Raw genomic sequence first — 110,700 nt, 5'->3', positions numbered from 1 at the left:
TTTATTTACTTTCCGCAAAGTGCCTGTTTTTAAAGGTCATCCTTTTTTCTTGGAAAGCTTTTGGCAGTCCTGGGCAGAGACAGAAGCAAATGTACGCCGTGGAATAGAGGGATGCTTGTGTATAGATGTAAATTAGCGTGACCTGCACGTCGAAATGCACATCTGTTTAATACCTTGATTTCGTTCCAGCATATGTCCCTCAGCAGAAGCTGCCTAGAGAAATTCTCAGTTGTGTGGTATCCTGTGCAGATTTTCTTTTGGCGACAGTAGTAGCAGCATAAACATTTCCTACTTTGTCTTTCAGCCAAGGAGTAGGTTCAATCTGGAAAGGCAGAGATCAATTAGGAAAAATACGCAGCTGCTTTTCCTAGAATGAGCTGGGAATGGACAACTTTCAGTAATCTTATTAATTACTTAAATGTTGCTGCCAGTCATTGAGTACTGAAGTGTAGTCAAATTGAGCATGCATCTCCTAGAATCACGTACTGCTCTGAAGTTTTTCCAAAGCACCAGCTTCTCACTATAGAATGAGTTTAAAACCTCACTTGGAACGTGTCTTTGGTATAGAGGATCCTTCATAGATTATTTTATCAAGTTGGTAACTGAGCTTTGGCAGCAGTGTTTTAGAAAGCTGATTAACATAATGACTCTGTATAGGAAAAATGTTTTTTTCCAGCATCTTGGAAGAACAAAGGAAAAAAATCTGAAAAGACAAGTCTGGAGAGTAACATTTGTTTCCCAGCAGATAAGCTGCAGACCTTTGCAGAAAAGTCTTAGATTCTTTGATTGAGCAGCATGTCTGATGTGAGACTGAAACTGAAAGCTGGCTTCAGTTGCCTTGTCAACATCCCTAAATAGTATTTTTCCCCACAGCACAATACTTGGAGGAAAGCATATGTAATTAGGTATGTGTGTTCTTCTTGACATGGAGGGAGTGGGGGTGCAGCCATCTGAGCTGGAGACACAATTTAGCCAAATAACTATTTAGGCCAAATAACTATTGCTTGCTGGTTACTGGCCCTGCAAATGAAGCAGTATTAGCATGACTAGTTTGATTTCCCATCTCAAATCAGAAAATCCAGCTGGGCAGGTGTGCTCCAGATTTTTAATAAGCTGGACAAACTCTAATTTAGGACCAGGTTTCTACTTGTTTGCCTATGTAACTCACGCACCTGTGCAGCATCAATATATGGCACCCTATGTAATAAACTTTATTTAAATTTTCTTACAGAGCCAACCATGTGGCTTTGTCATACAATCAAATTTAAGCATGTGTTGCTCCCACAGGGGGTGAATCAGTGGCATCGTATTAGTAGTGGTTGTTAATATGCTGTGGAGATGCCCTGGCTTTGTGTGTGGTTCCTTAGCGTGTGGTTTGGAGTCTGGAGTGTTCAAGTCTCTAACAGAGCAGTTCACAGGACAGGCTATTAAATTTGCCTTCTTGCTCACTGATTACAGTCCATATCGGGCAAAAAAATGTTTCTGAACTGCAGGCAGCTCGGTGACCTGTGTGAAGTCAGGTGGCTGTGTCTGTCCCTGGAAACAGAGTGTATATCAGGTGGTAAAAGGGTCCGGAGGTGGCACAGCTCTCCAAGGGCAGGGCTGTGCACGCCAGGTTTCAGTCCCCACAGATGGAAACGGTACTGCCCTTGCCTTAGCCCTTGGTATCTGAATTTCAGCATTTAGATGTCTACTCAAAACTGGGGTAGCTACTGCCGTCATTTTGAATGTGCCTGGTTGGGTGGGAGTGGGCACCTGGAGGACCTGTGCAGGGGTTTCACTGTTAAATGAGCTGTTCTAGGGTGAGCAGAAGGGTTTAACCAAGTGGACAGTCCCCCGGTGACTTGCATAACCATGTTTTCCACAATCAGCTGTTCAACTGTACGGGTACACTCACCCCCCCAAGGAAGCAAGTGCAGTTAACAAAAGCAATTAATTCATCTATGCAAAGAACACAGGAACTGTGCATTATCATACTTAAGTTTGATTAACATCTAGCACAGTTTGGAGTGGGCTTTTGACTGCAGCTGGTGAGGGTCCCTTGAATTTATATTCAGATTACTTGGCAGGAGTTTTGCATGGTTCCTGTATGTTGCTTTTTCTTGTCTAGGCATTTTCATTTCTTGTTAGGGAAAGCAAGTGGCTTTTGAGGGAGGTAAAAACCAGCTTCTTTGTCCACTTGCCACAGTTTTAGTCTAACCAAAGATGTGTTGGTTTAAAAAACCCAAAGTTATGTAGATAGCACTGTAAAATGGATGTGATCCTATTTTTTATAAAAATTATTTTGATGGAGCACAGTGTAGATGAGTAGTGTTTCTTTAGGTACGGACAGGAATGGTGTAGTGAAATGACTAAGTTCTTACATCCTTACTCCTGTTAAGTGGTGTCTTCCTTGATGAATGATGCCAGTGGAATCAGATTTCAGTATGTAGTAGTTATGTTACTGACTCACTGCCAGGAATTTGATCCTGATTTTTAATACTAACAGATTAGTTTGTCAGTAATTAGTACTGACTTCATATGCTCCAGTCAGCATAGCATAAACGTATATATAAGTGCAGTATTTTTTTCATCTGTGAAAAAAATCTGTGTCTTGATATTCCAAATGTTGGGGTTTTTTGGTTTTGTTTTTTTTTTTTTTTTTTTTTTACTTGTGAAGAGAGTATGTATCATCTAAAGCCATCTGTCAGAAAACTAGGAGAAATATTCTGGGGTGGGATTTGCTTTACTGGAATAGCTTTATTGATTGTGTCAGCATTCATGTTAATTAACCCATTCAAACTGTCTAGTCTATAATTGATGTTTTGCCTGTGTAAGGATTTGTGGTTCATGCCTTTGGTTGTACACATTAAGCTTATATTAAAATGTGGACAGCCATCTCTTCCAGTTTCATCAGTGTTTTGTATCTGATTGTCAGAGAAATTAGCCTATAGTCAGCAGTGAGATACCAATTCTGAGCTCTTTTGATATGCAAGACAATGAAAACATACAACAGAAAACATAGTTTTAACTTTGACATTGACTTGCTGTGTGATCTCAGGAAAGAAATGTAATAAATTTTCTGTTGCTGTAAAAGAACACCCTTCCCAGCGTACCAGATAATTTTGGTTGAACATGCAGAGGTGCAAGTGTGCGCAAAATTATTTTTTCAAAGAAACGTAAAGACTTCAATTGGTGTGTCATTTTAGACTTAGGATCACTGGCACAAAGAGCTGCAGCTTGTATGGCTCTAGTGTCCACCACTGCAGCCACAGGAGATGTACAATAGCAAAAAATTGTCTTTCCTTTTATAATCTACACCCAAGACAAAAGGCAAGAGGAAGTAAGGAGAGACAACAAAATAATGAAGGCAGGTGTCAAGCTAAAGTTGTGTTATTTTTCATCAAAAGTCAACTGAAATTCATACAATTAAAGGAATTAATAATAGGTGTTTTTAGATGAGTCTTTAAATAGAAAAAAGTGAAGAACTATTTCTCTGTAATGCAAATATATTGCCAATGATGGCTAGAACTGAGGCTTCACCAAAACAAAGGGCCAACATCTTGTGAAGTACCAGGAATGCTGGGCATGGGTGGAGACCGTGAAAGGCAAGGGGCATCTCAGAGAAGCCATGACCTTAAGGATGATGCAGAGGGTGCATTTGTCAGGCTGGACAAGAGGGGACCAGCAGGGGTTTGTGGTCTGGGTAGAATTGTCCAGGAAAGAGCCAGGGTGGCCCTGACCCGTCGTGGTGTTGTCTCTGGGGCAGTGCTCATCTGGAAGGGTCTGCTCAAAGCGGCAGTGGAGGGTGTGGAGAAGGAAGAAGACTGGCTCAGGCTGCCTAATAAAGAAAAAACATCCAGAGGAGGGTAATATGTGTTTAGGGCCCGTTTATGAGCAGTACCAGGGTGGAATGCCACAGCGGGGCTCAGAAGTTGCGTTACTTTGATGGACTGCAAAGGAGAGAAGAATGAACCGGACAGGAGATGGTAGTTTGCTGTTCCGAGCACAACCCCATTTCTTTTGGGAAGAAGCCACTGCTTCCCAAAGTTTTCTGCACATCACAGGCGTTATGTCATGAATCCTTCCCACGCAGTGCCTGTTTCTTTGGGGGTAGGTCCTGTAAGTCCTCTTCAGAGTGAGTGGTGCTGTATTTCAAGAGCAGTACAAGACAAAAGTTTCCAGTACAAAATTATTCAAGGGACAGTATGGGCAGGAGGATGTTTTTCTTAATATGGTTTGGTCTCAGCCCCGTGAGACTACTTTTCATTAATGAAAACAGAGACATCCGTACAGGGTTTCAATGAGTTCAGCATGTTTAAAGCAACTTTAGAAGTTTCTACTATACAAAAGTCTTCCCTATCTATTTTTCAGAATATTTTCTTGGCAGGGGAAGGGTTGGGTGTTCTTGGTGAATTTAGAAGATTTACAGAGCAAGTAGTAAAATAACATTGTCACCTGGCAAGTTACTTGTCTTTGTCCTGTGGAAATGTTTTGATTTTATCTTGCAGACAAATATTCAAGGTGGAGATAACTTGGACTTGTGATTTTCTTTTTTCCCATCCCCCACTTTTATTTGGAGCACAATTCTCTGCTGTCAGAGGGCATAGGAAAAGTGATTTAAAGTGACGTAAATAAATGATGACTATGTTACATTACTTGCCCCGCTCTTCATGTGGCCTATAGAGAAGCTTCATAATCGTTTGATTTGGATGAGAGCTTTTGAATCCTGACTTTTAAAGTTTCAGCGTTGCCGGGCTGATGAACTAAAGAGCAGCACAAGAGTTTCGATCGCAGGGCTCTGCCAAAAGGAGCCCCCAAAGTGAGTGTTCTGTGTGAAAGCATGCCTTGCAGTTTGAGCCCAGAGTGACAATGATTGTAACACAATGCTGCTCATGTGACAGTGAGACAAAGAGGCCATTATGCACGGCTGACTGGCATCAGATCCTCCAAAAGCCAATAGTCAGACCAAGCTTGATCGCCCTGAGAATGTGAACACACTGGAAGCACTTGCATGTTAAAAAAAAAAAAAAAAAAAAGGAAAAAAAAGAGAAGGACATGTGTGTTTGTGTGTGTGCACGCCAAGGCCTGGTTGAGTTTTAAGTACAAAATTACATAATTGGTTTGTTTATGTTTATTTGGAAGCTGCTGTCAGGAATCAGCAAAAAACATGTAACATATATTTGAGAGCAGACATAGTGGGAATAAGATGGAGTAAGCCAACAGGCCAAGTGGATCTTCCACTTCCTTTGCTTCTTTGCTCCATTGCTTCCTTCTGCGTGCTATTGAGCATGTCTAGCTGAGTTTTTGTTTCCTCTGAAGTGTTTACAAAATTTTGGACCACACTGGTCTGTCAATACACACATCTCATGATCACTGGAACTTAAGCACAAATAATGACAATGTGTGTTTGTGGGAAGCATCTGTTTGGTGTCTTATAAACCCTCTTCAAAGGGTTCAAGAGCACTTGATACATGAAGAAATGACCCTGATGAGTTGTGAGCTGTGGCAGTCTTGGTCCCAAAGGCTGCAGGGCTGGAAATCTACTGAGTAAATAGGATACAGCCGCTGGAGTGGAGAGCTCTTCAATTAGAGAGGTATTTGTTTAAAAACCACTGGTTTGCCTTTGCAGTCTTGAGGGATGGATTGACTTCTGCAGCACATCCATCACATTGGAGGTGGGACCTGATGATGGCCAGAGTTACTGGTGATCACACCCTGCAAAGAGGTTTGGCCGTATTCCCTGACTACCGCTGTATGTCACTTTTCCTTTTTACTGTTTTCCTACCGTAAGAAAAATTTCACAATCTGCACAGGCTGCCTGAATCCATCACTCTGTCACCACCAAAAATCCGAGGCTGCCTCTTTCATATCCTCTTCTTGCCTGTGAAAACCCCACGTAACTCTTTGGCCCCCTTCGCTCCCAGCTTCCTCCTGCTCAGACAGTGAAAGTGTGACAGCAGACTGATGATTTGGGGCCCTTTTTTGCAGAGCTGTGTGTGGGCCCCTCCGGATCGGGGGAGCCCCCTCGGGAGGGAGCCTGGACAGGATATTCACCGGCAGCTCCCCCGTTCAGCTCGTGGCTCTGCCCGCCCTGTGGTGGAGCTTTCCTGCCTTTCTAATCCGCGCCACATGCGGCTGACCCGAGCAAACCCTGAGGGAAGACAGAAGCCCTGTTGTGTGTTCCTAGAGCAGTTGCTCGGAAGCTGATGTACAGCTGTGGCTGGGCTTGTTTGGAAGTCAAGAGTAACTTGATCTTTTAAAATGTGTATTTTAAATTGAGGGGTAGAGTTCATGAAGATTCTATCAGTCTGCAAAGAATGTAATTTCTGTTGGTTTTTTTTTTTTTTTTTAATAAATTAATTTTAGCTAGATTCATTTCTTTTAAAATAAAAGGTGTAACTGTAGAGAGGCTGAGAGTCCAGTTTTCTTACTTACATTGAGTAAACCAGGAGTGACTCAAGTGAGATCAGAGTAGCTGAGGTGAAGTTCATGATGCCAGACCCATTGTTTGTGCACTCTAGGATCTGTGAAGACATGCACATCTACTTGTTATCCAGGTATACCAAAGCTGCCTCTACCAAAGCCAGAACAACTGGCCTCTTTTAATAGATAATTAAATTAATAGATAATTAAATTTTCTTTTAGCAAAAAGCTGACCTGCCAGCACTGTGATGGACTCTGCTGAGAGTGCATAGGATGCTCTCTGTGCTTTGGGGTTGGTTTGGATTAAAGGCACTACATATGGCAGGTTCTTTAAAAGAGAAGATAGTCCTGAAGAAAAAAATCACTACTTCCAGGGAACTTGTTTACACTCTGAACCCACAAAAGACTGCATTTTTAATTATTGAGTAAGAAGATAGGGTGAGTAGTTGTTGAAAGAGTAAAACAAAAACACAGCAAGAGAAAAGCTTCCTTGTTTTAAGTATCCCCACTGCTTGTCAGTAGATTTTTCAATCTCCATAACCCATTTCAGGGAGCTGTGAGACTTAATCTCATCTCTGGAACAATATTGTTGTTCTGCAACTTTAATGCACTTTTTAAAAATGCTCCATTCTTTCTTGCTGAACACTAGTTCATGCCAATTTGCGTTATGTATGAATAATGACAGCCAGGATGTGCATTCATGGTAAGTGAACCTCAAAGGATGCAGTGGTTTGGGGTTCTGGTCTGCACCACTAATATGCAGGAGAAGGGGGTTATTTTTGTGCTTTTGCAGATTGCCAAACTTTCTGTGCGTATTTTGACAGTGTATCAACTTCAGAAAAGAGATTTTTGTTTGGCTTGTTTGCTGAAGTAGTGTGGGGATGCAGGGAGGAAATGCCCTCTCTCATCTAGCAATGAGACAAGTTGTGAAGAAACCCTGAGGTTGCTGCTGCTGCCTCTTGGTCTGCACAAGGGGGGTTTTTTTGGAATTAAGTAGAAATCCATTGCAGTCACTCCAAAAATGTCCAATGCCACTGAGTAATGTTTCTGGAGCCTGGCTTCTAGATACACTCTTTAAACTTTTATCTTCTCTTGTGGGAGTCTCTCCATAGACTTTTGAAAATTACCCTGCTTTGTGTTTCATGGTCTATCTTCAGGGAAATAGCAAAGCTTTAGTACGCTGATGTTTGTTTTCTCTTCATTGCTGTTTCCAACAAGAACACCAGTGGGAAAAACAAGCAAAAAACCAGACTGATGAGAGGGCATTATTGGCCTCTTCAGAGGTGACCCAAATCTGTAAAAAAAAAATTATCTCAGTCGTGACATTGGGTGTGGTGGCTCCTTTGTAAATGTTTAGGACCCAGAAGTGTGTATTTCATTATTTGCTATACCCAGTTAGTACCATAAGCACGATGCTCGTGTCATTGCCATCATGGCAGGATATCAAACTGTAGGCATGGGTCCTGGGCGTGGGCTGAAAATGGAGACTAAAAGATCTAAATTCTGTTTTCAGCCCTGCTGTGGACTTGTTTTGTGAAACAAGATTAAACACTTAGACAGACTGGAGCCGAATACTTTGCATGTACAGTGTGGTTAATAAGAGTAGCCTCAAGAATAAAATGCCTTGCAGTGTAAGAAGAAGAGTTGTAGATCTTATAGGGAAGTATGTCAATTAAAATACTGTATGTGAGATTATTACACAATGTGTATCTTAAATGAACGTGCTTAAGTGAGTGCTATTTTTTGCTGTATTCGCTAGGATGAGGGAAAACAGATATTTGCAAAAGAAAAGAGATCTCGGAGTAGAGTGCCATATGGAAACTTTCTGGACCCCTGTGTGGCACCGAGCAGCCTTGAACTGCTGAGAGCACAACAAAAACCTTCAAACAGTGACAAAGAGCATCTGCCCTGGCTTGTCTCACCCATTGGGGCAGACTCCTTCCGAAAAACAGTCACTTGCTGTCGCGGAGGGGGAGAATCAGTGTCGCAATCTGCCCTGCAGAGAGAAGACAGATATACACATGGGTTACTGCAGTGGGCAGCTGACAGGTTGGGTCAGGCTGAGTGCCCGTTGCTTGCCCAGCCCATGGAGGACAGCTTTGCTTCAGCTTCCAGCACAGAACCATCCTTCCACCTTTCAGAAGTGGGTATTGTTGTATTTTTTGTTGCTCTTCCACATATATTTTTACCTTTCTCTGCGCTCTCTGGAGCAGCAGAGAAAATTGGTAAGGAGGGTCAAATAATCCCTTGCTCCTTATTGGATGAAGTGGATGAAAAGTAGTTTTCAGCAATACTGCAGCTGGCCTGTCTGTCTTCATGCTCACAATAGCAACACACATTTCTGTGCTCTTGGTAGAAAGCCTGTGTGAAATTGGAAAAAAGAAGTTAGCTGAGGGAGAAAGTGTCATTTTGCTATGTCAGGACAGTAGATGCTAAGAGTTTGGGTTCTAGAGCCAAAAGAAAACCAGCTGGTCATAAAACCAGTTATTGGCAGCTCAAGGCAGGTGGGATTTTCACCAGGTGTCATGATCTATGGATTTCAGAGAAAGGCAGTTCCTGAGCTCAGCTTTCATCCCAAGTTTCCATGCAGATCAGAGGAGAGTGTCCATTCCATTTTTGCTCTTCCCTCACTGTGATTGTCCAGTCCCTTTGCAAATGCTGTGCTGTTTGTCACTGTCCCCTCAGCCCTTTGCTCATCTGCTGGCAAAGTGAGGCAGCAGATGCACCACTTAATGTGAAATTTCACGTGGTGCAATTTCCAAATTCTGGGTTGCTCTCAATCACTAATGAGAAATGACACATTCACACATTGAGGTAACCACTGCTCTTCCTTCTGAAAATAGGGACTGCTTTTAATTTATCTTTAAGAAAGGAGAAAAAAAAAAAAAAGAAAAAAGGAGGAACAATTTGCAATACTTACTTTAGTTTTTAATGAATGACTGAACCAAGGCCAATGTTCCTGTAGTTTTAACTGAGAGGCAGCAGAAGCTGTAACAGAGATGCTGCTAGTGCCAGTTGGGCTATAAGTTATAAGTCTACTTTACAAAGTTTGCCTGTTTTCTGGCACAGTCTCTGACACATACACTCCAGTCAATCAAAGTAAAGTGCCTAATAACAGATGTGGCAATTAAGCTGAAGAATTCTGTCTCTCTCGTTTAATTTTTATTACAGAGAATAACAGAGTACCTCATTAAACCCAGCATCATAGAGTTGGGCTTTTTTTTTTTTTTAATTTGGCATACAAATGTCTGCAAAAATTAGATCTCTGAATAGGGTGCCTTGTTACGAAAGGTGCTTTGTCTGACAATGATATGGACAGACCATTTTTGTATGACAAATATGTGCTTGTGCTGCTGCTGTCCTTTTGCACACTGCAGAGGTACAGGCTTAAAGAAGTCAACATGTGTCCTGAAGGATGGTATTTTTTGGGATTTAGGGCCTTGTGTTCAAGTTGATAAGAACATGTTCTTGATTTTTCTGGGTTCAAATTACACTGCCCTCAACTGAAATCAGCAGCAAGCATTTAAAAAGATTTCGGATAATCTGTAATGCAGGTAAATTAACATATTAAAGTAAGAGAAATTTTCTTGATGAACAGTATTAATTGCAACCTGAAACAGTTGTCTTCTGATTGTTGAAGCTTCTAAGGCATTTGCCATCATTAGCTTCTTCTACTGATGTATTGGGCACTCTTTTTAAAAAGGCCTCTGCTTCATCATTAGACAAAGTTAATTAAAGAATTTAATGATTTGAGGTGCTCTAAAATTTATGGTTAGAGAAGACTGATACTGATATAAATCAGAACAGGAAGCTTTGTTATGAAATTACTGTGTATGAAAGGCATAAAATTACAAAGTTTTTTACTTGGTCATTCTTAGAAAGAATCTGCTTTTTTACTGCCTGCCACAAGTGCTGGTAGCAGGTTTATTTCGTGGAGGTTTTATTTATCCACTGAAGCACAGCATCTTGTCCTACAGCTGCAACTGATACTATAGGAGTGTATTGAACCAGTTTGTGCCTGCGTACGTTCTTTGTCTTTTTTGCATTCTACATATAAAAAATGTTTATATATTTTTAGTGTGCAGAAAATTTGCAGACACCACTGGCACCTGGCAAAGTTGAATTTCTCCCCAGGAATTATTTTTTCTTCTGCTGGCACATAGGGAGTACTAGTATTAGGTACTAGAATTACACAACTGCAAACATGGTTTTAAATTTGTATTAATGTTTACAGAGGATGTAATGTGTTTAAGCCAGTTTACCATGAAAACCACATATTTTGCATGTTGCTCACTCACCTGTTTAGGCTGTGTTGTAATCCCTGCGAAAGTCCTTCAAGGCAGAAGTTCATCAAGACTTAAAGACAGGATTTATCCCTTTAACTGTGGGTTTGTTAAAAAACTAGGATTAACCAGTCACTTTCAGTTTTGAATTATGTTCTTCAATTTTCCCCTTTGAGTGCAGGAGTACTACATCCATTCCAACCTCTGCAAATCCCCAAAATAAAAGATGGAACTGAGTGAATGAACTGTCAAAGGAAATGCTTTTGCCTTCCCTATTCTTCTGCTAAAATGTTTTGAATTTCCTTTGTAGGGTGGTGGTTGTGGTGGCATGTGAGGCTTTGTGCAGTGAATCACAGATGCTTTGATTGCTGGAGGTGGAAAAACTGATCTGTAATGCACTGAAAAGTTTCAGAAGCTGTTAAGGGGAAATGGCGTCAAAATGAATTAATTTTGGGGTTTTTTTGAACAGATCATTTGAAACATGAAGTTTTTAAGCTGTGATAAAGATTTACAGAAGTGTAATGCTTGGTGTAAATCATGAAAACAGGAGCTAGCTGGAAAGACAACTTTATTTTCATCTGGCTGTTACATGCAAAGTGGCATTTTACTGGATGATTTACAAGGACAAAGGTTCTGAAGCAGAGTTGCCAGCAAATTTTTTTTCACAAACTCTAGCATTTTGTTAGCAGATAGAAGTTATAAACAAATGCAGGAGTGCATATGTCTGATTCTCATAGTGAGAGGGTCTGTCACAAGTGCAGGGAACTGCAGATTGAAGAATTTTGCCAGTGATAACAGAGGCTGTGTCTAGGAAAGGGTAGAATGTAATGTATGGTGAAAATGTGTGTGGAAAAATAGAAAGTGCATGTCATGGGGGAGGGAAGGCAATAGAGGCTGTCTTTGAAGAGGGCTGGAAAGCAGAAGGCTTTCAAAGGAAGGTGGGAACATTTGAAATTGATCCTAAATTGCATAGGAAGCTCAAGTAATTATCTGAGTCCTTTGACTGTGCTCTTTTATATCCTGGCAATAAACTGGAAGTGACACGGTGTCTGGGAGGCTGGTAATAGGAAAAGAGGGGTCACAGAAACTTTGTTCGAGAGAGGGTAAAACCATGAATGATAATTTCCACAGCAGTGGAACCAGGGCATTGGTGTATTTAGGCAACCACAGGATTGTCCCAGGCAACTTGTTAGCAACCACAAAGTTTTCACAGTTATATCCACGAGTGCAATGTCCTTTTTTATTATTTGCATCAGGGAAAAAAACCCATCAGAAATGTACATGCTATATGGCTGAGGGACTATGACAGAAATTTGATACAGATATCTTTGTTGGGTAACTCAGTAATAAAGCTTTCATGCATGGTAGTAATACCTTATTTCAGAAATAATTCTCATTTGAGACATGCATATAGCCATTTTTACTTAATTCTATAGTCTTCTAGCCCTGTACTATTAAAATTGACTTGGGGTTAAAATAAAAAGATGTTTCAGTTAGGAATACATATTTTGAAAAAACATTTTAAAATATATTAATTTAAAAAAAGAAGGAAGGGGAAGCAGAGGGGGATATGATTTTTGTCTCAAGCCTATAGACTCTATTAAATTACGTTATTTGCCTTTTCTGCTGAGAACTATTAACTCCCAGCATCCGCCCTGGGAAAGATGCCTGGGGCTGAGAGGTGCCATCTGTGTATGGACCTGACATACAGTTTTTCATGTTTCACCTGAAACGTCTTGTGTCAAACAGGCAAATCAGGATTTATGGTCAAGGTGCTGTTTCTTCTTCTCCAAGTGTGCTTTTCAGAAACTTTGGTTTGGATTCTACACAGTTTTAAGTGTCTTTATTTGGTAAATTTTCATCTGGGTGGGGAAAAAAAAAGCAGCATATTTAGTCAAAAGATTTTTGTTAACAGCTCATCCTGCTGTCTACCTGTGGAAATAATCTTTAAACATGCAATACCGTGGGCTGTAGGTAACCTTAATGGTTCAACACCTGTACTTATCTGCCTGAAAAAAAAGGAAATACTTTGAAGTGAAAGGGCCCTAATTTATCAGGCAATGACAGTGCAGTGGAGTGACCCCATGTTTGTGATGTTTGGCAGCCTTCCTCTGAGGAACAATAATGTGTCCATCTGCAAAGTATCTGGCATGCTGGCATTTTTCTTTACCGTGCCTCCTTGCCTTGTGCAGACTTGACTTGCACTGAACTGCCTTTCCTGCTCTTTTAATGCTAATTTGAGGGAGAAGAGGACTGATAAGTGGATATATATGGTCCCTGCCAGCTTAGCAGCTTCAGAAACTCACTGAATGGCAGCGAGTGAAGTCAGCAGGCCAAAGACAATCTTGCTTTTCAAGAGGACAATTCCTAGAGCAAACTCTCATGATCATTTGCAGAAAGAACAGGTCTTGTAAAAGATACTGCTGAGTGTTCTGCAGGGAAGGACAGGGTCCTTGAGGACCTTGTTGCAATATTCCTGTGTGTTTGAGTCTGTGCTGCAGCATGATCCATGCTATCCAGCCACCCATTGCATCTGGAACTGTGTGGCTTTACTAGTGCATATCCACATATTTTCTGGGTGGTAAAGTTTCCTGTTTCCTCCCATGTTTGCAGTTATCTTACTTCATTCTGTGCTTGTAATTACAACGCAAGAGGTTGGTTGATGCTTACAAAACAATGTGTGGTGTGGCAGCTCCCAACCTCTCCAGGTTTCCACCAGAAAATGTTTAAGGGAAAAAAAAAGTTTAACTCGAAAATTAACTCTAGTTTACATTTTTAATATAGTTTGAAGGCTGCTCTCTGTTATTTAAGATCAGGTCACATCTTGTTGCATTTATATTTAGTAGGAATGGTAGAGAGATTCATTCTGTGAAATTACAGCACTACCATGAAATAAAGGACTGTGATGCTGTTGCTTTCAAAACTGGTAATTCCATCACTTAGGGGCAAATAAAGCCTGGTCTCCTCCAGACTTGTGCATTATCACTGGATTCTCTAGAACTCCACAATTCAAGACTTCTTCCCCCCTCCTGCTTTGAGTGACTGATAAATTTACAGGTTATTGGGCACGAGGCCAGAACACACAGACAAACACTGTGATTACATAAACCTCATTTTCTTAGAAGCCTCTGATAATTAAAGAGAGACTGAAAAATAAAAATGACCTAATCTAATAACCAAAGAAAAATGGTCATTGATTACTGATTTATTTTTCTTTGCAGCGTAACTTGAAAAAAGTAGCAGCATATCTGTCTCCATCAAGGAGACTTGTTCCAGCTCACTCAGCCTTTGATTTGTTTATTCTTCAGACATCAGTCTAAATGAATTGGTTTTCCCTCACCCGTGCTTAGCCCATCTTCAGCACCTCTGCACTCTCCAGCTGTGTCAGTCTGCTTCACAGTGAGGTTTGAAAGCAGAGCAGCCCAGATGAAGAGGGTCAGGTCTGATTAGGCTGCATCAAGAAGGGCTCTTATCGTCTCTGACCGTGGAGGGTGTGAATGTTTAGAGCCCTTCAGTGTAGGGCACTATTGGGTTATCCTTTAACAAACTCTCATGCTGGCTGTGCAGATCCCATGCATTTTCTGTCAGCCCTGCCAGCTTGGCCTGTCCTGAGCTCCCCGTGACGGTGACAATCAATGCTGCCTTTGGAGTGATATGTTCTGAGGATTTGGGAAAAAAAGAACAATCAGCTTGCATTTGCTGTGACTGTACATCTTCAGCCAGCCTAGGGTCTATGTGATAATGCTCGTAAATGAGGTTATTTTGTATTTGCTTTATGAGTGAGATTTCATGTGACAAGGTGTCAAACTGATTTACTGATTTCCAAAGGGAAAACGCCTTCTGCTCTTCATCCATTAATTCCCTAACGTAATCGATAAAAGCAATCAGTTGTGGATTTATTTTTTTTCTAACGGAAGCTAACCCAGGATTAATCATCATTGACAAGATTAGGTCAGATTCAAATTTTGCTCTGCCTGACATCAGTTGTGAGAGAGATGTTTTTATTAGCAAATTGTGTCTCTGATAGAGGAGCTGAGCCTCCGGAGTGAAGAGTGTTAAGAAGAAGACTGTAGGAAGTGAAAGACCAAGCAATTCTTCACTCAGAAGTGCCTAGAAAAACTCTTTTATCTCATGCAAAGCTGTAATTTCCAGTTGCAGTCACCAAGTCTGTGTGGGGAGCTCTGGAGAGAGTGAGGGCACGGACACCTGCAAAGGCCTTTGCACAGATGACTGTGGGGTTCACAGTTCAGTCTGAAATTTGAAGAAATCTATGACGGACAGAGAGATGATTTTCTTTGAAGTAGCACTTGCTATACATGTAGGTTGATGCCATATCAGTGCAATTAAGAATAGGTTTGCAGCTCAGAAAACATTTTGATGCCCCTGTGCCCTACCACTGTGTGTAAAACCTTTGAGATGCTGCAACAGAGTACAGAAGGTTCTCACTGCTCTGGAGTTTGTCTTCTAACTGAATGGCCCATTCCTGCTGCATTTTTCATGTTTCAGTGGTAAAAATGCTTCTGCAACAGTAATGGGAAAGCTGCATCAGCATTTCCCTTGGTCTTGGGTCCATTATGTCATGTTAGCAACTGTGTCGTACTATTCTCTGTTGCTCATGCAGGTCTAATCCTAGTTAATTCTCTGGAAGCACTTGATTTTGCTGACAAAAAAATATTTGTTTGCAGCCTTGAGCAACCTTCGCTTCTTTTACAGTGTCCATCATATCTTCTCCTGCCCCCCTCAGTTCCACCTGTATTTATTTGCCTTTTATTACAAGAAATCTGAGGGAGAGCTGTGCACCCTCAGCTTTGCCTGTGGCTCTGCTCTGGGTGGGTGGAGAGATTAATTTGTAAGCATGTGGTAATTTTCACCTCATAAAGAAGAAGCATTTTTTTGCCTCTTTTTCTTCAGTTATCTGTTCTTTCTCTGGTTTTGATGCTGAACTCTCTATGGGGAAAAAAAACTCTCAAACCAAATAAAAACTGTCAAGACAGTTACTAGTGGCAGAGAAAGTGCCTAATAATCTCAGATATTGGGTATTAATGGTTAACTGTCTGTGTTTACACATACATAGTGCACATACTCATACGATTTTGCATCAGCTTACTAGTGAGAAAAATGTAATTTATGTAGTTGCTCAAGTTTAAATGTATTTTAGGGGAGTAATTTATAGGGGTATATTTTGTACTCTTTTTATACCATTTTAAAATGAGCTTGTTAGTAGTTATAATAAACCTTGGGGTGATCAGGTTTATTTTTTAAAATGACTGTTATTGATTATCTGGTTTTTTATAAAATAAATATAAAACTAGTTTAATTTCCTTAATTAGCTTACAGAGATTAAAAGAAGTACTCTACAGTTGTTTAATGCAGCTGCACTGCTTTCCTGCTAAAATTTTTACATCATGGGTATGGATTAAAGTTGACGGAAACAGGGAAGTCTGACCTGAACAGACACTGGCACTGCTTTAAAGTTCCTGCCTGAAATAGGAATAAAGATACAGCTTTGTCAACGAGAGGTTTTGCCTCAAGTGCTGCTGAAAAAACTAACAGGCAATAAAGCCTGTTTAGTGTTCTGTTGTGGAAGGAAGTCCTGGTGGTGAAACACCAAGGAATGTCTTAAATTTGTTGGGGTTTTATTCCTATCTCATGTATGTACTAATTTGCACAGGGAAGGCATTCCTCAAAATGAGCTTTTTCAGTACTTAAACTGCAGGTTCTGTGTACGTGTAGATAATTGAAATACTCTTGTGTTATTGGATGAGATAATTTGAGCAATATATGGTATGAAAAGTGAATCTCTGAACAGTTGTTCTTGGTGCAAACCGTAGGCAGCAAGAGTTAAATGAGTCATCTACATCTTTTATTGCTAATATCAACACTTCAGCAATGCTAATCAGCTGTACTGATTTTCTGTTTTGATTTTCCTTAATAATTAAGCAAAAGATCTGGAATGCAATCAAGTTTTACTCTAGGGGGTTCATGCAATTTTTTTTAAATTTTAAATTTTGTTAAATGTATCCTGGAAAAGGAAAGTTGCTGAAGTTGAGAATAAAAGAAAGAAAAAAAAGGGAAAATACCATTTACAGGGTGCTTAATCAGAGTGAATATTTTCAATGAAATCACAACTTCATTGCAATTATTAGGTGAAAATACAGCTGCCGTTGAAATAACTGCACGTTGACTGCTTTGCTGCATGCAGAGAAATAGTTACAGACCATGAAATACCTTTCAGCAGCCTGATTTTTCAAGAACAATTCAGCAAAATAGGATCATCTCTGTATCTTCAGATACCTTAAATATAATAGTTTCATGTTGTGAGCTTTTTTTCATGTTAAGTTCTGAAGTGAGAGTTAAGTAAAGTAAGACTACTTTGTCTCTTTTTTTTCCCATGGTCCCGTGGTCTTCTTTCTCATATAACAATGTGATTGATGTAACTTGCTTTATTCTGTTGCATAATATTTAAAGTAAAAAATTACTATTTCTGGATTAATTTACTATGTTAAAAATATTTTTATTAAACCAAATGTATTTATTAGAAATTATTTTCTAATTATTTTCATTTATGACATTGCATTCTTTCAGAATTATGTTCGAATTATTTTCATTTATTACATTGAATTATTTTCATTTACTACAGATCAGACTCAAGAATCTCATTTTTTTGTTACCTCTGTAACCACATAGTGTTAGAATCAGTGTGAAAGTGAGGAAATAAGGTCAAATGTTCACTGAAACAGAAATGTAGCTTAAGTCATTACAAACAAATTATGTGTTAATAACATTCATTCTGGCATTTGTGGATTAATGACCACTTGGATTAAGAGTGTTTCAGCATGCAAATTAAAATAATTTGCTTAGTAAAAGTGTTAAGATAATCTTTTCAGACCTTGATATTACTACAGCAGCTTTCTTTAATGAATGTTTATTCTGTTCGGAAGCTGTACAGCCGGCTGAGGTGGGGGAATTAAGTTTTGGGGCATTCAGGTTCGAAGAGCAGTGGCAGTGCAGGGTGCCATGTGAGGCTGTGCCGGCCATGGGGAGGAGGCACAAACCCTTCCTGTGAATGAGGGACATGCAGGGCTTGGGTGCTTTGTCCCAGCTGAGCCTCTCTGCTCCTGTGGTCCTGAGCAAGTGGCGGCCTTTACTGCAGGCCTCGGCTCTGGCTGTGGGAGTGGGCACAGCCTGGCTGAGCACTCCCGGCCTTTACTGCAGGCCTTGGCTCTGGCTTTGGGAGTGGGCACAGCATGGCTGAACACTTCTAGCCTTTACTGCAGGCCTCGGCTCCGGCTGTGGGAGTGGGCACTGCCTGGCTGAACACTCCCGGCCTTTACTGCAGAGCTTGGCTCTGGCTGTGGGAGTGGGCACTGCCTGGCTGAGCACTCCCGGCCTTTACTGCAGGCCTCAGCTCTGGCTCTGGGAGTGGGCACAGCATGGCTGAACACTTCCAGCCTTTACTGCAGGCCTCAGCTCTGGCTCTGGGAGCGGGCACAGCATGGCTGAACACTTCCAGCCTTTACTGCAGGCCTCGGCTCTGGCTTTGGGAGCGCTCCCAGCCTGGCTGAGCACTCCCAGCTTGGGTGTGGGGTGAGGGACATGCAGGGCTCTGGTGCTGTGTCACAGCTGAGCCTGTCTGCTCCTGTGGCCCTGAGCGAGTGGCAGCCTTTACTGCAGAGCTCGGCTCTGGCTCTGGGAGTGGGCACAGCGCTCCCAGCCTGGCTGAGCACTCCCGGCCTGGCTGAGTGCTCCCAGCATGGCTGAGCACTCCCAGCTTTTACTGCAGAGCTCGGCTCTGGCTCTGGGAGTGGGCACAGTGCTCCCAGCCTGGGTGTGGGACACTGGAGGGGACAGCAGGGCCCCTGAGGTGCCGTTTGCCACCAGCTCACCTCATGGGAAACGCCTCTGTTTGGGCTCTCCTTCCACAATGGGCATGGTGTTGCTGCTTCCTTGAAGTATCTATCCATTGCTTTACATTAATTATATGTGGGTCAACATTATTATCTTCTTTAAATTCTCTATGGTATTACTAATGTACTATTTCTTTTTCTCCTCACAGCCATCTCCTTGGAAAGATGGTTCTTCATTTCAACTCCCTTTTTGGCTTCCCTGTCATACTCCTGTACCACTGGATGGGTTCAGCTGTGTCTTTGAATCTGGAAGATCCCAATGTGTGTAGCCACTGGGAAAGGTAATGCTTTCCTTTTGGAAAAATAAGTGATGTAAATTCTGATATCATAATTTTGCTTTGCTTTGCTTGGCATGCTTCAAATTATTGAAGGCTTTTAGCTGTGTTTAGAAACAAGGGAAAAGAATTCATTTTACTGCATGGGCAGGTGAGTTCTTGGATAAGTAAAAGACTGTTTGGCAGTGGGCTAAATGCATCTTTGCGTTGGGGGTTAGGATGCAAAGTACAGTGGTACTAGCAATGTTACACAACCATCTGGGTACTAGAAGTGAGTAAAAATAGCTCTTTCCAATTTAGGTGAAAAGAAGTTTTACATATGCAAAATATAATTAACCATATTGGAATTTGGCCAAATTTGATTATGCTGATTCCTTCCTATTCAGCACTCACAGGATCTGAATTAAGATTTGTTGTTTAATTATTTTGATGAGGTTCAGAAATTTATAACATGCAAAATGAAATTCATCATCAATGTAGTTGGTCTGTTTGTTCATCCAATTTCATGTGAATTGCAAAAAGCCACAGTGAGTTGGGAGAGGTTGAGCCTCAAGCATCTGCTGAACTTCTTTCTTTGTGTGAAGGCTATGATAGTGAAAACAAGACTTCTGGTCTCATTATAACTGTTGTGCCTGTAATTGATCAGATGGTCCATGAGAAAGTCTTAATTTTCACCGTTCACTTGAGGACATCAGTATTTCCTGCACTTAATGTAAACTCTGTTTTGTGCTTAGTCATGGGGAGTGCTGCTGAGCCACTGTACATTCATTTTTGATTATTGTGGCTGAATCTTTACAAAGAAAATTGAAACTTGTATTTCCTTTTTTATAAAGTCTCTATATTAAAAGAAAAGAACAAACCCAACACGTAAGAACACTCTTTGGGAATTTACCTCAGATTCATGTAAAGGATTTGGTGCCTCTGCCTCAGCTGCTGTGTACAGTTCATGCAAGAATGTGTATATGAAGTAGTCACCATATTAAATACCTGTTTGTAGTAGTCAGGAATTTGTCTACAGTGTTACTATCCTGTGTAGTGTATGCTTTGTTTACAGTTTTTGTAGCTGCAAGTGGTTTTGGGGAAAGCTACAACATAGTGAAAACAAAATGGGAAAATCCCCGAATATAATTATTTACACTACATAATGTAATTTAAAACTAGCCAATCAAAGTCTGCAGAAGGAAAAATATACCCAAAAATGCATTTAGCAAGCATGCCCACTTTGTTGCATGAACTTTTTTTTCCTTCTTGTGCTATCTCACAATCAGGGCAGAGCTCCGAATAAACTCAGTGCAACATTCATGCTGCTGCCCAAAGCAGGTGACAAAAGGACAGAAGTATGAAAGGGCAAAGCCCCAGGCAGAAGCTCCTAACTGCCACTGTCACTGATGTGTGCTTTAAATAAAAAACAGACCTCAGTCAGTGGTAAAATGATCTTTACAAGTGGTGAGAAGGGGTAGAGAGGGCCCTGCTGCCTCAGGGTGAGAGCACAGAGCCTCAGGCAAGCGCCAGCATCCCGCTGGAATTTTGTTGGGCTGGGACAGCTGGGTGGATTAGGGCTGCTGATTCCTGCTTTGCCTTCTTGCAGGAAAACGGAGTAGGGTGTGTGCAGGTAGGGGTGAGCGGCTCTGGAGGTGCTCCCCCTTGGCATAGATGGTGACAGCAGGATGAGGAGACCTGGCTGTCACCCTGCACTGGGGGCTCAGGCTCAGAGAGGGGCTGAGTGGAGGAGAGGCAGAGCTGGGTGAGCTGTTCAGTGTTCTGGCTGCTCCTGGGAATCAGTCCTGCTGCAGGAGCTTGCCACGCATTCCTGAATTTTCAAGCTCCCTTGCGCAACCCAGGACTGGCTGCCAGCACAAACAGCTCTCAAAGAGTTTTCTAGGATGATTCAATATTTTCCCCCTTTGAGACAGGGTTCTGCTCCTCTTGTGTCCTACTGACAGCTTTGGAAGCTCTCAGCATGGATTTGTTTCTAGGACACTGTATAATTGTGTAATTTGGCAACAAATAATAGTAGGATTTTGTATAGTATTTCTGGGGGTGTGGTGTGGGTGGTTCTCTGTTAAAAATTATCCAGTAAGCAAAAGAAATTATGGTCTTCAGTATTCATTAATTTCTGATTGCTGAGTAGACTGACTGGTGGTGTGCCTGTAATGTAATTTTCCAGTAATTACTACTCAGGTGTATTTCTGTGTTAACATTCATTTAGTATTTAAGTGCACTGGATGTCTTCCTATAGGCCCAGCTTTTTTCTTGTAAAAACTTGATCCATATAGGGATCAAGTTTTTAAAAGAAATTTCTCAGAAAGTCCTTTTTTTTCTATTTTGAATGATAATAGAAGAAACCTCATTTTCTGTCTCTGTAACTAGTTGTTCAGTTATCTAGTTCATTAATAAAAGTTTCTACAGGAGAACACCTAAAATGCACTACTTCCATTTGCTGCCTGTTTGAGTTACAGCCATTCTGACTTTAAGAAAAGTCAGGCTGACATTACATTTCTTTAAATGTCGAGTAGTGGAATTTCATCAAATGTGTTACACAGTATAAACATGATGACTCTCTGCATGCTTATTTTTCTTTGCAAGCTTTCTGTGTCACTTTTTTAGGCATGAGTATTTTGTTATATTTTTTCCATTCTGTAACAGGATTCTGTAAAAGACCTAAGTAAATGAGACTGTACTAAAAGGACTTGCTTGATGATCTCCCTTTTTTCTCTCTGTCTCTTCCCTAGTTACTCAGTTACAGTGCAAGAGTCATATCCACATCCTTTTGATCAGATTTACTACACCAGTTGTACTGACATCCTAAACTGGTTCAAGTGCACACGACACAGGTGATGTATAAATCCTAATATTGTCAATTTGCTTATATTGTTAAAAATCTTGACTCAAAATCAAGCATCATATGTAGGATTTTTTAGCAGTACTGTCCACCCTGTCTAACTGCTGTGATTTGTGTCAGCTGGAAAATGCCTGTCCAAGCAATGTCACATAAATTTTAGTAGCAGGTTGGGGTGTACCATCCCATGGAGTGCCAACAGAAAGCAAACAGCTTGCGAAAAACTAAATTCTCCAGACCCTGCAAGGTGTATCTGTTCAGAAATATCACAGGGAACCCTTGTGTTCTGGGGGAAGTAAGTTTATGCTTCTTGAAAGAAAAGTGATTTGTTAAAGGAAACTTCCTGTGCAAGCAGAAAGCAAGCAAGGGTTGAGTGATTAAAAACTGGTGACATCTGTAAAGAGCATTTTCCTCAGAGGAATATGCCCATAAGTATGAACCATCACAAGTGAAAAATTCCCCATTCTTTTCCTGCTTTCTGACCACCCCTGAACCTAAGGCATGTCAGGAAACCCCTTGGACTCTTAAAATTAGCAACAGATAAATCAAGGCAACTTGGAGCACTTTATTTCTTTTCTTATGACACCTGAATGTTTTATAAGATGTGTAAGAGCACATCCTGTGGTGCTTCTGAGCCAAGGTATGTGACAAACACTCCTTCCTCTCTTTAGGATCAGTTACCGCACTGCCTACAGACATGGTGAGAAAACGATGTACAGGCGCAAATCCCAGTGCTGCCCTGGATTCTATGAGAGCAGGGAGATGTGTGTCCGTAAGTTCAGCTTCTTGTTACCATTGTTTTGGCTTTGAAACTGTGCTGACTGGTGTGACTCCCCTCCCACCTGATGGGTGGTCTGTGGAGGCTGGCTTGCAGGAGCTCAGTTACTCGCCGGCAATGTGTTTGCAGCTCTCGTTGGAGCCAGCTGAGGCTGAGCAGATGCAGGTGACAGGATGGTTGGATTTTAGGTGTCTGCATGGCCAGCCAGCTTTCATGTGGTTCTGGCTAATGACCGTGTGGAAAATGCGTTGTGCAAGCATCAGTGTTTTAAACACAAGGTTTAAAACCATGAGGGACGTGGAAGTCTTTTCTCCTTGGAGCAGACCCCAGCAGATCCTCATGCTGAGCCACTCTTGGGGGTACAGAGGTCTGTAACAAATCTTTAGAGGTCTCAGCACCTTTTTTGGGTGGCACATACCTCTGTCTAACCCAAAATCGAGAAAATTTGTGTCTGGGGAGTCTGGAGGCACCCTTGGCTCCGTTCTTTGTCTCTCTCGTTTGGCCTTGTGCGGACCTAGGGAGGTCTTAAAATGGTGTTTGATAAGAACGTGTTTTATGTCCTGGAATTTGAAAAGAAGAAGCTTTGATTCAAAACATTTTCTGCTTGTGCAAAAGCAAGGTCAAAATATTTTTTAGAAAACTAATATATCTGATAATAATAAACTAATATATCAGACTGGCAATGCTTTTAGCTTTTTTTTTGTAATATGTATATATTAGACTTACAAGAACCAATTTCGGACTACATTTGGTTATTATACAGCCTGTGTGAATAATGATATTTAATTTTTTTATGAGGTAGAATACTTTTTGAAGTGTGTTACAGTTTAATTCGTGATGTGATGACAGGTGTGATGGTGATTCTCTTATGTGACTGCAGCTTTTACACAGCTATAGCATATGTAGTAAATTCATTGTGTTAACACAATGACATTCAGAACCTGAAAAGTTCAAGTACCATTGGACATACTAATTTTTCCTGTTATTACATGAAAATATGCCTGATTATGGTACTCAGGACATACCTGCTCTGACTTCTGAAGTGATTGTGCAGTGCCTTAGACTTTAAATCATGTGAAAATACAGATCCTTCAGTGTAGCTGAGTTTGCAGTTATTTGACCTTGGAAGAAAGAGACCTTCAGTCTTTATCATCTCCAGCTGGAGCATTTTCATTACTGCAATTTTATTTCCATGCTGTGTAGATTATTTTCTTTACCTAGTGGAAGGATGTAAGGTGCCTCTAAAAGGCTAAAATTCTTGTGTTGCTGTTGACATTTTGTTGTTTGTTTGTTCCTTTATTTGACTTCTCAATTTAGAAAGGTAAATTAGAAAAGTCTACTGTTTAGATAGTTTTTGTATGACTCGACATTGCATTAATTGAAATTTCATTGCTGCTTCTCAAAAATAATAGGAATCTGTGTCATTTTGTCTTTAGGTGGGTTGACATGAAAGTGTATTTTAATTTTAATTCCAACATTATATGCAGTCAGTACTTGGACTGTTTATAAGAGTGTAGTTATCTTGTTAGTGAGTACTAATTCACTTTCACTAAAAAAATGTGCTTTGTGCTGTCCTCATGAAACTCCTGTTCACAGAGGGTATAAATAATGCACAAATTTCTCACCTCTGTCTCCACTACTGCCAGCAACTCTGTGGAGCAGTAGGTGAAGTGGACTTCAAGCTGTTATTTTAGTCTTAGGTTTAGACCTGACGCATTTTCTGAGATATCTAAATGCAGTTTATATGCGGATACAAAGGCAGAACAGTAATTCTGTGAAGTTGTGTTAAGGAGCTGAATCCTGGCAGAGTGGGTGACTGAATTTCTTAGTTACTCCAAAGAATTTCTTGCCACTTGTCTGCTACTATCTGTGGCAATCCCTAGGAGATTTGGCATATGAATACTAGGCTTAGCTACAGACTAGAAACTTTTTCAAAAAGTGCAATTTTTTTTTTTTTAGCGTGTTTCTGAAAAGGAAGATTTCAAAGGTTTTAAGACATTTTCTAGTGGCTTTCTTGAAGGTGGACACACAAGCAAAGGCTGATTGTTCCTGGCAGCTTGAACATTTGCCTCACTTAGTTTCTAACATCGTAGTACATTTCTAAGCATCTTAATGGAGAAGTTTTTATCAATCTTAATACTGAATTTCCTCAAAACATGAAATAGGAAATGCACCATCCATCTTAAGGTATAACTGGATATCATTCACTTCACTAGCAGTTAGCCATCAAGCACAGGAAACAAGGATCAAACAAGAACACTGTATGTTCTAGCATACAGTGTAAAAGTGAAGGATATATTTGAAAAAAACATGTTTATAGTGTTGTTTAATAGATAATTTATTTTTTCCCATGACAAATGCTTGTTTCAATTAATTTGGAGGAAGTTGGAGCTAAACCTTGCAGTCATTTAATTTATGTGCATAATTACATAGGAAGTGTTTCAATTTTATGTTAACTGATTTATGGCTGGCTTTTCAAAGTGAAAAAGAAACAGATCCTAAAATGCATGCATAAACTTACATCAAAGACAAAAATACATTTTTTCAAGTTTTCTTTTTAACATCGGATAATGAAGGCAAGAGTGTAGAAAAGATCTTGAAAGAACAATAAGGCACAAAAAAAGGGCAAATAAGATGTAAAAGCCAATGTGCAAGACTAAACCCAGATTGCTTTTCTTACAATAATTGAGGTTTTTCTTGCAAAAAAAGAAAACATGGCAATTGCTGCCAGGGAGTTTTTTCACACTCATCAGTAAAAAAAGAAGACCCTTCATGTTAAGTTTGTCACCTACACCTGCGTATAAGCATTTTTTTTAATACCATGCCAAACAATTCAATAGAAAACCAACAGAAAGTATTTCATCTGTTCCTGGTGTTATTCACATCTTTTCAGCTTCATCTAGGTCATTTTTCTGTTGTCCTCACCTCTTTGTAGCTCTGTGTAGTAAATTTGGACACGGTTCTCTCATCCCCATGTCCACTGCAATATTCTTTTTTAACATGTGCTGTCTCTTACAGATGTAGGATTCACTTGCCAAGAATCAGTTAGCCCAGAAGGTGTCTGGAGAATAATTTCTTTTGGTTAGGGAGTAGGTTTTTGTGTTTATCCAGAGTGTGGCTCCATGTTCTGAGCGCGGCATGAGGGGCAGTGCAAGGAGCTAGGTCTGGTTTCTTGCAACTTCTTTATTTTTCTGCTCTGCTCCAGCTGCCTCACAGAGGAGGTGGTGGAGCGTTGCCTCATTGTATGTGGGGCTCGGTGCTCAGAAATGCGGGCTGGGGATGTTTGCATTCCCTGGGTCGTTCCTACGAGTGCTCGCACTGCATGTTTACAGTGACCTGCTCCTGCCTCACGGCTTGCTGGCAAGGGTTTCACACATTTGGTTTGTGGAGAGCCTCAGGGCCCAAGGCAGCACTAACTAGGAAGCAATCTCCAAAGATGCAAGTGATTCACGTCAAGTTACAAGAGTAATGGAAAATTGTGATGTATTATTTAAACTCAGTCTTTCCGTAACGTAAATAGGCAACAGCGCTCTGTGTTGATGCCTTACTTCATCAAATGTTTAAAAATTATTATTGTCCCTGTTGATTTCTAATGAAGATCATTTTAATGCACATCTGAAAAGCAGCTTGTTAGAAATAGTTGAGAATTAAAACTGAAGGCTGTAAAAATAAGCAGTTAATGGCTGGGATCTCATATAATCAAAAATTTTTATTTTATTGATCTTTGTGTGGTTTTCCTTTTTCTTGGACACACTAAATGTAAAGATGACCAATGTGCTTCATCATCTTTTAATTGAGAAAAGCCCAGAAGTTGCAAGTGTTTTACCTAAATACCTAATTACTCTAGAATAGTTTCAGTCATTCAGAACCCCAGTGATTCATATGTAGCCCCATGAAACTCCTTTTTAACATCTGCTTTGTCTTTTTCCCTTTGACTTTATATTCATTTATATAGCAGTCAGATTTCCAGTTTCTCTGGAAATGTTGGTACAAAGAAAAATCTCATCCTGCACTCATTTTCTAAGTTTTATTGTTGTTTAAAGTGGAAGGAAATTATTACAGCACATGTATTTTGGAAAATTAGGGGTACTTTGTGATTAATATGATGGCAGCAAATTGTTGCTGGTCAGAGGTTTTTCCTCTTGGGTGTATTATGTTCTGGCATTGATAATGCTGGATATCAAAGTAATTTCAGTTTTTTCTTAGATGTTTCAATCAAAAGGTCTGTTTCAAAGAAGGACTTATCTTAGAAACGTGTTTGCAAATCATAAAAAAGAAAATAAATTTAAGTGCACCCTGTTTAGCGCTTAGAATAAAGGTTGCAGTGATTCATAAGTTTTATATGTCATGCTTTACTTCAATCGCTGTCACTGTTTGTTTTGTTCTTCAATTGAACTGTGCAATCATTTGGAAAAGTTGATACTAAAATGTCGGTATGTTGCAAATCTTACTTTATCCATGCTGTTGCAGAAGAGCATTTCTTTGGATGCCTGCTGAAGTTCCCCTCTTTTTTCTTGGCATGAGGGTCACAGGATGGCTGAGGTGGAAAGGGACCTGTGGAAGTCATCCCATCCAAGTTCAGGCAGGGCCAGCCAGAGCCTCTTGCCCAGGACCACAGTCAGATGGATTTCCAGCCCAGATCATACTTTGACTCTTTTTTCATTAAATTTGGACCATTTCCTCTGAACTATTTGCGTAATACTAACACATTTTTAGCTGGATTCTTCAAACTTAGGAGAAATGGAAGAGACTGAAGTGAAATATATTTTTAATAGATGCCACCAAATACACTGGTATTTATTTTGCTTTTAAGAGGTACTTGAGACACGAAAGAACTGGGTTAGGACTATTTTAGAGTATTTTAAAGAATATTTTTCCCAGTGGTAGGAGTTCTGTAATTGTTTTTTTTATTCCCTTCTCTGACAGCTCACTGTGCTGATAAATGTGTGCATGGCCGTTGCATTGCGCCCAACACCTGTCAGTGTGAGCCTGGCTGGGGAGGACCCAACTGCTCCAGTGGTGAGTTTTCACCTGCTTCTGCCTGTCTTGTACTCTTTCCGTGGCGTTGTCCTCTCTTTTGGGCAGATAATCATCAGTTCTGTTCTGGGCTTCTGCTCTCTGATCAGGGCTTTTTTCTGAGTTATCAGGTTACTCGGTGTAACCTGATTTTTCTTCATTTACTTGCAAACACTGTTCTCATGTAGCAGCACTAATGAGCTTTCTTTTTTTTTTTTTTTTATGTACTCGGAGACATGCAGATTGCACAGTATCTGGAGTAAAGACATAGTTTTATTTTACATGTAAGAAAATCTCACAGTTTTTACTTCACTAATGTGTGAAGTTTGATGGTGCCAAGTCACATTTAAAAGCTATGAGGAAAGCCTTCCTAGCAACTCTGTCCTCCTTTTTCACTCTGACACTGACTCAACCATTTTTCCCTTCTCTCTTCACTCCCTGAACACTCAATGTCTTTCCATTGTACTCTGGTCAAATTTCTCCCACTTCCTTCCTTCTCCTTTCCCTTTGCATGTGCAGGAGATGAGGAGAGTAGAATTGTGTGGAACACAAATCATTATCTTTTCTTCTGAAATACAGTTTCTCAGAGTAATTTTCCAATTCATTATACTTCTTTATTTATTCCAGCCTTGTGGCTATCTTTTTAAGATCTTTAAAAATGTATTTTTGAGGCTAACATAAAACCACATATTTTGATACAATCAGGTTCAAGGTGGGTCTCTGCTAGTGATTGTGCAGTTGAAAGAAATGTATTTTAGCCAACAATAAAAACAATTGTATTTACAAGTTAAAGTCCATAGACCTTGTAAATCTCTAACAAACAAATTGCAAAGATATTACACTTCTAATTTACTTAGTACATGATTCCTATAAAATTAATAACTCCCATTATCTTTCTTTTAAAAAAGGGGAAATGTTCTTCAGTTTTCAAACGTTGCTATCATAATTCATCTGGAACTGATCTGTTGCTCCAGCATCATATTTGTTGGCATGAGGAAGAATTTAACTCTTTTAAAATTAACTACATTTGTTATGTAGTTTTTTTGCACGCTTACATGGGATTCATGTATAGCTCCAAAGAAACACTCAAGTTTTGCATAAGGCATAAAACTGAAAGAGCCATTGTTTTTTCACAACGGAGTGTTGCTGTAAGACTGGTCTTAATCTAATGTACTGAATTGTCAAAATAAATTGTCAAAACATGCTATCTTTCTTTCTGAAAACCTTATGCATTAAGCTCTTCTGTAACTAATCAAACATGCAGAAGAAATGTGAATCATTAGACAGCACAGATTGCAAAATTACTGTTATTTACTGAGATTTTCAAGCCTGAAGGTGTGCTTTAGATGAGACAGGAACCTCTAAATCTGCCTTTGGAAGAAACCCTTCCTCTCGCAGGATTTCTGTCTGGTATGATTCACTCTAGGTACACCTCCAGCTCTTTTCCTCTGCTTTTTTCTCAGCTGGTTGCCTTTTGTGTACCTTTGAACAGTGATCTCTGGAGAGGCTGGTGATCCTCTAAAGGCTCCTGAGTGACATTAGGGCTCCCTGGAGCTGCCAGAATTCGTTTGGGATTACTGCTGTAGCCCTAGGAGAAGGGGTTAGGCTGGGGAAGGGGAAATTTCTGTGCATGTGCTACAGGAAGGAACATTTGTTCTGGGATTTATCCCCTTCTGCGTGCACAAACCTGAGGAAGTTGCTGATTTCCCCCGTTTGTCCTTCTGAGCTTGAGAGCTGACGTTTGCTGCTATCTGTCCATGATCTCCTTATCTGAAGAGCTACAGCACAGGTCAAACTGAATTGAGGAGTAGTGGATAGTGTTGGAAATAACAGAAAGTGAGAGGGGCTTGGCTTTCTGAGCTTTCTTATTGCTTGCCCTACACAGAAGATTTTGGCGCTCTGCCTTTAGTTGTATTTTCTGCATGATCCCCAACTTGGTTTTAGCTTTAGTCACAGAAAGGTGCAGTGATACAAAATAAAGATATGTGCTTTTTTTAAAATAATGGTTTTTTATATAGCAAGTTATTAATTCAGTAGGAATATGTGCATGTTGCCCTACTGTAATAATGTCCATCAAATAATCATTTTCATTACTTACCTGAACGGTGGAACCATTTTTGAAAGACAGGCCATTGTCTTTGCAAAGCAAAGGTTCAGGGATTTTATGGCTTGTGATGACCAGATAAAATGCCCTGTCTCAAAAAGAGATATTATCCTCACAGTGTGAGGTATTAGGCCAACTTCCAGATGCAGTCATCTGTTCATTTTCATGGATTCACACATACGGGAAGGAACTGTTCTACCTAGGGACCAAACATTTTATAAAACTGCAAAAAGAAACATTTTCTTCCAAATTGCTGTCCCATCTCTATTGGAATTGTTTATTCTCCTTACAAAGGAATTTTATCTGCAAGTATCTGAGAACAGATTTAGTCCTGTTACAGCATCTGCCAACCCCCAAACTGATTTTTATCTGTTGTTTCTCAGGAGGGAATAAATTTTTTGGGTGACTCCCATTTCCTTTTGTAGCAAATATTGCCTCCTTATTGCTGTGACTCCTTGCCAATTCCTGAATGGTTTAGGTTAGTGGCTGCTCTCAGTTTAGGGAGAGGAGGCCTAAGGTTTGACTGGAGTGCTGAGCCTGTCTTTTTTCAGTGCTCACTTCTAACCCAGACTATAACTCTGCTCCTCACCACATCCTCTGCCTTTCTGAAAAAAATTACATCCCAGCTGAGTGGGAAGCAGGATTGGATCTATTCTTCAGCAAGGAAAACCTGAGTTGTGGCTTAGCAGTTTTGTTAATTAAATAATGTTTCCTTGGGGAACATTTCTGCACAAGGTTTAATTTTTCTTCAGGTGTTTTCTTTTTATTTAAAGGAAATAGAGTGTATTAGACAGTGTTTGCTTGCAGTGAAAGTCAGTGTGGGGTCGGTCAAGAAAGTGATGATTATGTGGATATACCTGAGAGGAAACACCACTTGGATCAAGAGATCACTCCTTTGCAGAACATTGCATTCTGGTGGGAGAGATGACAGTCATGCAAAACAATTTATTCCAAGACAGATTTAGCGACTGAACACAATAGTCAGGATAAAGGAGTGGACAGAAGATGTGTTGAGTGAGAGGAGCAAGTGAATCAGCACAATCCATAAGTTTTCGGTTCCCCTTTGAAGAAATACTTGTGAATTCCAGGAATAGAAGTTGGTAATTTCTGGGCTAGGGACAAGTGCAGTATTAACAAAAGTGCATAGAGTGATAAATGTAGGTTAAACAGATAGATTTTATTGAAGAACAAACAAACTGACACAAACTTTTGCCTCCCAAACGAAACTGTTTTCTCCAATTTTTAACTGGCACGTGTGTGATTGGGTTGTTTTTAAGAATGCTTTTGAGTACAGGTTGAGAATAGAATAGTCTTCTGTAGAACTTGTGCTAATAGTTGAATTCTGTGCTAATGTCTGTGTAGATGTGGAGATGATCAAACCCTGTTGTTCATTTGTAATTTATGTTTTCTGCTCACACTCCTACAACACTACTTTATCTCTATTTATAAATGTTATTTATTTATATTATTTATAGATATGTGGTATTATTTATATTTATACTATTATCTATATTATAATGGATTATACATGAACCTGATTGTCAGTTTTGGGTGAGTGTGAAGTTCAGATTAATTTCCTTTACATCTATTTATATATGTTATTTATTTATATTATTTATAGATATGTGATATTATTTATATTTGTATTATTGTCTATATTATAATGGATAATACCTGACCTGATTGTCAGTTTTGAGTGGGTGTGCAGTTCAGTGGGTGTCCTGTCCACAACCAGGACACTCACTTTGTTTTTTTCTTCTCATGCCTAGCAGTCCGCAGATAATTCCTTCAAAATCAATAGGACACTTTCTGGATAAGCTGGAGCAGAGGCAGAAATCAATATTACACTGACTAGTCTGAAATGGTTATAGCCTTGTGATCCCCCCCAGCTGGCATGAGTGGTAAAGCAAAAAAGGGAAAGACATGTCCTTGATTTATGACCAAACAATGTTTGTGAATATGGGAGTGGGATTTTTCCATTTTTATTGTGCTGAAGTAATCTTGATACTTGTTTGAATCACTGGGTTCTAATTTGTAATTTGATTCTGTTGGTGATTAGCAGAGCTTTATTGGGACTATAGTCTGAAGTCATGGGAGTAGAAAAAGTGGCGTGAAGACATAATTTGTCTCCGGGGTTTTGTGAAGCATGAGAAGAAAATTGGATTTTTCCTTAATACATTAAGCTGCAGGTCTAAGGCTGGCACCTCAGAGAAACCTTTACCTTTAAATGGGCTTTATTAAGGTAACTTTTAAACCACAGCAGCTCTGCTACTATCAGATTTCCTTCACAGCCGTGGGTGTTTTGTAAAGTTTGCAAATTCCATGAAAATCTCGCTGTTTCCTCCATGGGCCTTGGCAGATGCAGGCCGTGGCAGAAACTGGATCCCTTGGCACTGCTGTGTGTGGGACACTCACGTGAGCCACGGCAGTGCCAGTTTCCCAGTGCAGCCCTGGATTTCCTTTAACCCTGCAGAGGTGCATGTATGAGTTTTCCAAGTGAGACAGCCTCCGTGGAGCCTGCCTGGAGCCACCTTGCACACTGATGGCACAGAGTCCTCCTAAACTGAGCTGCTTTTTCTGGGCCAGGGCATTGCTTTCCCTTTCCCTTTTTCTTTCTTTCTTTTTTTTTTGGACCAATGCAGCTTGCAAGATACACTAAGGGAGTTAGCTCATCCCTGAGTCTTCCAGGCCATCCAGCAGGCTGCAGAAATAAGTTCTGGTTTTAACCACATCCTTGCATTAGGAAGGCTTGGTTCCCAGAAGTGGGAGCTGGTAAACACACAGAGTGTCCTGGCAGACAGCTATTTTACTTTTATGGAAAATGTAGAGAAATGACTTGTTCGAGTAACGCAGAACTGCCCCCAGCCCAGCTCCCAAACAAAAGTGCCAGCAGGTCATAGACAATCTTAACCTTGACCTGTTCATATTTAATGTGTCTTCCCTGTGTTCACTGCCCATAATTCTTCTGTAATTATTGCTGCTGTAACTTCCCTGACTGACTTCTCCTCAGTTTTTCCAGCTGAACACTTCATTTTTCCCTTTAAGGAGGCTGAATATCTTTGAGTTGAGAAACTAACCCACCAGCAAGTCAGATGAGGTGCAAATAGGAAAAACAGAAAAACAGATATTAATGGAAGTTGCCATCACCTTCAATTTTAACAGTCACTGCAGTGTCACTGTGGTAGGTAGCATCAGAATTTCCAGGGCTACATAGCACGTCTGCTTGTTTGGAGGTTCAGTACAACTATGCATTTGAAATAATAATGTTCTTATGTTTAGCGTATCTTTGGTGCTGTGAACCATTTTGCTTTGGAAGTCCTAGGGAAATTAATAGATTTTATGGCCATGTGTTAGAATTTTGCTTAATTACAGTATCACTCTTTAAGCAAAAGTAGAAACAAAAAAAAAGCTTTCTACAACACAGAGTTACTAAATTTACTTATATTGAGATATACTTAAAGGAAGGCATTCCAGTAAATGGTGGTAGTTTTATTGCTTTGTAAATTTTTTCTGGACCAGAGAAACTTTTCATTTCTGCTTTTCACCATTTTGGAAACCCAATAATTTGTACTGTTTGCCTAAGCTGATTTTTTGACTAAGGTCTGTGTTGGTTTTTTTTTTTTCCCCCTACTAACAGTGCCTAAGTATTTTTAGTGCTGATTTCATTTCAATCTGCCTTATGTATTGGTGAGCTTATATATTTTCAGTGGCTTGCTTAGTAGGTTTTCAAGGATGTGAGGGATAACATTTGTGGCCAATTTAAATAAAAACCAAACAATTAAGATGACCTTCACGTCATTGCAAAAAGAAAAAAAAAGGAAAAAAACCTAACTTATGGTTCTACAAGGATATCTATGCAAAATCAGGTCATGGGAAGGATGTAGTACAAGCAAGTTCTTAAAATTTTTCCTATAATAATTATTATTTTTAACAGGTTTTATCTCAGTAAAATGATAAAATGAACACCAACAACCATCTGTGTGTGTTTTCCTTATCAATTATCCATCCTTGTGTTCTGCTGTCCAAAGCACTTTAAAGAGTCTTGGAAATTTATGGCATGTGAAAGGCATATAGTTCCAGTCTTTCATGACATCTGAAAAACACATTTTCATTGTTCTTCCACTTCACGGATCAAAAGGCTTTTATAAAGTAAACAAGAAAAAACCCTGAATTAAGTTTAAGCTTAGCATTTTGAATAAAAATCCTTTCTTATACACAAAACAAAAAGTAACAATGAAAAATACGCCACAGGCTAAAAGGCCTACAGTATAACAAATGCAATCAGAGAGAAACAAAGGACTGAAAGAAAATTCCAGATCCAATAGACATGGCATTCTGAAAAAAAAAAAATTCCGTGCATTTTTGTGTCTGGGATGTAGGTAAAGTAGGTCTTTTACTGAAAGACATTGGTATTTTGTAATTATTATGAGTGGTTCTCTGAAGGAAAATTAGGAGTTTTTATTAATATGCATGTGTCATTTTCATAGCATTTTGAGATGACTAGAACAGAGCAAAATTGAAAAAAATTACATGGAGAATAATCCATGGTTTTATGAAATAACACGTTGAAGGTTTTCTACAGGATGTTTTTATTCTAGTTTTCAGAGTAGCTGGCTTTGTTTCCTGGCTTTTTTGACTCATCTCTGAAGTTTCTGTTTGCCATGTTCCACATTTGCCGTCCAGGCTGACAGACAGGCTGATGTCACTGGGGAATTTGTGCATCTTGTCAAATTTAAAACACACTTTGAGTATTTATAGCTTTCAAAATAAGCTGGAATTTACTTTTACTTGGATTAAATTCCAGTTGGGAGAATTATTATCTGTTTCCTACCCTGCAGAATTATCCTAAGGGAAACAAGTACAATCCATTTAGATCTGCAGATGGAAGTAGCAGAGAGTAGTTTCAAGAATACTCTCTAAACTTTCCAGTAGGTGTGATGTGACTATAGATCAGTGATAACATCCATATTTTTGTCATTTTTTTTCTTATAAAATCAACAGATTTCCCCTCTGTTGACTCTTGGAAGTCTCACCTTGGGGTATGTCCAGGGATTAGCAATCTTGTTTGTAGTGACAGGACTGTCAGTGGAGTACTCCTTTGGATAAATCACAGTTTTCTCAATATTGTTCTTTTTTTACTCACACTGTCTATGGTTGGTCATTGGGAAGGTTTGGGAAGGTTTGGGAAGGGAAAGTTTGGGAAGGTTTGGGAAGGGAAGGTTTGGGAAGGGAAGGTTTGGGAAGGGAAGGTTTGGGAAGGGAAGGGAAGGTTTGGGAAGGGAAGGGAAGGTTTGGGAAGGGAAGGTTTGGGAAGGGAAGGGAAGGGAAGGGAAGGTTTGGGAAGGGAAGGGAAGGTTTGGGAAGGTTTGGGAAGGTTTGGGAAGGTTTGGGAAGGTTTGGGAAGGGAAGGGAAGGGAAGGGAAGGGAAGGGAAGGGAAGGGAAGGGAAGGGAAGGGAAGGGAAGGGAAGGGAAGGGAAGGGAAGGGAAGGGAAGGTTTGGGAAGGTTTGGGAAGGGAAGGTTTGGGAAGGGAAGGTTTGGGAAGGGAAGGGAAGGTTTGGGAAGGTTTGGGAAGGGAAGGTTTGGGAAGGGAAGGTTTGGGAAGGTTTGGGAAGGTTTGGGAAGGTTTGGGAAGGTTTGGGAAGGGAAGGGAAGGGAAGGGAAGGGAAGGGAAGGGAAGGGAAGGGAAGGGAAGGGAAGGGAAGGGAAGGGAAGGGAAGGGAAGGGAAGGGAAGGGAAGGGAAGGGAAGGGAAGGATGTTGAAGCTGTGGGCAGCTTCACTTTGTTTTCCATGCTGAAGCAAGGAAAATCACCTTTCACTTACTAAAGGCTGTAATTGCTTGAAACTTTCTGCAGAAACTGTGTTGGGACTTTTGAGGGCAGAGAGACAGCAATATGTATATGTGCCAGTGCTGGGTTATTTTAAATTTATACTTCACAATATTGCATTCCAAGGGAGGGAGTATTTACTCCCTGCTGTCTGTGGTAGGGAGTTTTGTTTTCGTTTTTTTTTAAAAGGCCATAAAAATACATAAGCCTACTGAAGTGATAAGAATCTCCTCTGTTTTCCAACAGTGGTATGTATTTCCAGGAACACACTGCAATGTGTCTTGCAGAAAGATGGGTAAGATAGACTAAAATCTCATTTAGTTGTCTTGGTACTGCATATGAGACACCTGCAAGAAACTGACAGCAAGGACTGTAAATCTTAGTTTTGCTGTAGTTCTTCTCCCTCCCCAATGGCACAAAAAGAAGTTATCTTTAAAAATAGCATTGCAATAAACTGTCTGGCTTGAGTATGAAGTTATAAGGGAAATTGGGGCATAGTTAAAAGGTAGTTGCAAGTTAGAGTTTCTAAGGAGGTCTTTCTTCTAAACTGTTTTTTGGCTTGGTCTGATAGCATTATTTGTTTATTATAGGCCAGCCTTTAGAGGAGTGCAGAGTTTTAGATGATCAAGGTGGGTTTGTCAGGATGAACTGGGAATTGTTTGAAGTTTTTTTGTTGCTCTTTAATGAAATCAACATTTTTAAGAAGCAGGAAAAAAACTTACAAGCACGTGACCGTATTTAGTTTAAAATGTTTTTTGCTTATAAAGAGCAATAAAGTAGTTACCAAATTCTACCCATGTGTTCCAGATTGCTAGAAAAAAATAATTTAAAAAGATAAATTAAAATATCACAGCTCCTACCACCCCAGCTTGTAAATTACAAAAACCATTCTCACAAAACCACATTTAAACCAGAACAATAACAATGTGCATTACAGTTATTTTACAAGGAAATCATATGCTATACAGGAGAACTTTACATCTTCAAAGATGCTACAAAAGGCCCCAAACTGGTGGCATTTTCCATCACAGTTTTCAGTTTTTTCTCAAAGATTGTTCTTTTACCATTGACTCCTTAAGCTTCTCCCTGCTTCTCGAGTCACTTGGCCCTCAGTGTCACCAAGAATTGTTATGATGGTAGACCTTCATACTTAGAGATTCTTACCATAGTGTTCATGTTAAATAGAATTTATGCAATGCAGCACTTTTATTCCAATTCCTGCTTTTGCTCAGCAAAGCAGAGAGCAAAGTTCTCCTTCAGGTGTCTGTGGCGTTGTGATGTGCTTTGTGCATACTGTGGTGAGAAAAAAAGATATTCCCAGTAGAGTAGTAAAAGAAAAAGATTATAAGAAGATGTGACATTAATACCACAGTGTTAAAAGTGGTGTTTATGTGTATTTTGTTTTTTCCGCTACAGCATAAGATGAAGGCAGAAAGGACCCTGTGAATCTGATACAATAGCTGATGGGGGGAGGCTAACTAATTCTTCTGTTTAAAACATAAAAAATACCTGAGGGTGAATATAATGTGTGAAAGGTAATGAAGGCCTTGTGTAAAGCAGGTGTTCTGTGTAAGACGGAGCAACAATGAGCCAATTCTCTAGGATCAACACAGAAAATTAATACTGGTTTCCTGGCTGGGTTTGGCACCTCTGAGTAGTTCAGGCTTTGATTGGGGCTGAGATACACCATCCTTGTGCAGAAATAAATCTGAACCTTCCCTTGTCTCTGTGCATTGCTCCCCTTTCCCCTTGTGCTGAGAGAGATGGTGTGACAGCTCTGAATCTGTTAGAAAATCAGTGTATGAGGATTTTTCAGGTGCCTGCTTGTGGAGTGTGCCCTGTGGGCCAGGTGCAGCCAGCACAGCTCTGCTTATTAAACTCCTGCTGACACTCTGCAATGTGGCAGTAGTCATTAGCTAACTCCAGGAATATCCCATTCCACCAAATTAGCAGATATGTGTGACTTCCAGCCCAGCTTTCTCAGTGTTTGAATCCTAGAACTAGTCTGATGTAATAATTGTATAAAAGTAATCCAAATTTGCCACAGGAAATATTTCTGCCCTTTGCCTTCTTTTCTAGTAGTAAACTGAGCATCAGTTTCTGACAAATCACTGTGATTTCCTATGGAGAATTTTATTGATGATCAGTCAGGGGAAATAGAGTTAAAATACATGATTTATCCATCTTGTTCAGTATTATTATTTATTCCCCATAATCCTGCACATTTCTCCACAGTTCTGCCCATAAGTCACAGGTGGATGGAAGGCTGGTGACAGACCTTGTGTGAAGGGTTGTGGCAAAAGTGCACTGTGCTGGGGCCGCCACTGGAACGTAATGAAAGATTGCAAAATCAATATTTGTTATTCACCTGATCATTGCTGGGAGAGTGGTCCTGAGGCTGGGTGTTTGCCAGCCATAGGATGTGCTTTTATTTTAATGATTTCCTGCAAACATAATGAGAAGGTCATGCCAGGAAACTAATTAATGGTTATGTACTGGGCAGTGCATCCTGCCCAAGTGAGGCTGGGTGTTGGATGTGGGGACAGATGCTTGGTAGGAGCAATCACAGACTCATTGCACTGGGTCTTCAGGAAGCTGCAGGAATATTGCTGGCTGCACCAAACACCCCATTCCCAGCAGCTGCTAAAAGAACACCACCACCAAGAATAAATCTCTTGCCACCACCACCAAGAATAAATCTCTTGCCAGCCCCATCTTTGTAGCCAAGGGCATGTTCTGGCTGCCTGCATCCTTGCCTGAGCTCTGCACTGGAACAGTTGTGGTGTGGCATTCAGTCTCAATTCTCCTGTTTATCACACATGTCTGGACAGGGCTTGTTGGGTTTTGGTTGGTGGTTTTTTAATATTATTATTATTACTTGTTTGATTTTTTAATTAATATTTCCATGAGGAATTGTAAAAATTGAAATTTTGTCTGAAACAAAGAAGACTTTCATCTGAATGCAAACTAATATGTTTAAAAAAAAAAAATTAGGGGTTTCTGCTCTGCCGTGATAGAACACATAACTGTCTCAGGCATCTTGACAGCCATACATGTATTTTTTATACCCAAAACAGTTAGTTTCCTGCCCGGTTGAGCAGGAGGGTTACATGTTCTGCTCCATGCAGACATGCTGAAAATGTTTAAAGTTATCGTGGCAAAAGGCAATTTGGGAGATGCAGTGTGCATCTCTCAGTGTGTTACAGAGTGTTGTAGGCCTGTTGTTTGTCCACAGCAAAACCCACACATCCTTAAAGACAGAGGCCAGTAATAAGATGGGCAGTTGTCCTTACAGCCCAGCAGCACTGCTTGGTGTTTATAATACATAACACTACTTTCTGCTGCTCTCTGTTTTATTCTGTGTTAAGTGCTCACAGTATCTCCATTTATGGATGCATGTTCTAGTGACCTATACTGGGGGGAAAAAGGAAAAAAACAAAACAACCTTAAGGAGTAGATTCTTGAAAAGACCCTAATTCCTTTTTATTAGTGTAGCCTGGGTGAACAGCTCTTACAGCTGAATAATTCCTACCCCGAGGAGCATTCTTGAATTACTTTGCATTAGTCTAGGAAAGTGTGGCTGTTCTCTGCCTGGCTTTTTTGCCCCAAGAGAAGACTGGGAGAACAATGGTTGTCAGTCTCCAAGAGGAGAGCCTGGGCTTACAGTCCCTGCAATTGAAGCTTTCCCATTGTGCTGCTGTTATCAACAGAACATAAAAATAAAATCAGATCATTTGACCATATGATTAACACATTCCTGTTGAACTCCAGGTGACCCTAATCTCCTGGCTCTTTACAAAACCTCCTGTGTTTCTTAGGATAAAATTTCTTCCTTAACATTGAGTTCTTCTTTTGATGCTGAAATACCCTCTAAATGGTTTGCTTATAGAGCTTTAATGGGATGCATTGGAGCAGACAAGAAAAGATGGATTTGAGTGATCGTAAAGATGCATTGGATAATCAAATTTGTAACATCCAGATGAAGTTTAACCATGTAGTTGTTAATTTCCTATTGCTTGGTGAAGTGCTTCTTGTGGGTTTTTTTGCCCTGTCAGTATATTTGAGGATTGCAAAGGAAATATTTGCAATTACATGAACAAGTAGGAATTCTATGATTTGCCCAAAATCAGAAGTCTGCTCTGAGCAAGATTTGCAACTTCCTTGTGGGATTAAGAGAGTTGTTGGTGGATTTAGAATACATTTTTTAAGTTAGCTAGACTTCCCTCTGTAAAGGGACGCTCATGGCTTGATGGTTGAGAGTTATAATGAAGTGTCACAGAAATCTTTTATGAAAAATCCTTTCCTTAGGATTTTTCCTCCTGAGAAGCTGAGAGGCCTCAGGAACAAAATGTAAACAATGGTTATCTGCTGCTGTGGAATGCAACAGGTGAATTTTTGATTGGACTCACGTGGTTGTTTCTAATTAATGGCCAATCACAGCTGGCTCGGATTCTCTGTCCAAGCCACAACCCTTTGTTATCCATTCTTTCTTTTTCTATTCTTAGCCAGCCTTCTGATGAAATCCTTTCTTCTATTCTTTTAGTATAGTTTTAATGTAATATATATCATAAAATAATAAATCAAGCCTTCTGAAACATGGAGTCAGATCCTTGTCTCTTCCCTCATCCTTGGACCCCTATGAACACTGTCACAAAGAAGAGTTTTGAGAATTAAGAGATTTGAACTTGTATTTAGTTTTCCACCTCGTGTTTATAATGTTGGCTTTTCTTGAGAAGAATGAATTGCATAAATCACATAAACCAAGTCTGATCTGCCTGCCACAGTCCTTAAGTCTCAGGTTTTGGTTGTTAATTGCTGCCCCGATATGTGCAGGGTATCTCCGTTTCGGCCCGCATGACTGAAGAATGAGTCTGGACTCTTCACTTTTTGGTGTTGAGGTTGTTCATTAATTCTTCTCTATAAAATTTTCTCTCTGCCCAGCTGAGATCTGCTCAGCAGGGCAGCCACAGGCACTCTGACCGCCCCCGAGGCAGTGTTGTCCTTTTATACTACAAACTACGTATAACATATTTACACTTAATTCCCAATACCCATCACCTATGTTAGACAGTGCACTTCTACTCTAAACCAATCACTGCAGAAAATGGAGAACAAGAAGAAGAAGGAGAAAGGCTGGACACGCCCAAGTTCCTCCACCTTGTCCCCATAACCCCCATACCAAAAATCCGAAAATCTGCATTTTCGCCCTGTGATAATTTTATTATTACACCATTCAAACCTGTGTGACTTTCAGGTCCCCATACAAAGTTGGCAACTTGCTCCAGGGGTCATAATCGAATCACCAGGTGCTCTGGGCTGTGTGCCAGGGTCTCCGAGCCCCCTGGCAGGGTCCTGGCAGCTCTGGACACCCGGAGGGATGCACTGAGTTCTGACCCATAAGAACCAAGAAGGAGAAACCATTCCCCTTCCATAACTTCTTTCTTATTGCTGCACAGCCAGCTCACTGCGCTGTAACCACAAAAACTCCTTCTAAAACTTTTCTCCTTCTGCCCGTTTAGCGTGTGACAGCGACCACTGGGGACCCCACTGCAGCAGCCGCTGCCAGTGCAAGAACGGGGCCCTGTGCAACCCCATCACGGGGGCCTGCCACTGCTCTGCAGGCTTCAAGGGCTGGCGCTGTGAGGAGCGCTGCGACCCCGGCTCCTATGGCAACGACTGCCAGCAGAAGTGCCAGTGCCAGAACAGAGCCACCTGCGACCACGTCACCGGCGAGTGCCGCTGCCCCCCCGGATACACCGGCGCCTTGTAAGAAGCGCCCGGGTTGTGGGGTTTGCTTGGGGTGTTGGAGAGGTTAGATTCCATTTAGGGTCTTCATTCTGAGCTGGCGGGTTTGGGCAAAGCCATGCTGGAGGGTGCATTCAGATGTGTGGCCAAGAGGAAAAAGATCCTTGATGCGCATGGGTAAAAACGCACAAAAAGGAGCAGCAGTGGGTTCTTCGTGGCCGTCAGTCTGGCCACAGGTTTGGGAAATGGCATTGAAACATGGAGTTGTTTGGCCTTGGTCATGCCAGAGCTGTGTGAGCAGCAGGGAATGAGTGCCAAACTGCATGTAAAATTACTTCTTGGGAAGGAGTAATTCCTGGAGTGAGAGGTCTGTTTCCTTAGATCCATTGTGTGGGTACCGCACAGCGCTCAGGGCGCATCTCTCTGCTCTCAGAAGAGCTCCACGCTTTTTGGCTGGCAGAGCTGATGGTGATAGCACTGGAAACAAAGCTGGGGCCTGTGCTAACGGGTGTCTGTGCTGTCCCCACCCTGTGCCCAGCTGTGAGGACCTGTGTCCCCCCGGGAAGCACGGCCCGCAGTGCGAGGAGAGGTGCCCGTGCCAGAACGGAGGCGTGTGTCACCACATCACCGGGGAGTGCTCCTGCCCGCCGGGATGGATGGTAAACAATGCTCACTGAAACCCCCACAGCCCCCCAAAACTCCCATAGCTGTGCATCTCCACAGGGAGAAAAGGAACAGGGTAGCAAACGAGGATAGCAAATGTAGTCTGCTTGTAGCCAGGAGTAATGAGAAACATATTTTAGCGTAGGGGACTGAAATAAAACGCTTGCGAAACCATCTGTTACTGAACATGCTCCAGTTCTGCACTGCCTTTTTAACTGTATTAGATTCTGGGAAGCAAAAGACCTGAGTTGTGCTGTGACAAGGCAATATCCTTTAGATCTTGCCTGGGACTCTTTGGTTTCTGCATGTAGGTTGATATTATAGGGAGATGACACTATTGTGGTTATTGATAGTGGGGTTTGTGCCTGTTTTTGTATGTCTAGTATGCATGGAAAAAAGCCCAAAACCTTTGCCTAGTGTGTTCACTGCTGGGGAGGAGATGGCACATCGGATCTTTGACATTATCTTTAGGCTTCCTTCCCTTTTATCAGAGGATAGGGAATTAGGACCTGACCTTGCAGCTGCAAATTACCTTCCCTTGCTATCAGGCTGCCTGCTCTGAGTTGGAAAATGATGCAATTGGAAGGCGATCAAGGCCCAAATAAATTCTTTAAGTACATTTGCTGATAATATTGATGGTGAGCATTTGATAATATTTTTCATTTAAATGTTTCTTTTGTGTGAAAATTCATATTTACTGATCATTTAATTACATATTATATTATACTGAAAATAAGCTGTGGCAGAGGCCAGTTTTTCACCAACTAGAGAGCATGCTATAAAATACAGTCTCTGGTAGTGAGATTATGTAGCACACCTGACTACCCAGCTGGTACCATTACCATTTTTACTTTCTATTGCATTTCATGCTAGAAGAGCAAAATTATTGGTCAAGGAATACAGATGTTTGCATAAATTCTTCACTCACCTTTATCCACCTAAACAGAGCTACTAAAAATGAGATATAGCACATGAAGCAGTCAGGAAAACTTTACACTACTAGTATGTATGTTAATTAATACATGACTATTTAGACCTTTGATTAATTTTCCACTCCAAGTAACTATTTAAGGGTAAGTTTTAATTGTAGAATTTTCAGTTTCGTGGAACACTGTTTTGTCAGTGTAACCTTTTTTTTTTTTTGCTCTTTTCCTTGTAAGGGAGATTTAAGATAGCCAGGTGCAAATTCTGCAGTAACTTACATTAGATGAAATACCTGGATGTCTTTTGTCTGATGAATTGCCTGTAAATACCTTTTTCTTGAAATGGCTTCTTAAAAGTCTTAGGTTCTGATGTTTCCCTCACCACCCAGGTGCAATTAATTCCAAGGATGTAAAAGGCAGTGCAGAAATTCAAAACCCATGAAAGGAGCAATCATGCTACTTAAGCTTTTAGGATGTGCTGCTTTAAGTGAAATTGCAAACAGCTTTTTCATTCATCAAAAAAAAAAACCCAACTTACCATAAAGTAGAATAATTGGGGCATTAGAGCAGCTGCTGATTCTTACACCTCTATTCACTGGAGGACATTCCTGGGTATATTGATATATAGCACTCCTGGTAAATAAATTGGTAAGAGATTGACATCAGTTAGCCTTTTATGTGTAAGTGTTTTCACAGGTGCTTAGAGGGAGTGTTTTCATGAGTGTTTCACTTCCAACATGCAAATCCAGTGCTGGAACATGCCCCACATTTAAAGCTGGAGAAGGGTCCGGCCTTTCCAAGATCAGCACTGGGAGAGTAATACAGCATGTCCTTGATCTTCCTTCACGTCTTCCTTGTCTATTCAAGCTTCAGTCCCAACTCTAAGACTTCTCTTGTGCACTGCCAGGGCATGGTGTGTGGTCAGCCTTGTCCTGAGGGTCGTTTTGGGAAGAACTGCTCCCAGGAGTGCCAGTGCCACAACGGAGGCACCTGCGACTCAGCGACGGGCCAGTGCCACTGCAGCCCAGGCTACACAGGGGAACGGTAAGGAAACCCATTCCTGCCAGGCTGCTCAGCCTGCAGGGCTCTGCCACAGCAGGGCAGCTGCAGAGGCTGCTAGGAGGAGCAGTGGAAGCGTCTGAGATGTGATTGAAAGTGCTGGTTTTGGTGATGAAGTGTTTGCCGCATCGCTCGGCTGAGGCCAGGTTGCAAGTTGAAGGTCCGTGTGAAAGAACACTGTGTGTGAAGGAACTGCTGGGTTTCACTGTTTCCCTGGCACTTGTGTGAGCCTTCCTCCTGTGGAGTGTCTGCAGAATGGTGCAGCCTGGGCTGTGCTGGCAGGCTGAGGAGGGAGGCCCGTGGGTTTGTGCAGATGTCTGGAACTCACAGCAGCGAGGGACGCTCGTTCAGTCCCTCTTCAAAGGCTGCAGGCTGCAGAGCTGTCTCCTAAAAATGCTCCGCTCAAATGATACATTGCATCTTTGGATGTCTGTTAAGTCAGCTTTGGCAGATTGGAAAGATAGTAGAGTGAGATGTCCCTTTTGAAGGCGGTGGAAAGCGATGAAAGAACATTTTCCTGCGTGTATTTTAAGCAGCACACAGCTCATTTTCAGGAGTCAGCAGCAGCCTGATCTCTGGGGTCAGTGCAGGGGATCCCTGCCAGCAGCTGTGGGTTTGGTAACCATGTGCACTCCCCACACCAGCATTCACAGGACTTGGGAAGGGCTCTGCCAGACATAATGTGGAAAAAGACCTCAAGAAGAAGAGGAATAATTAGCCCAGAGCCATTTGCATGCCAAAGTTATATTTGTGTCTGTGAAGAAACAGTGCAGAAGGTGGCAGACACATTTAGGCAGACATAGACAGGGGCTCCACGGAAAATCAAAGGAGTAACCACACAAGTGTCTGTGCACTGCTCTGCACTGGTGTTTCTAAAAGTAATTAAATTTTTCGTATTGTAATAATTTAAATCTGACTTTCATCTGAAATGCCTTACAGTTTGCAGCATTTTGATCACTTTTGCAGATCTTAGCCTCCTTTTCTTGCAAAAGAGGCTGTATTTTCAATTCTTTCATTTTTCGAGAGGGTTCCAAGGGCAGGAAGGAGTCAGTGGCAAAGTTATTATTTAAATAAGGACCTGGTCCTTATTTCATGTCTGAGACCTATGTGGCTACTGTCTGAGTAGCCCATACACACCTCCTCCAAAGAGATGAGTTTTGCAAATGAAATTTTAAAAAAAGAAAAATCTGGGTTAAATTTTGTCTACTTTGGCTGAGGTTCCTGGTTGCCATTTGAAGAAAATTCTTTCACATCTGTACTTGTAAAACTTTGTCAGGACACATTGATACAAGGTAATTTGCTCTATTATTATGCTGTTAGCTCTACTTTTATGCTACACCTCCGGAGAAAAGAAGATTTTATTGCTAAAAAGTTAGGACAGAGTTACAAATACCTTGAAACTTCTGGGTATCAGCATCAGATTGAGAAAAGTAGTGTAGAAGCATGAAACAAACATGTTTACTCATTTTTCTTCAGTCAGAGGGCTTTGCTAATTTCTGTTACATTTTGCAGTTCCTTGTATCATGTGTCTTTGAAATTCTCATGTAATGAGGGAAAAAACCAAAACAAAAAACGCCAAATCTATAAGAAAAACAGAAAAAGAAAATAAATAAATAAAACCATTAATAATGTGTTATATTATCTAGTATTTTTTTAACAACCTGTAACTTGACTGACATTCAAATTTAACAATTCCTTTTTAGAACACATGAAAGACAAAGCTGTAAACATCAAACTCAAGACACAGAGAAATGAAATTGCTATCCAGAAGATCATTAGTTTATGAGTTGCAAATTTGAGAAGCAGGATACTGACATTTTATTTTCTAGTAGTCAGATTGAAGATAGAGACTGATCTTTAGGTTAAACAATGTGTTCCATCTATGAAAAATTAAGGAAATTAATCTGTTGGCTAAACAGATTAATTTATGTCTGTTGTCTATCTTCTCAAAACTCTGTGAATAAGAAAGGAACAGTTTGGTGACGTTTCTTTCTTAATATATATTTTCCTTAAGCAGCAACAAAAGTCATTGCTAAGCCATGTGGGTTAAACTCAAATTTTTACTGATTTTTCATTTTCACCTGTCAAAAAAAATGAGATGAAAAAAACAGGTTTGATGTCCTGAAGGTTTCCCCCAAGTTACGCAGATTTTTGCTCTTATTTAAGCGGCATTTTCAACCAGCAGAAGATATTCCTCATACCCCAAATTTCCTTCAGGCCTCCAGCGGCTGTCGTTTATGGGAAATCCACAATTCCATTGGTTGTCGTTGTTGTTTTTCCCGCTGCCAGGTGCCAGGATGAGTGCCCGGTGGGGCGCTACGGGCTGCTGTGTGCGGAGAGCTGCCGGTGCGTGAACGGTGGGAAGTGCTACCACGTCAGCGGCGCCTGCCTCTGCGAGCCGGGCTACACCGGGCAGCACTGCGAGACCAGGCTCTGCCCCGAGGGCATTTACGGCCTCAGGTGTGACAGAAACTGCCCCTGCCACATGCCCAACACGTGGAGGTAACGCTCTGCTCCCTCTGCCCTGCCGTGGTTTTTTCCTAAACAGAACACAGAAATCTAAATATATAACCTGAAAAGGGGTATTTCCTGATTTTTCTAACACTTCCGCGCAGACTGAAGCAGGTAAAGGCTTGTGAGTATTCGGTGTTCTCTGACTGCAGTGAGAAAGAAAATCCCAACCCAAAAGATGCTTTGCGTTTTTTGCTTGCAAGCGCGTTTGATCGTAATATTCACTTGCTGTGTTTGGTCTCTGACCCATGAAATAAATATTAAGACAAAGCATGACCTTTATCTATGTTTGCCACCTGAATAAATCATTATGTTGTTCACCGTGACTGAATAAAGTCAGTGTACGTGGGCTGCCTCTTACACACTGTGGTTTACTGTAGATGAGAAATAACTGGATTGAAATCAATGGATGTTTAAAGTCTTCTGATTGGACATTTCTCTCAGTCTCTTTATATAAGAATTTCTGTGGGTGACTTATTTTAGCACAAAATTCCAAAAGCCTTACATATTCTAAATCTGGGAAAAGTACATTTTTTGTCATTTAATAGCTTTTTTGAGTGAGCAGGTAAAACCCAATCCCTGGAAATCAAATGAAAATAGTTTTCTCATTAGCTTAGCTTTTACACATCTCTCCTCATTTAGGAGGTGATGAGCCCTGTTTTTTGAGTTTTTGTGAATTTTGACAGCATTGGAGCGTATTGTTATGAAAATATAAAAACTGCTTATTTGCAGACAGAGTTTCAGCTGTGAGGGAGGGATGTCAGATGTCAGTTGAGGCGAGCCAGCATATTTATAGAACAATTGTGGACAGCTTTCTCTTGTTACAAAACAGTTCTTCTGATTAGATACTGTGGTCATTGTGCATTCACTTCCACTTAATTGCATTACTAATAACAGTACCTTGGAGAAGGGTCGTGAGCACAATTTAAAGTTTTTGCTATTGAAAGTAGCTGTGAGGGTTATTTGCAGGAGCTACTGAGTGTCACATAGAATGCTGCTCTGCATTAATATAAGAGGCACTTTTTCTCATAGACAAAACAAAAGCCTTTAGTCAGAATTTAGCAGTGATGTTAAATCCATGCATGGAAATAGCTACTCTGTTAATTGTTTGTGAAAAATTATTTTGTGTTTTGTTGCAGCTGTCCAACACACCTTTTGTTGACAAACTGAATAATTTTCCCCTTCCAGTCCTATAATTTTACAGTTGTGTATTTGTGCTCTTGCTCATCCCATTTGCCTGAAATACCTTGAAAAAAATACAGAGTTATTTTGATGTAAAATCAAGCAATTTATTATTTGGGCAGTGTGTTCAGGGATAAGTGGCATTATAATGCAGGGCCCTCCAGCTCTCAGATTAGGCTAGCACAGCAAACACTATTGTGTTATGAATTATAGTTAGCTACTTCCCTACAGAAAATCTGTCTGCAGACTGTTGCAGCAGCCTGGTTTGACAGGAATGCAATCCACTGTATACCATTTCTAATATTACAGGGATTACTTCTGCTTCATGTCCCACACAGCTGTTCCTTCATGTATACCACTGGAGGAGACAGCTCGTGGTCAAATCAGATCACAAATGTTCACAAGTAAACAGCATTTGGCTGGTCTTTTTTTTTTTTTTTTGGACATTTCCCCCTCTGAATGAGAAATCCAAAGGCACTTAACAGCCCTGAAGGTGCTGGAGCATATTTGCCAGAACATCATGATGTGTGAGAAAAACAAATATTTTCATTGCTTCCCAAGAACATTTTACATATGTGTAAGTTCCTTCCCTTTGGGTCAGGATGTGCCCAAGACCATAAATATCAGGAATAAAGGTAATGATGTAGAAGACAAAACTCCCTGTGGGCACTTGAAGCTTTTGAAAATGTTTTCAGAAGCCAGTTGTGCCTGGTTGTCCTCGCTTCTTGATGTCAGTCAGCCACGAGGCAGCTCTTTAATCATGTCAGGGAATACCCTCTGCCCTCTGCTTGCCTGCCACAGGCAGTGCACTAATTCATTTAGCAGAAAAGGAATCTCAGGGCATGCAAAAAATAAAAAAGGGGTGGAATTCCTTCTGCAAATAAACTTTCTGTGTCTGTAGGTCTGGGGTTTTGTTTGGGGGCCCTTGATACCATAACAGCTTTTGTCATCTGGGTGTGATCAATGATTTAGATATCCTCAAAGAGGAGCTGTTGTTAGGCTTAGAGCTCTAGGTTATTGGTATTAATCAATACAGAAATGAACAGAAACGTTAATTTTTTAAAAATATGCTTAGCTCCAAAAAATACTGCTCTAAAGAAGCTGTACCTAAGTTCCAGAATACAAGTATGTGTTCTTCGCATACATCTCCACATACACAGTTGGATAATGCACATTCTGTGTTTTTATTACTGTTTTATGATTGGGAAAAAAACAGGTCTGACAGTAATTCATTATTTGCATTTAGGGTAGGCTGAGCTGTAGAAATTTTGCTGCTGCTGTTGGTTGATGGCAGCTCCTGCAGATGAAAGGCAAGCCCTTCCTTGCTCTTGGTCCTACCAGCAGCCTTTATTAAATGCTCTGTGGAGCATAGAAATAGCTATACTTGAGAGATTTTAATCTGTTTGAGGGGCCCAGAGGACAGCAACAGGTAAAGACCTTCTTGTACCAGCACCCTTGGTGCAGTTCAGCCTGCAATTAAGATTTATTCATGACATGAGCACTAGTGGGTTTTTTTTTTTCTTGTCTCATGCCCTTTCTGAGATACCCATGTAGTTTTATTGGTGGAATTCATGTTTGGTTCATGTAGTTTGGCTCTATTTTTAAAGTAAAGATTATGGCTTTTTACATTTCCATTTTTATAATGGGCCTGTATGTACAGGTGCAAAAGCTTTTAATGGAAATTTTGTGCTTATTCATATTTATGTTTATACTTATTTTTTAGAGTACTACATAATTTGGTTGGATACTTTGAAAGCAAAACACATAAATTAAGCATATAAAAATCATTATTTTCACCTAAATCCTTCAAATATATAATATGAAGTGCCCACAATAATTTATTTTTGTCTCTGTACAGAGTGGGGTTGTATTTCCAGAAAGTGTGAACAGACAACCAGGAATAAAATAGGCTATATTGCCAGTATCTCCCAGCATCTCTTTATATCCCTACCTTAACATTTAGACATTATTGCCAATTAAGGTAACTGCGTGAGAACCCATCCAAAGCCTCCAGAAGTGCTCTGGCCTCCTGCATCTAATTGCAAATCATGGAGTGCTAATTTCAGCGCCGGTCAATACGTGGGCAAGGGCGCCTGGGTGACACTCACTGGGGGCACAGAACATCAATGCCTCTGCCTCATACCCAGGGCTCCCTCATGTCCTGTGAGGGGGAAAAAAGGAAAAAAGCCCAACAACAAACCACACTTCCAACAGGGAATTCACAGGATTCCGTGAGCGCCGGGATTTTTGTTGTAAGGTGCCCGTGCTGCTGAATTTATGTCATGAATATATTCTGGTTCTTACCCTAACAATTATCTAGTTGTGAATTGATTTTTTTTTTTTTTAAATCTTCCCTGCTCTGTATTCTTCCAGTAGTGAGAGCTCTGGGGTCCTGCAGGAATTTAGGATAGGAGACAAACTTGATTATCTTGCTGCATCGTGTTACTTCTTAGTTTTGCCCGTGTTTTATATGAGAATATCTCCATTTCATCTTGTTTCATGGCTGGTATGCACATTACTAACAAATAACCTGGTCTGTTCAGTCTGAGCACCATGAGTTTTGAACCATTTCTGTATGAAAAGGCCTTTCCTCCTACTTTATGTCAACACTGTCAAAGGTATTTTAATATTCTGGAGACCCACGAATTTTTATGGTGCCATAGTGTGTGCATTAAATATGCAGAAAGCAGAATACATGGTGATGTTCCAACTGTCACAATCCTTTTGCCTTCCCTGATTAGCAATGGTTGTTTTCAGCAATTTTAAACTCTTCCTTGGACAAGAGCAGCCCTCAAGTCCAAAAGCAGTTGTAAGTAATGTTGTGTTCCCACGTTACACTGCGTCTCTTTCAGAGATTGTTGTTGTAATGTTATAAACGTGCAGCAGGTATTTTTTCAGACTTTCAAAAGGTCAGAAAAATACTCAGTTTCCAATACACCCCCACACACAAAGTCAGCAAGTCTTGCAAAACCAGGCTCTTGTCATGGGTCATTTAATTTGTCTGGAGGAAGGCTTTTCTGTTTTTTTTTTTTTTCTTTTTCTTTTTTTTTTTTTTTTTGGTCCTTCCAGCACTCGTAAAGGAGCTTCACTTCAATCAGTGGGAGGCAAATATCTCCAAACAGTCTTCCCATTGTAAATACACTGGATTTGGATACTGAGGCTTTCCTTTGGTGAGAATTAAGCAAATGCTTTGTCTGCCAGAGTGCTACAGAGCAGCCCATTGTGTCCCCTCTCCCAGCCCGTATATCCTTGCACAGCTGATGATGTCCATGTGTTCCCAGGCAGCAGCTGCCTGCGTGGCCCTTCAATGGAACTGCTGTTCCAGGTATGGGGCAGCTGCTCTGCCACCAGGTATGGCCAGCACAGAGGGGAGATGCTGCCCAAAGGTCACTGCCCTCATGCTATAGCTGGCTTCTGCCCAGGGCTGGGGGTTTTTTTGCCGTTCTCAATCGTCCTCTTCCAAACTGGCTTAATGAAGAGAAGGTTCTTGCTTGGCTGATGGGGTGCTGTGGTTTTATTTCCTGTTGGATGCTGCCATGCTATTTTTCTGCTTGATCATGTTTCTCGGACAGTATGCTGCTGAGCTTCTGCAGGGTTAGGAAAATGGTCCTGTCAGAGTGGGAATCTAACAATAAATGTTGAGTAATTTAATGGTTTGATCCTCTTAGTATTTGTATCCATGGACATCTGTCTTATGGTAAAAACTGTGTTTCAGCGAGGTTTCTGCTCAAACAGAGAAAAATTGCACCCTTTATTTCTTTCCATCTCATCCCAAAATGTCTGTATGTTGCATAATGTTGCATTTCCCATTTTAATTGGAACATATTTTTATATAAATACACCAAATTGTGTTGTGGGAAGTAAAATCATCTCACGCAAGGCCCTTCACACAACTCATCTCCAACGAGACGGGGGGTTTGGGTGTTTTGTTTTGGGTTTTTTTTGGTTTTTGTTTCGTTTTTTTGTTTGTTTGTTTGGGTTGGTTTGGTTTTGGGGGGTTTTTTGGGGGGGTTGGGGATTTAGTTTGGGGTTTTTTTTGGTCTTATGTAGAGAAGACAATACTTATGCCACATGTAGTCCTGAATTACTGAGTCAACCTTCACTTCAGCTGTCACCCCATGTCTGGGGAGTGCTCCTGCAAGCCAGGCTGGGCTGGGCTGTACTGCAACAAATCATGCTCGCCGGGCTTCTTCTTGTTTTGGTTTTTTTTTTTTTGTTTTTTTGTTTTGTTATTTGTTTGTTTGTTTGTTTGGGTTTTGGGGGGTTGTTTTGGTTTTTGGGTTTTTTGGGGGGGGAGGGCTTGAGGGTTTTTTGGGGTTTTTTTTTGGGTTTTTTGGGGGGTTTTTTGGGTCTTATGTAGAGAAAGCAATACTTATGCCACACGTAGTCCCGAATTACTGAGTCAACCTTCACTTCAGCTGTCACCCCATGTCTGGGGAGTGCTCCTGCAAGCCAGGCTGGGCTGGGCTGTACTGCAACGAGACGTGCTCGCCGGGCTTCTACGGGGAGGCGTGCCAGCAGATCTGCAGCTGCCACAACGGGGCCGACTGCGACAGCGTCACCGGCACCTGCACCTGCGCCCCTGGCTTCGAGGTAAAAGGGTCTCACTTGCACATCCCACAGCTTGGGCAGCAGATTCTGCAGGGCACCACCCCGTCCCTTTCTCCTCCGCTGCGGTACAAGGGAAGTGAGGGTGTTTGGGTGGCACAGCTTGTGCTGTAGGATTCTGAAAAATCAGCATTTCTGGTCGGGTCTCACTGCTAAAATAAAGGTATTATCAGAAAGGGAAGTTACTTGCTTTATAAGATGTTGAGGGCGTGCTGTTGAGGTGTAAGTAAAGGCAGGAATGATGGGTTTCAGTCATCCTCACGCTCCATCCACAGAAACTCCAGCCAAAAGCACTTCTTTTTATACTTCAGGACAGATTATTCTGCAACTTTTACACACATTTGCTGTTACATGTGCTTTGGATGCTAATCTAACATTTTACAGTATGACTGTTCTTGTGAAAGTAATAACTGAAAACGTCAGCCAAATTAGCTCTTAAAAATATTTTACATACTCACATAATTTACCATTAGACTTCTTTCTTACTGTGTTTTGACTTCATAAAGAGCTTTTCTATTATTGTCCCCTGATCCAAATCTAACCAGGTGCTATGTGACTTGAGCTCTCAGAGCAAACAACAGAAAACTAACACTTACTGAAAATAACTTTAAAATACTTCAAAAGCATGAAGAGTGTCCCTCACCCCTAAATTAAAGAAAATTTAGTGACAGCCTGGGACATGCATGGGCTGTATTTTTGCTGGCTTTTGTATCACTTGAGTCAGTTGTATTTTCTGAGACTCCTCAGTTGGTTTTTAGGCTCTTTTTAGACTCTTCTTTTATAATTCAGGGTGCATCTTGTGGTACCCCTTGTCTCCCTGGGACATATGGAGTGAACTGCTCCTCCGTGTGCAGCTGCAAGAATGGGGCCACCTGCTCACCTGTGGATGGCTCTTGTGCCTGCAAAGCAGGTAAGTGTCTCCTCAGATGGGTTTCATTTCCCTGTAACTGTAAAAATTAAATTGGGTTTTTGAATCAGAGAAGAGGAAACTTAATGAGAAGCAGACACTTGATGCTTCTGCTGCTCTGGGAGGTGAAAACAAGGAAAATGGGAAGAAAACTTGTTCTCTGCTCTGTCAGGAGGTCTGTGGGGTGTACCCTTTATCTGATGTCAGCATTCCTAATCAAAATCAAACGGAATCCCAGAACGGTTTTGGAATTGGAATTACATAACTTTCGTATTTGTTTTTAATTAATGGTTTTCATTAAGTTTTAATAACGTGTTTTTAATTAATCATAATCCGTATGTTGACTATAAGCAGTGTGTTAGTTTTGAATCCCTTTTAGCCACAATTCAGCAAAGTTTGTCATAAGCAGCTGTTGTGGGAAGACTTGGGAAGAGTTACTGAAACTTGATGTTTTCCTTGGCTAATTTTGACATGCTTCAATGAACAAAGCCTGGGGGAGGGAGAGAGAGAGAGAGAGAGAGAGAGAGAGAGAGAGAGAGAGAGATGTGTTGTTTAAAATGAGTACGAGAAGTGCAGAATTTATGGGCTACAAATACATTTTGCAGAAACCAGAAGATGAGGAAGACAGCAAGATAACTAAGACTCCATATATGTGTATTGGAAGCTCCCTACCTGTGCAAAAGATAATAAAAAGAGTAAAAAATACAGATTAATTAGCCTGAGAAGTGAGGAATCTATTACCAATAGAGGACAGAATGCTATGTAATGAAAGAGAATTACGTAATTTAGAACCAATGAATAATAATTTCTTTGTTTGCTAAAAATGGATAAATAAGTGAAAAAGTTTTGTGTCTGCGTCTGTGTGGAGGCCAGAATTTTGTCAGCAACACACACACACACAGAGCCTGACCAGGTAAAAACCAATGCCTAATTTGCTGACACAGAACAGTGCTAGAGGGGTTTAATTGTAACAAGGATTTTGGAGGATTTGGTAACAGTTTGGGTTGGAAGGGACCTGAAAGATCATTTTGTTCCACCCCCAGCCATGGCAGGGACACCTCCCACTGTCCCAATGTCCAACCTGGCCTTGGGCACTGCCAGGGATGCAGGGGCAGCCACAGGGCCAGGGCCTGCCCACCCTGCCAGGGAACAATTTCTAATCCCCAATATCCCATCTAAACAGAGTTTGCTAGACAAATATCCACTAAACTTTTCAGAGACTGACACTGTTAGATCAGTTACGCAGCAAATGTAGAACTTCTGCTCTTTCCAGAGACAGTGTGGCTGCTTTAACCCTGTTCAGGTTGATACTGCAAAGCAGCTAGCTGATGAGGATAAAAATATTCCTTGCAATGCAGAATCCTATGTTCCTGGTCCCCATGCAGTTTTAATCACACTACAGTGAAAGAGGACAGCAAAAAGTAAAATTAAACCGAACCTAGGTACCTGTCATGTAAACAAAGGAAGGTAATAAATCCTGGGAAGACAGCTGAGGGAGAGTGACTCAATTTCCTAGTCAAATTACAAAAAATACATTTTTTCCTGAAATGACCCCTGAATTTGAAGTTATCAATGAAGCACGAGGCAGCCTGATTGCTGTGCATGTGTTTTGCATAGCATTGATCAGTCTCAGTGCAGAATTATTTTTCCCTCCACTTACTGTAAACAAGGTACAAAATTAGAAACTTGGCCTGTGTCACTGGTGATGGTAATATGTGACTGACTGCCTCACACTGTTCCTCTTGAATCTGATGGATGATCACATTTTAAAAAATCTATTCACATCCCAGTCTATCCAGTCTGCAAACCATTGGTATTGGGCATGATCAGTGGTGAATGCTGCATTTTACGGCTATTTTCCATTAAATTTCTTTTTGTATTTGGGGAGAAGTATACAGAAATCCTCTAAAAGGTCTTCTGTGTTTCCTCAAAGGATCCAATTTTCCAATTTATGCAATACTTTTTTTTTTTTTTTTTTTTTTTTTTTTTTTTGTTAGATACATGTTAAAACCATATTACAGGACTGTCTGAGTTGAATGTTGGTGGAACAATTATGAAAGCAGCGGCTTGAGCGTAGGGAAAATATTCCTAATTGTTTCCAGGCTACACCTTAACACTCTCACTGTAGTTTAGAGCTTCTCAGTGAAGTGTCAAGGTGTCTCTATTTCCATTTCAGATCTTCCATCAGTCTCTTTTGCTTGTTGGCACGCATCTGCAGATGTGTGCTGTGCACAGATGTTACAAGGTGCCCTTGAACACCTTTGTTCCAACCTGGACAGGCCCTCAGCTAAAGCAGCTGATAAATCCTGCAGTGAATTTTACCCCAGTACTGCCCATCTCAGAGACATGAAACATCCTCTGAGAGGAATGGGGGAAAACCTGGTTGATTTCTGACTTTAATCCCTTTTATTTTTGTCAGGTTGGCATGGTGTGGATTGCTCCATAAATTGCCCCAGTGGCACGTGGGGACTGGGCTGTAACCTGACCTGCCAGTGTCTCAATGGAGGGGCTTGCAATGCTCTGGATGGAACCTGTACCTGTGCCCCGGGATGGAGGGGAGAGAAATGTGAGCTCCCGTGCCAGGTAGTTTAATAATTCCTCTGAATTTTGAGTTTTTTGTGGGCAGGGAGGGGCATCTGCCATTCTTTGTCTCCATGGGGATGAGTCTCTTTGGACCACACAGGATGGGGCACTGGCACTAAAAATTCTTCTAGCATTTCTTCATCAAATGCTATCAAACTGCTACTTTTAAGTGTAAATAATTAGAGAAAAATGCAAAAAATACACCCCAAATCAAATAATCTCATTTTAACTACTTTTTTCCTTATGTCTGTGTTACAATATGAACAAAGAATTTTTATTCCTTCTCAGTCAAAAGTGAGAAGCTACTCTTACCACCAGTTCCATGACAGGTCTTCCTTTTTCTACTGGAGCTTTGGCTTTTGCTCTCTCCCAGACTTTGGAAAATCAGAAATCATTGTGAGGACAATGGAATGCTCCTTATCAGTTCTCTTCCACCTTGTAATCTGCAGTTTTGGGGAAATAAAATACATTAATTCAAATACATAATATCAGAAGTTTTTAAATCTTAAATTTCCAAGTGGATTTGTTTTATTGTGTAACTGGTTTCACTTATATTTTATACACTGAAAAGAAGTATTTTATAAAAAGTGGGTTTTTCCAGGGTCCACTGTTTTCAGTGATGGACATCAATTTTCTGGGAAACTTTTAACAAAACTAATTATTAAAATAAATTGCTCTTTGCCCTTCTTTTCCCTTCCCCTGTCAGTTGTTAACTTTTGCAATATATCCGCAGAGCAGGTTGTTGGTTTGATATAACTACAAAGGAATCACCTGAAGGGAGCACACACCCTGTAAATATCACATTTAAGCTTCTTTCAGTTTGGACAAGCTCTACTGAGCAATGACATGATGAGAGTAGCTGAACTACAGCAGAAAACTGGAAATCACCTCATTTAAAATGAAATTTTTTTCTGCTGAACTGCACTAGGAACGCTCAGGAGTGATTTTTTGGGTCTCTGCTTTTGGTTTTAACATGAAGCACTCCTGTAGTGAGTAAAGTGGCAAAGAAAATGCAATATATTCTGGAAAGCTGCTGGCAGTACCACCTGTGTGCACTGTTTCCAGCAATGTATCTCCATCAGAAGACTGATCTTTCTGTTTCCTCAAGCAGCTTTGTTTGTCACTTAGTGCCTGATTCTGATGAGACCTCCCAAGCTGCATTAGCTCTTCCAAAACTGACATTTAAAAAATACATGTATCATTTCAGAGCAATTGCATCACTATCCCAAACTTTTTCTGTATCAGATAACTCAGCATGCCCAAGCTCACTGTCTTCGTCTCCCTCTCTGCATCTGTATCAAACAATGTCCATAAGCATTTACCTATTTCAAATGCAAATTCTGCTTCAAAATTCCAGAGCAGGGGAATAAACAGAAATTGTTTATTCAAATAATAATAAATATAATAATTTATTAAAAAATAGTTCAAGTACTTCCAGTTGTCTAAAATGTTTTTCATGTCTGAGCAGAGACTTTATTTAAATCGGTGTATTTCAATTTGTTTCGGTAACTTCAGAACATTATTATCACTGCTCAGATTGTTGTTCCAGATTTGAACTACAGTTTGGACTTCAGTCCAAGTACATAGCAGGCTAAAAATACTGCTTTTCAACAGCATATTTGAGGATTTCCTTTCATTCCAAATCTGATTATATGCAAAGGAAACGCTTAATCTTTTCTTTTTCTGTATGTAAAAATGTATTGTTGAGATGAGTGAAAGGCTCCTTACACTGAAGTAATGTAAGATTTTGTTCTACTTTAGACTTGAAAGACTGGCAGTTGAATAGCTAAATCCTGTGGCACTCGGTTGAAATGTATGCATGAACATCAAAGAACAGCAGATTAATTTTCATATAGATTTTATTCGTATTTTTAATGTGACTGACACTAATTTTTAGCTTTGAATGTAAATTATTGGGGTTTAAACCTGACATGATTTTTTTCCCTTTTTTGCCTTTGCTGTGGGTAACCCTGAAGTATTACTGTAAATTATACTGGCTTTTTTCCCATGCTCTTTTTTAAAATTTTGTTCTGCCACTTTTTATTCAAGATCAATTGACTTCTATACTTTTCCTTGTTTGGAGATTGTAAAGAATCTGCTCTTCTTAGTTTCTTGGGTTGATTTAGTGTGAAATTATCCACAAATCTGTATGCCAGCTTCCATGGAAGCAGCAAGAAAAGCAAATTCAAATGTTTAGATGTTTCCCATGAAAAAAGAAATACACCAACAGAGTGATTCAACTTGTGACTTTCATCTCTTGTTGGTTCAAAAAATGTTGCATAGGTAAAAATAAAGTTTCATTTTGTGCACTGTTCCACAGCCAAAGATTATCTCTTTTTGATGGAGTATTCGTTGTAGTGCAGAGAGAAATGTTTTTAATCAAGAGAAATGTTTCTAATTAAAAGAAAGTGATAGTTTGCTTTATTTATGCAGTGAACCTCACACTGAAGGTATCTCGTAATTTAATGGGTTTCACTCATTTTCTTTAAAATTAAACCTCTGTGTGGTACCCATTTTGACCCTTAAGCAGAGATCTCAGAGTCTGATGCAGAAGGGAGACTTAATTCCTTTAGTCTGGTATTTTTCAAGAGCGCATAATTCATTCTTTATCTTCCCCCCTTTAACGAAAGAACGAAAGCGAAGGATGCTGACACGATCCAAACGCCGCAAACATTTTCCATTATTAACAGCCCGGGGATTCAGGAGAGGTCCGTGGCTGCTCGTCGAGGCCGGGCTGACCCTGCTCTGGCTGCCAGCTGCCCTCACCTGCGGGCTGTTGTGTTCTCTGTTGCCACAGGATGGTACCTACGGCCTGGGCTGCGCCGAGCGCTGCGACTGCAGCCACGCCGACGGCTGCCACCCCACCACGGGCTACTGCCGCTGCCTCCCGGGATGGTCAGGTACACACACACACCTGGGGAGCACACCTGGTCAGATGGTCAGGTACACACACACACACCTGGGGAGCACACCTGGTCAGATGGTCAGGTACACACACACACACCTGGGGAGCACACCTGGTCAGATGGTCAGGTACACACACACACCTGGGGAGCACACCTGGTCAGATGGTCAGGTACACACACACACACCTGGGGAGCACACCTGGTCAGATGGTCAGGTACACACACACACCTGGGGAGCACAGAAACAGAGCTCCCCCCCCGCAGGGGCACCTGGCTTTGGGGGAAAAGGAGGAGTTGGTGAGGCTGCAATGGCAAAGAGCTCCCCGCTCTGTAGCCGCTGTGCTGCTCTTGTGACTCAGAGGAGGGGAAGTTTTCCAGTGTGATCTGCACAAAACTGGGAATGGAAAGGGAGAACTTTAAAGCTTGGGCACCTCCGCTACACAATTCCTTACAAAAGTGGTGATGAGCTGTAAATATCCATGGTTGTTGTGGCAGCTTGGGGGTAAGGCATCATGTACAGGAGCTCAGGAGGCTTTGTTCAGGCAGCCAAGAAGAGAACAAACCATTGTCCCGACTTGTCAGCCTCCTAACTTGTCTCAAACCAAGACAGCTGTGCTGCCATTTCAGTGTCTCAACCCTTTTTAAGTTTCTCTGCAGATACTTTGTCCTCTACAAAATTTTCTCACAATTTTTTTTTTTTTTACAATAAGATTTCAAGGACTATTGTCAGTGGAATCATTCACCAAATTTTTGTTGTTGCACCCTCTTGCTAGTGGAGAGCAAGATTGTTTGGTTTTTTTTTGAAAACCTGGGACTATGCAGAAAGGCAGCTATCACGAAATGTTCCCTTTATCTCTAGGAGGGAGTTTTAGGTCTCACAAGGATTTCTAAGCTTTAAATTTGGAAGAGCTCTTTGATCTTCTGTAAAGTTTTATTAACACTGTAAGTTTGCCCCTCTTGGAGTGTTGCAGCTGCCTCTCTGTGATGCTGCAATGTTGCAAGGATCACACAGGTCTCACATCACCTGTCTTTGTGGGCTTCTTCCATTTAATAATGAGAAGTCAGCATGAAAACCAAACCTTAAATGAGCAAAGCATGTTTGTGCTCTGAAAATCAGTGATTTGTATTTTATTTGTGATTTCAGACATTTTCCACTCTTCTGTAAACTAATGTTTGGCCTAACTGATTATGTAGGTTCATAATAGAATTGTTTTCTTTTTATTTATGGTGCTTTTAGACAAAGTAGGTAGAGGTGAGCTTATAATCTCCTCGGGTAGATAGGTACAGTCTTACTATTGTTTTTTTCCCAAACCTTTATTTTTCTATGCTCTTTCTTCCTAGCTCTGTGGATGGATTGCCAGCATCTTGTTTGAAGTACATAATACTTGGTGTCTGCTATTCAGGTTGATTAACCGTAGCTGATTACAGCTTACCTGCTGTTTTTTCTACTTTCTGTTCAGATGAACATGACTTTTATGATTACTGGGGGTAGGAAGTGGAAATCTCTAGGGGATGCAGATACACAGGCACATGAAAAGCTCCTGCTTTGCTCTGGAAAACCAAACCTCTCTGTTGTTTACTCATTTTTTATGTTTATTTTCTCTTTGAGAAGGCTGTCTCACCATTTCTTGTTAGTGTGAGTGAGAGGAGCTTTAAGAGCCAGCATTCACCTAACTGAGGCAGGAATTCTTTGAGTTCTTCCCACAGTCTGCAGTGTGATTTGCATCAGCCACTCAGATGCCTGAGGAGTGCAGAAAATAGTAGAAGCTACCTGAGTGAATTACAAAAAAATACTATTAGCCTTATACCAGCTATTGCTGTTTTTCCTGACACTACTTTGTGTTTATTTTGTTATGATGTCAATGTCCTTGACTTTCAGGTAGTTTTCAGGTAATTGTGTGTGTGTTTGGACACATTTCCACAAAGTTACATTTGAATCTGCTGAAAATGTGATCTCATAAATTACTAAATGTATTAGTCACAGAATACCCACCATAAAAACATGGGAAGAGTTGCTGATCCTTAATGGTGCACGTAGGTTTACAAGTCCTAAGGGCACAGCTTGAAGTACATCCTGTAAGTCTTCTAAAATTGAGACGGACAATCAAGGTCAAAATGTGTTAATGAATGGATCCAGGTTAAAACGGGCAGTTTTGAAAGGCTAGATTAAAAATCTAGCAGCATTTTTTATAACATGCTATAAGAATTACCTGGCCAGTGTGATATAACTAACCCCGGGTGTGACAGAGGCTTCAGGTGCACCTTGACTATGCTTGGATTCAGGTATGGGAAAGCATAATGTATCAATAATGTAGATTATATAATATATAATAAGATAAAGACATAATATATATATTTTTTGAGGTGAAATCTTACTTCGCCTTTGTTCTTAGAAGGAAAAATACTTCACAAGAAAGAGACTTGAGGCCTTATTATTGATAAAATGGAGCCCCCCCATCCCTGGATGATGTCACCAGAACAGCATGTGTGTGACAGACTAGTTTTGACATGTTGGTGATGTCTAGACACACTTTACAACATCCACAGCATAGCTCACTTTATACTCAGTGTCTGGAAAAAAAAATCCTCCTCCCACACTTCACATGTCAGAGCAATACCCAGAGAGGAATCCAGGCTTTGTGCAGATGCTTATATTTGGAATGATTAAAAAAAAAGGAGTGAATGCTTCAGGAAAGGGCTCTCAAATAGCTGTGCTGTAACAGTGCATTGCAGGAATAGCAGAAGATTGTAGGATTAAGGAGGGAGGTTGTGCATAGGGTTGTGTGGAGAAGCAGGTGGAGGTTGTGTGGAAAATACAGGAGCTTCTAAAATGACAGAATTCTGTGGCTTGGCCTTTTTTTTTTTGTTTGTTTGTTTTTGGTGTTGGATTTGTGAAAGGAACCATCAGACTTACAGATATACTAGTTTTGGGTGGGTAGTGTTACCTACCTAGTTGAAAAACAAAGAGAGGGAAAACCAGATTTTGGGCTGGTTTAATGCTTCTCTAACCCAAATGAGGGATTTAGTTGCTTAAAATCATTGATGTTGAACAGTTTTAAAAATAAATACATACTAAAGAAGCTTAAAAATGTGAACTTGTGAGTATCTTTTGGTTTTAAGCACAAATAAATCCATGACGCCCAGGTGAACTTCCCAAAACATTCTGATGCCACCAAAATAACACAGACTTTCCAAGAAGGTGCTTTAAATGCAGCATTTTCCTCAGCCCTGTGGGCAGAACAGCTATCTGCACTTCCCCCAGGGAATTCCATCAGAGGGAACAGTTTATGTAACTCTTTAGGAGCAGATGAAGGAGTGACTACACAGCTGTCCCAAAAGGCTGGGGAGCAGGAAGCGCTGCATGGGAGGGAGGGTTGGTGACCTTGGGGTGTGAGGGAGCTCTGGGCTGCTGGTGTTGGCACGAGGGCTTGGCCTCAGCTGCCCACTGCTCAGCACTGAGATGCTCTAAGGTCTGGTTTTGTTAAGGAGTTTTTCAGTTACTTTTTGAGCATGCTCAGGGTGTTCTCCTTATTAGGTTCTGCATAGGAGTAAAAGTTCAGTTTTCGACGCAGCTATTTTTTGTTAAAATAGTTTTAACACTATTATTGGGTTAAAAGAGTCAAGAAACAGTTAAAATTGACTTTCATTAGATCTCTGTTTTTATTTGGGGTTGCTGGTTTTCATTGGGGTTCTGTTTCATGCTAAACAAAAGCGATTTAGGTTTACAGGACCCCTGTTAGAAATCCTGTGCTCTTTTGCAGTTTGCAGAGTGTTTTCCCTCTGCAGCAGCTCAGTTCTGCTTAGGGAAGGAAGAGTTAAGGGTGATGTTTTTTTCCTGGCAGCCTGACCATTCCGTCACGTTCCAGGAGCCACATGACAGGATGGCACAAATGAGAAACGTCCGCCCACACAGAGCATGATGTCTGCCCCAAACTCCCTCATCCCTTGACATTTTCACTGTATCTTATAAATAACTTCTTTTTCATTTGGAGGGAAAGTTCTTTTTCATTTCTCAGTAACCAGAGAGTGGAAAAGAGTAAGAAATATTAAAATGGAAAACAGAAGAAACACACAGAAAATATACTCTCCTGATAGTTAATGATAATTCTCCTATTAAATTATACCAAAACTTTTGGGTAACTTCCACTATAAAGGTATATCCAATACTTCTCTCAACAAGCAAACCAGCAAGCACCATGATAGTTTCATCCCTTAATCTTATCTGTTCTGCAAACAGCTGTCAAAATAAATTTCTGCCAAATTTCCTGAAAGATTAGGGAACTCATATTCTTGCAAACAGAGGTTTCGCATTAAAGCATTAATCAATTAAGTAAAGCAATATGATTAATTAGTTAAAATGGCAAAAGCTTTTTCCCTCCAGACAGTTTATTGGTGTAATTGCAGTGATGTGGGTGTTCCTGATCAGACACCACTGCTCTGCTGCCCCTGCTGCAGCACCTTTGCGTTTGCGAGGAGACGTCACGTCAGGGTGGCGCCACACTTGTTACTCTCAAAATCGATTTAAAGGCTATGTGATGCCAGGGATTATGAAATACCACCAGTCTGCTATCTAGTACCAAAACAATGGCAGTGGTTTGTGGAAAAGACAGATGCAGTAATACCAGCCCACATTTCACCAGCGGGCAGAGCGTTCACCCACAGGCTGCAGCAGGAGGGGTGTCGGTGACTTTTTCTTTGCTGGACACCTGCTGGCATTACTCAGCTCACCCATCACCAGATGTGTTGTTTCTGTGTCCTTCCATGTGCCCCTGACAGTATTTCTGAGAGGCACATTTGTTGCTGGATTATGAAGGGGAGGTCTGACATCTGACACTCACCCTGCTGGTGGAAACGCCCAGGTCTGCAGCTCTGCCTTCACCCTCAGCTTTCCATGAGTATGCATTTTTCCCTGTCCTACAAAGCAAAAAAAAACAGAATTGGAAGGGTTCTGTCTCACCTTTGCAGCAAAAATGAGCTGCTGCTGTAGCACCAGTGCACCCAAGCCAAGATTCTCTTGTAAAACATAACTTTCCCTCCATTGCCACCAGTTCCACCTGGCCTGCTGAAGGATGAGGCCCCATTGGGAGGAATACTCAGTGAGCTGAAAAATGAAATTACTTCTGAGCACTCTCCCATGATAAATTACAAATTTGCTTTTCAAGCTTGGGGAGAGGAATTCTCCAGTAAGAGTTTTGGTTCCACCCTACATCTGGGTTTCGCTGTGTCCGTGTGTCTGTTCTCTGAGCGCTGTCGTGGATTTTTATGTGGAAGAAATCCCACCCTTTTAGAAAAAAAAATAGCTTTAAATCACTGATTAGATGTACCTGTTTTCTGCCTAGAAGAAGTTGAAAAAGGGAGAAGTCTCATTTGCTGGTGGCTACATAGGGATTGATAGATGAAAAGAAGAGCACCTCTGGAGTGGGTAACAGTATGCAGCAAGAGTGTGGCCTTCAGAAGGATACTCCCAATACCTCAAAAGGGATTCTGCTACTAAAATTTGCAGATAAGGATTTCTGCCTTTAAAGTCAGATGTCCTTGTTGACAGCCTTTTCTAGCTGGCTTCTGACCAAAATTTCCAGCCATGGCTCTCCTGCTGCTGCAGGGAAGCAGCTGAAGTCTGAACTTCTGCAGAAAAAAACTCTGATCCTCTCATTACCTCCTCAATTTGAGACACTTAAATTAATTCCTCTGGCTACCTGCAGCAGTGGAGTAAGGTACCACCCTCCCTCAAAGACAGTGAGGGTACTTTGAAATAGTGCCTGTGACATTTTTCACCACCTCCCTTTCTTTGGGCTGCCCATTATTTGACAGAGAAATTAGGAAAGTAATTCCCACCATCAGAAGTGGCAGCTGCCTTTAACATAAATGTCAGGTTTTTTTCAAAAATGAAGGGCAAGCACTTGGACCATAATGAGAAAGCATCATGAGCTTTAATGACATCAGGCTTCCTCCAGCTTTTGAAAGTCTTGTTCCTTCTTTACTTTGGGCTGCTACATATCCAGTTTTGCACTGGCACATGGGAAGTACACCAGTATATAAATAGTTTTTAATGCTGAGGGGTTATACTGGAAAGTTCCATGTGTATTAACATAAATTGCACAGCAAATAAAAGTTCTTCACAAAAAAAATATTCTTCGTAAAGTTTGGGTAACCTTTTCTCAGACTAATGGAAACATAGTAAGGTGTAAAACAGCACTTACTCCAATAGTAAATTGGAAGATAATAAGAAATAATTGGTAATTTCCCTCCCCCCCCCACTTCAAGTGCTAAAACAAACCAGCTCTTTGTTGATGTGACTCGGGTGGATCACGGAGTCTCAGCTTAAAAATACAGCATGGGGAGTGTGCAAATGCTCTGCTAGCATGGGCAGAAGGAGTGGTATCCCTGAAGAATTCTTCACTTCATTCATGCAATTACGAATGCTGGGGGAATGCTGATTGGGATGTGAGGCCCCCAGCATAAAGCACTGGGCATTAAATGCACGAGCATTTCTTCAGAGCAGCTTAGCTGAAGTTTATCATGACCATTCAGCTATTGCCTAGCAACTTGTGAAGGCCATCAAAGAGCTCTTTGTCCATAGCTCTGGCAAAAACATTTTCTCAGATATCCTTATCAGTATCAGAACCAACATGAAAACTTAATAGAAACAATTTTATTGTGTCAGAGATTAATACTTGCACGAAACTGTGGCAGTCATCAACCAGTTGGTAACACTGTTGTGAAAAGTGAGTCTAATCCTGCTTTGCAAGTTCTGGTAAAAATGCTTTTTTTTTTTCCTGAATAATTTCTGGCTTTTCTATCAAAGCATAGCTTTCTTTGCTGAAATTTCATTAAAAGCATCACTTTGGAAATTAATTTTTAATTTTTTTAAATCCCTTTAATATTTCTGACCTCTTCTTTCTCAAAAATACACAGTTGGTTTTTACAACCATAAGATATGAAGCTCAACTTGTTATTTTTAAGTGCCTTGTGAATAATAAAAAAATAGTGAAACTGAAAACTATTTTAATAAGTAGAGATGCAGCAAATAACTAAATGATTTTGGCCTTGCTGCATTGGTTCTTTACACTCAAGAGGAGTAAAACTGATTTTCCTAATGATCAAGAGTGAATATAATAAAATTACAGTGAAACAGAGTAGTTGTCAGCAGTCTTTCAGTGTGTTACGTTGTCATCACTGTTACCCGGTGACATTTAGTGCACACTGTTTATTTGCCAAGTAGAATGATGCCATTCTTCACCTCCTCGTAAGGGATGAGAGTGGGAGATAAAAAGCAGGTTTTTTCAGTTTCCCTAAGGGGTGTTTTTCCCTGACATGTACTGAAGGAGCCTTTTTTCCCCCTTTTTTAGTTTTTAGTGGTATTTTTTGTCTGTTTTAAGCCCCGTGGCTCTGTGCAGCATGGGACCCATTGTCTTCCCCATCCCAGCATGCCCGCATCACCCTCGGACACTCCGCTGTCATAAAGCATCCTCTGTGCACAGATCAAGGCAGTATAATTGAGCCTGGTGTTATTGTATGTCACTGGTCTACATAATCTCAGATAATGCACTTTGGTAGCTCTTGGCAACCACGGGCTTGTTAATAGTGACCATTATACACTGGGCGCTGCTGACACCCATTGATGCTGTGAAAAATGGCTTTTCTGCAGCAGGGTGCACCCAGTGCAGCTATGTGGGATAGGGCAGATAACCCTCTGAGGGGCTCTGCCTGTGCTTGCACAGACTTGGAGACCACATTCTCGAATTTGGGAGCACCAGGAAAAGCAGCAGCTGGAAGAAGTGGTCTTGTTTGTGGGGGGAAAAAAGGAATTAAGTGCAGTGATGTCAAAACTGCCCTTGTGCATCAGCATCTATCAAAGTCAAACCTCTCTCTTTAATTTGCTTAAATGAGTTGATGAAAAGTATGAAATAGGCTGCTGAGAACCAAGTCAGCACTGCCTCTCAAATGTAGATGGAGACAGGAGAACGGCAGACACTGTCTGGGCAGGCAGAAAGTGAAAAAGGAGTGATGCAAGCAGCCTTTCATTTTCTGATAATAGGTTTGTTTTAGGTCAGTGCTGATGACCATGGTGCAGTTAGGGCTTCGAGGTGGCCTGGGTACCGTCTGTCAGTATCTGAATTTTTAAAGGCAGGTGTTGTTCTGTTGTGCTGGCACAGGTTGGTGCAATCTGTTGAAACACATATTTGACTCTTCAGTCTGTTGATTGTCCTGCAGAGAAAAACAGTTCAAGAGTCTGGATTTGTACCTTTCCTCTAATTAGAGGGTTGGTTTTTAGATATGGGCAGCTTTGCGAGGCACATGCTGGGGGTGATGAGGAATCACCTCTTAGTCTGATCTATCAGCAAACCATGTAATTATTTCTCGGTATTTTTACAAGCAGTGGGTTCAAAGTTAAAAGATTTTTTTTCCTTGTCACATGTAAAACTGTTTTGCTTTTTTTAGGACCCTGGCAGCCATTGAACCTGTGGCATATTTTGCTGGAAATACTTACAAAGCAAGACATGGTTGTGGTTGGATCCAGTCCACTTTTCCCTTAGTGGAGGGTTCATTCAGTGGAGGCATTACAATAAAACTTGATTGTTAATGCAAAGTGCTGCAGACACAATAGGGTTTGAGTTCCACGGTGGTGCCTGCTGGCATTTAACATGCACAGTGCTTCTTAAAAAGCAGGGAAATTATATTTAATGCTGCTGCATTGTGAAGAAAAATGACAAGGAAACAAACAAAAGAACCCAGCAAACAAATTGTGATTGGATGATTGTGATGGGTGGCGTGTGTTAGGATCTATGCGTAGAGATTCAGGTTGTGGCCATTTTACAATCAGTTTTATACTGAAACAGGTTAAACAAAGCACTGGCTGACCAGCATCCTTAACACTGTGGCAGCTCAGCATTTTGGAATGCTCACGTGGTGTGTTTGGAAACCCTTTGTGTGCACTGCATTTTTCCGTTCACTACGAGGCTGAGCAGTAATCAGCTCACCACTAATTAGAAATCATTCCGTGCCCTGCACCCCATTATTATACACAAGTTATATGAGACACAAAGAATGCTCAGAGGGAAAAGTTCCTGCAGTACCTTCTGCTGTGCATTTCCCAAACATAAAATCTGAAACAAAAAAAACCTTCTGCTGTTTTGAAACAGCTGTTATGGAGGAAGCAAAAGCCATTTATGTGCCTCTCACCAAAGCTGGAATATGAGGGAAATTCACTGTTCTGGAGAAGGCAGGAACAGAGAGGCAGGTTTATCTTGTGGTGCTTTCCTGATGTTAGTGATGTTTTGATAAACAGGTTTAAAGTTCAGCAAAGGTTTAACCTAACTGTGCACAAGAGCTCTTCACAGATGTTTTGTTTGTTTGTGGTTGCAGGTATTCACTGTGACAGTGTGTGTGCTGAGGGACAGTGGGGTCCAAACTGCTCCTTGCCTTGTTACTGCAAAAATGGAGCATCCTGCTCTCCAGATGATGGCATCTGTGAGTGTGCACCAGGATACCGAGGCACCACTTGCCAGAGAAGTAAGGACATCATAAATGCTCTAAAAATCTCTGTTTCTTCCTCAGTTGCTTGGTAAACATATCCCACAACATCCTAATGCTTTGCTAATTGCAGTCTGAAAGGGTAGGAAACACTCCTTGATTGGACATTTTGTCAAAATACATGAATATTCAGGAAAAAAAAAGGATTACCTGAAATGAACAAATGTTTCATCTAGTAGTGCTCTTCTTGTTATGGTACAGCTTTCCTTTTATTCACTGTGTGTCCTGTGGCACTGTTATGAACATGACTTTCCAAGACATTCATAGGGGATTCCATTCTAAAGCATTTCCAAACATGGTTGATGAGTGTTAAGTTTGTAATACAGGTAAATAAAACATACTTGAGTTTCAGAAACTAAAAGCCTTCCCGTTGTCTGCTAGGGACCAATAGCTTAGTTAATATTTGGGGCTTCAACATTTGTTTTGTAAGAACAGTCAGTGAGATCAGGCCCCACAGTAAGCAGAGAATGTCACATGTACCCATGGCTCCTTTTGAAAAACTTGTCTGGGTAAAGTACAAATTTCACAAAGAGGGATACAGATGAACTAAGGAAACTCATGCCAGAATTAGGGAGGTAGATAATAACTCTGCCCTCCCAAGATTTGTCACATTTTTCCAGCTGTCTTCAGTTTGAATCACTGAAGCTATGAGGGAAGGGTGTTCAGGGAAGAGAAATGTGATTTGTCTGGAACTGGAGGGGAGCCCAGTTTCCAGAGCAGGTCTCCCAGAAACAGGATCCAGAAGCAGGTGGGTTAAGGACAAGCCAAGATGCTGCTGGCTCTTCCAAAAGAGGCTAAAAAGGCAGGAGATGACCTGCAGTGGTCACTGCTGGGAGAAGGAGAACCAGAGGAAGGTGAAGTTCTGTCAGTCCAGGAATGGCAGCATTTCCAGCTGAAGGCTGTGTCATGGCTCTGCTAAATCCCATGTCAGTGTGGCATTAGTATTCCTTGAGCATTCCTGACTGTGAGCACTAATTACTCTCACTATCTAATCTCTGTGGGCCCTGCAGTCAATCAGTGCATCCAAAGTGCAACGCTGCCATGTAAAAATGTTCCCTGGTGTTTCGGAACTGTGCCTCTAACCTGGACAAGGGGCTCCCAGTCCAGTGCCCCTCTGAAGCACAGTCTGCAGGCTGGGAAGACAAAGGTCATAGGAATAATTTGGATCCTGGTCAGAAACTGCCTTTTCAGTAAACAGGAAGACCTTTTGGCACTGTTTCACTTGGAGAAGTTAATCTCCCTGGAGAGATCCTGGCCATATAAGTTGTATCAAGTGTGTAATTAGAAGACTGAATCTTGAATGAAATTGAAATACTGAAAAGATTCCAAGGTAGTTCAGTCAGTGCTAATTGCAGCTGTTCAGGTATTTCTCTTGGTCTCTTACCTAATATTCTAATTTATCAGGAAATAAATGCCAAAAGGGATTAGATCAACAAAGAAGGAGAAGCAGCCTTTTTTCCTCCCATTTTTTTCTTTTTCTTCTTGAGAAACTTGTGCTTTTAGCATCACAATTAACTGCACAACTCTGTATTTCTGGTCTCAGGTTCCCTGAAAGTTAGAGTGACTCTGTAAAAGAAAGGCTGATTGGAAAACATCTGTGCTTTTTATCCAGTGAAGTTGTGGCTATTTTGAATTCCAAGTTAGAAAACACATCAGGAATCAAGGTCTAAGATGACCTTACTCATCTGGAGATAAAACTGTTCTCTCTCTGTTACTTCAGATGGGCTTCAAAAGATGTCCTTGTTTGGCAAAAAAAAAAAAAAAAAAAAAAAAAAAAAAAAAAAAAAAATTTGCATTCCAAACATTATCCAAGTTCAGGGTGGCTTGACATCCAATGGAACGTCAACAAAGCGGCGATGAGCCAGAGTTGCACCAAACCCTTGAGGAGAGGGAGCAGGTCTCGTTTGGGGAGCGTAAATCACCGAGCTGCTCAGATAACAGCAGCCACCTCTGTGGCTGGCAGGCAGCGCCAGCCCCCGGCCAGGCCTGCGGGGAGGCAGCGGAGCCACCGGCAGTGACAGCCTGTCCCCTCTGTCCGCAGTCTGCTCGCCCGGCTTCTACGGCCACCGCTGCAGCCAGACGTGCCCCCAGTGCGTGCACAGCAGCGGGCCCTGCCACCACGTCACCGGCCTGTGCGACTGCCTGCCCGGATTCACAGGAGCCCTCTGCAACGAAGGTACCACGGGGAGCCCCCATTCCATCACCCGGGGGCTGCCACGCCCAAGATGCTTGCTGTTGTGGAATGCTCAGTGCATCAGTCAGAGCTGTTCATCCTGGAAGTGGTTTCGTCCTCTATGCTCTTAACTGCATTGTTTGAGTTGTGAATATGGATGTTGTGCCCACTGTGATTTATAATACCTCGCTTTTACCCTTATACCTCTCTCAATCCAAATATTAGTCGTTTTCTCCTGAAATGAAGAAAATGAAATCTTGTTCTGATCACTAAGGAGTTCTCATTCTGAAAATTTCTCCTCAGTATGTCCCAGTGGCAGATTTGGGAAGAACTGTGCTGGAATATGCACCTGCACCAATAATGGGACTTGTAATCCTATTGATAGATCCTGTCAGTGCTACCCTGGATGGATTGGTAGTGACTGTTCTCAGCGTAAGTACCAGGAGTTTTTTCACCTTTAATTTTAGAACAAATAATCAGGGTTTTCTCAGGCATAGGTTAGTGCTCTAGCTGCACAACCATCCTTGTCCTCACTAAGCATTTAAACATTTTGTTAAGAAATTTTTCACTGTGCCTTTTTTTTAAGTGCTTGTAATTCTGTGATGCATTTTCCTCCTTCTTCCTTTTATAACAAGAAACAGATAGACGTGTTTCCACAGATAGACATTTTTAGTGTCATTCTGCCTCACTCAATGAGTATTTTCCTGTGCTGAACTCATTGGACTCTTCATTACTGCTTTAAAAAGGAGAAGGGAAGGTTCTAATTTTACTGTCTTTTGTAAAGTTACTTTATTAAGTAGTCACTCCCCATATGCCTGGATCGGTCTATGAGATTTACTAATTAGAGGAAAGAATTGTTTTAAGGAAGACTCTCACAAGAAGCATACCCAATCCCATAAGGTGCTAAAATCCACACAGTCTGAAACACACACTTGCCAAAATTTCACTCAACCCACTTTTGTGACTAAAAGAAGCTGCACCATACCCTGAAATGTCAGGCACTGTGCTGGGGTTTCCAGGGAAGTGCATTTTTTAATAACATGGCTCATTGGTTCATATCATTTACGGTTTGACTGGCCCAGGTTACCAGGCTCTGCACAAGTGCAGGGTAACATCTGGTCAGTTTGGGAAAAGAACCCGAAAAACAACTTTCCTGGCTAACTTCTGTGAAGTGATTAGCATGCACAGCCCAGTACGATACCAAAATAAATCCTGGGCCCATTCCTGTGGAAGCCAGTGGCTACAAAGGTCCCTGTTTTTATGGTAAAATAAGTAGGTAGTTGGGAGAGTAGCAGAATAGGGGTATTTAGGAAGAGGAGGGACTTACTCACTGCATCAATATCAAGAAAATGGTGCCAGCAATATGAATGGAAGTGTTTATTGAGGCTGTGCTCAGAGACCATAACAGAGGAAGTTTATTTGCTTTGTATAAAGGCCTTTCGTTCACATGGAAAATAATGATTCCATTAATTTCTTTCAGAACCAGCGACCTTTTTTAAACTTCTAACCTTTTGCCTGTATGTGATTTACATTCCTTCCTAGCTGACCACTAATTTCAAACACAAAACAATAACAAAAAAGCAATTACAAGGCACAGCTGAGGTGAAAGTAATAAAAAACCAAACTTAGTGGAGTTTTTTTAATTCATCATAATATAATTTTTGATGAACTGAAATTTGGGGTAAAAAGGTGATACTTTGGAAAAGTACAGCCCACTTATACATGACTCATTATGCAAATGTTAAAGGATTCAGGAGTTTTATTGGTCTCAGGCAATCAGACCAGTACAAAACAATAAGGAGTTACTCTTCTAAATTTACACAGGAATAAAACCAAGGCTTCAGTGTCTGACCTCTTGCTTCTCTCCTATGAAATACTGACACTGTACTTCCATAAAACCATTTTTAAAGTACTAAATAATTATTTGTTTTACTATTTTTTTTTAATATTAACTACTACTTAAAGTACTTTGCTTTCTTTACTAAAGGAAAAAACTCCTCAAGATGAGAATCTACTCAACAGAAAGGGTCTATTCTTAGAGTACCCTCTTCACTTAGTGATATTCTACCATGAAGAAAATTATCTTTTGCTGTCTCTGAGTAGTAATTAGTATTTTGGAACCACTTCACAGTTCTAGTGGCAGCACATAGCATCAGATTCATCCATCATGACATTTCCAAAGCAGCCAGTAAATTCTGTCTCATAATGAGTCTACATGATTGTGCAAAAAATAATCTCCATTCTGTGGATAATTACTTGGTGTTTAGAAATTTTATATTGATTATTGGATAATTACTTGGTGTTTAAAAATATTTTATTGATTATTGGACCCACGGAAGCAACTGAATTAACCAGATTAAGGTACAGACCTGATTATCTTCACCACATTTAGGCAAATACATAAAATTTAACAGTGGAAGTACAAGAAGCAGGCTCAGTATAGGATCTAAATCTCTAAGCTATATATGAGTTTCCACCTTCTGTTTTCCTTCAGTTACTGAGGTTTAAAAGCTGTGTCACCTTGACTGTTTGCAGAGTAAAAAATAAGTGAAGAAAGTAAACCTAATGGCTTTCTCTGTGAGAAAGCTGCTGTGAATGCCCTATTTACTGAGTATAGAGTATGCATTTTTCACCCATTTAATATTTTTAAGCACTTTTTACCTGGAGTAAAACGATGCCTTAGCTGAAATAAATGAATAAATCTATGGCTGTTTGCTCAGAGCAGAGCGGCCCAAAACATGAACTCGAGAGAAAAGCAGCGAACAAAGCAGTGCTCGTGTGTGAATGGAAGCAGCTCTATTCATGTGCATCAAGGAACCTTTGTCATCTGAGGTTAATTAATTGCTCTGGGTTGTTGCAGCCTGCCCACCTTCCCACTGGGGACCAAACTGCATCCACACGTGCAACTGCCACAATGGAGCTTTCTGCAGTGCCTACGACGGGGAGTGCAAGTGCACCCCGGGCTGGACTGGCCTCTACTGCACACAGAGTAAGTGAATTTTGTGCTCGTCCTTAGTCTGAACATCAGTGACACAGTTACCCTCCAGAACAGCTTGAACCTGGAATCCAAGTGCTGATACAGAAGCTTTTTCTATTTAGAATCTTGAAAGATTATTTCACTAGGCTGTAACATCATAATTTCTTCTGGAATTTTCTTCATGTAATAATACATTAGTTCTGATTATTTTTTTTTTCCCTAAGAGCTTTTTAAAGTAAAATAGTATGCAGTGACTGGGGGTAGGTATGTGTCATTCATTAAGTGCAAACTAAGAGTTCATACAAAGTTTAAGAAATAAACATTTGTTAGAAATAAATATGAGTAAAGCTGACTTCTTATCTTTTTTGCTTTACACTTTCAGTTTGGTTTACCTTCAGTTCAGGTTGCCATCACTGACTGTGATCCTGGCCACAGCCCCTGCATTTAACCTCAAGAAAAATTGGACCGCTGACTGTATTTTGCATTCAGTGTTCAAATACATGTTTTTCATAAAATCAGAACTTTGCTGTTTCAAATGAGTAATGTCATAGTGGCAGGAAATAACAGATACATTACAGGACCATATGGATGCAGTTCTGGGAGACATTCACTATGCTGGTTCAGCTGTCAGCTCTCAGGGGTTTTTTGCTTCCTGCTGGTGAATAATGATCTCTTTGCAGTGGTGTGTCTTCCTCATACTGAAATGGTTTCTTTGTAAGTAGCTCAGGTACAATGTGTTGTTGTTTTGGCTTTTTTAATGCTTCAGTACAAACCACGAAGGAAATCTGGCCAGAGAGTCACTGACTGATGGGCAGGCTCCCAAGGTGCCCTCAAATCTCTTTGGAAGCCCATTTCTTCAAGGAGCTGTCTTTTCAGAACCTCTGTTGCCAGCACCATTTCCCAAATTCATTTTTGCCTGATGTGTGTTTTACACCACTCCACACCAGGAAGGTTTTGGTCCCTTGGGCTTGCAGAACTCTCCATTTCAGGAGCTGCAGGAGCAACCCTCGGCAGCACACCAAACCAGAATGTTTGCCTTCGCTCCCAGAGCAGCTGTTTCACCCCTCTCCCCCTCTCTCTGCTTGTGTTCCAGGGTGTCCCCTGGGCTTTTTTGGGAAGGACTGTGCCTTGATCTGCCAGTGCCAGAACGGAGCCGACTGCGACCACATCAGCGGGCAGTGCACGTGCCGCACGGGCTTCATGGGGCGGCACTGCGAGCACAGTGAGCACACCCTTCCCTCCTTCCCTCCTTCCCTCTGCCTTGGGACACAGCCTCTGGCCTCCAGGGCCACATCCCATGGACACACAGCTGGCCACAGGCTTTTCCAAACAGTTAAGGACCCCACAGAATTGAGCTGTCTGTCACAATTGTGGTTTCTGTTCCTCTGCGCTGCGTTTTAGTCGCTTTGGGCGTGACGCTAAAGGAACACCCAGTTACTCCATCGTGTAAAAGCAGCAAAATTAATCCAAGGGATTGTCACTAGAATCCTGTGAAAGTAATGAAATGTATCCATTAGTACAAACCACAGTGACAGCTCATAGTTGGAAAACTGGAGATAAGAACTAACACATCAGTGCTGGCGGATGAAATCAACCTTTGCAGTGTGGGTTTACAGCACAGCTGGTTTGTTTTGTTTTCATGTTTTCACACACACGTGTGCTGCTCTCCTCAGGAAGATTAGGGATAACACCACTGACATCACTGGTGGTGTAATGTTGTGCAACATTAAAAGAATAATCAGGCTCGTGAGCACAGCACTGTTTGTCCAACCTTTGCTGACTTTACGGGACTCTGCTTCCAAATTTGTTCATTCAAATGACATCTGTGTTTCTCCTCAAAACATCACTAATGTTCAGGAGAAGGTAACTTTTTAAGATAGTCTCTTGATGTCAAAACATCTCTTTGAATAATTTGGCAAATCTGTTACAGATTTTTTATCCTTCAAGTTGATAATAATGATTTAGCAGGGTTTAGCATGTTTTGGTGTTCATACTAATTCAGATCTTGAAATGCAAAAATATATTGTGACGTGGTGGGTTTTGGCCACCCATTTACCTCAGTATTTATAATCTTGTTTTATTGAGTGTAATCAAGAGAAGGAGGAGGTACATAAACATGAATTTTTTCACTTGAGCTGGGATTTGTCAAGGCTGCAAGACTCTTTTTTGGCACGCTTTGTGTTATTTTTTAAATTATTCCAAATTAGGAATGCACGAAAGATGAGTTAGATTCTTTTAAAAGTACAAAAGGAAATAAATATAAGTGCAGAACTCTCAAGAAATTTCAGAAAAAGTGAAGAAAGACTACATTTGCTAAAACCATCAGAACTGCTGTAATGTGCCAGGCCACACAGTACCAAGTGGTGGCAGTATAAAAGAAATTATTTTTGTCAGTATAGGGTAATTCTCTACCAGGATACCTACATGAGGTAGGAGACACTTTGATCAGTAATTAAGTATTACATTCAAGTAATTCAAATAATTAAGTACAACTTCTCCAGTTACCTTATTCTACATAATTTGGCATTTTTCTCCTGTTGGTAGTTTCTCAGTGTATACATTGCAGTATCAGAGCATGCAATGGGCAGCAGCTGTATTTCTCTGTAAATGTGTGGTGCATTTTGGACTCACTGTTAGGGTCCTTTCCTTTTGCTGTTTTACACCAGCACACCTGTCACACCACAGAACACCATCCAGGTGTTTGGCTCCATCTGTATGACAATGAGATTTTTCAGGCGCTGGGATCTGAGTCTTCTGGCTCTTTATACACAGCTTGCCCATTTCTTCACTGCCTTCTAATTTCTAAGAATTTATCTTTTTTTGCCTTTTTTTTTTTCCCCCTTGTTTCCTTGCTGCACTGCCTCGGTGGCACTGCAGGTGAAGCATGAACACCCATCCGAGCACAGCTTCTCTCCCTCCTGCACCCCGAGGAGGATGCTCCTCGTGGGAGCATCTCCAGGAGAGATCTGATGCTGGTGACACATTGCCACCTGCTGCCCAGGGACAGGAGCGTGTGGGGCTGGGCTCCTGTGCTGCTGCAGACCTGGAACTCCAAACTTCAATGAGGTTTTTGTTGCTTTTTGTCGTGTGCAGAGTGTCCCCAGGGCACGTACGGGTACGGATGCCGCCAGATCTGCGACTGCCTCAACAACTCCACCTGTGACCACATCACAGGCACCTGCTACTGCAGCCCGGGCTGGAAAGGGGCCAGGTGTGATCAAGGTAAGCCCGGACATAATCACATTTATTGGCATCTTTTCACACGGAAACTGGCCTCAGCTAGTGAACGCCATCTCTGTGTCGTTCATTAAATAAATCTAACAGGTGGAGTTTTTTGTGTAGCCCATTCTGCAGTGTTAATTCATGTAACTTTTTGAAGCTTTAAATTAGATGAGAGATAATTAAAACTGTAGCAAAGTAAGTGGAGTGTGGATTTGCATGAAATTGCAAGGCAGTGCTTCTCAAAGGTGCTGATGGAGCATGGGCTTTACCTGCCCTGTTCTTTTGCCCAAAGAACGTTGTTACTTTTTCAAATTCATGAAAACATCTCTTTTCTGAGTGAAAATTCTGAGTGTTTTTCTTTTCTGTGAAGATTCTAAGTTTGAAGATTCTAAGATTCCTTAAATTTAGGATTGGTTCCTGACAGAGTTCTACTCTGGCCTTACTAAATACAGTTATATTTAGAAGTGAAATTTCGTCTCCTGCTCCCGACACGTGGCCCCTCTCGGTTTATGGCATTTACTTTCATTGCTTCCTCTGTTCCAGCTGGTGTAATTATAGTGGGGAACCTGAACAGCCTGAGCCGTACCAGCACTGCCCTCCCTGCTGACTCCTACCAGATAGGAGCCATAGCTGGCATCATCATCCTTGTCCTGGTGGTGCTCTTCCTGCTGGTGCTGTTCATCATTTACAGGCAGAAGCAGAAAGGGAAGGAGACACACATGCCCACTGTCACCTACACCCCTGCCATGAGGGTCATCAATGCAGACTACACCATTTCAGGTATGGCGTGTTTAGAATGCTTTTCTCTTTTTCCCCCCTCCACCTCTTGTCTTTGTGCTCAGATCTGCCCCTAACAGGGCTTGAATTCACATATTTCTGCTTTTTGAGACCATGAAGGTGGCACACCCTGGAAAAACGTCTTAACTCTAAAGAAAAGTGACCATTTACTTCGCCTTCCTGTGCAACATTTTACACCCTCAAAATTTTTTTCTGCATTAAACGTGGACATTTATATCCTCTGAGCCTGCTTTTATATATATATATACAGTTGGAATGTGGCAAAATCTGGTTTCTACAAGGGACTTTAAATTCAATGCCAAGAGCTTGAATAGAGGAAGAGCGTAGAAAATCAGGGTTTCATGCTATCTGTAGCAAGATTCTGCAGAGAAACAGACAGCAAAAGGTTTGAAACTGACTAAGGGAAGGAGCAGTGGAACAAACAAGAGTTTTTGACTTACTGTAGTGCCTGTGAGTTGGGATTCAGTGGGTGCATGAAACTTGAGGCCATTGTGCCTTCTCAACACCGCTGTCAAGGAAAGCTGAAGAAGGGAGCAGGAAGACTCCTCTGAGTTAAGGAAAAGCAAATAGCAAAGGTCCTGGTGTTCTTGGAGCACCAGAAAATGTTGATGCAGACTTGATGGTACAAGTGACTACAGTGATGGCTAGAAAAGAAAAACAGAGCAAGGATCCACAGCAGAGAGAGGGGTTGAGTTAGCAGGCTACACTAGAATGCTCCTTGCTAAAAGTGAGGACATGACTTGTCACTCACTGCCCTGCTTCTCTCATTTCTTGGAATGAGTAAAAAATACTTAGGTTTGTGTTTGTTGGGGGTTTTTTTAGGAATCTCCAGGTCAGATTCGAAAATCAGCGCAGCACTCTCTCTCAGAAATTTACCTTAAGGAAGAAATTCTGTGTTTTTGTTCATTTTCCTTTCTTTTTATTTCCAGAAACCATCCCTCATACCAATGGTGGAAATGTCAACAGCCACTACTTCTCCAACCCCAGTTACCACACTCTGACCCAGTGCTCCAGCCCACCTCATGTCACCAACATGGAGAGACTGACCTTGGCAAAGGTAAAGCAGGAAAACGTGGAAACTTCTGGCAGTCTTTAGTTTATTTTACATCGTTCCCTAATCTCTCCTATTTGGCTTGTTTTTGCTCTTCCTGATCACCACCTGGAAATTCAGCATCTCCCCTTCAGTTTCAGTTTTATTGCCTCTCTTTCTTTGGAATAGGCAAAAACCAGCCAGCTGTTTGTGAACCTGAAAAACATGGAGCCTGGAAAACGAAGTGCTGTCATGGACTACACGGGAACCCTGCCAGCAGACTGGAAACACGGCGGCTACCTCAATGAACTTGGTAAGAATAAAAATTAAAAAAAAAGAGAGGAGGAGAATGGGAATGTTGTTCACTGGATGTGGGATGCATCCCTTAAGGCAGGAAGAGATTAACAAGTGACCCCTTGTGAGGAATGGTGGAACAGTTTTTGGTGCCCAGTGCAGACATGGCATGTACAATATCTCATTTTTATTAAAAGATTTGCTTATTCACTAGTTTCATGGAACAATGGGAGTCTGCTTGGACAAAATTACAAATTCCTATCAAATAAATGAAAGGTTGCATATATTATTTTTTTAAAATCACCGCAAGATGCAATCAATGGTTTAAAAAGTATTTTTGCATAACCTGAGCCACTACAGATGTAAATAGTAGATCTTCCCAGGCATGCCTCCTGTTTGCTAAAAGAGCATTGTCTTTAAGGAGAGAAATTCCCAAGAAATGGTGAGAGTTGCTGTATCCTGCTTGTCACCCTTTTCCACTCTCATGCATTCCAAAAAGGCTGGACTGCACTGCCCAGTGAAAGCCTTAAAGAGGACTTTCAATGGCAATATAATTCAGAAAATTTAATTACTTTCGTTTCTGGTATTTACATATATCAGACCCTGGGATTCAGAACAACAGTATGCAGCACTGGTTTTGGTTTGTTTTTCCCTGCTCTTCCCCAACCTTGGTCAAACCACAGTTCAGGCTCAGATCTGTTGTGTTTGGTTTGGGATTCGGTTTTGGTTTTTTGTTGGTTTTTTTTTTTTTTTTTTTCAGGAAAGGATTTCAGTCATAATGCTCAACATTCAGCTTTATATTTTCTTAGAGCATTTGAACTTGCACTAAATGCTTCTGAGAGACACTTGCTGTGGTTAACCCAAGGCAGGGGCCCGTCTTGAGCAACAGGGAGGTTCCAGAGGACTGGATGAGTGCTGATATTGTGTCTGTTTGCTAGAAAGTAAAATAGAGTTACTTGGGTAACTTGAGGCTGGTGACCTGAGCAGTAAATCTGTGAAAACAACAGCACAGCTGACATGAGATCTAGTAAATAAAGATGGGGTAGGAATAAAATCAATTATGTGCAGGTCTCCTTAAAATAATACCACTTAACTCTTGAAAACTACTAATTTTGTTTAGATAGTGCATGGATAAAACCATTTTAGGCTTTTATAATGCTTCTAGCATAGTACCACAATACAGCCTAATTAAAAATGAGCTCTCCACAATATCAGTGAAAGCTATTTCAATAGATCAGTAACCAGGAAAGTGCCAGGTCTCTGCAGACAGCAGTTGTGCTCTGCTGTTTACTTTTATTGAGGGAAATCAGTGAGTAACAGGCAATTGCAGAGCTGTAGGTTCAGGTGCAAGGTGTTCAGGCCACTGGGGCTGGGACAGGCTGACCCTGATTTGGGAGTGATTGCATTTGGAAGCAGAGAAATAAGAACTGGAGCAAGCTCTGCATGCGCTGAGATTTTCAGGTTAAGGTGGGATGCCTTTCTGGTAGGTAGGGTTTATCCAGATCAAAAAAAAAACAGAAAAAAAAAAACAGAAAAACCAAGCAAAAAAAGTTTTAGTCCAACAGCATTTAATGGGATTGTTCAAGAGTGAGTAACTGGTGTTACGTGAGTTCAAACTTGAGATAATTTAATGGTCCCTCATGACCCACCTCCCCTGTTCCTGTTGGAAAATGTGGAAGCAAATGGTACAAGTGTTTCTGTACCCCCATGCTGGGCAGTTCCACAGCCCTTGTGAGAGAATTATTCAGCTAGGGCAGAAATGAGTCCCAAGGCAATTCCTAAACATTTACAAGCTGTTGTCTAATCACTTCTGTTTTCTTTGGTTTTAAAACTACCCTTTTTTTTTTTTGTATCATTTTCTCCTCAGGTGCTTTTGGACTTGATAGGGGATATGTGGGGAAGTCCCTGAAAGGTGAGGTTGTTTTCTGATGTATTTAGATGAAACTACATAGACATGCCTTCTATTCTTCCAAATTCCCTTTGGTTTATAGGTGAAGAAAATATAAAAAAATCATTCTGGAACTAAATTTTTCCTAGACACTGAATCAATGCTTGATTGGTTTCTTTGCTGGTGTGGGTTATCTTTTTTTGAAGGGAGGTTGTTGGATTTTTATTTTTCTTTAAACCAGCAAAACCACAAACCCAAGCCATTTAAAGTCCCCTGTATGTCGCATAGACCAAATGGTTTCTGTCATTCTTGAGTCACAACAGAGCTCAATTCTAGACTGCAGAACACATGCTGCCTCTGCTGAAAGGATTTAAAAGGCAATTCCAACTGCAGCTGGCCTTGGTCTGCATGACCACAAACCTTCACCACATCCACTGCAGGCCCCTGGAAAGGATACCAGCATTAAAAGCTTCAAAAATTCAGGGTAGTGGTGATCTGGTATTTTGATGTTCTGAATTATCCAGTTTTCTCACAAGACTTTCCATTGTACCACCCTAGTTTGGCACTTAGGAATGTGGTTAAGTGATGGATTTGGCAGTGTTACATAAATGGTGACTCAATGATCTGAAAGGTCTTTTACAACCTAAACAATTCTACACTTCGGTGATTACAGAAATCCCAGTTCAAATGAGTCACAAAATCATGAGCACCCATCCATTGACAGGTCCACCAGGTCAGTGTCATGTCGGATATGGAGTCAGCAATGAGCTAAGAAGTGTCATGTTAAATAACATATTATATCACAAACCAACACAGAGCACAAAGCAACACAAACACCACAAAATCACTTCCCAGCACCAGCAAATACATCTCTGAAATTATTCAGTTATTCATCCTTCAGTCTAATCCTGACGTCACAAGCCACCTGTTGTTTCCTTGCCAGTTTTCCTGTATGTGCCTTACAGAAACTTAGAAGAAGCTGGTTATTCTTTTTGTGTACTCAGATACTCAACCTTTGCATCACCCAAGCCATCCCTAGATATCAATCATGCCATTTGCTGTTCACCCAGAGACTGCTCTTGGGAACAGTCTCAGATTTTAAGTGTCCTGACTTCAGCACCTAGAGGGGCAGGAAGTGTTCTGAAGTGCTTGTTAAGAATTGATTCTTCATCCTATCCTTATAATTGTCCCTGTATAATGCCAGGCACTATTTAAACCAGAACTGAAGATGCTCGGATTTTGCAACAGTAATTTACTGGTGGCAAGATGAAGTCCATTAAAGAGCATAGCAGCTGAGATGCTTTCATTGATTGTTGCAAATAATTTGGGGTGTTATAACTGGTTTGCATTTAAATATTCACTTCTGAGTGACTTTTTAGAACTCAGCATGAAACAAAACCCTTTTTTTTTTTTTGGTAGCCACGTCCATAGCACGCAGCATGCTCAAGACAGTAACATGCTTCTCTTTTGGCAGACCTGGTGAAGAACTCGGAGTACAACCTAAGTAACTGCTCACTGAGCAGCTCTGAGAACCCCTATGCTACCATCAAAGACCCACCAGCTCTGGTGCCAAAGAGTTCAGAATGTGGCTACGTGGAAATGAAGTCCCCGGCGCGCCGCGACTCCCCCTACGCCGAGATCGCTGGCTCTGCCACGGCCAGCAAGAACGTGTACGAAGTTGGTAGGTACAACATCTACCTCTGGGAGCTGGGGGGCAGCAAAAAAGAGCACAGGGCTTTTTAATCTTTGCTTCAGTTTCATCAAAACACACGGAAACCACCAGGAAAACAAAATTACGCGTTCCGATTCCATGTTCTGCCCAAAAGCTGTAATGAAAGTGTTTTTACTAATTTAGTATAATTCACACAAACAGGGTTTGAAGTACCTTCATATCTGTTCTGTCACCTACAGGTACCTCTGAATTGCCCTGGTGTGAAAGCTTTCCTTTAACCAACAGCATAAGAAAAGTTTAGCATTTGATTGCAATGTAATTCAGCTCTAGGTTAGACTGAAGTTATCCGTGGGAGGGTAAAAGTTCTGTTTCCTTCTCTTGATGAGAATAAAATGGCATCTTCACCCCCAAACGTAGTATTCCACTAATATGGGCCGTACCCAGTTGCCATATTTCTTTAGTTACAGAGATCTTTGGGGTCCTGTGGAGTGGTACTATCCTGATCATCTCTGGGCTGTAATAAATTGTGTCCAGTGTCACAGGATGTGTTTTCCTTTTCTGCATGCAATTAGAGAGCACTGAAATCCATCAACAGACCCATTCTGCTTTTAAGGACTGTTACAAAGTCTTGACTGAAACCCTCAAATTCAAGTTGTTGTTTGGTTTTTTTAAATTTGTTGAAATTGGAGACACATAAGAAGAGATGCTGTCTTGTCTGTCAGTAAAGACACTCATGGCAGGGCCCTGCTGCAAGTGCGAAGCAAAAACACCAACCTGTGTTTCTAGAGCTGCATTTCAGGACTCAGCAGGATCAGGAATCTTCCTGCTGAAGCAGAAACTGAAATAAAGCATGAGTGTTTTCCCTGGATTTGAGTGCGTGCTGTCTCTCCTCACAGAGCCCACGGTGAGCGTTGTCCAGGGCGCGTTCGGCAGCGGTGGCGGGCGCCTCGGCCAGGATCCCTACGACCTCCCAAAAAACAGCCACATTCCCTGCCACTACGACCTGCTCCCCGTGAGAGAGAGCCCCACGCCCTCCACAGAGGGGCTCAGCAGCAAATGACCCCGCAGGGAGCTGATGCTGCAGCCCTGGGACTCCGAGGGGCAGAACGGCGCGGCCGCGCTCCCTCCGCTCTCGTTTGCCATCGCTCTGAGCTCCTGACCTGTCCTGCAGATAATTGCTGTACCTTGAGCAGAATCTCAGCACGAGGTCTGTATTGTGTATACAAGTGACAGATGGACAAATGCCACACTCTGGGGATCCTGATTCTTCTTCTTGTTTTTGTTTTTTTTTCATGGCAGTAAATTTTATAGAAACAGGTATGCAACACATTTATACTGTAATATACTGGCTTAAAAAAAATAGTAGTTTGCAGATTAGTATTGATAACATCACATTTTAGCGACTTCAAATATAGGCTTCATGTCTGTCATGTTCCTGAGTAGTAATACTCCCAGGACAGTGCAATTTACCAAATACCACTTTGTACAGGTGATCTGATTCACCAGTTACTCACTCGTAGAAGGAAAACTGCCTTGCCAAATTTTACCTTCCATTCTTACCTTTAGTCAAGACATATTACAAGAAACAAGATCTGATGGGGATAAGGAAGCACAGTGTTGCAGTTGTTTGGGAAATCCACCATCAGGCTTTGCTGTCTCCATTGCAGGTGGTGGATGTACTTGGCTTGAATAGTTCTGGAGATAAATGATTGCATACATCAATATTTACATGATGCTTCAAGATCTCTTAGTACTGTAGACCCAGCACCAGTCTTCAACAAGTATTTTGCTCCAGTTCAGCTTCATACGTTGCAGTTCTGACCACTGTTTCTGCCACACACAAACTAATAATCCAAAACATATCAGTTATTACTTCAAAAAAGATGTAAATTGAATCAGTTTATTTTTGTCACCACGGACTGATTACGTAAGGAGTGGACAAAGGTGATGACTTCTGTAAATCTTAACTGCAAGGAAGGGTTTACATTTTATAAAAAGGTAGTAATAATTACTGTAATATAGGATAAAGATAGTCAAGTGTTCTGACTTTTTTTTTTCTTCGAAATAACTAAGCAAACTCTGTGCATACTTGCTAAAAAGGCACCTTTTCTTTTTTTATAGTTGACGTAGGGAAACACATGCTTAAGCTGGTCTTTTGCATTGCTAATAATATGACACATGTACCCCCCTCACCTTCATTAACTTCTCTCTCCATTTTTACGCTGTGTGTCTGTGTTTTTAGTGAGCTAGCTTGTAACTGAAAAAATATTCTAGTGTGTGTGTGTGTCCATTTCTTTTGCATTTTTGCCAACTGGCCTTTTGTTTGTCCGGTTCAAGGGACCTCTGGGCAGAGCAAGAGTATCCAAGTAAGAATTCACAGTGATGTCAGTCAGGATGATTAAAAAATACCTAACAGTTCAGACCGATTCATTAATTTGCGGGAAGAAAATGAAGGTGTTTTGTTGAGAATGACAACAAAAACACAGAAATAAAGTAAAAACCAATTCCTCCTTAAAATTTAGCTTATTCTGTTGATCATGTGGCTGGACATCATCTTCCCAAAACAGCCCCTTTTTCCCAAAAGAGGCTTTCAGTCCTTCCAAAGTAATCTCTTACGAGCTGCACGATTTGGTGGAAATCAAATTCACCAAGGGATCCATCCATTGGACAGAATTTTCCCCCAACGCATCAACCTGAAGATTACATGGTTGTTACAGATGAGATATCCTCTCTCAGTGAAAAGTTATTTTTAGGAAGCTAAGAGTGAGGTGCCAGCATTTAACGTGACCTGGCAGTGCCTCTGCAGCACCTGGTCCTGAGGGTTGCTGTGTCACTGATGGATGGGGAGAAGGATCCTGGCTATTCTGCAGTTCCCTGGGCATTTCTGGTACATCCTTGGAATAAAGAATTCCATTACCTTTGGATTTGGAAAGTACAGGTATTAGCTAGGAGATTTCTAAGGCTCCTTGCCATTTAATCCCTGTCTAAGATGAAGTATTGATTGGGTTTGTATGCATCTAGATAAAATGTAGAGCTACTGATACATACATTTTTTTTTTTGTATTGTGTGAAACAGACTTTAAAATAAAACCTTTCTTCTCTAAAGCCATGAATAGAAAACGCTGCGTTTAACAATTGGGAGTTCACAAAAACTTCTTGCTCTTTTCGAAGACCACTAGGTAAATTATCTTCGTCACATAAACAATTCTTTTAACATGGAAAAGAGAAGAGCTGAATAAATGTCGGGATGTTTTTTAAATTTAGCCAGCACTCAGAGAATGGGCTTCACTTCACCACAGACAGGAATGGGAAGGGATGCCTTGCCTCTATGTGTTCACACTGCAGTAGGGACAAAATGTGGCATTGAAAATGGAGGTGGCTCTCCCCTAGCAACATGTCACCATTTCAATAAAAAGCTGCACCAAGTTAATAAATAGCTGATTTAAGTAGTGAATATAAACTTTAGGCTTTAAATACTGTAGGCATTATTAATTCAGGCCACTTAGAAGCATAACAAACCCCACAGCTTTCTGCTACGTCCAAGATTTTAATCACAACACACTGTTACGCATAAAATCTGTCCTCATCTTGATCTACCCAGAGAACTTCCATTAACTTTAATTGGAGATGCACATGCAGATTACAGGAAGAAAGATTTCATTGTGCTCACACTTTCTGCTGAGACAATCTGCAAGTTCATACTGAAGTGCAGTTAGGATAAAATCAAAAGCAAGGAATGTGTTACTCTAAATATATTGGATTTTCAAGTACACTAACAACAATTTTTTATCCAATATGTGTCCAAATCGTAATTCTTACACCGAAGCTCCAAAGTCCAGACTGAAGATCACAGAGCTAGTTTTGACAAAAAATGCTTCATATTAAAGATTGTATATACAGTATCTGAAATCACTGAAAGCAAATGAGTGTATGTAGAGAAAACCTTGTCATTTGATACTCTCATCCTAGTGCTAGAGCACTGAACATAACTTTGCAGTTTTTTAGCCGACAAGACTTCACTTTGATATGATTGAACTGTATTATATTTTTAAAGAAAACCTATTAAGTATGCCTGGCTTTTTTTTTTCTTAGTTGTAACAAAAAAAAGGTGTTTTGTTGTGAAAACATATATATATTTTCCAAAGATGACTGATGTTCATCATTCTCCCTTTCACTACCATATATTTCACTTCACATCCCTGTAGGTTAATACAATAAAGTTTCTAATGAAAGATAAGAAGTGCTTTGATTTTTTTTTTTTTTTACTTTGTTTTTCATTTGCCTACAGGAGACCTTGAAATAGCACAGGCAATGTATGAAATGTCATTTTTGCTCTCATGGTTGCTCTCAGCTGGCAGCTGGGTACCATGTGGGTACCAGGGAGGAACAGAGGAAATGAAACTCCGTGGATTGAAATAAGAACAGTTTAATAACTGGAAGAAAATCAATTACTAGTACTGATTGTAGTACAAACCCAGAAAAATTCATCATAGATGTCTAATGTTTCAGATTTAAAAAGCTACAATCCAGTATTGTAAAAGTACAGTTCTACTTTCCAGACCTTTCTGTGCAAATCTCAGAAATGTCCTTCACTGCTGTTGAAATGGGGCTCAATCTTAATCCTAAGTAATTAACTTGTTTTACATTCAAATGGCCATCTTATTAATGAAAAAGTTGCAAAGACTGATCCTGTTTAACTACATAAGGCAAATGATCATTGGTCATAAAGTAGTATTCTCCATAAACAGTCTGCATGATTCCACATAAGGAAAAAAAGGGTTGGGACATTCACGGAATCAATCAGGTTGGGAAAGACCTTGGAGATCACCAAGTCTCAAGCTGCAACCTAACACCACCTTATCAACTAAATTATTCTAAATTGAGGGCCCTGGAGCTGACACAGCACTCGAGGTGTGCCCTCGCCAGGGCCAGTACAGGGGCACAGTGCCCTCCCTGCTCCTGCTGGCCACACCATTCCTGATCCAGGCCAGGAGCCATCGGCCTCCTTGGCCACCAGGGCACACTGCCGGCTCATGTCCAGCCTGCTGTCCATCAGTGCCCCCAGGTCCCTTTGTGCCTGGGCACTGTCCAGCCACACCGTCCCCAGCCCGGAGCACTGCAGGCGTTATTGGGCCCACCTGCGCAGGGGCGTATTTGGCCCTGAAGTCCGGCTAGCTGAAGCGAGAAGGAGGTGGCCGACACCCCTGGCGCATGCACTGCCAGCCCCCTTTGGCGTCTTTGCCTCGGGCTGGGCTGGATGCGCGGTGCGGACTAAGGCGCAATGGAACGAAGGAAGAGGCGTCCAAATGCTGGGGGCTGACTCCACTTTATTGAAGGTTCGATGACGAGAACAGGAAGGGAGGGTGCCAACCAACAAATGGCAAGGAGTGAGGTGAAAGGCAAAGTTTTAAAAGGAGGGGGTGGAGAGAGGAGGGAAGCCCAACTAGCCAATCAAGGAGGGGTACAAACATAACTGGCATAAGGGGTTAACCAATCAATACAACATAAAGGAGGGGCCCCGGGACCACAGCCAACCACAGCCCCCCGAGAGGCGAAGCTTCCAGAAAGCTGGGAGGAGTGGGGGGTGATTGACTGGGCCCAGGGAGAAGAAAAAACTTACATATAAGGAGTAAAAGGGAGGGGTAATTACGTAACAGGGGGAGATTGGCAGTTGAGGGGGGAAGGGGGGAACCGGGGAAACCAACTGTCAAGAGGGACAGTGGCTGGAAAATCAGGGTTGGGAGGAACCATTTTACAGAAACAGGGGGGAGAATACGTAAAATGGGGGAATAACTGGGGAAATAAAACAACACAACAACAATGCAGGACTGGGCACTTGCAGTTATTAAACTTCATCTCATGGACTGTGCCCATCCATCCAACTGTTCCAGGCCTCCCTGCAGAGCCCTGCTACCCTCCAGCAGATGGACACAGCTCCCAGCTCAGAGTCTCTGCAGATTCACTAATGAAAGCCTCAATGCCCTCACCCATGGGGTCAGTGCAAACACTGATCAGAGCTGGCCCAGCCCAGAGCCCTGAGGGACAGCCCTGGTGCCTGGCCCCAGCTGGGTGCAGCACCATCCCCACCACCTCTGGGCCATCCAGCACAGAGTGCTCCTGTCCCAGCCCTGGCTGCAGCTTTTCCAGGAGGGAGCTGTGGGACACAGCGCCAAAGGCCTTGCTGGAGCCTGGACAGACACATCCACAGCCTTTCCTGCACCCACCAGCAGGGTCACCTGCTCATGGAAGGACACCAGCTTGGTCAGACATGACCCAACCCTCCTGAACCCCTGCTGGCTGGGCTTCATCCCTCAGCAATCCTGTGGGTGCCCTGTGATGGCCAACATGGCACAGAAAAAACACACTACAACACTGTTCCTCAAAACCCATGGGAATGCAGCTTAGAGGAACTGCTCCACGGCACTGATCACGAGGCATCGAGGGGAGAGGCGAAGATGAGGGAGGGATATTTTGTGTATGTTCCAAAAAAATTATTCTCTGAAGGCTCTAGGGACAAAAGACATTGAGCAAAGGGGTACATGAACTTACATATGGGGCACATCTCAGAGGGAGGGTACAATTCTTAACCAATAGGGGAAGGGATGGGGAGGAGAAACAGGCAGGGTTTACAATCCTTAAGCCAATGGGGAGTCACAGGAGAAGGGAAAGAGGTCAAATAAACAAATGGAGCCTCAAGGATTAGGGAGTTTCCAAAGGGGTGGTCCCAAGCAGGGGGTTGGCACAAGGAGGGACTGACAGGGAACATTTGGGAACAGAAGGCAGGGTCTGGACAAGACTGACAGTTGAGGAGGACGATGCAACTTAGGAATGAACTAACAATATAGGATGAAAGGAACAAATCATTTAAGAAAAAATACACTGCAACAGGGAGCGTGCAGGGGGCCACAGAGGTTCTTTTAGTAGTTAGATTGTAAAGGTTTACCCCCGCCAAGTCCCAGAAATCTGTTGTAAAGATGTTAGTTTCTGTGGTGTTGGGGAAATTACGAAAAATCTGGAGAGGGAAAGGAGAATGCAGGCCTAGTGGACCCCATTCCCTTGCCACACCACTAAGGAGTTGTGTAAAGCCCAAAAAAAGGTTTTCTCAGGAGAGTGAATACTTCGGGGGCTCCTGAGGGCGACGTTACCAGCATCAGAGATCACCCCAGCCAACTTAATTATTTTCACACCTGCTCTCCCCTACAGAGTTCCTAATGTGGGAAGCAGCATGCAAAAAAGAACTGAGGGGAATTCTCCCATGATTATGGGACAACCCTTGCACAGCCTCTGATGTCAATGGTGATGACATCTCCATAGATCATCTTTGTGGGGAGGAGGAACGGGAAGATGGTGCCAAGCAGGCACTGGCAATTCCTATGGAGGTACTGAGGGAAAACGCCAAACAGAGAAAGTTTTAATCACCTTGCGACCCAAGGCACCAGTTTGTAGCCACACCAAAATTACATAAACACCAACCAAATCTTTTCTAACCTTTGTTGAGAAACTCTGCAGAGCAACTGAGTTGCAGGTGCAGAGTGAGGATGCATGGCTGAACATCCTCAAGAAATTTGCACTAGCCAATGATAATGCAAAATGCAAAGCTGCAGTCTCCTGAGTCTGCCCCTGGATCCTGCTCTGACTCTGCAGCACGTGTTAAAAGTGTGTGCTTGTGAAGTCACTGCCCTGGAGGAACATGACAAGAAGATTCAGCCACCTTGGAGGATCACCGCTGTCAACTCTGCTGCTGGTTCAGCTCCAACACCAGCCACACATCAGCCTTGCATCCCAAAACCTTCCAGGAAACCCACAGACCCAGACAAGCCGTGCCACCTGTGTGGGAACAAGGGATGTTGGATGCCTGACTGCCCACTGAGGCAACAATTTTTAGACCTTAAAAGGGGGCAGAAGGCTCCTGTGGAGGCCCAACAAAAAAACTAACTGAAGAGCGCAGTCCCTCCCTGCACCATGACAAAAATGAGGTGGGCTTGTTCACTTCACAGGGGGAGAGTAGTGGAGAAAATGTTAAGAAGCAGAGCCTACCTGTGACCACAACTTCACCAGACTTTGTGGAGGGACAGAATGTAAGAAAATAAAGATAGTGCAGAAGGTAGTCTCACACCTGAGGAATTGCAGCTGTACTAAACACCAAAGATCAGGAACAGGCCTGCTCTTAGGTCACAGCTGTGTCCAATAAGAAGACGAGTGCTACAAAAGAGTGGGTTAGCTGGGTGAGGAGAGAGTTGGAGTTTGTCAGCTGTGCTGTGCAGGAGCCAGTGCTGTGAGGAGATGTCCATGAGAAATCACCATGAAGGTATGGGACTTCTGCAATAAGATGACAACAGGACTTGTCTCGCCTTACACCTACTAAACAAAGACCCATTTTGTGCACTCTAATTTTGAACCTTTCCAGTTGCAACTGACAGAGCCGCTTCATCTGCAGAATTCCGACTTCCACTTCGTGTCAGTGTGCCCAGAGTCTCAAGGTAGTTGGAACAGGATCTGATATAGGTACATTGTCATCGGAGATCCAAAATACACACCTCTAGAAATCAACATTGTTTGGGGTCTCCTGACATCAGACCCAGAATAATTCTCTCTTGGGCTGTACTGCATCCACCCCCGCACCTACCTCCCAAAAAGCCAGATAATAGCACAGGCCATACCAGTGCCTGAGCTGATGTGGGATCCAGAGCAAACCCATCTGCTCCAACGAAACATTCATCAAACTGTCTCATGGGCTCAGGTACTGGGAAGGGAGAAGCCCTGTATTATGTGCAGAATGCAGAAGGGTGGGGGACATAGATACCTAGATGGACTTTCAGACTCAGGTGCAGATGTGATGATCGCTTGCTCTCGGGAGTGGCCGTCACACTGGGAGCAGCAAAACGTGGCTGGTCACGTGCAAGGTACAGGAGACATTCAACTGGCTAGGCAATCAAAAAGCACCGTACAAATTGAGGGACTGGATGGGCAATTGGCACCAATATGTCCACTCACTTCAGATTATGCAGAATCCTTGTGGGGGAAAGACCTCATGGCCCAGTGAGGGGCCAGAATTGACCTAAGACCAGCCCCCCAGGTTTGTGTGGCAGCGGCCACTGAAGAGCGCTCTACCCAAAAACTGAATTGGAAGACTGATATACCAGTATGGGTAGAACAGTGGCCGCTCCATAAACAAAAATTAAAGGCACCTGAGGAGTTCACAGAGGAGCAGCTGCGCAAAGGAAACATCATGGAGACCATGAGTCCATGGAACTCCCGTCTTTGTGATCAAAAAACCAAAGAAACACAAGTGGTGGTTCCTCCACGACCTCCACCAAATTAACAACATAATAGAAGATACGGGCTCTCTCCAACCAGGGATGCTGTTGCCCATGATGCTCCCCCAAAATTATCTGTTATCGATATCAAAGATTGTTTCTTCCAAATTCCCCTACACTCTGACGACGTCTCACGGTTTGCCTTCTCAGTTCCTGCCATCAACTGAGAAGCCCCAAGGAAGAGGTACCACTGGAAAGTCCTCCTGCGAGGGATGAAGAACAGTCCAGTGATTTGCCAGTGGTACGTCTCCTCTTTGCTGTCCCCTGTCCATGCAGTCACAGAAGATGTCATCATTTTACACTACATGGATGACATCTTGGAGTGTGCTCCGAATGACAACCTACTTAATCATGTGCCTGACGTCACAATCAATGTGTTGGTTGTTGCAGGGTACGAGCTTCAAGAAGAAAAGATTCAATGGATGTCACCCTGGAAGTACCTAGGCTTTGAAATCTGAAAGCAGACCACTGTTCAAATCAAAAATAACATCAAGACCCTGGTGGACATCCACGAACAGTGTGGGTCTTTGAAATGGGTAAGGCCTTGGCTACGCAGTCCCGCTGGCGACCTAGCCCCCCCTTTCAATTTATTGGAAGGGAGAGAGGAGTTCTCCCTCCCAGGACACTTACCCAGGAAGCAAGGAGCCGGGAAGCACTGGAGAATGTCCAGGAACCCATCTCTGCCCGGCATCTGCCAGGCCTGCCCTTCAAACTTACTGTACTGGGGAAACTGCCACTCCTCCATGGGGCGATTTTTCAATGGGACATAACATCCAAGGCCAAGGGCCAGAGGGATCCACTCTTAATCACAGAGTGGGTTTTCCTCAGCCACCATCGGTCCGAAAGACTGACACAGCCACAAGAGCTGGTGGCAGAATTGATACACAAAGCAAGATCACAGAACAGGGAACTAGCAGGGTGTGCCCTTGACTGCATCCATATGCCGCTTCAATTAGAGTCGAGCCAACTAACCAAGGCAATGGTGGAACATTTGCTTCAGGAGAATGAAGCCCTACAGTTTGCGTTGGATAGCTACACCAGTCAAATTTCCCTTCATTGGCCAGCCCACAAATTCTTTGATTTGGATGTTCGGTTTTCGCTATCTCTAAAGTACAACATCTCTAATGACATTGCCAATTTTTACAGACATGTCCAGAGCATCCCACAAGTCAGTAATGACTTGGAAGGATCCTCAAACTCAGCGGTGGGAGGCAGACGTTGCCGAGATGGAAGGAGCACCTCAAGTAGCTGAGTTGGCCACTGTCATCAGGGCCTTCGAGAGGTTCTCTGAACCATTCAATTTGGTAATAGATTCGGCTTATGCAGCCACTGTAGTATCCCGAGCAGAAAATGCAGTACTGCAGCAGGTTTCCAACACGCCTGTTTTCGAGTTGCTCTCAAAACTAGTAACCCTAGTCTCCCACTGAGAGCAACCATTTCTATGTGCTGCATATCAGGTCACACACAGACCTGGTGGGGCTCATTGCGGAGGGCAATTGCTGAGCCAATGCCCTTGCTGCCCCTGTCGAGATGGCCCCGCTCTCCAATGCGTTCCAGCAAGCAAAGATCAGCCACCAGCTCTTTCATCAGAATGCACCTGGCCTGGTTCGGCAGTTCCACCTAATCCGAGAGCAGGCCAAGGTGATTGTAGCCACACGCCCCTTGTGCCAGTCCCACCAGTTGCCATCTCCAATCTCAGGCACGAATCCCTGTCAGATGCAAAGCTGCGACGTGTGGCAAACAGACGTCACCCACATCCCCTCTTTCCGCAGAGTCAACTATGCCCATGTCTCAGTGGACGCTTTCTCTGGCACTGGCTATGCCTCAGCTCATGCAGGGGAGAAAGCAGCTGACACGAAAAGACATCTCGTGCACGCTTTCTCTGTGTTGGGTGTCCCCAAGGTGATCAAAATGGACAACAAGTCTTTGTACAAGTCATGGGAGTTCCAGAGCTTCCTTCAACAGTGGGGAATTGAATTAAGACCGGCATGCCCTATTCCTCAACGCACCAAGCCATGGTTGAGAAGGCCCACCAGAGTCTCAGAAGAACCCTCCAACAGCAACAACAGACAATGAAGGTGGAATCCCCTCAGGTCCAGCTCTCCAAAGCACTTTTCACTTCAAACCGCACTTCCGACAACCTAAATCTACCCACTATCCAGCTCTTTAAACAAAATTCTCAGTTGCACCTCAAGGCCAGGCCTCCGGTCCTGGTGAAAGATCCAAAGTCTTGGAAGACAGAGGGGCCCTAGGATCTGGTTACCTGGGGGAGGGCCTATGCCTGTGTGTCCAATCCCTCAGGACTGAAGTGGGTCCCCTCCAAATGGGTCAAACCGTACCTCTCTAAGAAGCAGCCCGAAATCAGACTTGGGGTGTAGACAGAAGTGGCCTGCTGGAGAAGGAGGTGCAAACCCTAACCCCTTGATGCAGTGGCAGAACCAAATCCTTTTAGGTTACCCTTCTAACTTCCTATGCTTTCTTTTAGTGACCCAGCCCCAATGGCCCTGATCTGAACGGTGGAATTTGCCCTTGTGGTTATCCTGTGTTCCATCATCCACCCTACGGACCAGTGGATTGTTCCTCAGCCAAAGGCCAATGTCTGGACAATCCTCGCACACGTCCTCAGCCAGGATCACATTTGCCCCGCCACCATCTCTGCAGAAGACCCAATGTCAACCTGCCTTGTGGGGATCCGGATCCCTTTTAAAGTGAATGAGTTTCACCCTTTTTTAGCTGACTCCCTGACTCCCCAGTGCCCCCAAAGAGCCACATGTTCCTTCATGATGCAAGAAGTAGAAATTCCTGTAGCTAACCCAATGGTTGGCTGAAGGAGCATGGTCTGAAAATTAACCCCACTTAATAATGAGCTGCTAGAATTTAAATTACTCAGTTTCTCCAAAGCTTCCTATTGTGTTCTGCTTATATTTAATCCCAACCCTCCAAATAAGTTTTTTTATGCTGTCCAGCAGTACAGGAGAAAATACACCGCAAATTCCTGGTGTACTAGAGTGGCCCACATGAAGATGGCTTCAACCTTTAATTACGAGCCTTTAGCTCTCCCCAGAGAAATATTTTTAATTTGTGAGAACCGAGCATGGGCAAGTATCCCCTCTTGCCTCACTGGAAGTCCATGCACTTTCTCACGCTGACCCTGTTCGCACCCAACCAGACCCAAATCAGAGACTGGTGGACCAAAAATAGCACCCATAATTCAGCACATCCTAAAAGTGACCCGAAAAATTTGGACCTAGATTGTGATTCTGAGATTATTCATTGGTCAAAACCAAAAGTTGTTGCAGTCACTGTGTTTTTGCCTTGGGTGGCTGCAGCCAAGGCTCTAGGTGAATTGGCCCACCTAGAGTGCTGGGTGGTGAAACAATCGAACCTTACATCAGCTGCTCTTTCAGATCTCCTATCAGATGAGAAAATAACAAGGAAGGCAACTTTGCAAAATATGGCTGCTATTGGCTTTCTTCTCCTACTGCACAACCATCGGTGAGAGGAGTTTGAAGATCTTTCTTGTCTAAACCTGACCACCACGGCCGAGAACGTGCGAAAGATGATTAACAAAATGCAAGATATGGTCCGAGACTTGAAACAAGAGACTGCAGACTGGCTGGGGAACATCTCCTCCGCATGGGGTTTGTCAGGATGGGCTGCAAGAGAACATTGCAACTGAGAGCCAATGGACCTGTCACCAGGTCCCAAACAAGACCAAGCCACCACAATGCCAACACTTCCCAAGACAAGCAAAGCTCCCTCCCCATCCCAATTCCAAGTCTCAATGCTACAATACCCCTTCTCCCAATTCAGTATTCCTCTGTGGAGCTTTCCTGTTTCTGAGGAGGCTGTAATCTGATATTAAGACTCCTCCCATGAGACAGAGTAAAAATCCCCCAGAGTAGAAATCCCCCAAAGTAGCAATACATTTGGGTGAAATGTACACCTTAAGTCTTTAAGGCCCAGGCTAAAGGGAAAACTGCACCAATGAAAGACATAGATAAAGGGGAGACAGGGGGAGACAGACAAAGAGAAACAGAAACTGCTACAGGAGCAGGTCAACCTGACCTAGAAATTCTTTCTGATAAAAAGAACTAGCGGCAAATGTCACGTGAAATCCATAAAAATGAATATATATGAATCTATTGCGAAACTGTATGCATATGTATTTAGGGGGGGGATAAAAAGAGATCTGAAGTTCTCAAGACACACGCGTGCCTTTTTGAGGAGAGCAATCTCTGCATGCGTCCAGCGCTGTAATAAAACATACCAGCTTTACAACTTTCACAAAGTTGTGGAGTTATTTTTCTTTCTCTCCGCAAAACACCCATGGGACACCTGATAAAACCCCTGCCACAGGTCTGCTTTGCTCTCTTTTCCCTCTGCTCTCACATCTCTGGGGCTCTGCTCGGACTTCCACGCCTCCTCCTCCTGCCCCGTCCTCCCCCAGCAGAGGGTGAGGGAGAGAAAGAAAATTGACTCCTGTGCTAAACAATGAGGAAACTTGTCTCATCTGTTTCTCCTGCTGTTGGCCATGGCCTCCCTGGACATGATCTCATCTTTGTAGCCACACACTGCTACATTCCTCATTCACATGGCCACACTTATTACCCTCCCTCCCTTATCCTCTTTGTCCTCTTTCTCCTCCACTCCCTCATCACTTCATCCACCAACAGATGACGCCAATGCACCTTAATGCAAGCCATTTTCAACCTACAACAGCTGACACTTGACTATATGCCCCCACCGCACAAAATGGTCCCACCGGCCATCATCTACCTCATTAATTATTATCCTGTTATTAACATTGGGTTTTACTCAGTTATAAATTTATAAAAGAAGAGAGGAGCATGGGAGAGTTGAATGCAGGAGCCCACCCCCCCAAGACTAACTTTTCTTTTGTTAACAACTGTTGTAGTGTATTTTTATACTTGGTGATATTCTGAAGAAGTTTCATTTTTGTATCCCTGTATTTTTCCCATGGTTTATCCCAGATTGTACCTCCCCTCCCTTTACCTGTGTAATCCCTCTCCCCTGCTGAGATCATTCCCAAATCCACACCCTGGCTCTCTTTCAATCACTCAGCATCCCATCCCTCCATCTAGAAGCTTTGGTCCTGGACATCAAGTGATTAGACTAGCTCCCCAAGCCTTGCCCCATACGCTGTCCTAAATGTCTATCCCCCAGTACCCATCCCTTAGGGTCACTTGTTGGTCAGTAAAATGTTATCTACTCTCAGTTTCCACCTCCCTTTAAATGTAACCTGGGCACATCTCCTGGGGTTCTCTGCAGAAGCCCCCTGAGGTGTGGGGGCTCCTTCAGGACTCCTAGAATAAAACCTTGGATTAACCCCTGCTAAGAGTCGGCCCTTTATCTCCTACAGATGTCTCTGGTGTCTCTTGTGCTGCAGAGGCGACCAGCCCAGGTGCCCTCTGTACCCTCGGGGCACAGAGAGAGTCTCCCCACTGTCGGCCCTGTCGGGGCTGCCCCCCAGTGTCTGCTGACTCGGGACTGGCAGGGGGATCCTGAGAGGCTCCCTGAGGGACAGACACAAACAATACTCCCTCCCACAGATGACCCAGCTACTCGGTACCATGGAAAATAGAGCCCAATCGCAGTTCCTGACCCACTGGATGCTTCTCATGATTGCAACCGTGGATGCCCGGCTTGTAGCACAGCCCAAGGAGAACGTATGGATCATCCTCGCAAAGTCTCTCCAACAGAACAACATGTGCTTGTCCATGGGTAGTGCCACCAATGCCCTCACATCATGCCTGATAGGTGTTGTAGTGTGTTTTTTATTTGGCATGTTTATTATTTGATTTGTGGTTTTGTAGTCCATTTGTATTTTTCTCCCCATTTTTAGAGTGACACAGACCTGCCTTTGTTATTTAATTGAGCCAGGTGTTGGTTTATCTGTTTGTTACTTAGCTACTTCCCTGCGAAGTTTCAAACCCCCTTTCCCTCCATCCAGTTGTTAACCCCTCCTATCCCAAGCTGTTCCCCTCCCTTGAAATCCTTCATTGATTTACACGTTGCATTCCCTGCTTTGCGTTTCACCCCCAGCTCTCCTGATTAGCTAGAGATTGTATCCTCCCCTGAGACCTCCCCTGTTGTTGTGTGTTGTTTAATTTCCTCAGTTATTTCCCCATTTTATGTATTCTCCCCCCAATTTTCTGTAAAATGGTTCCTCCCTCCCCTGATTTTCCCGCCACTGCCTCCTCTGACTGTTGGTCTCCTTGGTTACCCCCTTCCCCCTCAACTGCCAGTCTCCCTTTGTTATGTAATCACCCCTCCCTTACACTCCTTATAAGTAAGTTTTTCCTCCTCCCTGGGCCCAGTCAATCACCCCCCACTCCTCCCTGGTTTCCAGAATCTTCTCCTCTCTGGGGGCTGTGGTTGGCTGTGGTCCCGGGGCCCCTCCTTTATGTTGTATTTATTGGTTCGTCTCCTTTGCCAATTATGTTTGTACCCTTCCCCGATTGGCTAGTTGGGCTCCCCTCCTCTCTCCACCCCTTGTTTTTAAAACTGTACCTCCCCCCTCATTCCTGGCCACTTGCTGGTTGGCACCCTCCCTACCTGTTCCTGTCACCGAACCTTCAATAAATCGGAGTTAGCCCCCAGCCTGTGGTCACCTCTGACTTCGTTCCGTCGCGCTTCTGCCCGCTCCGCGTAGCCAGCTCAGCCCGAGGCCAAGACGCCAAGGGGGGCTGGAAGTATATGCGCCGGGGGTGTCGGCCACCTCCCTCGTAACAGCGGCTAGCCGGACACTCGGGCCAAATACGCCCTCGCGCAGGTTGGCGCCCAATGTGGGGCCTGAGAAGTGGACAACTGGACAGCTGACCACGGACCGGACCCCTCGGAGTGGGACTTACAAATCCTATTGGCCGTCAGCCTACCCCAAGGTAGTAGCAGGCCCGTTTTAGGGCAGCACTCCCTGGGGATTGGAGTCGGAACTCCCAGGCACCCTTCGGGACGACTCCTGGAACAAAGACCCCCTCGCCTCGGTTTGTGTTTCCGCCCCAACGAGTTTGGTAAGTCCGGGCCCCTTCTCCCTGGGGACTTCCCGGGCTTCCCCCTTCGCCTTTTTAAACTCTTCCCTAGGGGTACGGGCCCTGCTCTGGGGACCTGCCCCCCACCCTTTTCCCCATCACCCAGATTTTGTTGTTTTAACTTTCCCGTGGGAGCCGGACTCTCCCCGGACGCGGGGGCCGGACCCACCACCCTAATTCCCTGTTCCTCACACCTTTCCCCCGGACTTCGGGGCGGTGGGAGGGCGAAGGCTTGTTGGTGGCGGTTTGTTGTTTTTGTTTGCGTTTTCCCCGGGCGAGAGGGGAGTGCCATCGGTTTCCTTTCTCCCTTTCTAGTAGTAAAATTTTTTGCTGCTAGAAAGGTGCCATGGGTGCAGGCTTGGGAAAGGAACAAAAAGAGGTTTATTATTATGTTAAGGGTTTACTGTTGACTGGTGGGCACAAGGCGCCCAAACCAGAGTTAAAGTTGTTAGTTAAGTGGGTCTTTTCGAAGTTCCCCAATGCCTCCTCGGAAGTTGTTAAGCAGCCACGTTTGTGGACAGCCGTTGTAGCAAAATTGAACGAAGCAGTGAAGTCCGGGGAGGCAAAGTTGGTTAACGTGGCGTACTGGGCTGGAGTTGTGCTTGCCACTCTCCGCCCAGTAGGGGAGCCGAAGAAAGGGCCCACAAGTTCTGTTTTGTCCCCCCGTTCCCCTCGTTCGCTTGCCCTTGTCCCTCATTCCGCTCCCTCATCCCTTAGGCAGGAGCCCTCGAGGGGGATTTTAAAGGCCGAAAAGAAGCAGGGGGTTCCACCTGCCCCTGCTCCCCCTTGACCTGCTCGGCCTTCCCTTTCGAGGAGCCCTGGCCAGGCTTCTCCTCTTCCCGACCCCTCTGTTCCTACCCCCAAGTCCCCAGTTGTTAGACCCAAAGTTCGGTTTATTGAAAGTTATGAAGATGGCTCCCAGGGTGCCCAAAATGGCGCCGGCCACATGGCCGTTCCCGCCAGGGCCCCTTCTCTTCCCCAGAACCCCTTTCTCCCTAATCCCAACCCCTTTGTCCCTCCTGACCACACCTCATTTCTGGCTGCCCCTCCCTCATATTCAGCTCCTCCCTCTACCCCCTATGTTCCCCCGCCCACGGTCCAACCCTCTGCTGATCCCGCCCCTGTCCCTCCCATTTCGTTGGCTCCCCCCTCTGCTCCTCCTGTAACTCCTCCCCCAGTCCAGCCCCCCTGCTCTGTCACGCCCTCATGTTTGGCTCCGCCCCCATGTTCCACCCAGGGGGCGGAAAGGGGTGGTGTGCTGTGCCCGCCCCCTCGTCCCGCCTCACTGTCTGGCCCCGCCTCAACCTCTTCCACTTCCGGTTCCCACGCCCTCCCTTCCGGTTCCCACGCTTTGTGTTCCGGGGGGGGGGAGTGGATGACCGGAGGCCGGGACAAGCGCCCTTGTTGGAAGCTGCCCCGGTTTCGTACACCCTCAGCGGAGAGGGGAGTTCTTTGGCTCAGTGGGTGCCTTTAGCACCGGCCAGGATCAAAGAACTGTGCAAGGCGCAGAAGGACTACTCCCGGGAGTCTGAATACTTCCGGGGGTTGCTCCGAGATGCCCTTGCACGGGGAGATCTTGTGCCCGCTGACCTTAGGGCTCTCTTCTCCAGCTTGACCGGCCCTATGGAATTCCGGATATGGGTGGCGGAGTGGAAGAGGGAGATTCTGGAGGTTCTCCCAAACCTTTGGGGGAATCCTGCCACATCTCACGATGCGGATGGCCAGATAGTGCAGGAGGAACACCTGCTGGGCGAGGGGCAATGGGCAAATGGGGCAGCCCAGGCTCGGGCTCTTTTCCCCCAACACCTAGTGGAGACAGCTCAGGCTGCGGAGCGAGCCTTCTTTAGGCTGGCAGTAGTCACCTCCCAATGGGAGGAGGACGAAGTGCGGCAGGGCGCGCAGGAGCCCTACTCAGCCTTCATCGAACGCCTCTACCGTTTCGTGGAAGCGCAGGTGTCGGGGGACCGGGAGAGAGAGTGCATGCTAAGAAAAATGGCATATTACAACGCCAATGCGGAGTGCCGAAAGGCAATTCGCACTCTCCCCCGGACCCCCCAGCCCACGGTGGAGGCAATGATGGAGGCGGTAAGGGCTCACGTTCCACTCTCTGCGCGCCCACGCCGAAGCTCCGTAGCCTTTGCCGACCTCCCAGAGCCCGAGCCGTTAGACCTGGAGGCTGCCCCCGCTGCTGGGCCACCGACACCTGGGCCCAGCAGAAGAACGACAGACACCCACCCCTGCCATTTATGTGGCGAGATGGGGCACTGGATGCCCCAGTGTCCCATGAGGGCGGACTACCTAAACTTCAGGAGGCAGAGGGAGAAAGAGAAGCAGGGACAAAAAAACTAGGCCCTGAGCGCAGCCCCTCCCTGCGCGCGGACAGAAATACGGCGGGCAATACAACATCAAGCAGGGAGGGAGGAGAGGAGAGACCGCCGTCAACTTTCGCTTTGCCGGACTTGACGCAACTATCGGACGTGACAAATATTTGTGGTGCAGTTCCTGCGCTTAACACCTTGTCCTCTGCTTCCCCTTACAGGCTGCAGCTAACTAGGGATTACTACATCCCTAATAGTAACATCCAGCTGGTGTCTGTCGACCTCCATCATCCGGGTCGCTGGAGGAAACTAGGACATTGCAGGTGGACTGTCATCGGGGACACAAAGCACACGCCGCGAGACGTGCACATTATCCCCGGGCTGGTCACTACCGACCGGGATCGTTTCGCGGTAGGGCTGTACTGTGTCCGACCCCCACTTCTCCTTCCCAAGGGACATGTCATCGCCCAGGCCATCCCCGTTCCTGACCAAGACCACTGGGATAGCGGCGCGGAGAAGACATCGCCTCCGTCGGTGGCCTGGGCACAACTCGTAGGGAGAGAGAAGCCCCGCCTGACATGCCAGCTTTCGTTAGGCGGGGATCGTAAGATCATCAGGGGTCTCTTGGACACGGGTGCAGATGTGACGATCATTCCCTCTCGGGAGTGGCCGTCACATTGGGATTTGCAAAGTGCAGCGGGCACGATTTCTGGTGTCGGGGGTCTACAATTGGCCAAGCAATCAAGGAGCACTGTACAAATTAAGGGGCCTGACGGGCAATTGGCTTCAGTACGCCCGTTTGTTTTGGACTACAGCGAGCCTCTCTGGGGGAGAGATCTGCTAGCCCAGTGGGGGGCCAGAATTGACCTGCCAAAGGCTCCCCAGGTTTTTCGGGCAGTGGCCACTGAGGAGCGCCGGACTTGGAAGCTGGATTGGCTTTCGGATAAACCAGTACAAGTCCAACAGTGGCCACTTAACAAGCAGAAATTAAAGGCGCTCCACGAGCTCGTGCAGGAGCAGCTACTGAAGGGCAATATCGAGGAGTCCATGTCTCCATGGAACTCCCAGGTTTTCGTTATCAAAAAGCCCAATAAGGATAAGTGGCGGCTCCTGACCGACCTCCGCCAAATTAATGATATAATCGTTGACATGGGATCTCTCCAACCAGGGATGCCATCCCCAACAATGCTCCCCCAAAATTGGAATCTGGCCGTCACTGATATAAAGGACTGTTTCTTCCAAATTCCCCTTCACCCGGACGATGCCCCGCGCTTTGCTTTCACGGTGCCGTCAATCAACCGTGAGTCCCCGGCCAAGCGCTATCATTGGCGGGTATTACCACAGGGCATGAAGAACAGCCCTGTGATCTGCCAATGGTACGTCGCTTCGCTGCTGTCACCTTTACGTACAGCCCTCGGGGATGCCGTCATCATCCATCATTACATGGACGACATCCTCGTGTGTGCGGCCGACCACAGTCTACTTGCCCATGCGCTTGACCTGACAACCAATGCGTTGGTTGCTGCAGGGTTCGAGCTCCAGCAGGATAAGATTCAGCGGATGCCACCTTGGAAATACCTGGGCCTCGAAATCACAAAGCGGACCATTGTTCCGCAAAAATTGGCTATTCGGACGAAAGTCCAGACCCTAGCGGATGTCCATCAACTGTGTGGGTCTTTAAATTGGGTGAGACCCTGGCTAGGCATCCCCACCGAAGACCTAGCCCCCCTTTTCAATTTGTTGAAAGGGGGAGAGGGGCTTAGTTCCCCTAGGACTCTCACCCCAGAGGCAGAGGTGGCTCTGGAGAAGGTACAAAAGACTATTTCGGCCAGGCAGGCCCATCGGTACCATCCAGGCCTGCCATTCAAATTTATTGTACTGGGAAAGCTGCCACACCTCCATAGCATAATACACCAGTGGGACCAAGACCTAAAGGACCAGGGCCTGGGTGACCCCCTCTTAATTATAGAGTGGGTGTTCCTCAGCCACAACAGGTCCAAAAGGATGACACGGCCACAGGAGTTGGTAGCCGAACTGATCCTCAAGGCAAGATCGAGGATCAGGGAGTTGGCAGGGTGTGATTTTTCATGCATACACATCCCAATCAAATTGGAATCGGGCCAATTAAAATTGAGAACCTTCGAAGAATTGCTGCAAACAAATGAATACCTTCAGTTTGCACTCGACAGTTACACTGGGCGCATCGCGGTTGATCGGCCGGCCCACAAATTATTTAATTCGGAGTTCAAATTGTCTCTCAAAAAGGTCCAAAGTAGGGAACCATTGGATGCCGTGACAGTTTTTACTGACGCGTCTGGAGCATCCCACAAGTCAGTGATGACCTGGAAGGATCCTCAGACTCAGCAGTGGGAGACCGATGTTGCTGTTGTGGAGGGTTCTCCACAGATTGCTGAGTTGGACGCAGTCGTCAGGGCATTCCAGAGATTCCCAGGACCTTTTAATTTGGTAACAGATTCTGCGTATGTAGCCGGTGTAGTGTCAAGAGCTGAGTGTGCAGTTCTTCAGGAGGTTTCTAACAAAAATTTATTTAATTTACTGAATAGGCTCGTCGAGTTGGTCTCCCACCGCGAGCATCCGTTCTTCGTTATGCATGTTAGATCACACACAGATCTGCCTGGGTTTATTGCGGAAGGCAACCGTCGTGCCGATTCTTTGGCCGCGGCTGCTGTGACGCAGGGCCCTCTCCCGGATGTGTTCGGCCAGGCTAAGATCAGCCACCAACTCTTCCATCAGAATGCGCCCGGCCTGGTTCGGCAATTCAATCTGACGCAGGACCAGGCCAAGGCGATTGTGGCCACATGTCCCCAATGCCAGCGAGATCAAATGCCCACCGTGGTCTCGGGGGCTAATCCTCGAGGCCTGGCGAGCTGTGAGGTGTGGCAGACGGACGTAACACATGTTCCATCTTTTGGCCGGTTGTGTTACGTCCACGTCTCAGTGGATACCTTCTCCGGTGCCATCTACGCTTCTGCCCACACAGGGGAGAAGGCAGCGGATGTTCAGAAGCATCTGCTTCAGGCATTCGCTGTCTTGGGCATCCCTAGGGCCCTAAAAACCGATAATGGCCCTGCGTATGTTTCTAAGGAGCTGCGGAGCTTCCTGCAGCAATGGGGAATAGTCCATAAGACCGGCATCCCCTATTCCCCGACAGGCCAAGCCATGGTGGAAAGGGCCCACCAGAGCCTTAAGAAGACCCTGTCCCGACAACAACCGGCGATGAAGGTGGAGACCCCCCACGTCCGGCTGTCGAGAGCATTGTATACCCTGAACTTTCTTAATTGCTCTTTCGACAGCCAAAATCCTCCAGTGGTTCGGCACTTCGGCAGCCACCAGCAGCTGCAGCCCAAAGTCAGGCCTCCGGTTCTAGTTAAGGATCCGGAGACCTGGCGGACGGAGGGTCCCTTCGACTTGGTGACCTGGGGGAGGGGATATGCTTGTGTGTCTACTCCCTCAGGTCCCAAGTGGGTTCCATCCAAGTGGGTAAGGCCCTTCGTCCCGAAGCAGGGGACAAAAGCAGGAACTGTACCGCAAGTTCGGCAGGCGTGTTGGCGGCGACGGAGGAGACCCCACCATCTACCATCTGCTCCTCCAGATCTCCCCTCCGTGGAGGAAGAGCTTTCCCCTCCGGCCTCTCCTCCACCGTTGGACCTCCTCCTCCATGTTTCCACCTGTTCTCCCCCTCTCCCTGATGTATCCCCCCGTATGTTTTATTTGAGTTGGCTTTTCGGGGAGGAACCATATTTATAGTTTCGATGTACTTTCACCTTTCTTTGTCGTTTCAGTTCCATCTCCCTAATGGCCCCCGCTATGTCACCGCTGGCCCCAAGCCCTGGAGTGCTGATCATCTCTGTAATCACCTACTGGCTCCTGACACCATCCGTGGAGCCGTGGGTCGTCCCCCAGCCCAAGGTCAACGTCTGGCGTGCCTTGGCTCAATCTCTTGGACAAGATAGTATTTGCCTGGACACCGGCGCAGCAGAGGACCCGATGTCGTCTTGCCTTGTGGGGATCCCATTCTCTCCAGGCGAGTTCCCTCCCACCTTCCAACGTCCCTTTTACCCGATTTTGGCCAGGAGCCTCACTATCCTCCCAAGTTTTGACGCCTCAAATGCCTGGAGAGACGGAGTGTTCAGGCTGGCTCCTGCAACCTCCGAGCCCACTGAATTACACCTGCTCGGCTCCGCCAATGCATCTGTTTGTTTTCAGTTTGATTATGGTATCACCCCCGTAGAGAAGGGCAGTGAGGTGGTCCTCCAAACGAAAAAGGAATACCAGGCCAGGCAGTGGTGTCAGGCGGTTTTGAAAATCCTTGGCCCCACCACTACTGGCCGGACCCCTTACTCCCTTCCTCGGGGTGTGTTTTTAATTTGCGGAGACCGAGCGTGGGCAGGCATCCCCTCTGGCCTGGTCGGAGGGCCGTGCACTTTTGGCCGGCTGACGCTGTTTACCCCCAACATGACCCAAATTGTTAATTGGAAAAGAAATAATGTCACAGATGAATTGGGCAGAGCCAAAAGAGATCTTAAGGATCTCACAGAGGATTGTGACGACGAAATTACTCATTGGTCACATTCAAAGTCCGTCGCCTTTACCATTTTATTGCCTTGGGTATCGGTGGCGAAGGCTCTAGGTGAATTGGGCCGCCTAGAGTGTTGGGTGGCTAAACAAGCCAACTTTACTTCAGCCGCGCTCTACGACCTCCTTACAGACGAGGAAATTACGAGGAAGGCGACACTCCAGAACAGGGCAGCGATAGATTTTCTATTGCTGCTCCACCACCATCACTGTGAGGAGTTTGAGGGCCTCTGCTGCTTGAACTTGTCCACCCGAGCCGAGGACGCCAGACAATCCATACGCAAGCTGCAAGACCTTGTCCATAAGGTCCAGCAAGAGACATCAGACTGGCTGGGGGACCTTTTCAAGGGTTGGGGCCTGAGCGGGTGGGCCACATCTATCTTAGAATCTATTATTAAGGTTGTTTTGAGTTTAGTTGCTTTTTCAGTTTTCATCATGGTGATCCGCGGTCTGGTCCAAAGGCTGATATCAAAAGCCACTTCGCCCAGTGTCAACCATGCCACAATGCCCGCAGAGGAGCACATCGAGCTGGGGGACCTCTCCTCGGAGGCCGAAGTAGCTGCGGATGAGGAGGGGTCAATCGTGCCGCCCGCTGACCATCTATGGGCGGACGAGCCCCAGCTCGAAGAAAGCGAAGATTGGCCAGACCAGCCGCGGGTCCTCGAAGTTTAAGTTTATATGGACTCTTTTGTTCCTTTTCTTTATTTGTTAAGAAACGGGGAGATGTTGTTGTGTGTTGTTTAATTTCCTCAGTTATTTCCCCATTTTATGTATTCTCCCCCCAATTTTCTGTAAAATGGTTCCTCCCTCCCCTGATTTTCCCGCCACTGCCTCCTCTGACTGTTGGTCTCCTTGGTTACCCCCTTCCCCCTCAACTGCCAGTCTCCCTTTGTTATGTAATCACCCCTCCCTTACACTCCTTATAAGTAAGTTTTTCCTCCTCCCTGGGCCCAGTCAATCACCCCCCACTCCTCCCTGGTTTCCAGAATCTTCTCCTCTCTGGGGGCTGTGGTTGGCTGTGGTCCCGGGGCCCCTCCTTTATGTTGTATTTATTGGTTCGTCTCCTTTGCCAATTATGTTTGTACCCTTCCCCGATTGGCTAGTTGGGCTCCCCTCCTCTCTCCACCCCTTGTTTTTAAAACTGTACCTCCCCCCTCATTCCTGGCCACTTGCTGGTTGGCACCCTCCCTACCTGTTCCTGTCACCGAACCTTCAATAAATCGGAGTTAGCCCCCAGCTTGTGGTCACCTCTGACTTCGTTCCGTCGCGCTTCTGCCCGCTCCGCGTAGCCAGCTCAGCCCGAGGCCAAGACGCCAAGGGGGGCTGGAAGTATATGCGCCGGGGGTGTCGGCCACCTCCCTCGTAACAGCGGCTAGCCGGACACTCGGGCCAAATACGCCCTCGCGCACTCCCCCAGTTTATAAGCTGGTTTTTGCCCCCAGTTTGGCACCTCGGGGAGTTTTACCATCAAATAAAGTAAGTTATATAATTTCCCCTCCCATGATTTTCCTTATAAATAAACTTTTCCTCCTCCCTGGGCCCAGTCAATCACCCCCCACTCCTCCTAGTCTTTGAGAACCTTCTTCTCTTTGGGGGTTGTGGTTGGCTGTGGTCCCAGGGCCCCTCCTTTACTTTGTATTTACTGGTTGCTTTTGTATGTCAGTTAGGTTATGTACCTCCCCATACCTTTCCCTATTGGCTAGCTGGGCATCCCTCCCTTCTCCACCCCTTGCCTTTAAAACCTTGCCTCTCCCTTTGTTCTTGGCCATTTGCTGGTTGGTGCCTACCCTCTGTTGGTGCCTACCTGCCATCAATAAACCGAATTCCACCCCCAGCAAGTGGTCACTCCTTTCCTCGTCTCCTCTGCGTTGCGAATCCGGTCCGCCATCCAGCCAGCCCAAGGCCAAGACGCCAAGGGGGGCTGGCCTTCGATGCAGCAGAGGCGTCGGCCTTTCACTTTCTGCTAGCCGGACTGGCCCCCTTTTTCAATTTGTTGAAAGGGGGAGAGAGGCTTAGTTCCCCTAGGGCTCTCACCCCAGAGGCACAGGTAGCCTTGGAGAAGATCCAAAAGGCTATTTCGGCCAGGCAGGCCCATCGTTACCATCCGGGCCTGCCCTTCAAATTCATTGTGCTGGGAAAGTTGCCACACCTCCATGGCATTATCCATCAATGGGATGACAGCTTAAAGGACCAAGGCTCAGGAGATAAGCTCTTAATCATAGAGTGGGTCTTTCTGAGCCACCATCGGTCCAAAAGGATGACCAGGCCACAGGAGTTGGAAGCCAAACTGATCCTCAAGGCAAGATTGAGGATCAGGGAGTTGGCAGGTTGTGATTTTGTATGCATTCATATTCCAATTGAATTAGAATCGGGCCAACTGAAATTAAAAACCTTTGATGAACTGTTGCAAACTAATGAAAATCTTCAGTTTGCATTGGACAGCTACACTGGACGCATTGCAGTAGATCGGCCGGCCCATAAATTGTTTAATTCGGAGTTCAAATTATCTCTAAAAAAGGTCCAAAGCAGGGAGCCGCTGGATGCTGTGACAGTTTTTACAGATGCGTCTGGAGCATCCCACAAGTCAGTGATGACTTGGAAGGATCCTCAGACTCAGCAGTGGGAGACCGATGTTGCTGTTGTGGAGGGTTCTCCGCAAATTGCTGAGTTGGACGCAGTCATCAGAGCATTCCAGAGATTCCCGGGACCTTTCAATTTGGTGACAGATTCTGCGTATATCGCCGGTGTAGGGTCCCGAGCTCAATCCACAGTTCTTCAAGAGGTCTCCAACAAAAAATTATTTGAATTACCCAATAGGCTCGTCGATTTGGTCTCCCACCGCGAGCACCCGTTTTACGTAATGCATGTAAGATCGCACACGGACCTGCCTGGGTTCATTGCAGAAGACAACCGTCGTGCCGATTCTCTGGCCGCGGCTGCTGTTACGCAGGGCCCTCTCCCGGATGTGTTCGGCCAGGCTAAGATCAGCCACCAACTTTTCCACCAGAACGCGCCTGGCCTGGTTCGGCAATTCAATCTGACGACGGATCAGGCCAAGGCGATAGTGGCCACATGTCCCCAGTGCCAGCAAGATCAGATGCCCACCATTGCCTCAGGGACTAATCCCCAAGGTTTGGCGAGCTGCGAGGTGTGGCAGATGGACATAACGCACATCCCATCTTTTGGTCGATTGTGTTACATCCATGACTCAGTGGACACCTTCTCCGGAGCTATCTATGCTTCTGCCCACACAGGGGAAAAGGCAGCGGATGTCCAGAAGCATCTGCTTCAAGCATTCGCTGTCTTGGGCATCCCTAGGGCCCTAAAAACAGATAGCAGCCCAGCGTACACCTCCAAGGAGCTGCAGAGCTTCTTGCAGCAATGGGGGAGAGTGCATAAGACCAGCATCCCCTATTCCCCGACAGGCCAAGCCATGGTGGCGAGGGCCCACCAGAGCCTCAAGAAGATCCTGTCCCATCAACAACCAGCAGTGAAGGTGGAGACCCCCCACATCCGGTTGTCGAGAGCACTTTACACCCTCAACTTCTTGAACTGCTCATTCGACAACCAAAATCCTCCAGTGGTCCGACATTTTGGCAGCCACCAGCAGCTGCAGCCTAAAGCCAGGCCTCCGGTTCTCGTCAAGGATCCAGAGACCTGGCAGACGGAGGGGCCCTTTGACCTGGTGACCTGGGGGAGGGGATATGCTTGCGTGTCCACTCCCTCAGGCCCCCGGTGGATTCCATCAAAATGGGTCAGGCCTTTCGTCCCGAAACAGAGGACAAAGAAGGAGGCAATACCACAGGTCCAGCAGGCATGCTGGCGGCGGCGGAGAAAACCCTTTCACCGGTCGCCATCCTTTTCTCCGGAAATTCCCTCAGTGGCTGAGGAGCCCTCTCCTCCCTCTTCTCCTCCACCCCTTGATCTTCTATACCACTTCCAATCTTATTCCTCCACTCCAGCTCTCTCTCCGCTTATGTTAAATTTGAGTTGGTTGTTTGAGGAAGAACCATTTTTGTGAATTCTTTGTACTTTTACCACTTTCTTTTGTTTCAGTTACATCTCCCCAGTGGCCCCCGCTCTGTCATCACTGGCTCCCAACCCTGGCCTGCTGCTCATGTTGCTGAAGACCTGCAGACTCCTCCTGCCATCCTCAGAGCCGTGGGTCATCCGCCAGCCAAAGGTCAACGTCTGGCGTGCCTTGGCTCAGTCGCTAGGACAGGATCACATATGCCTTGACACCGGCGTAGCAGAGAACCTGATGTCGTCTTGCCTTGTGGAGATCCCTTTCTCTCCAGGTGAGTTTCCCCCTGCCTTCCAGTCTGCCCTTTCCCCTATTCTGGCCCGGAGCCTCACGATCCTCCCCAGTTTTGGTTCCACCAATGCCTGGAGAGACGGGAGTGGGTCAAGCTGGATCCTGCACCCTCCAAGCCCACAGAATTACACCTTCTCGGTTCTGCCAATTCTTCCATTTGTTTTCAGTTTGATTACACCATCACCCCCATTGAGAGGGGCAGTGAGGTGGTCCAACAGTCCAAAACAGAACATCAAGCCAGTCAGTGGTGTCAGGCAGTTTTAAAGATCAGTGGCCCCACCACTACTGGCCGGACCCCTTACACCCTTCCCAGGGGAGTGTTTTTGGTTTGTGGCGACCGAGCGTGGGCAGGCATCCCCTCTGGTCTGGTCGGAGGGCCGTGCACTTTTGGCCGGTTGACGCTGTTTACCCCCAACATCACCCAAATTATCAGTTGGAGGAAGACAAACATCACATCCGAATTGGCCAGATCTAAAAGAGATCTTAAAGATCTCACCGAGGATTGTGATGACGAAATTACACATTGGTCACACTCCAAATCCGTCGCTTTTACCATTTTATTGCCATGGGCATCAGTGGCGAAGTCTCTAGGTGAATTGGGCCGCCTAGAGTGTTGGGTGGCCAAACAAGCCAATCTTACTTCAGCTGCGCTCTACGACCTCCTTACAGATGAGGAAATTACAAGGAAGGCGACGCTCCAAAACAGAGCAACAATAGATTTTCCATTGCTGTTTCACCATCATCACTGTGAGGAGTTTGAGAGCCTCTGCTGCCTGAACCTGTCCTCTCGAGCCGAGGACGCCAGACACTCCATTAAGCGACTGCAAGACCTCCTACATCAGGTCAAGCAAGAGACCTCGGACTGGCTGGGGGACATTTTCACGGGTTGGGGCCTTAGCGGGTGGGCCAGTTCTGTTATAGAATCTATTTGTAAAGTTATTTTGAGTTTAATTATACTTTTCGTTTTTATTACTTTAATCCGCGGTTTGGTC

The 110,700-nt window shown here is 43.4% G+C and overlaps 1 protein-coding gene across 2 annotated transcripts; it reads left to right on the top strand.

Annotated features, from left to right (window-relative positions):
- The first annotated feature begins 18,760 nt into the window (after nucleotides 1-18,760).
- Nucleotides 18,761-86,299, top strand: MEGF10 (multiple EGF like domains 10). Of its 2 annotated transcripts, XM_058823364.1 has the most exons (24): nucleotides 18,761-18,876; nucleotides 21,603-21,704; nucleotides 22,381-22,481; nucleotides 27,414-27,506; nucleotides 40,955-41,201; nucleotides 41,719-41,839; nucleotides 43,674-43,810; nucleotides 46,115-46,327; nucleotides 51,937-52,111; nucleotides 52,916-53,036; nucleotides 55,453-55,616; nucleotides 58,414-58,516; nucleotides 67,889-68,035; nucleotides 70,098-70,232; nucleotides 70,533-70,661; nucleotides 73,090-73,218; nucleotides 74,300-74,428; nucleotides 76,300-76,428; nucleotides 76,972-77,208; nucleotides 78,156-78,283; nucleotides 78,446-78,569; nucleotides 80,418-80,462; nucleotides 81,913-82,119; nucleotides 83,007-86,299. In XM_058823364.1, the coding sequence occupies exons 1-24, from the start codon at nucleotides 18,761-18,763 to the stop codon at nucleotides 83,168-83,170; spliced, it is 3,396 nt and encodes a 1,131-aa protein (XP_058679347.1). In that variant the 3' UTR covers nucleotides 83,171-86,299. The 2 variants fall into 2 exon arrangements, with proteins under 2 accessions (XP_058679347.1, XP_058679348.1); XM_058823365.1 differs by lacking the exon at nucleotides 80,418-80,462.
- The last annotated feature ends 24,401 nt before the right edge of the window (nucleotides 86,300-110,700 follow it).

Source organism: Ammospiza caudacuta, chromosome Z (genome assembly GCF_027887145.1).
Source record: "Ammospiza caudacuta isolate bAmmCau1 chromosome Z, bAmmCau1.pri, whole genome shotgun sequence".
Taxonomy (NCBI): Eukaryota; Metazoa; Chordata; class Aves; order Passeriformes; family Passerellidae; genus Ammospiza; species Ammospiza caudacuta.
Note: the sequence above shows the minus strand (reverse complement) of the source record. Positions and strands in the feature narration are given on the sequence as shown.

Coding starts and splice junctions, on each gene's coding strand:
- MEGF10 (XM_058823364.1), top strand. CDS start 18,761: ATGGTTCTTCATTTCAACTCCCTTTTTGGCTTCCCTGTCATACTCCTG. Junction 73,219..74,299: donor TGGCCTCTACTGCACACAGA/GTAAGTGAATTT, acceptor CTTGTGTTCCAG/GGTGTCCCCTGGGCTTTTTT. Junction 78,570..80,417: donor CGGCTACCTCAATGAACTTG/GTAAGAATAAAA, acceptor TTTTCTCCTCAG/GTGCTTTTGGACTTGATAGG.